This window comes from Castor canadensis, chromosome 5 (assembly GCF_047511655.1).
Source record: "Castor canadensis chromosome 5, mCasCan1.hap1v2, whole genome shotgun sequence".
Classification (NCBI taxonomy): Eukaryota; Metazoa; Chordata; class Mammalia; order Rodentia; family Castoridae; genus Castor; species Castor canadensis.
In genome coordinates this window covers 14,950,918-15,076,937 of record NC_133390.1, presented here as the reverse complement: position 1 = coordinate 15,076,937, position 126,020 = coordinate 14,950,918, and the positions used below count along the sequence as shown (strand labels likewise).

The window sequence follows — 126,020 nt, the reverse complement described above, 5'->3', positions numbered from 1 at the left end:
TATACACAATGGAATTTTATGCAGCCATGAAGAAGAACGGAATGTTATCATTCGCTGGTAAATGGATGGAATTGGAGAACATCATTCTGAGTGAGGTTAGCCTGGCCCAAAAGACCAAAAATCGTATGTTCTCCCTCATATGTGGACATTAGATCAAGGGCAAACACAACAAGGGGATTGGACTATGAGCACATGATAAAAGCGAGAGCACACAAGGGAGGGGTGAGGATAGGTAAGACACCTAAAAAACTAGCTAGCATTTGTTGCCCTTAACACAGAGAAACTAAAGCAGATACCTTAAAGCAACTGAGGCCAATAGGAAAAGGGGAACAGGTACTAGAGAAAAGGTTAGATCAAAAAGAATTAACCTAGAAGGTAACACACACGCACAGGAAATCAATGTGAGTCAATGCCCTGTATAGCTATCCTTATCTCAACCAGCAAAACCCCTTGTTCCTTCCTATTATTGCTTATACTCTCTCTACAACAAAATTAGAGATAAGGGCAAAATAGTTTCTGCTGGGTATTGAGGGGGGGGAGCGGGAGGGGGTGGAGTGGGTGGTAAGGGAGGGGGTGGGGGCAGGGGGGAGAAATGAACCAAGCCTTGTATGCACATATGAATAATAAAAGAAAAATGAAAAAAAAAAGTACAGATTTTTTACACACTAATTATACCTCAATAAAGCTTTTTTTAAAAAGAAAAAAAAAAAAAAAGGAGGCAGAGATCAGGAGGGTCACGATTGGAAGCTACCCAGGCAAATAGTTCAGAGACCCTATCTCGAAAATAGCCGTCACAACACACACAAAAAAAAGGACTGGTGGAGTGGCTCAAGGGGTAGGCCCCGAGTTCAAACCTCAGTAACCACAAAAAAAGTAAACAAATATTAAATGGTATTGATTGTGTAATTCTTACAAAGTTGACTACCTTAAATCATTGTATCCTCATCGTCAAGAGTTATATAATATAATTATGTAATATAATTGGAAAACAGTTTAACACATAGGAAATTATGCTGGTATCATGCAATTCACTAATAATTGAGTGCTGTATATCAAAAAATGCTATAGAAAGGCGAGATTAATATGTGTTTGACTAGTCAAAAAGTCTTCCTGGAAGACTTCAGCCCAAAGCTTGCACAAAATTAGAAAAAGCAGAAAAGGGGGAAGTATTCAAAACAGGGACTAAGAAAAGACAAAGGCAGTCAGCCAAGGATTAGTATGGACTTTGGAAAGGACAGTCAAGAAACTAGCCTGTACAGTCAGTACTAGTCAGTACAAAGTTATTATCAAGTAAAAACAACTTAAAGGAAAAGACCAAGGTGAAAACTATGCCTTTTTTATTAACTTGTTCTTAAACTCTGCCTATTTTTGTTTAGAAATATCGCATGACTTCATTTCTTTCTCTTTCTTCCTATTCTAATGACACCTTTCATGGGTGGGTATGGATCTATGCCTCTTGACATAGTCTCCCAACTACTCTAGACCATGCAAATCTCCCCAGAGCACTATTTTATAACTGATTTGACCACTTGAAAATAGAAAGTCTCAATTATTTAACTGTGCTTCTGTTTTTCAGCATGACTGTATAGACTTTAAAGGCAACACTGTCTTAAACCATGGTACTATAAACCTAATGTCTACAAAAGTGGATACTTGCAAGTATGTTTTTATTTAATTTACACAACATTTGAGAAATCAGAAAAGAATTATTTATATTAATATAGTAGTTGATAGAAAACATTCTGGAAAGAGAAACATTAAAATATAATGTTTAGTTTGGTCAAAATGTGTCTTATGCAAAGAAATTTCCATAATTTTAAAGCCTGCCTGTCACTCATGATTGTTATAATCTTGTGTTTAAATAGATTAACAGTAACTTAACAGAATTATAACCTTTTCTCCCTAAGAAAACAATTAGTGTGTCTTACAGAAGAAATCTGATGTGAAAATAATCTTAGCCATCCAGACAAGATTTTGAAGTGGAAATTCAGACATCCAGTAGTTAAAAATAGTCTCCCACATTCTACTTCATTTAGTATTGACCCTCCACAACAAAGTATATTTGAAAAATGACCAACTACTATGGTATTTAAAAATGATCCACCATCCCTGTAATGTGACTCACGCTTAATCCTAACTACTCTGGAGATGGAGATCAAGAAGATCAGTTTGGGACCAGCCGGACAAACAGTTCACAAGACTGCATCTAAACCAATAAAAATCTGGGTGTGGTGGTAAGCCCCTGTCATCCTAGCTACATGGAAGTGTAAATAGGATACTGTAATACAGACCAGGCTAGGCATAAAGCGAGATCCTATTCGAAAATAACTAAAGAAAAAAGGGTTAGATGTGTGACTCAAGTGGTAGAGTGACTGCCTAGCAAGCACAAAGCCCTAAGTTAAAAAAAAAACCCAGCACCACCAAAAGAAGAAAAAGAAAAGATCCAGCTAGCCCAAATTCTCATGACTTCCTCTAGGTCCATTTATATAAAATAATTTTTCCTTGGGCTGGAGGCATTGCTCAAGTGGTAGAGCACCTGCCTTGCAAGCACAAAGCCCTGCATTCAAATCCCAGTACCATTGAAAAATATTTTTCCCTTAAAAATAGAAATTACTCTTTTTTCTTCCATTTCATCATGAATGCCACCAAAAGGAACGTCTTCTCAATGGCAAATTAACATAATCTTACAGATTATTCTTCTGAATCTAAAAGTAAAATTTTAGAATAGTCATTTTAAAAGTAAGGTATATTTAGAAGTATCAGAAAAAGTTTGGAATCAGTTAATTCACCAATACTAACAGAAAATAAATCAATTTCATTTCATACAAGTACATTTTATTACCCTGTATTTTTTTTCTTTTCCTTTTCTTTTTGGTGGTACAGGGGTTTGAACTCAAGGCCTGGCACTTATTAGGTAGGAGCTCTACCACTCAAGCCACACCCTGAGATCTGTCATCCAATGTTATACAGTTCATAATCCCATTCCAGAATTTATTAATTCTTCCATCTAAACGAGTTTATTGAACATTGCAAAACTCTGTATGCAAAGTAACATAAACCTTCTGCTTTAAAAGGCAGCTTACTCTAGAATAAATAGAAGAGTGCCCAATGCACATAAGATGAGTGGACCAACAACTGAAACTTTAATAGTTTTACAGTATAATTGAAATAGGTAGGATGAGTTCCTGTGACTTTGCTGGAGAACTGATAAGAGATTTCAAGAGACCATTTTGTACATCGTGATAGCATCATGCTGCTGGATCATAATGATCCCATTATTTGATTCTAGACATACACAGGAATATGGGTCAGAGGTTAGCTTAGATGCTGGCTGAGCTGGAACAGATAACACCCCAGCACACTCATCAGACAGGGTCCCATGCAGCCCAGATTAAGTCTTTGTGAATCTTTGCACAGAAGTCTAACAATGGACAGATTCTGCAGTGTGTCCTCCACATCAGCAGGGTCACCTCCATCACAGCCTCCCTCCACGCTGGCCCTGGTGCCCCCAGTATTCATGTATTTCCTTGATTTACCTTGTCATAAATTGAAAGATGTAGATATCCATTAACTTCTTAAAACAATCAGTGACTTTCAGGAAAAGATGTGACCACAGATTTGTGGTGGTGCAATTGTTCTGCACAGCACTTTGAGTCAACCACAAGACTTCTAGGAAGGAACCCTTTTATGGGGTAAATAAAATATAACCTAAGCTGAGTAATCACATTTGGAATCAAACTATGTCTCAGAAATCATCTAGATCAGTGGATTTTTTGTTTAGTGGGGCTGGGGTTTGAACTCAGGACTTCACACTTGCAAAACAGGCACTCTTATGACTTGACTTATACCTCTAGTCCTAGAGCAGTGAATTTTTTTGTGAACCAATGTAACAAGCTCTTGAGCTATAAAAAATCTAGGTGTAGAAATGGCTGTGCAACTGGCATGAGCTGTACACGAATAGTATTAGGACCAGAAGGCACAACTCTCACTCCACTGTTGCCTTTACACTGGGGAAAACCACCTTTGGCTTAGAGAACTGAGTGTGTAATCACTTGCTTCATGTACTACAACTTCAGTTAGTACTAAGCAGGCCAGTGTAGTACAGAACTGGGAAAGAAAATAAGAAGGCAACCCTTACGCAGAATTGTTCTCGTGTGTTCTGTAGGCCTTCCACACGAGTGACTCTGGGTTCCCCCAGCATGCTGAACCCAGCAGGGAGCACTCTTTTGCTAGCCCTGCAGTGTCCTTTCTTTCAAATGTGTTAAAGAAATTATGACTCTGGATCCACAGCCAGGTGAAATCATGTGTTGTGTGTACTTTCTTTGGAGATGGAAGTTATGGGATCCCTGAAAACATGGTCATAGGCATGTTCTCTAACCCATTTTGCAGCATTCATTGAACAGCCTTTCCTAAAATTGCTCTGCATGTGTGCACTCAAATCTCTAGTCTGTAAATTGTTGGCATTGTTCCATGATCTTTAACCTAATGAGAGAATGTTGTTTCCTTAGGTCCATAAAAAGCAGAGACAAGCCATTTTTATTCGTAGACACACACATGACTGCCTTATTCATAAGACTTTCTGCAGAAGCTAGCAAACACTTGGTACATAGTAGATAATCCATAAATATTTTTCAATCAATACAATCTGAGCACATAAATTAGTGAATTAATTAAAAGAAGATCAAGATAAACTTTCCTATTGAAAAGTATTTTTACCTCTTTATAAAGACATAAGTTTGGGCAGATGATTTCTGTAACTAATCTGGATGCAATCTCAGTAAAGTTTCAAATATATCAACTTGATGATTCCCTTTTCAATATAATTTTTTCATTTCTTCCATAGCTACTTTGTCATTCACATTGAGCTGGTTCCCAAAGAGGAACACAGTGTCTGCATGTCTAATTCCGAGAGCTGTGCCTCTATCTGCTCAATATCATGCTGTGCTGATTCACAAATTTCTATGAATTTCTATCCACAAACTTGGGAACACTCAATAGCACAGAAATGTGTCAAGTGAAATAAAATGTATGGGATTGTCAAATATATCAGATTATTTGATTCTACTTTCAAATATACTTTGAAAGATTAAAAATACAATGAAATCTAGTGATGTTCATTAAAAAGTACTGTTTAAAAACTAGGTATTACTTGATCATTTTAAAGATTACTGATGCATTACCTCCAACTGCCAAAAGACTTGGTTTTTTTAGAGCAAACTTCTTATGTAAATTAAGCAATAGATGCCAGAAGAGCATTTGTTTTCTATATGGCATAACCCAAGAGAGACAATTGAACAAATATGATACTTCAAAAACATTACAAAATAAGAATAATTTCACTATATATCAGCATAATCCATCACAATTATAATTTTTGTTTCCTCCTTTAGGATATAATCCTCATTGGAGAAGGAATCATGGCTATCTTTTTTGCTTTTTTCTTTTGGCAGTACCAGTGTTGTATCAGGGATTTGCACTTGCTAAGTGGGTGCTGTATTAGCTTGAGCCACACCCCCAATCCATGAGACTTTCTTTCTCCAGAAGCTAGTAAATGCTTCTGGAGCTAATCCATAAATATTTTTCAATCAATATATTTTGAGCATATGAATTAGTGAATCAATTGAAAGAAGATCACGAGAAACTATCTTATTGATAAAGCAAAAAATTTTGGCATTGGGGATCCAATTCAGGCCTTGTGCATGCTAGGCAAGTTCTCTACCACTGAACTACATCCGGACCTGAATAATCAACTTAAACATAAAATATTTACGAATACTAAAAGATGGATGTGGCTTATATATTTTCAAAAGCTATAAAATTTTGAGTGCTGTAGAAAACTTTAATAAAATCGTGATAAAAACAGAGGTTAGGAAGAGAAAAAAATTATATTGTAAATATCTGAATTAAACACTAAAGAGTCTACACATTTAAATAAACTCCCCCAAAATTTACCAATGGGAAGTTTTCCAAAATCCTGACCAAATTATTCTAGAGTTTAACTGAAAGAATAACCACATTGGAAATGCCATAAAATTTGTAAAAACTAAAGGAAGAAATTGCCCTATGAATATCAAAATGAATTATAAAGACACAATAATTCAAAAAGAAGTCAAAGAGATTAACAAAAAGTGAATAGAGGTTGTGATGGTTAGTTAAAACTAAAGGTGTCAACTTGACTAAATTAAGGAATAATAGAGAACTGGTAAAGCACTACATCTGGTGTGTCTGTGAGGGTATTTTCAAGGCACACTGGCATTTGAGTGACTGGAGAAGAGCCACTCTCAATATGACTGGGCACTGGTGGCCTGGACAGAACAAAAAAAAAAAAAAACTTAAAAGTAGAGAAAAGAGTTTCCTGCCCTTGTACATCAACCAGCACTCTAAGCTGTCTGGCACTAGGACTTACACTAAGGATTCTCAACATCAGACTAAAGATTACAAAGGGGCTTTCCCTGGTTCTGAGACTTTTCAGACTTGGACTAAACCACACTACTGACATAGTGGTATTTTCAGCTTTCTAACAGCCTGTTGTAGGACTTCTTGGCCTCCATATCACATGAACCAATTCTCCTAATGAATCCCCTATTTTATATCTGTATCTATATCTACACCTATCTATACCTGAATCTATATCTATCCTATTGGCTCTAGCTAATTAGTCAGCAAACAGCTAATACAGAAATCAAGAAAGGAAGTTAAATATATTATAAACTTAAGTTATGATAATGGTGGCTTTTTAAGCCACTGGAAAGAGTAAATGTTATTTCCATAAATTATTTTTCAAAATGATTTTAAAATGAATTAAAGCCTTGCTAGACACTACGCAGGAAAGCAGATATCAGACTTTTGACTATGATATCGATGAATGAATGAATTAGAGATTTTGTCTATATCTTTTTTTTCTTTTTTACATTACCATACATTAATAGTACAAGGGGCTTCATTGTAATAATTCTATAGATATGTACAGTGTGTCTTGACAAGTTAAAACCTCTCTATTATATTCTCTTAACTCCCTTATTTCCTCCCTCACCCCCTTTTTCAAACTGTATTTGGTGGGTTTCATTATGCTCTTTTTACCCTCTGGTACCTCTCTTTTCTCCTTCCTCTTTCCCTTTAATCCCCCAAAGGATCATGTGTTAAAACTTGAGTTCCTAGCAGATGGTGCTATTGGAAGGTGTTGGTGCTATTTAAGAGGTGAGGTCTGCACAAAGCCACCATTACAAAAGATTCTGCAAGGGATCCTGCACACAGAAAGTGACACCCAACTTAACCATGAAAAGGCAGGCAGCACCAAACCACAGGATAAGAAAAAGCAAGACAGTAGAGAGTAACATCAAGTTAGGTACACACAATCAAACCTTCAAACAACTAAGATAACTAAATGGCAGGAATCACCACATACCTATCAGTACTAACACTTAATGTTAATGGACTTAATTCACCCATCAAAAGACACCGTTTGACAAAATGGATTAAAAAAGAAGATCCAACAATTTGTTGCTTACAGGAGACTCATCTCACCGACAGAAATAAGCATATGCTTAGGATGAAAGGCTGGAAGAAGATTTACCAAGCCAATGGCCCCAGAAAACAAGCAGGAGTAGCAATACTTATCTCTGACAAAGTAGACTTCAAACCTACATTGATCAAACGAGATAAAGAAGGACATTCCATACTAATAAAAGGGGAAATAGACCAAAAGGAAATAATAATCATCAATCTGTACGCACCCAATGTCAACGCACCCAATTTCATCAAACATACCCTGAAAGACCTAAAAGCATATATAAACGCCAACACAGTGGTTGTGGGAGACTTTAACACTCCATTATCATCAATAGATAGGTCATCCAAACAAAAACTCAATAAAGAAATCCAAGATCTAAAATATGCAATAGATCAAGTGGACCTAGTAGATGTCTACAGAACATTTCATCCAACCTCTACACAATATACATTCTTCTCAGCAGCCCATGGAACCTTCTCCAAAATAGATCATATCCTAGGGCACAAAGCAAGTCTCAGCAAATATAAGAAAATAGAAATAATACCATGCATACTATCTGATCACAATGCAGTAAAAGTAGAACTCAACAACAAAAGTAAAGACAAAAAACATGCAAACAGCTGGAAACTAAATAACTCATTACTTAATGAAGAATGGATCATCGATGCAATAAAAGAGGAAATTAAAAAGTTCCTAGAAGTCAATGAAAATGAAAACACAACCTACCGGAACCTATGGGACACAGCTAAGGCAGTCTTGAGAGGAAAGTTTATAGCCATGAGTGCATATATTAAAAAGATTGAAAGATCCCAAATCAATGACCTAATGATACATCTCAAACTCCTAGAAAAACAAGAACAAGCAAATCCCAAAACAAATAGAAGGAGAGAAATAATAAAAATAAGAGCTGAAATCAATGAAATAGAAACCAAAAAAACCATACAAAGAATTAATGAAACAAAAAGTTGGTTCTTTGAAAAAATAAACAAGATCGATAGACCCCTGGCAAACCTGACTAAAATGAGGAGAGAAAAAACCCAAATTAGTAGAATTAGGAATGCAAAAGGGGAGATAACAACAAACACCATGGAAGTCCAGGAAATCATCAGAGACTACTGTGAGAACCTATATTCAAATAAATTTGAAAATCTAAAAGAAATGGACAGATTTCTAGATACATATGATCATCCAAAACTGAACCAAGAGGAAATTAATCCCCTGAATAGACCTATAACACAAAATGAAATTGAAGCAGCAATCAAGAGTCTCCCCAAAAAGAAAAGTCCAGGACCTGATGGATTCTCTGCTGAATTCTATCAGACCTTTAAAGAAGAACTGATACCAACCCTTCTTAAACTGTTCCATGAAATAGAAAGGGAAGGAAAACTGCCAAACACATTTTATGAAGCCAGTATTACACTTATCCCAAAACCAGGCAAAGACACCTCCAAAAAGGAGAACTATAGGCCAATCTCCTTAATGAACATTGATGCAAAAATCCTCAACAAAATAATGGCAAATCGAATTCAGCAACACATCAAAAAGATTATTCACCACGACCAGGTAGGCTTCATCCCAGGGATGCAGGGGTGATTCAACACACGAAAATCAATAAACGTAATAAAGCACATTAAGAGAAGCAAAGAGAAAAACCACTTGATCATCTCAATAGATGCAGAAAAAGCCTTTGATAAGATCCAACATCATTTCATGATAAAAGCTCTAAGAAAACTAGGAATAGAAGGAAAGTTCCTCAACATTATAAAAGCTATATATGACAAACCTACAGCCAGCATTATACTTAACGGAGAAAAATTAAAACCATTCCCTCTAAAATCAGGAACCAGACAAGGATGCCCACTATCTCCACTCCTATTCAACATAGTACTGGAATTCCTAGCCAGAGCAATTAGGCAAGAAGAAGGAATAAAAGGAGTACAAATAGGTAAAGAAACTGTCAAAATATCCCTATTTGCAGACGACATGATCCTATACCTTAAAGACCCAAAAAACTCTACTCAGAAGCTTCTAGACATCATCAATAGCTATAGCAAGGTAGCAGGATATAAAATCAACATAGAAAAATCATTAGCATTTCTATACACTAACAATGAGCAATTGGAAAAAGAATGTATGAAAACAATTCCATTTACAATAGCCTCAAAAAAAATCAAATACCTAGGTGTAAACCTAACAAAAGATGTGAAAGACCTCTACAAGGAAAACTATACACTTCTGAAGAAAGAGATTGAGGAAGACTATAGAAAGTGGAGAGATCTCCCATGCTCATGGATTGGTAGAATCAACATAGTAAAAATGTCAATACTCCCCAAAGTAATCTACATGTTTAATGCAATTCCCATCAAAATTCCAATGACATTCATTAAAGAGATTGAAAAATCTACTGTTAAATTTATATGGAAACACAAGAGGCCACGAATAGCCAAGGCAATACTCAGTCAAAAGAACAATGCAGGAGGTATCACAATACCTGACTTCAAACTATATTACAAAGCAATAACAATAAAAACAGCATGGTACTGGCACAAAAACAGACATGAAGACCAGTGGAACAGAATAGAGGATCCAGATATGAAGCCACACAACTATGAGCAACTTATCTTTGACAAAGGAGCTAAAAATATACGATGGAGAAATAGCAGCCTCTTCAACAAAAACTGCTGGGAAAACTGGTTAGCAGTCTGCAAAAAACTGAAACTAGATCCATGTATATCACCCTATACCAAGATTAACTCAAAATGGATCAAGGATCTTAATATCAGACCCCAAACTCTTAAGTTGATACAAGAAAGAGTAGGAAATACTCTGGAGTTAGTAGGTATAGGTAAGAACTTTCTCAATGAAACCCCAGCAGCACAGCAACTAAGAGATAGCATAGAAAAATGGGACCTCATAAAACTAAAAAGCTTCTGTTCATCAAAAGAAATGGTCTCTAAACTGAAGAGAACACCCACAGAGTGGGAGAAAATATTTGCCAGCTATACATCAGACAAAGGACTGATAACCAGAATATACAGGGAACTTAAAAAACTAAATTCTCCCAAAACTAATGAACCAATAAAGAAATGGGCATGTGAACTAAACAGAACTTTCTCAAAAGAAGAAATTCAAATGGCCAGAAAACACATGAAAAAATGCTCACCATCTCTAGCAATAAAGGAAATGCAAATTAAAACCACACTAAGATTCCACCTCACCCCTGTTAGAATAGCCATCATCAGCAACACCACCAACAACAGGTGTTGGCGAGGATGCGGGGAAAAAGGAACCCTCTTACACTGTTGGTGGGAAAGTAGACTAGTACAACCACTCTGGAAAAAAATTTGGAGGCTACTCAAAAAGCTGGACATTGATCTACCATTTGATCCAGCAATACCACTCTTGGGGATATACCCAAAAGACTGTTACTCCAGAGGCACCTGCACATCCATGTTTATTGCGGCACTATTCACAATAGCCAAGGTATGGAAACAGCCAAGATGCCCCAGCACTGACGAATGGATTAAGAAAATGTGGTATCTATACACAATGGAATTTTATGCAGCCATGAAGAAGAACGAAATGTTATCATTCGCTGGTAAATGGATGGAATTGGAGAACATCATTCTGAGTGAGGTTAGCCTGGCCCAAAAGACCAAAAATCGTATGTTCTCCCTCATATGTGGACATTAGATCAAGGGCAAACACAACAAGGGGATTGGACTATGAGCACATGATAAAAGCGAGAGCACACAAGGGAGGGGTGAGGATAGGTAAGACACCTAAAAAACTAGCTAGCATTTGTTGCCCTTAATGCAGAGAAACTAAAGCAGATGCCTTAAAGCAACTGAGGCCAATAGGAAAAGGGGAACAGGAACTAGAGAAAAGGTTAGATCAAAAAGAATTAACCTAGAAGGTAACACCCACGCACAGGAAATCAATGTAAGTCAATGCCCTGTATAGCTATCCTTATCTCAACCAGCAAAACCCCTTGTTCCTTCCTATTATTGCTTATACTCTCTCTACAACAAAATTAGAGATAAGGGCAAAATAGTTTCTGCTGGGTATTGAGGGGGGGGAGCGGGAGGTGGTGGAGTGGGTGGTAAGGGAGGGGGTGGGGGCAGGGGGGAGAAATGAACCAAGCCTTGTATGCACATATGAATAATAAAAGAAAAATGAAAAAAAAAATAAATTAATTAAAAAAAAAAAAAGAGGTGAGGTCTGATGGAGAGAACTTAGGTTTTTGGAGAGTGTCTTGAAGGCATATTGAGACCCCTGCCCTTTCTTCTTTCCCTCTTTCTCTCTTTTTGCTTCCCAGCTACCATGTGGTGAATAACTTTCTTCCGCCATACACTCCCATCATGATGTTCTGCCTCACCCCAGTCCCAAAATGTTAGGGTCAAGGAATCATGGAGTAAAACCTCTGAAACTGTGAGCCAAGATAAATCTTTCCTCCTTTTAAATTGATTGCCTCAAGTATTTTGCTACAGTAATGGAAAGCTAATTAACACAATCCTTCACCTTCGATTTCATAATCCAATTAATCAATTATTCTTTGCTTTTGAGTCCTTGGAATCAAACCCAGGGCTTTGCACATGCTAGTCAAAAAGTCCACCAACTAAGCTTTTCCCCAAGCCCTTCAATTGCTTCTAACAATATACCATGAAGTCTCTTGTTTGTCTGCTCTTTCAGTGCATCCATCTGGAAAAACCAAACACTACACAAAGTCAATTATTGTTTTTCAGCTTCTTTGTCAGATGAAAGTTGAATACTTGCTGGAAAACAATTCAGTTAACAGAAGTTTTGAACCATTAAAAATTCATGATCCCAAAAAATTCATTTGTGTATACAATACAGCCCAACAATTGTGCTATATTTCTCTAATTTTTAGGAGTCCCAACAATTATTTTAACACTTCTTCAAAACTCTGATCTACTTACCTACCTCCTGGATTTCAGCAGATGACCTTTCCTCCAATTTCACAGGTAAGAAAACTATCAGATGATACTCCTTATGTTTCTAAGAGCAAATATAAATAGTCCTAATGTTCAATTAGTATGCAGTATTTAGCTACATTTTTGTTAGAATAGAAAAATATTCCTATGTCAGTTATATACAGTAGCACCCTTAAGCTCTCTAAAGTGCTCCTCCATTGCCTTTGCCACTTCCCTATGAGTTTTCAGCTAAAATGCTGATTGCTTGTTTGTCAGGAGGCTTCTAAGACCCTCTGACTATTCCAACAAATGATAATAGTGTGATACTGGTTGTTACATACGTTGAATGTCGTCTATGTCCACAGACTTTTCCATCTTCAACCATAGTCCTCCACAACTTTGTTAATAAAGAAATAGTAAAGACACACTGGAAAAATGGATGTATGAGGCTAGTTATTGCAGCACCATTTCTAGATTAGGAGTCAGGAACAGCACAAATATCCATCAATTAGATACCACCTGAAAAAAATATAATACAATAATACTGTTCAAGAGTTAAGTATATTTATTTGCCCGTACTTAAAATGGGAAAATAAGACAGAAACTAATTTAAAACAAAAAGATTACTTTGTAAAAAAGGGAGAAATGCAATGAAGAAGGAGAAGCTAGACTTCTTTGACTAAAGTTTGTCTTAAAGGTTTGACTTCAGATCATTTAAATAGTCCACACAATTTTAACATAAAAGTAAAATATAGTATTTTTCCTAAGGAAAAAAATTTCCCAAATGAGGCAATTATACCTGCATATGGAGTTGACAGTTTTGTAATTTAGAGAAAACTGAAACCAGTGAAACCATGAGCCAAAATAAACCATGTCTCCTTTTAAGTCAACAATCTCAAGGATTTTGCCACAGTAATGGAAAACTGACTAACACACAATACAGCCAATGATAACAGAAAACATAATAGAAAAAGTCTGCTATTCACAAGAATGATAAAATAAGTGTTATTAAGAAGGAAATAAAATCTACAGTGCCTATATGAAAATCACAAAATGTTTCCTAAGAGGGATGCAAGATGAACAAGTAGAAATGTGTCTCATTTCTGGACAGTAAAATTAAATAAGAGGAAAATGACAAGGGATTGTATATATTAGTATATCAGAAAGCAGGTTCTAAGTTAATGATAGCTGACTTTCTAACCCAGCTCCTCTACTAACTAATGTACAAAATTGTACATGTTACACAACATGTCTGATTCTCAGTTTTATTATCTATAAGATGAGATAACAATGTATCTCAAAGAATTGTGATGGTTGTACACACTTGTAGTCTCAGCTACTTGGGAGACTGAGGCAATTATGGTAAAGGTAAGTGAGATATTCCTTGACAAGGATTTTGCATGAGCCATGGTAAGTACTTAACATGCATCAGCTATTAGTATTAGTATTTTATGTTTAATCAAATACCCATGACTTGAATGTAAACCAAAATCTTTCTCCTTTTTTTGGTGGTACTGGGTTTCCTTCACACTTGTTAGGCAGGTGCTCTATTGCTTGAGATATGCCTCCAGCCTGAAAATCAAAGTCTCAACAAGCTTTGAACTATGATTTAAAAGCTTATCTGGAATAATAAAAAAGGATTAGCAAAATAAATTTGGTAAGTAATGCTGAAAGGAGTTTTTCCAATCAAATAGCAAATCTATTTTGAAGTTACAAAATAATAAAGCAGGTTTAAAATTAAAGGCCTAAACATAACTATTGAATCTAAAACCCTTAAAATTAAAACATATATGTGTACCTGAAGGAGGAAGCTGCAAAAATATATTCAAGGCTTTACTAAAAGGCAAGGCTTGTGGAGGGGAAAACATGATATAGCTGAAAATTATCAAATTCCAAAATCTAGCTATGTAACTCTAATGTGCTTCCAACCAAATTCTCAGTAAGATTTTACTTTTACACATTGAAAAACTATTCCAAAAGGTCATCTGAAAGAATGCATGACAGAATAGCCCCAAATACTTTCAAAAACAAGCATAATAATGATTTGTCCCACCAGACTTTAAAATGTGAGACATTGTCATAATAATCCTAAAAGGTTTTCTAAGAATAAACAGGGAAATAGAATGGCAAATTCAAAAATAAGTCCACATTCAGTTCTGATAAAAGTGGCATCTCAGACCTCCGAAGAACATGAATTATTCAGCAAGTCTTATTGGAACAACTGGCTGCTGTTTGAGAAAATAATTTAAATACCTACTTCATGCCACACTCTAAAATGATGTCAAACATGAAGCTCTAACATGTTGACATAGACACACATGTCATAAAATGTCACAGAAATGTATGTGAATACCGAACACTTTCAGAGCAGGGCTTAAGACCAGCAAGGAGCAAGACTGCAATCAGCAAATGTATACAGAAGACTTTAACAACACTGTAAATCTCTACTTCTAAAACTGGGTGGTAAAATGATGGCTGTTTATTGTTTTATTCTTCTTACCTTTTGTACAAGGTCAATATTTCATAGGAAGATCAATATGGTGAATGTTACATATCTATTTTACAATAATATTTTAAAAAAACCAAATAAAAATATTACATGGTTCTCTAGATATTTATTTAAATTGCCCTAAAGTAGAAGAAGACTCCCAGTCCATGTTCCAAAGATGGTTCCAGAAACCATGATGAAAATGACTGATGGATTTAAATACATTAAATAGAAAAGTGATATTTTTTCCTTTATCGGGGAAAAAAGCAAATGGACAATTGTAACAGTAACTAGGGATTAACATAATTACTTTTTTAAAAGTTTCTAACTATTTTAAGGTTCCCATATAAGAAAAGGCATAAACAGGCAATTCTGGCAAAAGAAATATAATTGACCTGTATACATATTTTTAAAAGCTGACACTAAAGGTCAAATGATAACATAAGAATGTAAGATTTTTTTATCTGTTACATTGGTAAAATAATAATGTGTCCATAAAAACCTGGGCAAAGAAAATTTTAGAAGCATTTCATTTCTCAAACTTTCTTAAGTGCAATTTGGTAATACAAATACAGAGATACTTGTGAATTTCCACTTCCAAAGTCCAACCTCCTTAAGTGATAATAATGATGTGGGTTTGCTGATGGAACACAAAAACAGAAACAAACCCCCAAACAAAAAATGCTATGACTTCATGATCAAACAGTGAATTGCTGAAATCAATTACATAACTCTGACAACTGAATAGAATAGTCTTTTAACAAGTTGTTAAAAAATTTAATGTCATGGGAAGTTTACAATCCATTGTTAATCAGGGAAGGCAGACACAAGTAGCATGTACAAAATGATTTGTTTAAAAAGAAAAACGTACAAATATGAAAAAAAAATTAGAATATACCAAAATCTAATACTGTCTTCTTAGATTATAGAATGACCTTTTGTTTTTGGTGGGAGCAGGGTTTGAACTCAGAGATTTGCACTTGCAAAGCAGGTACTTTACTACTTGAGCCACACTTCCAAGTTTGCTTTGTTCTGGTTATTTTGGAGATAGGGTCTCACCAGCTATTTGCCCAGTCAGGCCTGGAATCTTGCTTTGCCTAATCACAGCTTCCCAAGTAGCTAGGATTACAGATGTGAGCCCCCAGCATACGGCCTATAGGTGATTTTAAAATCCAATCAGGAAAAAAAAATCCAATTATTTCTACATTTTCTATAACGAACACCTTTTCCAATAGTTAAAATGTTTGTGGTGATGGTGAGAGCAGGTTTACAAAATCTGAAATGTCGAACATCTCCAGCTGGGGAAAAAAATTAAGTTTCCATTTCAGTAACTGGATAAAATCAGGGACACGCAGGAATGCGCCACCAGCGCCTCAGGGGCACCATTTCTCCAATTCTCTTCGTTGCAGCAATATCAATGCTTCTTTTCCCAAAACATAGTAAGCATCCAAAAGAAAAGACAAAAAGAGCGAAAGAAAGAAGAAGAAAAAAAAAAAAGCCCATCTGAGTAAGACAGCAGCACCTGGCCGGCCGCAGAGACGCGCGCCCAGGAGGCGGAGGAGCAGCAGATGATGCCACCTTTCCAGCGGTTCCAGGGCGCACAAAGCCACCGCGCCGCGCGAGCAGTGCTTGCAAGGCTCCTCCCCATGCGAGGGCTGCGCTGGGGGCCAGCTGCCATGCCAGGTTCAGGGACCAGAAAGGACCAGCTGCTGTTCCGAGCCCAGGGGTGTAGGAGCCTCTCCTTCTGCCCCGCTCCCCATTCCTGGAATGGCTTCAACATATTTTTGCGTTTACATACATTTGTACACAGTATGCACCATATTCAGCCTCCCACGCCCTCGGTTTGTCCTTAGTAGTTGTCCTCATCACTGGGGGTGGGGAAGTAAAATGAGAGCCTGTCCCTAAGTGCCTTTAACTCTTGGCTGCCTTGTAGCTTTTGCGGAATTTCACCAATGATTTATTTTAGTTGAGTTGCCCCAATATACATCCTTACCAAAAAAAAAAAAAAAAAAAGTCATGTAACAGTTTTTATTTAAGTGCTGGAAAGTAATCCACTCTACAGAGCAACAGATGCAGTTTTTTTTAATGCAGTTTGATTTAATTAAATGAAAGTGCAGATGACAAGACTACAGTTTGAACTTGTTACTCAGCATTCAACTAATTTGAATTTGTGGGATTCACTTTAGGTTTTTTTTTTTGTAGGCCTTGAAGAATACTATTGTATTCAAGTTATACTTACAAATAAAACTTAACATGTAGCTTGCCAAGTATGGTGATGCCCCCTGTAATCCAAGCACTGGGGAGGCAGAGGGAAAAAGATGGTTAGAGGCAGCTGTGCTACATAGCAAGACCCTGTCTAAAAAAAAAAAAGCAGACATGTAGCAAATGTTTCCTACATTTTTGTTTTCTATGGAGAATCTAACTTCTATAAATAATTTGACTTGAAACTAATTGTTTCTTTTCAAGATTTGTCCTGGATGATTCCAGTTCAAGTTATATAGTAGATTCATATATTGACAAATTTTCACATTGTAGCAAATAAGCATGCAAACATGCTGAATATTTTTACATTTAACAATGTTTATGTACCAAGAAGTATAAGAAAGATATGTTGCTTTCACTTTAACAATTAACTACAGTTTTTCATTATGTCTCTTTCATTGTACAACATAGGCAGGACCATCTAACTTGGTGGGGTTTTTTTGACAACTATGATCTTTTGCCTATGTTCAAAGGAATTTGTTACTTGTGAGGTCAGAAAAGTAGTGCTTCTCTTGCTTACTATGACTTAATAATTCTAAATGTCTACATTTGACATGAGGTTTGACTTGGAAGAGAACATAGAAAGCTTTTCTGTACTCGTGTTACATTTGAGATATTTATTTGTACAAAGCCTGGGAAGTTTTATTAGCTAAGTTCTGCTAACACTATTCATCATCTGGCCCCTTTGGTGGCCTCTAGGGATGTCATTTTACCCAATCTACTTGTGACTAGTGATCTGGCCATGTGGTGGCAGCAGAGCAAGAACTGACATTTCAGGCAAGTGACAGGGCTCTCAGGAGGTGGGTAGAAGAGAGGGAATTGGAGGCACAAAGACATCTATACAGCACTTGCTTTAAATACCATTCTGATTCTAATTTGTGTTTAACCACCTACATATTTAAGATCTATCCATGTTACCTCATTCAATTGGATTCCTTTTGATGGCTACATCACATTAGTAATATATTGTATATCCTACTTACTGGGTCACTCAGTGAAGGGCATATATGTTGCCTCTGCCTAAGGTAAATAGCACACTGTGGGGGAAAAGAGTGGCAGCAGCAGGAAGTAAAGCCTGAAAAGTAAAGCCAGTGGAGAAGAGCCTCAGAAGTCTGAGGGATGGGACGACAGAAAAGCAAGGTCCAAGCCCAAAAGTAGCTGCTTTGCCCCCAGGCTTCAGCATGTTGGAGATTAATTAAGACAAACAGCAGCAGCAGAAGAAGTTGGCAGAAACTTTAAAAAGAGAGGCCTTTGGTGATAAGTCTCCACCAACACCAACACCCAAGACCCCTGACAACCAACTTGAGTCTATGATGGAACTGTACTAGACCATAATAAAGAGGTTGCTTAAGATGAAGCTATCGATGCATTTGTTTCTCCCAAGATCTCATCACAGCATCAGGTAGACTTCATGGAAGAACAGGAAAACTTGTGAACAGCTCTCCACAGTTACACCAAACTCCATGTTTACTACAGAAGAGGACTGGCTCTGAAAAAATTTCTTCCACAATGCATCTCAAGAGATTTCACAGATATAATTGTCATCAATGAAGACAATCCAATGGATTTACTTTAGATCACTTACCAAATGGTCCAGTTGCTCAAGGTAAAATAAGCAGTGTAAATCTCTGTAAAGAAATTAAGATGGGTTTGATTGCCAGTACCACAAAACAAACTAACTCAACCAAAAACTTCTGAGGTAAAGACTGTAGAGAACATTTACTGAGGTAATTCTGAGTAATTTTACAAGCTTGGTAGGTCATTCAATTGGACATGTTTGCAGGCTGGCACATCCCCCAGTCAGCAGGATTATTTATATATGCTCTTCAGATTTCACGGAGCATGTTCAAAAGTGAAAAGAAAGTGGGAATTCATGAATGTGGACCATGCTTTGTCTTAAAATTAAGATCTCTTCAGAAAGGAACCTTAGATTCTGAATATGGAGAGCACGAATAAGCCATGGGAAGTGGATACAAATTAATGTGGAAATTTTTATTTATAAACTACTGAGAGCAGAGTATTAGAATTTACTCAACTGCACTATCTTGAAGTTGGTTAATTACTTATGATAGAATACCTTTTTCAAAGTGTAATTTATTGATTTTATAAACATTTCATTTCTGAACAAATGATCAAGTGCTATGAATTGCCAATCTATTTATGTAGCAAATACAAATAAAAGTAATTTTGGTGAGGGTTGTACAAAGAAAATTCTACAATGCATGTGTCTCACCCCAATCTCAATAAAGTCTGTTTACTTAAGAATATCCAACACATGCTACCAATCTGAGTGCTAGCAATTACCAAATATTTAAGAAATGAACTTTGGAACTAATTTATCAGAGCTTTGAAAATCAGCGTGTTTATCTGGCTGGTCAATTTGCCAAAAATGTTTACAAAAAGTCATTTCCAGAAAGAAATACTTGTCAAAATTCAGGCTGCCAAAATTGAATTCTCAAGATTACCACTCTGATGAATTTGTGAGACCTGTGGAAAAAAAAGTTCAAGCTTCACTCATTCCTCAGCCTTCTGTGGGCCAAGCCCATGGGCAGAGCAGGAGTACACAAAAAATAGAGATGAAGTACAAACTCCATTTTAAGAAAAATTTCACTAAATGTGTATCAAATGGTTGGAATAGATACAAAAGTAAAACTTTGAAAAAGTCTTGTTGTCAAACCAGCTTTTGAAAGCTAGTAACCAGCACAGAAATTTTTATACTGATTTTATTTTATAGTTTAGATGTTAGCTGGAGTTGGGTGAGCTGCCCAAATGTTTCTCTATGGTTCTCTTGAACCTTCCTTCCTTGCTGGCAGAAAGACCACTCCAGCTGTAGCCATTACTTTCACGCTTGAGACACAGAGCAGGAAAAAGTCTTCACTGCATGTATCACTTTAAGTGGGCGGCAAAGGTTCTTCCAGAAATCTTACAGCTGTAACCCAAGGCCACCTGTAGCTGTAAAAGAGGCTGAAAGGGTGAAAGAAGCTTTCCCAGGTTCTTTAACGAAGGCAGGAGAAGGAGAAAATGCTGGGAATGACTGGCAAGTTGGATCACCAACCATTATCTTCAGATGTAATTAGTTTCTCTTTCAAAATAGGTAGTTTTTATGTCAAGAAATTTCTATCAGTAATTTGAAGATTATAATTTGAAACTTAGTTCTGCTTTTAATCATGACATTTTTAACAAATGTATTTCAACTCTACTACTTTTTCTTTTCTTTTCCCCCTTTCACATTCTGAAATGGAACTAAAATTAATCTTTTAAGAATGAGTGGGAAAAAAGTCAAAAGGCTAAGTGACAAAATGCTTTCAGCCAGTTTTCTGTTCACTCACTGCCCTTCCACACCAAAGAACATCTGGAAAACATCCCCACATCCTTTGGCACTTAAGAATTGATACAGCTGACCAAAGTCCATGTGGTTTGCTCTGGCTCCATTAACACTAAACGCCTTTTCTTCAAAATTGGAAAATTTCCTTTGTCTTTCCATATCCTTTTTTGTACCATCAAAAGGAATATCTTCTCGATGGCGAATTAGAATTCTCTTCCAGTTTAGTTTTCTGAGTCTGGAAAGAAATTTTCAAAGTAGAAATTTTCAAAATCTGTTACATATTCTAGAGCACTGAAAACAGAATTTATACAACAGATGTATCAGTACTTCTTCCTATGAGTAAATAAGTATGCTTTACAGGGCTTTATTTTAACCAAGTGATTCTGGTCATGGTCCCATCCCCAAGCCTATTTATTGCCATTATTACTTCCTTAGATCAGTATTTCAAAAATGTAGAAATTGCTGACTTTGAAACTCCTCAAGGAACTTCTCAGGAACTAAAAACTATCTGTAGGAGAGTGGCTATCCTAGTGCTCCTAAAAGTCTTTTGTTCCATGGGGTGAACATGTACATTAGTAACGTGAGGGTAGAATCAGATCCATGGAAATGGATGGGATCTTAGGAAGCATCCTAGGCAGGAGTCAAATCATTCAACATATTTGTATTTCTTTCTAAACTCAGAGCCTTGCACTTACTCGGCAGGCACTCTAGCATTTGAGCACTCTACCAGCCCCATTCCATGTATCTTCACAGAATGGGTTCTGTGTGATTGCATTAGGTGATGGGGTAATGATGACCATGTGTGAGTTCTGCCTTATCCATTAACTTGAAACCATATCCCCGTGAAGATATACCCAATGGGACATACTTATTTCCACATCGCTATAATCTTCTTTCAAATAGCAATTATTGACATGATGTTTAAAATATGTGAAAGCAAACCTTGACCAGAATTCTTCACAGGCACTTTGTGGGCCTTCTACACAAACAACACCAGGTTTCCCAGGCATGCTGAAACCAGACAGGGAAAGCTCCTTTGACCACTCTAGAATATTCTTTCTTTTACATTTGTTATAGATGTGATGGCTGTAGATCCAGAGTCTGGTAAGAATGGGATCAACTGGCTGGACCGTACTTTCTTTGGTGCTGGAAGATGTGGCATCTCTGCTGACATAGTCAGAGGCATGTTCTCTAACCCACTCTGTGGCATTCAATATACAGACATCTCCAAGATAGTTCTGCAGGTATACAGTCAGATCTGTGTTCAGCTGAGTCTGCTGGGATCTACTTAATAATACTGATCTGATGGAAAAGACAAGGGGAAAATTAAATCAATTTCCTTAGAAGAGAAAACACTCTCACAAATTGATTTTATTCTCAGATTAATTTTGTCCTGTCCAGTGGGAAGTTTTGGTAACATACCTGACAGTAATTTCAGGCAGGACTGAAGGGTATTTAAAGGGAAGAATGCAGGCCACAGAAAACATCACCTGAGAAAAAGAAGAAAAATGCCAGAGGTGTTGTTTTAAGTCTTGGCATGCTTTAATTCTTCTAAAAACAAAATCGAATTACCATTGCTTCCTCAGCTATGTCCAGGTTCATATTGATAGTGAAGAAAACTTTTGAAGATCGCCCCTCCATTGTCCTCTTCTCAATACAATCTTTCAGTTCTGCTAAAGCCAGTTGGTCATTCACTATGAGCTCATTCTCCCCAGGGAACATACTGGCCAACAGGTCCAACTCAGAGAGCTGGGCCTCTGCCTGCTCTATCTCAGTCATTTCTGGACATCTATAAGTTTCTAAGGAGGTAAAGGATAAGAAAGACAATTTACATATACAATCCTAGAACTCAATGCCTCAACATAGATACTTACTAAAACAGCATTTCATTTCTTCATAAATTGTGAAATTTAATCAGTCCTTTCCCCCATTATTTTACTTTCAGACTTAATTGTACTGAGAACCAAAAATAGGGGACAATCCCATGAGGAGGGGCATAAAACTTGATAATAATAACCAGGCAGTAAACTTCTCTGCATCAGGTAGCTGATATGGCATTTCCAGCTGTCACAGTGACCAATTCCATTAAGTAAATAAATTATGTAGTTAAAAAGCTACACCAAGGATATAGCCAGAAGAGAGGTTACGATCAGTTACAATGAAATCCTAGAATGGACAGAATAAGAGAGTTTAGTTATGTGCATGGTTAACTTCATTTCATTAATTTAGTACTAATACTTATTAGTTTTTAAAAAGTGGAAAAACGCAAAGAAACAGAAAATACTATCTAATCATCTCAATGTATTAATACTAAAAAGGTAAAAATGTTAGAAAATTTAAATTGGAGAAGAAAGTTTAATAAGACAATTTAGTCTTCTACCATTGTCCTTTACTGGCCTATGGCCTACATGTAAGGCAGCGTTTTGATGTTTTCATATCAGAACATTAAAGATGTTTCTTTCATCATTGTATATAAGAAAGAATGAGAAATTGTTTAAATGTTCAAAAATAGGAAACCAGTTTAAATAAATATATGTGCGAACAGTAGAATGCAATGAGGTCATTAAAATATATATTGTTATTAATATTCTTATTTTATAGCTACCCGAAAAAGTATTGCTTTTGTTATTTTACAGTGTTAAGGATCAAAACCAGGGCCTTCTGCTATGATATTATTCTTAAATTACCACATATGAATGAAAAAATGTCAGAAAATAAATTCAACAAATAATTAACTGTTCGTTAAAAGAAGTTGAGATAAGAAGGAAAAGATTTTTTTACTTTCTAATTTGTATATTTTATACTGTGGAGTCTTAGGATTAGCATGTTAAACTCCTACAGTGAGCAGAAAAAGGAAGGGTTACCCTTTTGAAAACAAATCCTATTGCTACAAGGGAAAACTTGATTTACCTTCTTAAAGAGATTTTAGTCTGGGGCTGGCAGAGTGGCTCAAGCAGTAGAGCACCTGCCTAGCAAGCATGAAAACCTGAGTTTAAATCCCAGTATAACTAAAAAAAGAAAGAGATTTTATTCTGTGAAATCAAGTCCTATTTTTTATAACTAGTGGTAGGGGCTGTACCTTCCCTGAACACAAAAAAAGCAGCACAGTTTACTCTTGGTGTTCATAGGGAATTTGTTCCAGGACCAATGTAGATACCAACTCTGAGGATGCTCAAATCCCCTGCATAAAATAGCTTAGTATTTCTATAAATCTATTTATACCCTCCTGTATCATCTCTATCATCATCTCTTATATCACCTCTAAATTACTTATAACACTTAATACAATGCAAATGCTATGTAAACAATCACACTATATTATTTAGGGAAAATGACAAAAAAGTCTAGATATTCAAGACAGGTACAATTTTTATGACTTTTTTTTTAATCTACATTTGTTTGAATACATAGAAATCAATGAAATGTGTAGACCTGACTCTCCCCGTCCTGACAACCCCGACTACCAGGGCCTAATTCAGGGGCTCAGTGTTTGGATCATTCGCTTTCATGCTCAGTATTATTTAGTTTGTCCTCTAAACCCCATACTTGGTCCTTCTTTTCCTTCCTGTGGACTCTGGTCAGCTGACCTTCACAGACTACAAGCATCTGACTCTGCCTTTCATATGGTTGGGTTCAGCCAATTCCCTGGAAGGATGTGGGAAAATGGGAAGAAAAAAGGCCACAATATTTCACTCTTCTCTCCCTGCTTTGGAAGGATTCTGACAAAGGCTGGGACTCTTAAAGACCAGTTTCTGCAGGCAGCCCTGCATTCCTAACTCTAGCAGGTCTTTGAGGCCTAGGGACAGTAATGGTTTCTTTGAACTTGGTCACACCTCTTTAAAAAGGGCTTATTAAATAGTATCTTTAAAGTTCCTAAACTGATTGTGTTCATTTCCTGTCAGAACCTTGGTTCCTCCCACCTAGACTGTTTCTAATGTCCCTCTATCAATTCATGCTCCACACTGTCATGGCAACATCATTTACAGTGCTCCAGTATCAGTCTGGGGGGTGGGGCAGGAAAGAGATCATTGTCTATTAGGAAAGACTTCACATAGTTGCCAGTAGGGTACCAGTGTTGAAGTAGAGAACAAGGACTGGGGCATGTTAGGGTCTCATGGGGAAGGAAAGTTGACCACCCTAACAGCTACTTAGTGGAGTGAATTTATCTCCAATTCACAACATGACAATTAGTTTTATAGACTTGCTAGCACAAATGGCAGAGAGATCCAATTCACAAAGGCTGCCCTGATCTATTATCAACTCCTATAGAAGCATGTTTTCCCTTTATTCAACTCTTTTTTATTTTATGCAACACAGTTAAATCACTTCTTTAACATCAGGAAATGGAATTTGTTCAATGACTTAGCTAGGTCATTATGTGGTACTTTTGAAGAGAAAATAAGGTCTACTTAAAAAAGAGATTTAAATTAGTCCTAGGTGACTGTAACTGCGATGGGTCCCGTCAGAAACACATGAAACATATGGGAACGATTACACATGGTGGGGTGCTGCACTGATTATGATGAACTCGTCGTGAATCAGGAAAATAAAGCAGCACATTTGCACACACTGAGTGGTCTCCACAGATCCTGGTATAAATCAATGTCAATACCATGTTATTTCTAATTTCAGTTAGCCTCTTCAACTAATTTCCTTAGCATACTCTTTACCAGAGTGAGAATGACAGGCTGGAGAAAACATTACAGAAGGCATTTGATGCTTAAATAAGCTCTTGAAATGTTGAGTGACACAAAACAAAGTTTATCAGGTTTCTTTAGGGTGACTAGGGGTCACCATGGATGTGTACATGCTGTGACAGTTTTTTATGGGATTCATCCTATCTTCCTCACTGGCTAGTATTTATTTTAGGCAAATGCAGCCCTCTTTGGACAATAGGTTATATAGGCACATGTTTTATGTGTGCCTTCCCAAAATCTTTGCTGTTAGATTTCAAAATGTGCTGTGAATGTTTAAGAGGCAGGTGTATTATGCTAGCTCTTCCAAAACCTATTGACCCAGAGCAGTTTTTCAGGGCAAATGATATTAGTTCTCCCTCTACAGAACAGACTGTTTCCTTGCTTTGCCATATAGTCAGTCACCTGAACTTCAGTAGATCAAATGTTGCCATAGTTACCCATCATCTTTATTTTGTATCCTTTTCAAATAACTGTTAGTGATGCATCCTTATTTTAATTAGTGTTTTCTCTAATAACTGGCATATTCATAATTTTATATCCTGTATTTTCACTTACAGTTAATTTAAGCAATTGCTGTTATTAAGAAATTTTCATTAATGTTTAAAATGTCTGGACTTATTAGAATCCCATAAACATCTCCTCTAGCCTTTTTTCAGAGTTGAGGAAATCAGGAAACAATTAGGTGGTTATTAGAGAAAGTGAATTTTTTATTGTAGTATTTTAAAGTATACACTCTTACTACATCGCTAAGGTACAACTCCTGGCTCTGCTTCTTAACAACTGTATAACCTTAGGCAACTGGCTTAACTGAGCCTCAGTTTCTCCATCTCAAGTGGCTAGGGATGTAGTTCAGGGGTAGAGCACTTATCTAACTATACGTGAGGACCTAGGTTTGATTCACAGCCCTACACACACACACACACACACACACACACTCTCTCTCTCTCTCAAAATCCCCATCTCCAAAATGGGAACTTCAGGGTTGCTGTGAGCATTAAATGAGAATGTGTGGAAAGTGCTTACAAGAGTGACTGGCAGCCAGGTGCTAGTGGTTCACACTTGTAATCCTAGCTACTAGGAGGTAAACATTAGGAAGACTATGGTTTGAACCCAGGCCAGGAAAATAGTTGGTGAGGCTGTACCTTAAAAATACCCAACACAAAACAGGGCTGCAAAAAAAACAGTAACTGCAAAAAGTTACTCTCAACAGAGGGTTATATGAGTGCTGGCTATTATTATTATTGGCCATCCATTCAATGAGTGTTTCTCAAGAACCTGTTATGTGTCAAGTGTTGTCTTTGGTATTAAGAACATAACAATGGCACATATTAATATAATAATAAAAAAAGAACATAACAATGAATAGAAGTAACAAAAAAAAATCTGTCATAGATATTTGATCTAATGGGAGGAGACCATGACATCAAAACACTAACATATATGCTCAGTGTATAACTATTATGAGGAAGACTGAAGATGATAGGGAAGACGTTAAGGAGGAGCAGGAACAATAGTGGGGCAAAGAGAAGTGAGATTGTATATAAGGTTGTCATGAAAAGCGACAGTATGGAAGACTTAAAGCAAGTGGAAAAAGAAACCATGTGTTATGTAGGCAAAGAGTGTTCCAGGCAAATGGAACAGAATATTCAAAGGTGACAAGGCTGCAAAATCATTTGGGAAGGTGTCAGAAGGGGTGGGTCCTGCTTTAATGCCACCTAGTAATCCCAATTTATTGAATAAAATTCCAAATCCTAACAGCTTCCATGCAGCCACCTGGTTGGTCCTTATCTGATTTGCCCACCCAAGGTATAATTCCTCTTTCCTAATAAATAAAACAAAAGAAAGAGAGGGCAGGTGGGAGGAAGGGAGAGAGGGAAGAAAGGAAGGAAGAAGAGAGGAAGGAAGGAAGGGAACTTCAGGAGGCAGAAGGATGTTAAACCAGCTGGTTAGAGCAAAGCGAGAGCTGTAGATAAGAGTGAAAGAGGAGGAGGTTGGTGAGGAAATACTGGGTATTTTACATTGTGACTCTAGGGCATGGCCGGGACTTTGGAGTTTACCCTGACTGGAGGGACTTGATTTATGAAGAGGCCCACAAGTGCTATATGGAGGACAGCACAGGGGAAAGCTGGGAGCCTGGAGAGGCAGGGCCACAAACGGAAGAGAGATGACGCTGGCTTGGATTAGGGTAATGGTGGCGAAGGTGGCCAGCAATTTTCAGGTGTGGACATCCGCAGAGCCAACAGGATGTATTAGATTGTGAGAGCTACGTGAGGATGAAGTTTAAAATACTGCAAGGATGGATTTGCCATTTATTTGGAGGGGATGTTTGGGAACGTGAGGCTTGGTTTGACACCGCAATGGCGTGCCCAGTAAAATACCTACGAAACACTATCTCCAGCAGGGAGTTGGATGCACAATCGCGCTTACTAGCGGTTCGGCTGCAGGTATGATTTTGGAAGCCATCAACACTTGCTTAAGGCCATGTATTTGTTTAAATTCATCAGGGAGTGAGTGACATTATTCAACCCTCCGCCAAAAGGAAGAACAAAACAAAAAAAGCTTGAAGACAATTTTCTGACTCAAGATATTAGTGACTGGGTTGGGCATGGCTCAAGTGGTAGAGCTCCGGCTCAGCAAGCATGAGGTCCTGAGTTCAAACCGCAGCACCACCACCCAAAAATTCCAGACTTCAGTGATTGGTGCAAAAACGTAGAATGACGCTTGAGTTTTCTGAATGAAGCCATTTTCCCTGGAGCACTATCTCTATAAAGAGCACGGCTCTGCCAGACCCCCCACTTCAGCGGAGCTCTGGTCAACTTGGTCCGGCACCCAGGCGCCGCCACACCTAACCACTGATTGGCTCAGGGAAGGGCTGTGGGCGGGGAGAAGAAACGCCAAGGCGACTCTGGTCAATGAGCGGATGTGCAGCGCGAAGGAAGGCGGGGCCACAGTCAAGCTCCGGAAGATGGTACCAGCCCCTCACAGAGGAGAGACTTGCAGATCCCCACTCTGCTGGCGCCCGAAGGGAAAACTCACCTAGAGCACTGGCTCCCTCACTGCCGTATCCCCGAGCTTCCTGGCTCACAGTTTCCTACTCCCATCGCGGGTGGGGAGCACACGATTCCGGGGAACACCGACTTGGACCTTACAAACCATTCCCGCGGGGAGGCCTAGGGGAAGTGAGCGCCGTACCCAGCTGGCGCATGCGCGCGCGGCCGCAAGTCCCGGAAGCCAAAAGCGTCCTCACCTATCGGTCCCGGAGGTGGAGCCGCGGAATTCTTAAGCCCGCCAGGTGCTTCTCAGTTCAGCCTTCATTCTTACGCTATTCTGTCCCAACCTCATTGTATTTTTGCAGCTGCTACCACTGTCGGAGTACACAAGACACTGTCTAATATTGGCCAGGTCCCTTTAAAAGTACCGCTCCTTAGAGAGCGCGCAGATCGGGCATGGGTAGGCTGTGTTGAGGGTTGGGGGGTGGAGGAGGTGCGCTTCTTCCCAGGCGGGTGATTCCCATTGTCTCTGAGCCAGAGTGCGCAGACCTGAGGCGCAGTGGATGCAGGTTGGTTGTGGCGGCCTTGGGTGTTCTTGCTCAGTAACCAAGCTGGGAGGAACCGTGGGACATGCACAGATTTGTCTTGTTAATAAAAGGGTAGTTGGAAGGAGTCTCCAAAGTAAGGGTAATAAAAAACTATTTTCTCCCCAATCCAACTATATGCAATAAACGTTTCTTTATGATGTTATGTGTTCCACCCCAAAAGAGACCAGACAGCAATCATTGCTCAGCAGAGTAGTTATCTATGCTGCTCAGCTAAAGCTTTCTGAGAGAGAGGGGAGGGGAGGGGAGGGGAGGGACAAGCAGACAGGGGCTTAAATACCCCTCAGTGGGACCTAGCATGATCTGATTGGTTAGGGTCTTATGGTTCATGCTGATTGGAGGTTGAGGCAGAAGGAGAACTCAAGCTAGACTTGAGGCAGGACCCTGACCCTGGGAAACGGAAGCTTAAGGGTGCAGTAAAAACTGAAACCTATCGGTGCCATTATTGCCAACATTCCTCCCTCTTTTGTTTGTTAAGGAAGGTGGGCATTGTGTTCGCTCTGGCTTCTTCGAGCTGGCAAGGGGCAGGGTAGGGGAAGGGAGGGTTAGTTGGCAAACAATGTTGGGGTGCTGAGCCTCATGATGGCGCACACCCAGGCTCCGAAAATGAAAATTTCCTCTTCCCTGAAGTTGATGAAGGTCCCTTGTAGCCATAGGTCATAAAGAGTCTCGAGCCAGTCCTCTGAGCTCCGTATGGCGGGTATTAGCCATCCATCTTTGCGTAGAGAGTAGAGGAATAGAAGCAGGCATTCTGTGAGGGGTCCATAATGCTTAGTCCCGGTAGGATCCATCATAGGTGTCCTCTGGTTGAGCTATGAGGGTTTGGTATCCTTGGAGGAGAAGCTGGTTGAGAGTTTGATTAGAGATTTTGTTTCCCTGGGAGCTGAGAAATTGTAGTAAACAGGGTAGGAGGGTGCATGAGCAAAGGGCCCAAGAAAGGCAGGAGCCAGGTGACGAGAGGAGAGTTTAGCAAGTCAGTTAAGGTGTTTTTAGTGGGTCTCTTTAGGAGGTCTTCGGCCAAGTCTGTTAATTTTTTCACATTCTGTTCTACAATCCCAGACTCATTGACATAGTAGCAACATTCCTCCCAGAGGAAGAAGCAGGTGCCCCCCTTTTCAGCCGTTAAGAGGTCTAGGGCCTTGCGATTTTGTAGGGCCACCTGGGCTAGAGAAGTGAGTGATGTTGAAGGGAAGCCAGTGAGGCCGAGGTGGATTCGAGGGTGATCTGTAAGTGATCTTCAAAGTCTTTTGCAGTAATAAAACTATGGCCAAGGCTGCGAAGCCTGCAGCAACAATGGAGGTCGCCAGACTTATACCAACCATGATGGGCAAGAAGGCGGCACGCTTTGGTTGAGCACCAAATAGGAGGGAGAATTCACCTTCCCCGTAGAGAGTGAGTTGGGGGACTATAATTACCAGTATGCAGGGCCCGGGAATAGCATGAGTTATGCTAGAGTGTAGGGTGTTGTGGCATCAGAAATATAGCCCCAGGGGGGATGCCAGTTGTTCTGTAATCATGAGATTCGTATGACAGGAGAGAGAAAAGTTGGACCGGTGAGCTGAGGACTGGACATAGCAGGTGTATGTGGGAAGAGGACCTGGTGTAAAGTCAGGTTCCCATAAAGGTACAGAGGGCAAGGGAGGAGCACATGAGAAGTTTTGCAAGGCAGGGGAAGCTTTGATAGAAGATGAAACATTAATGGGAACTGCGGCCAGTAAAGGACGCTGGAGGGAGGCACAAAGAAAGCAGTCAGTGACATTAATGGACACGGTTAGGTTTAGGAGTTGTAGTGAGGCCTGGAATAGTTGGATCCAGGTTGGGGGGTGGAGGGCTGGTGAAGGGATTTATGTAAGTTTTGTTTGGATTGTAGAACATTAACAGCAACCTCCTTCTGAGTGGTAATTGGAAGGGTTAGCTCCCTGGATATCATAATGTGAGCCGAGGGTTTTGAGGAGTCACCCTGAGCATAAATGGCTGCCTGTTCACCCTGGACCCATCTGTTGTCCCATGGGTCAGGGATGTGGAGCATGGTAGTCCCATTTTTTCCCAGATAAAAGTGAAACTGGTTGTCTGGTCCCTTTGATCCTGGTACCCAGTAGACCTGACAAGACCAATAGGGACAACCCCCATACTCCTGGGTCCATTTTGCTCCCCTTTTACAGTAATTTTTTGTTTGGGTGAAGAAAGGGCAAGCAAATGCAAAGGAGCCACTCCTTAGGGTGGAACCAAACCTGGGTTTGAAGGGGATTGACATAGGAACCTGACATCCCTTAGGATGACAGTCACCAGTGCCAACTAGGCTGGTGATAGAAGTTTGTGAGATGGTGTAGGTTTCCCGTATCTTAAATCTCCAGAAGTACCCTCTGATGCTAGTCAGCCCACCCACAAATAGGAGGTTGAGAACAGAGAACAAAAGGGGAAGGTTAATGCACATCCTCGGGGACGGGGGAGGGAACACGAAGCCAAGAGATGTGGAGTTTTAAGGGGTTTCTGAGGGAGGGGGTGCAAATGAAGCCAGGAGAGGAAGCAGGAAGCGGAGACGGAGGGCCGATGGGGTCGTCCTGCTGGATGTCCCGGGAGGGTTGGGCTGGCTTTAGCCTGGAAATATGAATCCAAGATGTTAGTTTTCCTGGGGTTTCCTCTAACCAGGCTGCGGTAGGAGTACAGAGGATGATTTTTAGGGGCCCTTTCCATTTTTGGGTAGGGGGTTTCTTTTCAGGGAAAAGGGGAGAGAAGTAGACCCAGTCCCCTGGGTTTAAAGGGAAAGAGAGATGGTGCGTGAAGGGTCTGGAGATAAGGTGTCATGGTGTCGCCATAGCTGGGTTCAAGTGAAGGAGAGAAGAGGAAAGGCGAGGTGTCCTGGGAGGGGGCCCTGGGAGGAGGTGATTCCTGGAGGCAGAGCTGGGCGCCCGAACATCACCTCAAAAGGGGATATTTGTGTGGGTTTCCGTGGGAGTACCTGTAGGCGGAAGAGGGCTATTGGAAGGAGTTGAACCCAATCTAGGTGTAGTTCCAAGGTGAGTTTAGTGAGAACCTCCTTTAAATTACGGTTAGTGCGCTCTACCTTTCCTGATGAGGGGGGATGATAAGGGATATGGAAATGCCATGAGATATTAAGGGCCTTGATAGTTATTGGTGTTACCTGGGATGTGAACTCTGGGCCATTATCTGATTGGAAGGAGGTAGGCACTCCAAACCTAGGGATGATATGGGTTACAATAATAGAGGTCACAGTTGATGCCCGCTTATTGGAGGTTGGGAAGGCCTCTACCCATCCCAAGAAGGTATCTACCAAGACCAGAAGGTAATTGTGTTTCTTTATTCTGGGCATGTTTGTAAAGTCTACTTGCCAATCTGCCCCCGGGATTTGTCCCCTGGCCTGGTGGGTAGGGAATGAGCCAGGCCTTAAAGGGGTGTGTGGGTTAGTCCCCTGACAAGTGGGACATGTGGAGGTGAGGTGGCATAGGTCTTGGGAATCCTCTGGGGTAAGTGGGAAGAATGAATTTAAGAAGAGCTTGAGATTCTAGGTGCTAGTGTGGAAGATGGAGTGTAAATACGAAAGGAGAATGTGTCTAGGGAGTGACTCATGGGCTGGTTCAGGAGTCTGGTCCTGAGGCTTTGCAAGAGCCAGAGTGGAGTAATTCTCCCTTGCCACCTGTCAGGCAGCCTGATCTGCCTTAGAATTGCCCATAGTTATGGGTGATGAATCCATTTGGTGGGACCGGCAGTGGGCAATCCCAATCTTAGAAGGAAGGAGAGAGGCCTGGAGAAGGTTGGTAATGAAAGTGGAGTTGGTGACAGAGGTCCCTCTTACTATAATAATCCTCTTTTCTTCCAGATATCTGAGTGGGAGAGGAGGATGTGGAGGACATATTTAGAGTCAGTGTATAGAGTGAGAGAATGGTCGGCTGCCAGCTCAAAAGCCCTCGTGACTGCAAACAGTTCAGCCTGCTGATTGGTGGTACTGGGAGGGAGGGGCTGTGCCTCGATGACTTGGGTTAGGGACACTATAGCATAACCCGCTCTCTGTATACCCCCCTCTACATATGAGCTGCCATTAGTGAACCAGGTGTAGGTGGAGCCCTGCAGGGGCCCCTCCTGGATGTGTGAAGGGCAGGGGAGAAGGGCCTCCAGGCTCTCGACGCAGTAGTGGGTAGGCATGGCAGTAGAGGTGGGCAGGAGGGTGGCAGGATTTAAGGAAGAGCAAGCACAAAGAGTAATGGAGGAGTCATGGAGGAAAGAGACAAGAAGTGACAAGATCCAGCAAGGGGGAAGTGTTCTTAAGCCCTTATATATCAGGAGTTCCACCAGGTGATGGGGGGAGATGACTGTGATTGACCCCCCAAAAGTAAGTTTTTTTGCTTCCTGAACTAGAACATAGGCTGCTGACAAGGCCTGTAGACAGGGGGCTCATCCCCAGACTGTGGGGTCAAGTTTTTTTTGATAGATATGCTACCAGGGCAAATGTTGGACCCTTGTCCTGACCCAGAACTTCCAAGGGTAAGCCTTTGTGTTCATGGACATAGAGGGTGAATGGTTTTTGGGTATCTGGCAAGTGGAGGGCTGGGGCCTGGAGAAGTGCCTGTTGAAGGCACCGGAAAGGGGTGTTGACAGAGGTAAGTAGGGGTTCAGAGGAGTCTCCCTTAGTGGCATCGTATAAAGGGGCTGCCAAGAAGGACTAGCTGGGAATCCAGACACGGAAGTATCTGGCCAGTCCCCAAAAGGAAAGTATTTCCTCCTTTGTCTTGGGAGCCGGCATTTCCCGGATGAGCTGCTTTCTGTCCGGAGTAATTGCCTTGGAGTCATGGGACAACTGAACTCCCAAGTATGTGACTGTAACCTGGGAAAGTTGGGCCTAATGGAGGGAAGCCCGGTATCCTTTGTCAGCCAGAAAGTTTAAGAGTAGAGTGGTGTCAGATTGAGAGATGCCCAGAGAAGGGCTACACAAGAGTAGATCATCTACATATTGGAGGAGGGTAGACCTAGAGAGATGGAGGTCCCTGAGATCTTTGGCAAGTGCCTGTCCAAACAGATGTGGGCTATCCCTAAAACCCTGAGGGAGGACAGTCCAGGTAAGTTGTTGTGAGTGATGTGTGTGTGGGTCCGTCCAGGTAAAGGCGAAAATGTCCTGTGACTTGGGGGAGAGGGGAATGGTAAAAAAGGCATCCTTAAGATCAAGGACAGAGAAGTGAGTGGAAAAGGCAGGAATAGAAGAAAGAATGGTGTAAAGGTTATGGACGAGGGGGTGTATAGGTTTAACAGCATTATTAATGAGTCTAAGATCTTGGACAAGGTGGTAGGTACCATTTGGCTTTTTTACAGCTAGGATGGGAGAGTTGTATGGGGAATGGGTGGGTCTGAGGAGCCCCTTGTGGAGTAAATCAGCAAGGCCCTGAATTCAATCTCCAGTATCACAAAAAAAGAAAAAAAAAAGCTGTAGAAGACTGTTAAATAACATGTAGATATAAACATTAAAATGCAATGCAGCTTATATAACATATACTTAGATCCATTTTTATATATGAAAATACCCATTGAAAGATATAAACATTACTTTAAAGATTCAATTAGTGAAATATACCTAAAGATTCAGTGGAATCATCAATTGGAATGGTTTTTCCCTTTGTCCGTTTCTTTCCCATGTTGGCACTTTATGGTTTACTTACTGACACAAAATAATCTAGAAAACAAGATAAAGTTAGCTTGACCAAAAAAAAAAAAAAAGGAAGTACATTTTATATTGCTCTAAAAAGACAGAAGTATAGTTAAGCCGCATACGATACTTTGAATGTCTATCACACTTTATCATTTACAAGCAGCACTGATAATGTCACTGATTGATTGAATGATTTTGGCATACTGAGGTTTTGAACTCAGAGTCTTGCGCGTGGTTGGCAGGTACTCTACCACTTGAATCATGCCTCCAGCCTAAGCATCCAAATTTTTAATAAGCACTTTGAGATCAGTAAAATAGATAGTATCGTCCTGTTTTTCATAGCTTGGGACAATGATTCTTGGCCAGGTTAAGGGGGTTTTCAATAAATGCAAAGGTCAAAAGAATCTCAATCTTTTTACACAGATCTTGAAATGAAAAGCCCCACCATTTGACTCCTCACTACATAATTCTGACCTTGGGCACAGTGTCTTCTACATGTAATCATGGCTACTAGGAGAGGTGGAAAGATCAGGAGGATCTCAGCTCAAGGCCAGCCAGGCAAAAAGTTCATGTGATGCCCCCATCTCAACCAATAAAAAGCTGAGGATGGTCACACATGCCTCTCATCACGGCTACACAGGAAGCCTAAGTGGGAGGACCAATTCAAGGTCCAGGCCAGTTTGGGCATTAATGCAAGGCCCTATTCAAAAAAGAGCTAAAGCAAAAAAGGGTTGGGGGCATGGTTCAAATGTCAGAGTGCGAGCTTGGCAAGTGCAAGGTCTGAGTTCAAACCCAAATACTGCAAAAAAAAAAAAAAAGAAAACAACCTCCCAAAGGGAGTTTAGAAAATTTGCAAAATAATTTCAAAGTCAAATATAAAAAGTATACATATTCCTGCACCAGGTTTTCCTATTAGTATTAGCTGAGAGTTGATTATAACTGTACTCTCGACTATTTACATTATTATATTACTGACAAAACCAGTTTAGAAGGCCATGGGAAATCTAGCTGTACATCAAATCTTCATCTCTTTAATCACCAATTCAAAGTTAAGTGCTCACTTCCGCAGTAATATACTAAAATTGGAATGATACAGAGATTAGAATGGCCCCTTACGCAAAGATGACATGCAAAATTGTGAAGCCAGGCAGGCTTCAATTTGGGAGAGATAGAGCATGGAGAAGGGGACATGGACCCTGACAATTCCTTCTGATCCGGCTACCTCCCGAAGGGGTGCCAGGAGGGAAGGGGGGGGAGGCTGGGCAGTGAGTGTGCATGACCTAGTAGCAGGGGGACTGAAGGAGGGGGAGGGAGGAGAAGGGGGCGGAGGGTGCATCGGGGGTAGGAAGTGGTGGCAATGAAGGGGATGAAGAAAGAGGAAGTGGAGGAGGAGGCACTGAGGGAGCAGTGGGGGGTGGGGGGGGTGACAGCAACAAAAGGGATGAAGAAGAAGGAAGTGGAGGGGCTGTTAAAGATGGTGGAGTAGGTCGTGGAAGAGGAGGATTGGGTGGAGCCTGTCAGCGGTATGGAGGAGGTTCATCGAACCTGAAACCTGAAAAGAGGGCGGAGGTTGAGGTTGAGGGCATCAGAGCAAGAAGTATGTGTTTAGGTTTGCAAGTGGTGCAGAGAGCCAGATTTAGGCAGAGGTATGAAAAGCTTGGACATATTGAATCTCTCCCCATCGTCCCGATCGCTCACAGTAGTTATATGGGTCCCACAGGAGACTGGGATCTAAAGATCCTAAAAGGGGCCAGTGACTTTGGTTGTCTAAAGGATAAGTGGGCCAGATTTGAGTGCAGAAGCAGATCAAATTTTTTGGTTTTATATCTGGGGTCAAACCAAGGTATCTAAATTATTGAGGAGGCACCTCAGTGGGGAGTCAGATGGCAAAGAGGAGGAGGCCCTCATGTTAGGACCTGGTCCCGAAAAGGGGTTGGGAGGATATTATGAATTGCGGGACATCCCCATGTGGCTCAAATATCCGAGAACAGTACAAGGCACAGGAGAAGCAGTCGTCACTGCATTCTGGTGGCTTGTAGGGCCAAAAGGCTGAGGGGGTATGGGTCACCTGGTGCTGGGCTTTTCGGAGGGCGGCCTCTGAGACCGAGAACAACAAAGATAGACCCAAACTGAGGCTGATTGGGAAAGAGGACTTTCCTCTACTGTCTGAGCCCCAGAGATGATCGGAAAGGGGGGGACGCTGGAACCCTGGAGACACTGGAGGGAGAGACCATAAAGGGAGCCCAATAAGGGTATGTGGACTCACCAAAGGATGTCCGGTCTTAGATGCGAGCAAGGGCGATCGGGAGGATGAGTCCTGGCCAGTCACATCCTCAGGGTGGTTGTGGGGTGAGTCGGAATTGGGGTCCCACCAGGATTAGTGGGGAAACCCGATCGGAGTCAAGGCACCAAATGTAGGCCCCAAAAGTGACCATGCGGAGAGGAGTGATCTGGACAAGAGATTCTTTGTTGCTGGGTGGGAGAGGGAAAGAGCCGAAAGAGAGAGAGAGAGAGAGAGAGAGAGGGTCAAGGGTTTAAATACCCCTCAGTGAGACTCAGCATGATCAGATTGGTTAGGATCTTATGGTTCAGGCTGATTAGAGGTTGGGGCAGAAGGAGAATTCAAGCTAGACTTGAGGCAGGACCGTGACAGAAGCTTAAGGGTGCAGTCAGAACCGAAACCCATCGGTGCCATTATTGCCAACAATCACGAAATTTCAAAGGACAGAACATTCTAGGCAGATGAAGCAGCTAGTATAATGCTTGCCTGCCTGGATCTTAGAGTTGTGTGTGGTGGTACATATGTGTAATTCCAGCTATTCAGGAGGCAAAGGCAGGAGGATCCCATAATGAGGCCAGCCCCTCTAAAATTAGGGTGATTGTCTCGACAAACAAAATGCAAACAAAAGGGCTGGGAGTGTTGCTCAATGGTAGAGTGCCTGAGTGAGGCCCTGTAAACAAATCCAGTAAACAAATAAAAAGTAAGCTTTAAAAATGTATCACACAAGAATGGGAGGGTCAGTTTTCCCCAAAATTTAACCAAACATTACTTTGGCCACTTTAGCAGGTTAGTATGCTACCATTTTAATCTACTTTTATCTGATTACTAGCAAGGTTGAATATTTACTTTATAACCAATTGTTCTATCATTGTGAATTGCCTGTTTACATCTTTTGCCTATTTTTCTTTCTTGTTCTTTTTTGTGGTACTGGGGTTTGAACTCAGGGCATACACATTGAGCCACTCCTCCAGCCCTTTTTCATGGAGGTTTTTTTCGAAATAGGGTCTTGAAAATTATTTGTTCGGGCTGGCTTCGATCTGTAATCCTCCTGATCTCTGATTCCTGAGTAGCTAGGATTACAGGTTCGAGCCACTGAGCCCAGCTCCTATATTTCTGTTAACACCTGTGAGGCAGGACAGATCAGAGAAATTGAAGCATGGGAAACAGCAGTCAGGAATTTACAAGGAAGTATTGTACTAATAATGAATAGCTCAATTAAAAAATTCAGCCTCACACTCTCAACAGACTGCAACATTTACAGAAAAAAAAACAGCACCTCTCTCCCTCTGACTTTGCTTGCTTACCCAAAAATAATTAGTGCCCCCTGAACACTGAGCAAGGATATCTTTAAAAAAGACACCTATCCTGGGAAAGAACTCTTGGAAAAATGATTCCTTTGGGCACAAAAAGTTCTACAAAGAAAAATGCTTATTGCAAGAATGGACACCTGTCGTGAAGGGAGCATCTGGTAGGACCCATTCTTTGTTTAAAGGGATGTTCAAATAACTATGTCATAGTGACCCAGATTTAATGAGTGTGCCAACCTTGAAATCTTTTGAGTCCAGTTGGTAAGACTGTGTAATAGCAAAAGCAACTAATTATACTAGGTGTCAGAACAAAGTGGAGCACTTTTCCTATTGATGCAAACCCCCAACCCCATTTTTCACCATAAATACCCCTCATGTTAGAGCACTCCTTGCATCTGTTATCAGATGTGCATGCACCCACGTCTAGGTTGTGTAATATATTTCTATCTCTCCTTTGCCTTCTTTTACTAATAAACTTATTTGTCTCTACCTTGAGTTCTAAAATTATTTTTTGTGACATTAAGAACTTGGTACCCAAGAGCCATTTGGAGACCTCTTCCTTGGAGCATCACCCGTTCGCAAACAACCTGTTTTTTTTTTAAACAAAGCACAAAACGTTGCTCATTTTGTGAGCTGACCTCGCACTCACTACTACTCTCCTCCTGCCTCAGCTCCAGAATGCTAGGATTACGTGTGTGTGTACAACTGTAGACAGGCTAAACTTATAAAATGGAAGAAGTTTGTGTTGTTGCTTTTGTGGGGTGAACTCAGGGCCTTGCACATGCTAGGCAAGTGCTCTACCACTGAGCTACATCCACAAGCGCCTCACTTGTATCTTTCTTGCCCCTAGTGATTACAGTGTCTTCTCTATTGTCTAAAATCCACAGCAGTGAGACCTCTGTTCAATCAGGTTCGCAGCTCGACACAAAGTGTGCACTTACACGCACTTACACATACTGTCAATGAATAAACAAAGTGTGAAGAATTTGACCCTCCCTAATTTCTCAGATCCATATTAGTGGTACTAGGGTTTGAACTCAGGGCCTCATGCTTGCAAAGTAGGCTCCCTACCAAAGTCACCTCCAGTCCAGTTCTCTCCGCTTTTCCTCATATCGGACACGGTGCAGTTTGGTTGAATTAACCAAATTACTTACTCAATATTTCAAGTCAATAGAGCAGAAATAGGGGGACTGAGCCGTTTACCCCCTCCCCTCTTGGCCAGTCTTCAGAGGTAATACTGAAAAAAAGCAATCGTCCAGAAGACACTGAGCCTCAGACCACCATTGGGATCCACAGGATGAGGATTTCAACACCACCACAGTTAAACCCGACTTGGAAAACTCCTAGGCCAGCAAACCGCCTAGGCACAGGTGTGCCCGAGCTCAGGGCGCGCTGTGCGCAGGCGCAGATCCTCCAGCTTCAGAGCCACTGGACCGTAGACCGAATCATTTCCCATAATGCTGCGTGCCGGAAGTTGCTTGCTTTGGGGTCACTCGGGCTTCGGCTCTGTCGCTCTCTATTCGTCACCAGGAGGAAGACGGAGCTGGCTGCCCAGCCCAGAGGCCAGTTAGGGGATGCAGTTATGGGCGCTGTCGCCGTGGGTGAGTTTCTGCTCCCGCCAACTCGCGGTGTCACTCGTCTGACTCCCTGCGCTCAGAGACCCGGAATTTTCTGCCCCAACCTTTTTCTCGTCTGGAAGGCCCCTCTCAGCGCGTTGTCGGGTCCCTTCCCGATACCGCATTCTCATTGGCTGCACGTCCTGTCAATTCCAGGAGCTGGCCAATGAGTTGCCGGTGCTGGTGTCCTCGACCTGTGGACCCTGAGATTCCCACCTGGGTGCCGAGCAGTTGGAAGGAAAAGGCAGGGAAGAGAGGCGTGGTGGGCGCCTGCATGTTGGTGGGTGGCTGGCTGGTGACAGGGAGCGCTCTATGAGTTGGGGCTGGGTTTGCAGCCGCGACCATGTGGCTACTAGGAAAAACAGGATCCGTCACCTGTCCGATTGCTCCTGGGAGATGCCCCAATCCTCGCAAAGCTTGAAAGCCACGTTTAAGAAAGAACTGCTGACAAAGTTACTCACACACATTTGTAAAGGCACCAAGTAGGCAGGAAAAGCCTGGGAGGGTAGAGAAGGAAGGAAATTGGATTAATACGAGAGCTGGCAAGACTACTCAAATTTGATTTAAATTTTGCATGAGTCTTGCAACGAGTAATTGACCAAGACACCAATTATCCGAAGATTCACCTGAAAAAACATGGAATGGATTTATTGGTGTTTTGTAGCTGATGATACTGTACTTTCTTTTCACGATCCATCAGTTGCCTTTATAGTTGTCAGCGATTTACTGGAGCTCTTTCCACAGCATTGAAATGACTCCCTACGTTTTCTGCCTGCATCAATTACAGTTCGTCTTTCAAGTTTTCCTTTGGAGTCCGAGCTACTACAGTCCTCAAACCAGATTTACTAGTTCTGTCTTCACTACTGCAAACTTCTGAATTCTTCATTCTCACCCCTTTTTTTCCTCCAGAACTTGTTCGCTCCATTCTATGTACTTACCTTTGCATCTTGTAATCAATCATCTTTTATGCCTCAGGTATTATTTTATTTTTCTATTGCAACGCAGGAAGTATTTCTTGAAAATGTGCTCTGTATTAGATGCTACAGGCAACTCAGAAGTAATGCGTTGAACCATTTATTTTAAGCTTACAGAGACATGTTCAGATTAAAGCTTTAAGAAGCAGTCCACTGTAATTTCTGATAAAGGGACAAGATGCATGGTACACACTATACATGCTGGGAGGAAGTTCAGCGGAGAGGTTGCTATTTAGAAGGCTTGTCTAGGGCTGGAGGTGTGGCTCAAGTGGTAGAGTGCCTGCCTAGCAAGCATGAAGCCCTGAGTTCAAACTCTAGTGTGGACACATTAAAAAAAAAAATTGACCAGAAGGATTGTCTAAAGGCTTCATTCAAATGGAGAGCTTGGAGAGCTGGTAAGATTTGGATAGATGGAGAAAATAGCTAGAATTCAAAGGCTCAGAGAAGGGGCGAGGTGTTTTGAAGTAGAGAGGATACTGAAGAGATAGACTTGATTGGAGGGGGGAAAATGATGGGTCTTGGAACCCAAAGATCTGCCTCTTAGTAACATCTTTGCTACCTTATAGTCTTTTGCCATTTTGTTATGCCACATTTAAAGGGTGGTTGTGAAAATCAGACATGATAATGCTTGTGGAAGGCCTTTGAACATCAAAAGTACCATCTAGTTATAACTTTAGTAGTTTTTTATTTGTTGAGGAGTAATGAGAGTTAGGAGTGCCAAGGCATTGGAGCTAAATTATAAAGACTATGGGCATAAAGTAGAGGAGTATGGACTTGGAATGTTTGCCTATGAAGTATGTTCAATCATGAGAGTGATATGATAAAGAAGGGCATTATTTGAAGATAAATCTGACACTGAAATGCAGCACAGATTAGTGGGAGTTACATTGGAGGCAAGAATTTGCCTAATATTTTTCCCTGAAATCTACAATTTTAGATAAGATATATTGTATTAAATGTTATCTTTAAGGTAAGAAAAGGTACATAAAATGTGTCTCCTTTTATCTGTATCCATATGCTAGTATTACTTGACATGGCTCTCATTTTTTTTTTTTTTTTGTATATATTGACCTCTTTGAAATACCTTCAGTTACACTAACCCATCAAGAGCCAAAAGAGGAATACTTTCTAAGACTCTCTAAGCCAGGATGGTGATAACAGTTAAAAATCAGAATTAAGTGCACGTAGGACTGAGAATGTTACTTAGAGGTACAGCACCTGCTTAGCATGCATACTGCCCTGGTTTGATCCCCAACACCACCAAAAAAAAAAAAAAAAAAAAAAAGGAAAAGAATGAACTGGAAGTATTTTCTTTAGGCCCTACTCCTACTTTCCATTTATGGAATCAAAATATTGATAAGCATCTCAGGTAAAATAAATACCATAGTCATTTAAGAGGTTTTGGCATAAGTTTTTTTTGGCAGTGATGGAGTTTGAACCCAAGGCCTTGCACTTGCTAGGTAAGTACTCTACCATTTGAGCCATGCCCCCAGCCCTCCTAATAAGTTATTTTAAAGCATATAAATTACAGCTTTTCAAAAATCATTAATGTTATCTAAGTTCATGTTTTCTAACTTTGAATTTTTTATTCTTTATTTTTTACCTTTTAAAAGTTGTTTTTGTTAATTCTTAACTTTGAATTTTTTTTTAAAAACATGCAATGCTTCACAAATTTGCGTGTCATCTTTGCGTAAGGGGCCATTCTAATCTCTGTATCATTCCAATTTTAGTATATTACTGCGGAAGTGAGCACTTAACTTTGAATTGGTGATTAAAGAGATGAAGATTTGATGTACAGCTAGATTTCCCATGGCCTTCTAAACTGGTTTTGTCAGTAATATAATAATGTAAATAGTCGAGAGTACAGTTATAATCAACTCTCAGCTAATACTAATAGGAAAACCTGGTGCAGGAATATGTATACTTTTTATATTTGACTTTGAAATTATTTTGCAAATTTTCTAAACTCCCTTTGGGAGGTTGTTTTCAGTTTTTTTTTTTTTTTGCAGTATTTGGGTTTGAACTCAGACCTTGCACTTGCCAAGCTCGCACTCTGACATTTGAACCATGCCCCCAACCCTTTTTTGCTTTAGCTCTTTTTTGAATAGGGCCTTGCATTAATGCCCAAACTGGCCTGGACCTTGAATTGGTCCTCCCACTTAGGCTTCCTGTGTAGCCGTGATGAGAGGCATGTGTGACCATCCTCAGCTTTTTATTGGTTGAGATGGGGGCATCACATGAACTTTTTGCCTGGGCTGGCCTTGAGCTGAGATCCTCCTGATCTTTCCACCTCTCCTAGTAGCCATGATTACATGTAGAAGACACTGTGCCCAAGGTCAGAATTATGTAGTGAGGAGTCAAATGGTGGGGCTTTTCATTTCAAGATCTGTGTAAAAAGATTGAGATTCTCTTGACCTTTGCATTTATTGAAAACCCCCTAACCTGGCCAAGAATCATTGTCCCAAGCTATGAAAAACAGGATGATACTATCTATTTTACTGATCTCAAAGTGCTTATTAAAAATTTGGATGCTTAGGCTGGAGGCATGATTCAAGTGGTAGAGTACCTGCCAACCACGTGCAAGACTCTGAGTTCAAAACCTCAGTATGCCAAAATCATTCAATCAATCAGTGACATTATCAGTGCTGCTTGTAAATGATAAAGTGTGATAGACATTCAAAGTATCGTATGCGGCTTAACTATACTTCTGTCTTTTTAGAGCAATATAAAATGTACTTCCTTTTTTTTTTTTTTTTTTTTTGGTCAAGCTAACTTTATCTTGTTTTCTAGATTATTTTGTGTCAGTAAGTAAACCATAAAGTGCCAACATGGGAAAGAAACGGACAAAGGGAAAAACCATTCCAATTGATGATTCCACTGAATCTTTAGGTATATTTCACTAATTGAATCTTTAAAGTAATGTTTATATCTTTCAATGGGTATTTTCATATATAAAAATGGATCTAAGTATATGTTATATAAGCTGCATTGCATTTTAACGTTTATATCTACATGTTATTTAACAGTCTTCTACAGCTTTTTTTTTTTTTTTTCTTTTTTTGTGATACTGGAGATTGAATTCAGGGCCTTGTGTTTGCTGGGCGAGTGTTCTGCTAGTTGAGCCATTCCACGAGCCCACGGCATTTTTAATGGCAGAGGAATATTCCTTTGATGTAAAGGACCATGACTTCGTATTTCATAGTTTATTACTCTTCCCTGTTACAGATTTAAGAAGGCTTTACTTTTTAGTGTTTTGAACGGCACAGTAACGAACATCTTTGTTGTTAACCATTTGTGAACATCTGGTTATTTTATCTTTTTTGGGAGTACTGGAGTTTGAACTCAGGGCTCTGTGCTTGCTAGGCAGGCACTCTGCCGCTTGAGCCACACCTCCATCTAAGTAGAATTGTTTTGAATCAAGCATATAAAGATTTCAAGTTTCTTTTGAGTCTGTTGCAAGTTGCCATTCAGAAATGCTTTACTAATGTATAGGCCCTCAGCAGTGCAATGAAATGCCCATTTCCCCGAACCTTCACCAGCACTGGTTAGTATCATTTGTAAAAATCTTTGCCAATTTGAGTTTTAAAAAGGATAGCTTCTGTTTTTAGTTTGTATTTCTTTGACTACTGCTGAGATTCCATAGTTTTCCCTGTGTGATCTTATTTGCATTGATAATATCTTTGCTTGATGCGAATTCTTCAGACATAAAGCCAGTTGTGCCACTTGAGTCTAGAGTGGCTGAAGCAACTCAAGCCCTTTAAAATGACTTTCAAAAGCCCTTTACTCACCTGGCTCCCACAGTCTCAGGACCAGCTGCATCTTTTTACACATTGTATGACTGTGCCATTCAGGTAGATAGCATGCACTCTTACATGTCTTTATTTATCAGCTTGGCCTTTTCAGATTGCCCTTCATTCTCTGTCCTTCACAGTTTGAATGGTGAGCTATGAAGTCAGAGAAACTGGAATCCAACTTCTGGCATAGTCACTCAGTGCTTACTTGATCTTGGTTTTTAATTTGTTACTGGGAATAATAGTGTCTTCCTTGTTGGTGGTTGTGAGGATTAAATGAGATGGTAATGTGTGCAGAACACTTAGCACAGCTTATAGGAAGTGTTTAATCAATATCAATATCAAATTTCTAACAGTAATCAAAATTCCAGGACTCTATAGCTGTTATCTCCCCTGTGAAATTTTTGGTAACTTTAGCCTTTTTTTCTTGTGATGCTGTAATACATTAATTTATTTAGCTGCTGCTCTTGCCAGAATGTGAGCTACACAAGAGAAGAGGTGTGGCTTGGTCACTTTTGGTTCCTGGCAACTAGCATATTGCCTAACCTGCAGTAGGCTTATTGTCAACTGAATGAAGGGCCTTTAAAGATTATAGCTAAATAAATTGAAGTGAATTTGTAGGGATGATAGTGATAATATTTAGGACTTCAAAAAAGCAAGATTTCAAATTAGTATGAAATCTCCTTCTCAGGAGTTGAGGATATAGCTCACTGGTATAGCACTTATGTAATATGCATGAGGCCCTGCATGCACATGTGTGTACACACGCACACACATACACACACACATCTCACAAAAAAGTTTCACATAGTCATCTCATACTATTCAAATATCAAACAAGATTATATAAGTGTCCTGATTATCTTAAAGTTTGTTTGTAGAGTAATTCATTTTTGAGGTTGAATGGATAATTTTTGGGATTCCTTGAGTAAAAAGCTATTGTTGATCTTATATATTCCTTTTTTAATTATTTGTTTTATAGAACCTATGTGCAGGCATGTAAGAAAAGGATTAGAACAAGGTAATTTGAAAAAGGCTTTAGTGAATGTGGAATGGAATATTTGCCAAGATTGTAAGACAGACAATAAAGTTAAAGATAAATCTGAAGAAGAAACAGAAGAAAACCCTTCAGTTTGGCTGTGTCTTAAATGTGGCCATCAGGTATGCTTAGAATTTGATAAATACGGAATTTTAGACAACTCTTTGAACTTGTTTTAAAAGGTATTACCTAGAAGTTCAGTATGGCTGACTAGGATGTCATGACATTAGGTCATGTTTCCTGGGGAACTGAATCTGAGACTGAGATTTTTGTATTTGTGCTTCACTGGGTAGTGTTCCTAGGTACAACTGGGAAACAGAATTAGGCAGAGGCAGAAGCATAATGAAGAAGCAGTTGCAGCAGAGCCTTAACTGACCTCATGGTGAACTCTGGCCTCTGAGAGGTATCCTGAATTGAGGAAAAGGGTTAGGCCTTTATGCCTATGCATAGACCAGCTATTGGATGTGATATGCCCATGAAGAGAGCTTGGGCAAGGCAGCTTCTTTTTATTGAGGATAATTCCTGGGAATGGATGGACTCCTCAGGCCACATGTCAGGCCGCTTGGAGAATGAGTGCCTTTGTGCTGGGGAGTGAGAGGATACCTACCTGGTGCATCACAGTGTGTACTATACCAGCCCACATATTGCCGTGGTGTTAAAGGTCAGGCTTTCAGTCAGCCTTAGTGGTTGCAAGTTAAGCAACTCTTTCTCTTTCAAATGATCTCAAATGGTATTAATCATTTTTGATTATTTTATTTTGAAATTTAATGTTCAGTTTATAAGGCAGAGAGCCATTTCCCCTACTTTTTTAAAGTTGAAAATTTATCAAGATAATTATAGATTCAGTGCAGTTCTAAGAAACAGAGATATTCTATAGATTTTGCCCAATTTCCCCCAGGGGTTAACATTTTGAAAAATTAGTATAATGCAGGATTTTGAAATTAACCCCCCCAATTTCACTTAGCTCTTTCAAGTCATCTTTGTATGGGTGTGCATGTGGCGCCTGTTTATGTTACATTCAGTACATTTTGTCACCTATGTAGATTTGTGTTTTTACCACCACAGTCAAGATACTAAGTAGTTCCAACATGACTACTTGTTTTGCCCTTTACAGGGCCCTACTGCTACACTTCTCCTTAGAATTTTATCATTCTAAAAATGTTATATAAATGGTGGGGGGGGAGGTGTCCCAAACAATGTATACACATGTGAGTAAATGTAAAAATGATAAAAAAAATTTTTAAATGTTATATAGATGCCATATTTTATAGCGTACTTTTTTCCCGTAGCATAATCACCTGAAGATTTATTTAAATTAAATTGTGTGAACTAAGTTTGTTAATTTTTGTAGCTGAGCAGTATTTTATGGTATAACTAAAACAATCTGGGTTAATTTCAGGTTTTGGAGACTGCTAATTAAACTGATGTGAACATTTGTGTATAAGTTTTTGTGTGATCTCATGGTTTCCATTTCTGTACGATAAATGTTCAAGAGTACAATTGCTGGATCCTATAATAAGTGAATGTTTAGGTTTTTAAGAAACTGCCAAACCTTTTCAAAGTGGTTGTACAATTTTATTTCCTTACCAGCAGTGTATGAGTAATCCACTTTCTTTGCTCCTTGTCAGTGTTTACTATTGTCAGAATTTTTTATTTTAGCCATTGTGGTAGGTGTTTAGTGATATCTCATTGTGACCAGACAATTTGAAAAATCTGTATGTTAGAAAATAATGAATCTTTTTTGTATTTGAAAGGTTTGAATTGAAATCTAATATGTATGATGAACATGAAGAGATTTTGCTATTTAAAATTTTTAGAGTGCATTTGCTATTATAAATTTTATTTTGCTACTTTTAATTCATAAGGTTAAGATGGTGTCAATATCAACTTTTAAATCCCATTAGTTATCTTTTGTAACCTTAGCTAGTGATTCATTACTTTGCCTCAAGCAACTTTCATTCAAATGATCTCAAATGGTGTTATATTTTTTAAATTAATGCCAAATTTTAATTCATTGAAGTTAAATGTTAAGTGGGATAAACCAGTAGTGTTTGATATCATAACTAAAGAACTAGAAGCCAATGATGTATATTTATCCCCCAAAGTATATGTTTCACTGCAGTGGAAAACGAACCAGCTATTATGGTGTGGTCCAAGAGTTGATAGCCTAGCTTAGATAGATAACAGTAAGATGTACTTCTAAGCAGTAATCTTAACTAACTAGAGAGAGAGAAATGTGATCATGTTCTAAAGCTGTATAAGAGCTTTTAGGTGAAAGTCTCCTGTGCCTGTTGGGTAGATTTTTAAATTAATGCTTATTGACCACCTCCCATGTGCTAGGTCTTTTTGTAATGGAGTAATTTTATTAATTTGAGTCTTATAATTTATAGGGCAGGGGAGAAAGGTTGTAAACATCGTTAACATCAACAGGAATAAAAAATGCCACCAGGTTGTTTTATAGGAAGGGTGCTGTGTTTTCTCATCCAGGAGGATAAATGTAGGTTTCTTTGAGGAGGTGGCTTTAAACGAGTTCCTGAAGAGCGGGTGGGATATGGTCTGGTGGCAATAATGGTAAAGAATTTCACAATAAGTGGAATAACATGTACAAAGTTCTATAGTTGTGGAAGTGCTGAGTGTTTTTAGCTGGTAGTTACTATGTGTATAGGAGACTATGGAAGTTAATGCTGCAGGTAAGTTGGGTCAGAGGGTATCAGTTTTGTTCATTAGGAATTTACGAGAACAATTCATAGTTTTTGAATTGTTCAAACTATGAACAGTTCAGATACTTACACAGTATATGAACAGACCTTTGTTTTAGGGATGTTAAACTGAAAAAATAAATGTATGTGGTGGAGGCTGAAGTGAGGAGAGTGTTTGAGAGGCTGTTAAGGAGTCTAAGCCAAGCTGATGAGTGACTATATTCACATTGTTTAGTTGGGTCTGGAAAGGACAAGTTGGAGAAGAAGAGTACTTTTAGCACATGGTTTTCTTTCTTACATATCCTTGGTTGCCTATGAATATTTACATTTTAACAAAATTTAGGCTTGTTCAAAAGTCTAGCATTTTATTTGCAAAATTTTAAGAATGGCAGAAGTTTTTGAGGTACTGTCTTCATGATCGATTCTGAATCCTCTGTTCTTTTGGTGGGTGTTTGTGGGTTTGAGGTTTATGCTTATCATTCTCTAGGGCTGTGGCAGGAACTCTCAGGAGCAGCATGCCTTGAAACACTACGAGACACCAAGATCCGAGCCTCATTGTCTGGTTCTTAGTTTGGACACCTGGAGCGTGTGGTGAGTTTAAATTCCTGTGCTCATTGGGTGGAAATTATTTGAAATACGGGAGTGAAATTGTTTGAAAATGTTTAAGAGCAACAAAATTAAACTTTGTGGTATTTGCTTACCATCACAGAAGGCCAGAGAACGTGATATTATGAGAGGTTTTTGCTTAGAACCAACACTAAAATTGTAGCATGGAGAAGATTTAGGGATCTTCACCCTTTTGTTTTCTTGCCTGTGATATTACAAAGCATATAGTGGGTTGTTTTTAGTTTTAAGGTTTGGACACTAAGAACAAATTTTGGTAAATGAGAATGTAGCAAACTTTTGGCAATTAGTTTGCATGAAAATAGATGCTAGGCTGGTATGTTGCATTTCCTGTATTTTGACATCATTAAAACATTTTTACTTCATTAAAAACCATTTTTACAACAGGGTTCACTAAACTTTAATCTGTCAATTGTAAAATTTGTTAATTTGTTACTGTAAATCTATAGATTAAGTTATCTGTAGAAAAAACTTTTGATGCTAATGATATGTCCAGTTGGTAAAGTGTTTGGAGTTTTTCACAGTGTTTATATGTAGCCATAATTTTGGCTAACCTTATTAATAATAAATCAAAGTTTGTATGTAGTCTTTTAAAAGAAAATGGAATTTTTATTTTCAGTTTTTCTAGTAGATAATTTGGCAGTTACACACTTTGGGTGTCCTGAAGTATATAATTTGTCTCTCTCTTTTGAAATTGTCAGTTTATCATTTTTTTCCCTGATCTTTTGGGACATAGGTGTTACATCTGTGATGAGGAAGTCCAGTATTGTAGTTCAAAGCAATTAGGCCAAGTGGTTGATTTTATTAAAAAACAAGCTGCTCTTAAAACTCCAAAACCAGGTAAAATTATGTGTTTCTTAATAGATACTGTAATGTTGGTTTCTGTTTCTTTCTTTGAGACATGGTGTCTGTACACCCTAGGCTGGCCTCGAATTTGTAATTTTTCTGCCTCAGCCTCCTGAGTGCTGGGGATTACAGGCATTCACCACCATGCCTATCGTACCTGTTTATATTTTGATTTACTTCTTATACTACTTCATATTACCTACAGCTGAGTGGCTGATTTTAAACTATAACCCTATTTTTGGTTCAGAAGCTATATACAATTATGAGGTTTTAGAATTGGAAGGGATGTGAGAAGTGATCTAGTCACATGTAATGAAGGCATAGACTAGGGTAGTGGGCACTAGACCCTGTCCCCATAAGCTGGCCAGGGGCTTACTATAGATCTGCTTTCTATGTTACTTACTTTGGTGCTTTTTGTAATAGACAGATTTCACTCTGTGAAATAAAATAAAGATTTGTAATTCTTTATGGTTATTTCTACATGCAATTAAATTAATAATTAATTGGTTTGATATATACCCTTTGCTTTAATCTTACTGTTTTTTGGGGGGTAGGGGGAAATGGTACTAGGGATTGAACTCAGGGCCTTCCTCCTTTTTTTTTTTGTGGTACTGGGATTTGAATTCAGGGCCTCATGCTTGCTAGGCAGTTGTTCTACCACTTGAGCCACTGTGCCAGCCCCTGGCTTATTTTTGAGATAGGATCTTGGTAACTTTTTGCCTGAGGTGGTTTGAAACCACAGTTTTTCTTTCTCTACTGCCTGAGTAGCGGGGATTACAGGCATGTAATACCATGCCTGGTTTAAGCTTATTCTTTAGCTATTTACAGTCACGAGTATCTTTATCAGACTCAAAATTGTTTGTCTTAACTACAGAATTATTTTATGGCCTTTGGAATTTATTCAAACACTTATTTTATGTCCAAATTTTTTACTTGATTGTTTTGTGTTCTCATTTTATAAGATAAGATATGCTCATTTGTAGAAAAATTTTATGTAATAATAAAGAGAAGATATTTACCAAAGCACATTCTGCTTGGTTTAATTTGTCAAATTAGTGCTACATCAGTTCTGAATATTTATTAACCTTCTTTCTATGGTACTTTGCTTCTATTTATTAAATAACATTTAGAAGAAAATTTATGGCAGATAATTAGATTAGGTAAAACTCACCAATTCCAGTACTCTGTTCCAAATATAACTTTGCATTTGATATGACTATATTGCATATTTGCCAAATCTTTTATTTTTCTTTCTTTTTAAAACAGAGAAAGATAATGGGAACATTGAACTTGAAAATAAAAAATTAGAAAAAGAGAGTAAAAATGAACAAGAGAAAGAAAAAACAGAAAGTATGGCTAAAGAAAATCCTCCCATGAATTCTGCTTCCCAAATAACTGTAAAAGGACTCAGCAATTTGGGAAATACGTGTTTCTTCAATGCAGTTATGCAGGTATCAGCATTATTTTTTCCCATTTTCACCAACCTTTTCAGCGTAGAGTTGGTTGCTTAGAGTACTGAGGTGCCCCCACTATGTAATTTATTTTTATATATTCAAAGTAATCCATAAGAAATGTTTTGCATGCAGTGAAACATTGTGGTAAACACTGGGAGTAATGAGGTTTCAAGCATTCATGATTCCTGACCCCATGGACTTTGCTCTGAGGTCAGAAGCACAGGATAACCTGACAGTTACAAGTGGTGGTGAGAGAACTGTGGTGGGGATGAGAGGTAGGTACTTCCAGCTGAGCTATAAGAGGAGGATGCCGCTGTGAAGTGACGAATAAGCTCAAGTCAGTTTTTATGAGTCAAATAGAGGGGGCGAAGAGTGTGTTGTAATGCTTCATTTCTTGAGTGGAGACAATAAAGTTTTCAGTGTTGGTTGTGATTTTTTATTTTGGTAGAATAGACACTTAAAAAATCTTTGAATCAATTGAGTTGCCATTATGTAATTTTCCTTTTCTTTTTCTATTCTGCTTTCCAGAATTTGTCACAAACACCAGTGCTTAGAGAACTACTAAAAGAAGTGAAAATGTCTGGAACAATTGTAAAAATTGAACCACCTGACTTGGCCCTAACAGTATGTACTTTAAAAATTTTTTTTTATAAGTAACTTTCCTCTCTGTGACTATCTGTATTCTCAGTTTTAAAGAATTGAGACTCTTTTTGCTTTTTTGTCTGTTTTTGTTTTGTTTTAGGCTACTGTAAAGTTAAACTTTCCAGGCTAATCAAAATTATAAGAAGCTTTCCCCCATTTGCTATGTGTATGCAGTGTTTCCTGTGTGCTAGTGTTTTGCTTCCTTCTTGGGAATGTTGGTATTTATGAAGCCCTAGGCCTACATTCTTATTTCTAACATCTTTCAAGGTGAATTAAGTGCCATATAGTGCTTAATTTTACTTTATCCATTTTTATTATTTTCATTTTGATTTTGAAAACAGGTAGTAAGTTCCTATAATCTAAAACTAAAATAGAGCTGAATTCTTTTTTTGGGGGTACAGCCAGTGTTTGAACTCAAGGCTTTGCAATTCCAAAGCAGGTACTTGCAAAGCAGGCCCTGTAATGCTTGAGCCACACTTCCAGTCTATTTTGCTATAGTTATTTACCTCAGTTGGCCTCAAACCTTGATCCTCCCAATCTCAGCTTCCCAAGTAGCTAGGATTACAGGTGTGAGCCACAGGCCACCCGGCTGAGCTGAATTCTTCATATGACAGTTTTTGACCAAAAGATTTCTGTATCTTTTTTGTTGTTGGTTTGTTTTTTTGTTGTTGTTTTCTTTTTTTGAGACAAAGTCTCATTATGTAGCCCAATTTGGCCTTGAACTTGTAATCCTCCTGCCTCAGCCTCTCAACTGCTATTATTACAGGTATGCTCTACCATGCCTAACAGTTTCTGTATCTTATGATGTACATTTCAAATCTTTAAGAGGGCATCTCCATCAGAAATATTGACAAGATATATTAACTAGTTCTTTTTTGGTAAATTAAATGGTTCCAAAATTTGACTGAAGTAATTTTTATTCCCATATTCAGGAACCCTTAGAAATACACCTTGATCCTCCTGGCCCTCTTACTTCAGCCATGAGCCAGTTTCTAAATGAGATGCAAGAGACCAAAAAGGGAATTGTGACACCTAGAGAACTATTTTCTCAGGTCTGTAAAAAGTGAGTATCCATTCAATTGTGCTTTCAGTGCATCAGTAAGATGCTGAAAAGAAAAAACTTAAGCATTAAAAATTAAGCATTATATATAATATATGTGTATACTAACCAGTAAATATATATATTAAATCATAATTTATTTCATTAGGATTTAAAAGAAATGTACTTTATGTGATTACCAAATCTGCCAAGGCTATTATTAGACTAAAGAGAAATTTTGAGAAAACAGGAACACTCTGATATTTGGGATGTAATCTTAAGATTTTTTAAAAAGTAGCTTCCTGGTATAGTAGTCTCATCCTTGCTTTTCTTTCTTTGCTTTTTTGTTTTTCTGTAGAGCAGTGCGGTTTAAAGGCTACCAGCAGCAGGACAGCCAAGAGCTACTTCGTTATTTGTTGGATGGGATGAGAGCAGAAGAACACCAAGTTAGCATATCATGAGCACCATATTTTATCATCCCATCTCATGAACTTGTCTGCCATTTGCTATCCTAAGGGCTATTAAAGATAGTCAATGAGGCCATCACACTTAAAAACTTCTTTCCTATACTAGCTTTTTCACTAATGTGTCTTCATTAGAATAAAGTGACAGTTAGAAATGATCTTTTTCATGATGCTTTAGTTTACTTGATGTTTGGAGCAATATTATTCCTTAAAGATTCTGTTGTTCTTGGCCCTATTAAGAGAGTTGCAGAGTATTGGAAAATATTTCTTCCCAAATTCCCAGTTGCAATGTACCTGTACTCTTTTTCTGAATATTATTTGATACTGCTTTTTATTTATTTATTTGTTTGTTTATTTGTTTAATTTTTTTTGTTGGTACTGGGGTTTGAACTCAGGGCTTTATACTTGCTTGACAGACACTCTGCCACTTGAACTACTCTGCCAGCTCTTAATACTGTTTATTAATTGTAGGAAACATTTTTATTTTGTAAGAGTCAGGACTTTCATTGAAATTAAAAAGTTTTGTTAGCTGCCAGGTTATAAAATAGTGTATTTGGGGATGTGAACATAATAATTGTAACAGTGATAACAGCTAGTATTTAATTCTATGCTTATTATATGCTAAGCAGTGTTCTCAATATTTTATATAAATTACCTTACTTAGTTGTCACAATCATTCAATGAGGAGTTATTGTCTCACTCCACTGAGTCTGAAGCGAGGGTGTAGACATGTTCAGTACCTAGTTTAAGCTCACCCAGTGGTGATGCATCTGGTCAATGTGTCCTGGAGTCAGCCTCTGTAGCTCTCAGTAGTCACTCTTTTGCTAGGACAACACAAGCAGTATCTTTCCTAAGGAAGTGGGCATGTCCTGAAAAGCTTTGGTTTAAATAGATTTCGGATCTTGAAATGGTACGATAATACCTTTATTCAGGGGTTAGGGAATGCTTTATAGGCATAATTCTTTTTGGCTGCTTGAATTAATTTGAAAATTGGTTTTGGAAATATTAAGTTTTATTTCAGTAAATCTGGTGAGCTACGTCTTGATCCATTCTTGAGTTGATTATTTTCTAAGGAAAATAACTATAAAACTTAAAATTTAATAGTGTATATATATCCATTTTATTACTTTTAGAGAGTGAGTAAAGGAATTCTTAAAGCATTTGGTAATTCTACTGAAAAATTGGATGAAGATCTAAAAAATAAAGTTAAAGGTAATGTCTGACTTTTTAAACTAAAACACTATAGTTGAATTCCTCTGTACCTTAGGTCAAGATTGTTGGCACATTTTCAAGCCCACAATATTATAAACACATAATTTGTCTGTATCACCACTGATTTAAAAAATTATTTAATACTCTAAAGGTGAATATTTTAGAAAAATTTAACTTGTGGTATATTTTTTATGCATTATTATACTGAAATTTATAAAGATAGCACTAAGATGCAATCACAATGCAGGTGTGGTATTTTAGGCCTGTAATCCCACCACTCAGGAGGCTGAGGCCAAGACCAGCCTGGTCTTGATAGTTAGACCCTATCTCAGGCAAACTTTTTATTTTTCAGAAATGTAGAAGTAAAATTAATAGTAGCACATGAGTCACACTTACCAGTATGAGTTGTCAGTGGCAGGGTATTATTCATGGAGCTAAAAGTTCTCACTGTTGTGTGGCATGTAAGAATTTAGGATCGATCTGTCCAACAGAATTTACTGTGATGATGGAACTTTTCTATATGCTGTCCTGTGTAGAAGCCGTGAGTCACACGTGACTGTTTAGCACTTGACATGTGATTGGTGAAACTGAAGAACTAAAATCTTATTTAATTTTAATTAAATTTAAATGGCTGTAAGTTACTAAGGGCTATGTGTTGTAAAACTTAGGTTCTAATCAACTCACAACAACCATACCTTCTCAGTACCCTTTAAAACCTGGCCAGGAACAGAGAGAATTGTGCCAACTACCACCATTTTTTGTAAAACTGTTTCTGCATAAATGAACATCTATCTTTTGAATAATACTTATGTATTTCATATATTTGGAAAATTAAGTGATTAGATAATACCACCTTCTATTAAACTTTTAGGGAACATAGAAAAATCAAAAGGAAGATTTTGTCTGAAATAGTTTTTTTTTTTTCTTAATGGAATTGGGGTTTGAACTCAGGGATTCATGCTTGCAAAGCAGGCATTCTACCACTTGAACTACACCTCCAGTGCAAGGTTATGTTTATTAATTTCAAGATCAAAGGAATTCAGTTTTAGAGTTCACAAAGCAAGTTACATCCATTTTCTCTCCAAGTTTGCTACCATAGTATGTCTTATCAGTACTGAGCATTAGAATGTCAGAGCTGGAACAAAGGAGTCAGAATATCATTTAGCCTAGTCTTGTCTTAGTTTACCAATAGAGATTTTGGTAGATAGAAAGTCTCTCTGACTTGCATAATTTGGTTCAGTATACTGACTAATAGATTTTGGATGAGAACATTTATGTATTGTTTTCTTGTTCATAAAAAGTGATTGTGTTAAATTGTGTTATGCTTGGAGGTAGCAAGTATGCTGTTGGCTTCTGTAGTGTGCCAATAAGATTATGATAATTATGAATAGAGGAAAAAAAGGTTATGATACAGGAAATTAAAATAAGATTTTAGAGTTAGATAGGTAAGTAGTTTTAACTTTTCTTATTCAGTTAATTACATAAACTGTAATTGCAAACTTTTGTTTCTTTACAGATTATGAAAAGAAAAAGTCAGTACCTAGTTTTGTGGACCGCATCTTTGGTGGTGAACTAACTAGTACAATCATGTGTGATGAGTGCCGGACTGTAAGTGGATGAAATGTGGTCTGAATGTATGCATTGAATATGGTTTATCAGTGGTTCCTTTCATGAACAGTAGTGTCTGACTTCATAGAATTTACTTTGTTGAACTATACAAATGTATATAGCACTGGAAATATCAGCACTCTTAAAATCTTGAAGAAGTAACTTGAATGTTTTATTTTTCCTAACCCAAACTCCTCCAACATTGTATAACTTTTCATTTCAAATTTTCTTAATCCTTTGTTTATAAAAGCCTGCCGCCATGATAGGGAGAATTTTAATATGCAGTGCTTAATGTGAATGCCTTCCTTTCTTTTACATTTTCTTTTTTGGTTGGTTAAGGTCTCCTTGGTTCATGAATCTTTCCTTGATCTGTCGCTCCCAGTTTTAGATGATCAGGTAAGACTATTGAGTTGATTGTATTAAAGTAGAAGAGTTTTTTTTTTTTGCCTTTGTTAGATTTTAGGAGGACTCCTTGACTTTAAAAATTCATGTATTTCCAGCCCATGAAGAAATTTTAATTAATTTTATTTTTGGTGATACTGGGGTTTGAATTCAGGCTTCCTGTTTGCTAGACAAGCGTTCTACCACTTGAGCCACGCCTCCAGCATTTAATCTATTTGATATAGAATAATTTTTAGGATTTGAATAATGAATGGAGTAGATTCTTCTGTTTTTAACAAAATTATTAGTGTCTGGAATTCTTTATAGAAAATTGTCTGGTTTACATGTAGGGAAGTTTTCTCATAAAAAATTACAGTTTATTTTCATTACTTAAGACCAACCACAAATCCCTTCCAATCGTAAGTACATAAAGGTTAAATAAAGGAATATTATCTCAGTTTTAAGCCATATTAATCGAAATAGCTGTAGAATAAAAAGGAACATGTTATGAATAATTATTCAAATTCACATGAGTTGGAAATCTCTTGTCCTCTTATTTAATAACTGAAGTCTCACCAAACTTAATTTCTTCCTCTGAAACTATCATTTACATACAAGGAAAAACAGAATATAAAAAAAGAATCCTTGTGGCATGATATATAAAGAACTTAGAAAGTGCATGTAGAAATAAGTATATGTACAACCTGATACAGATTTATCAAAATTTGTTACATTCCTTCCTATTAGGCTTGCGGAGAAGTTGCTTTTTGCTGTTTTGTTTGTTTGCTTATTTTTTCACTATGTGAAGATTGCTTTCTAGTGTATGACGTGAATGAATTTTGTCTTAGGAATGTTTTCAAATAGTGTGGAAAATAAAACTAGTAAAAAATAGAAAAACTTTTAGGTAACATGAATTTTCTTTTCACCAAATGGCAGTTGTAAAATTTTGGTTTTGATCCATATTTTATCCATATTTTAAGAGTGGTAAGAAAAGTATAAATGAGAAAAATCTGAAAAAGACAATGGAGGATGAAGATAAAGATAGTGAGGAAGAAAAAGATAATGACAGTTACATAAAAGCAAGAAATGATATTCCTTCAGGAACAAGTAAGCACTTACAGAAAAAAGCAAAGAAGCAAGCCAAAAAGCAAGCCAAGGTGAGTAACTATGAGGGAAATCATGCTTTTAAAATTTTATATATATAAAATATTAGCATACACACCTAATATGTACATATGTAACACCCCCCCCACAAACATACACACACATACATGTATATCTGCAGCTTTGGGATGGAACCCAGGGCCTTGAGTATGCTAGACAAGTACTCTATCACTGAACTGCACCTCCAAGCCTAATTTTGTATTTTGAGCTATTGAGTTTGTAGTCTGGATTCACTTTTTTTTTTTCATTTTTAAAAATTAGCATATTATAGTTGATGGGGGTTACATAGTGCCATTTATATAAATGCATACAGTATATCTTAATTGGATTCACCCCTTTCATCTTCTCCTTTATCTCCCCCACCCCTTTTCAGAACAATTTCAACAGCTTTCTTTGGTCTGTTTTCATTCGTGAATACAAAATACTTCCATCATATTTGTCCTTCATCCTTTTCTTGTGCCCTCCCTCTTTCCATAGCTATTCCTCTCCCCCAATAGGATTTATTTTACCTTCCTGTCCTTCCTTTTAAAGAAAACCAAAAAGCAATGTACACTTTTGATGGTGTATGGTTGTTATACAGAGGGTCTCATTGTGACGTTCCCCTATATTCATGTTCATATTATGTCCTAAATTGGTTCGTCCTCTCCTCCTTCCCCATGGATTCACTTGGCAATTACAGAATTAGCTCATTTTATTTTCTATGAGGGAAGTTGCATTATGTGAAGAAAAGATTGTGCTCTTTTTTTTTTTTTCAGTCTTGCATTATTTGAGAGAACTGTTTTTAGTTTAATTCTTTTTTACTTAATTTTTTGAGTTAATACTTGGTATTCACAAATTTTAAAATATATAATAAAAGTCACGTACCACTCTCCTTTTATGACATAGATAACCACTTTTCATTTTCCTGTGCATCCTTATAGAGTTCTTTTGGAAAATGGAGCAAATGCAAATATGTCATTCCCCTTTTACTAATACACACCGTTCTGGAGCTCATGCTTTGTTTGGTTGCTAATACTTAATGACATTCTTGATCACCTTTCCATTTCAGGACACAGTTTCTTTGTTTTTTTTTTTTCTGGCTGTAGTGCATAGCATTCCTTTTTATGGATGTACCATAATTCATGTAACCATTTCTCTATTGACTTAGTCTTTTGCTATGATGTCTGATTCTGTAGCAAATAACCCTGTCCTTTTGTCATATGTAGGGTCAATCTTGAGAAGAGGGTTTGTCTTTGTGGTTTTGATAGTTACTGTTTTCGACAAAGGTTGTTCTAATTCATATTCACACAAGCAATATGTGAGACTTCCTGTTTCTTCTGACCCCTGACAGCAGTGTGTTATCAAATTTCTTCATTTCTGCTAGTCAGATAGCTGGAAAATATTATCTCATTGCAGTTTTATTTTGCATTTATTTTAACGTAAGTGAAGTTAGGGTAATTTTTGTGTTTCGGAGCTAGTTGTGTTTCCTTTTTTTTGAGGTATTCTCTGTACACTCTTTCTCTGCTTCTCTCCTGGGTGTGCCTCTCCTTTTGCTGAAACACATCAGAAAATGCTTGTGTCCTGCGTGCGTTGTGCTGCTCTTCATGTTTCTGGTTTTCAGATCAGCCTCACCTGCATCCTTTCAGTTATGACCCAGACTTCTAACCCTGTTAGGTCTTCAGGTACTTCAATAAGACAAATTTGAATACATGCCTTTGTTTCTCTGTGCTTGGAAATAGACTGCAATGGCATAAATAAACAAACAAATAAGTTGCCTATTGGGAAAAACATCCTTTACTGTCCTTCGTGCATGTGTCCATGTGGCATCCTTGCTTTTTCATTAACTTTGGGCCATTTTTTTCCCCAGGATGCATTTATCCATCTTTCCGTCCAAAACAGTCCTATACTTGTGTATCCTTTAGTTTTCAATTTATTGTCTTCTCAGTGAAGTCTTGACTCAATAATTATAACTAACATGAATATGCCCTTCAGCTGTGTGTCAGACTCATCTCCCAAGTTTACTATTTGGCTACTTGGGTTTGACTGTCATACCTCTCTAGATTACTTCTCTTAAAACAGACACTATCTCTCTTGCACATTTTTATTTCCCCAGTGGAACAATTTTTTGATTACTCGTGATTATTCCTGACTTCATTTAAAGAACTTTTCTTTGTAATTTATTTAAATCTTAATAGTAGAGGAAATTTTAGAATCAGACTTTGAGAGTGACCACTTCCTCCTCAGGAAATTATTTGTATTTGATTGGTAACAGCAAAACTTGTTATGGTACATATACACTCTTTCTTCCTGTCTGTCCATCTTTCTTTATCTCTCTCCCTTCCTCCTTTTCTTCTCTTTTTAACGTCTTACACTTCTTGGACAGAACCAACGAAGGCAACAAAAAATTCAAGGGAAAGTTCTTCATCTAAATGATATTTGTAACATTGACCATCCTGAAGATAATGAATGTGAAGCTGAAATGTCACTTCAGGAAGAAATGAGTATTGAATCCAACCATATTGCACAAGCGGAAGTTACACAGGAAGAATTTTGTGTGAATCAGAAAGATTTGAATGGTCAAGAAAAAATAATAGAAAATATAACTGACAATCAAAAATCTATAGAGGAAACAGATATGAAAAATGTCAACATGAATAATGAACTGGAGGTTTTGTCATCTCCCACTGAATGTACTAGGAGTTTAAATGGTGCCTGCCTGGAGGACAGGAGCAATGGAGAAGTGGACATTTCTAATGGTTTCAAAAACCTTAATTTGAATGCTGCTCTTGAACCTGATGAAATAAATATAGAGATTCTGGATGACAGTGATGCTTCTGGAACAAATGTATATGAGGTTGTGAATGAAGATCCAGAAACTGCTTTCTGTACTCTTGCAAACAGAGAAGCTTTTAATACTGATGAGTGTTCAATCCAGCATTGTTTATATCAGTTCACCCGTAATGAGAAACTTCGAGATGCGAATAAACTGCTTTGTGAAGTGTGTACCAGGAGACAGTATAATAATGGACCTAAGGCAAATATAAAAGGTATTAAGACTTCTCATTGTTAAGTAAAATTAATATTAAGAACATTTGCACTGCATAGGTGGATTTGTGTGGCAAGTGTAAGTGCCCTCTCATGTGTAAGTATTTTAATAGACGGATGAAGGATGAACTTTACTGAGGTGGCTATACTCTGTGGCATCCCAGAAGCAATTGGAGTGGGACAGTTTGTTCTCCAACACTTCTCCCTGTGGGTAAATCATCCCTTTGACATTTTAAAAAAATTTTTTGGTGGCACTGAGGTTTGAACTCAGGACCTCATGCTTGCTTGCTAGGCAGGTGCTCTTACCACTTGATCCACTCTATCAGTCCTAAATTATCCCTTTGGAATGCTATCATAACAGCATCCTGGCAGACTGACTTTCCTTGCATCTTCAGTTCCCTGTCAGCACTTGGGATGACCCTTAGCTCCCTTGCACCCAGGAAGTTATGCTTGAGTTTTTCAGTGTATGTATGTGACAGACATGCCTTCTACAAAGTGTCGGAGGACTGGGCTTTGTTATAATTTCTCTCAAATATGGAATAGAAAGATATTGGCAGTTCTCTCTATTCATCCTTCCTTATCCCCGGCCCCCACTTTTTGAGTTTGGGTAAGTGGGGTAAATTGAGGCCACATATTCCTAAAATTTTTTTGTTTTGTTTTGTTTTGTTTTTGGTGGGACTGGGCTTTGAACTTAGGGCTTGAGCCACATCTCCAGACCATTTTGCTCTGGTTTTCTTTTTGGAGATGGGAGTCTTTTGAACTGTTTGCCTGGTCTGGCCTCAAACTGCCATCCTTCTGAGTTTCAGCCTCCCAAGTAACCAGGATTATAGGAATGGGCATAGGAACAACACTGGGCTGTTCCTAAGAATTTTTACTAGAGTTGAAATGTTTAAAATCCCAGCTTTCTGTTTATTTACGTGTAGATGCAAAAAATAAAATTGTATTGATTTTATAGCGTTTGTATTTGCTTTATAGTAGGTGTTGGTAAATTAAGGTTCATGGACCAAATCTGATCTACCTGTGTTTTAATAGTCTCTGAGCTAAAACATGTTTTTTCTGTGGTTCCTTTTTGTGGAGGGAAATGTGCCAGTTATCTCTGAACACCTTGTTAATGCTCTTTAAAATTTTTTTTCTTTTTTTAATGCTGGAGAATGAACTTTACTACTGCACTATATCCCTTGCTTTTTTGAGACAGTCTTGCTATGTACCCTGGATGGCCTTGATCTTGTGATCCTTCAGCCTCCTCCTCCCAAGTACTGTTACTACAGGTGTGCAATGCCATTCCTGGCTCCTCAAAAATGTTTTTATAGGTGAATATTTGTAAATGATTTGATGATGGGGAACACTCACTTTGAACCCTAGCTAACCAAAATGTTATGGCCCTTAACATAATTCTATTCTAACAAGAGTACAATCAAGCTAAATTATTATATTTTGATTTCATCCATAAAAATTTATGGAAAAGTTTTTTTTATATGTAAACACCTAAACAATTTCCTTGATTTTTGTCTCTTGGTCCGTAAGACCTACAATATTTATTATCTTGTCCATTACAGAAGTTTGCTGAGCTGTTGCTCCAGATGTTTGAAGTGATTTTAGAGTAAATCTGAATGCTGTAGAGGTCTAAAATGATTTTCACATATTATAATTTCTTTCTGTAGGTGAAAGGAAGCACGCTTACACCAACGCTAAAAAGCAGATGCTAATTTCTCTTGCTCCTCCTGTTCTCACTCTTCATTTGAAGAGATTTCAGCAGGTACTTCTTGTTTCCCAAATTTTAAATATCAAGTATCTACTTTGTTATTGTCTGAACATATTACTATGATAGTGTGATTTTTTTAATTTTTTTTTTAATTCTAATACCAAAGAACTAGGAAAGTAATTAAAAATACGTCTGTGCAAGACAAAGGCATTTGTCAATGAGGATAAGTATAGTAAGTGTAGTCACAGTCCTTCCTTACATTCACTAGAACTCATGTTGCTTTTTATAATATGATTAAGTATCTTACTCTAAGATTAATTTCAGGTTAAAAAAAGACCAGTTTAATACTTGTATCTTACACTTAGGAATATAATAATTGATTTCCTGTTTTGTGTGTGGTATCTTATTTTTACTGACTTGATAAAAAGACATTGGTACACTAGATGTTCATCATTTTGGTGATCTTACCTTTTATGGAAGACATGGTAACAATACAACTTTCAAATTCTTTTTCAAATTTTAAAAGTACCTTCAGGGTCTTCAGAACATTTTTTCCTTTTTGTGGCTGGTATGGGCTTGACAAACTGGGTGTGTCTTTACTAATTCCTAAACTTGGTTAGAGTATAAGGCTAAACATGCATGTTTCACAGAAAAGTATTCTGCTGTTGCTAGTTTTAGGTGCTCAAAACCTTTGGTCTTTTCTGAGTGAATAAAGAAGAAACAGTGCTCTCGTGGGAGCAGCTTTTTTATTTTATTTATGTGTGTATGTGTTTGTAAGCACTTAGCATAAATAAGCCAACTTGGAATCAAGTAGTGGTCAGGAAGAATACAATTACCTGGGAAGACTGAACGAGAGCTGGACGTTGGGGTTCTTTTGACAGTGGAGGGGCTACAATTTACTTAACATTCATAGCTTTCCCAGGAAAAGAACTTAAATCTGTCAACCTTCTTTTCTAGGCTGGTTTTAACCTACGCAAAGTTAACAGACACATAAAGTTTCCGGAAATCTTAGATTTGGCTCCTTTTTGTACTGTTAAATGTAAGGTAGGTGAAACTTGTCTTTTTTACAGGAAAAATTCTTTAAAGAGAAATCATAGCTTACCAAATAGTCTAATAGCATCTCATAAATATGGAGTTGATAAGAATTAGTGAGCAGGGTGGGTTTTGGTCATTGTACTTTTATAATTTCAAGATCAATGGTGATTCACTTTGAATATGAGGTTAATTCAGATTAACACTATTTTGAATCTCCATTATATGGCAGAAACTGTCTTGGTAGCTTAGGGCATAAAACTAATGGTGGGCAGATATTAATGGATAATCTTAGTTTATTATGGTTGAGTGTTAAGACTGGTATACACAGATGTGGTATGCACTCAGTCCAGCATGTTGGACTGAGACCATGCCTCAACTACTACCTAAAGAAGGAGTTAAAGTTACTATGATGAGTCAAGATGAATCAAGTTTTTCAGGAAAAAAGAATAGCAGGAACAAAGGTGTAACAGTATAAAATAGGGTAGTACATGCCAGAGACTGGCAATGTAAGCAGTTCTATAGCTTACAGAACAAGTGTAGAGAAAGTAGGGAAATGTAGCCAGAAGAGTGAGATAGGAATGAAGACTTTTTATGCTGAGGAATTCACCCTTTTTAAAGTATCCAATGAGGAGCTACTGAAGAGTTTAAAGCAATATGTTGATAAGGGCCTGTCTGCGTATCAGGTTACTTGCTGAAATATGGAGGCTGAATTTTAGGAGGAAAAGATGAGAGATAGAGAAGTGAGTTGGGAGGCAGTTGGATCAATTCAGGCAATAAACGATGGGGCTTATGATGGGGAAGGAGAGGAAGAAAGTGAAGGGGTATTTTAGCAGGTAAAATTAATTGGTTGGTGCTGGGAGGTGAGGCAGAGGCCGTAAGTGGATGCTGAGGATAGCCAGAAAGAGGAATTGAGGATTCTTGGAGCCTAGCTTGAGGGACTAGGCAGATGGGAGTGTGTAAATTAAGGTAGGAAATGCAGGGAAATGAGCAGGTTGGGAGGTGGAGAAAGGATAATGAGTTTAGCTTTCAATAATTGAGTGTCGGATATCTTTGAGGTATTTATATGTGCTTATGTCTAGGAAGCATTTGGAGGCACATGTCTGAGGCCTAGGGCAAAGAGGTTGGGGCTGGAAATACAGATTTGTAGTGGAGAAGGAAGTTCATTGAGTTTGAAAGCATAAATGACAGAGATGAGTGTAGGGGGTGGTACTATTGAAGAGTGATGCCCATTCAGGACTTTTTGCAAGAGAACATAAATGTAGTAGTTTGAAAAAGGGCCTCTTACATGAGAAAACACCTTCCTGTTGCCAGCTCTATGGCATATGGGGTCTTAAACAGCCTCCACTCTGGGTGGGGAAGCAAGCACTTGAGAGGTTAGTGTACTCCATGCTCCTCAGGGACATTTTAAATTATAGAATGACTTATGAGTACAACCTGAATACTACTGTCTTTTTGGTAAGGGCCATTTTGGACAGGGACCAGGCTGATGGTTAGGGCTACTGAAAAGTTTTTGGAATTATTCTCAGTCTCTTAAGAAATTCAAGCAAGTTCAGTTAGTATCTGGGTCAGTTAACTGCGGTTACATGTAGTGGTCCATGGTTTCTGGCTTTTTCAGCAGGGAAAGGGCAATGGCCACTTTTTCATGAAAGTAGGCTGAGAAGAGGTAGGGTAAAATAGTTAACTTCAGACTTAGAATTTCCTACTTTCAAAGTAAAGGTTAGCAGACACAGTGACTCACACCTGTAATCTCAGCTACTTGAGAGGCAGAGATCAGGAGAATCATGGTTTGAGACTAACCCAGACAAAAAGTGAGACCCCCATCCCAACAGATAAGCCAGGCATGTTGGTGACACCTGTGATCTCAGCTATGTGGAGGCTTATGTAGGATCCAAGGCTGTCTCAGCAAAACCCCTGAAATCTTGTCTGAAAAATAAGCAAAAAGGGCTGGTGATGTAGTGCAAGTAGTCTAGGTAGACATGAGCTCCTCAGTTGAAAGATTGAAGACCATTTGTGAAATTGTAAACTTGTCTTGCTACCACCACCTGTGTAAGTGGAATTAGAACTAACTTTGAATCCTGTTCATTCTTAAAGAATGTTGCTGAAGAAAACACACGAGTACTGTATTGTTTGTATGGAGTTGTTGAACACAGTGGTACTATGAGGTCAGGGCATTACACTGCCTATGCCAAGGCAAGAACTACAAATAGTCACCTCTCCAATCTTGTTCTACACGGTGGTATTCCACAAGGTAAGTTATCTTGGAAAACTGAGGTATTTAGTAGATTACGGCAAAACCAAAATAACAAACTTGAATCCTTCCATTTTTATTTAATGTTGTTTCCTCTTGACAGATTGTGAAATGGAATCAACCAAAGGACAGTGGTTTCACATCAGTGATACGCATGTGCAAGCTGTGCCTACAACTAAAGTACTCAACTCACAAGCATACCTCCTATTTTATGAGAGAATACTGTAACAATAAGTGCATTCTCTGGAAACAAATTTATGGCTTTTATACTGGCTGTAATGATAACAATAAAAAATTAAAGTCTATAAATCATATTCACTGAAGTATCTGATAGAAGAAATGTTTATTTCAGTATCAAAGGGAAAGTACTTAAAATTCAATGATTTTGTATTGTCATAGTGGTTTTTATTCCTGCTTCATTTCCAAAAAAAAATTTGAATTAAGTCCTCTGTGCTTAGTGTGTCAAGATGGTGGGTCTCCAACACATCAATAAAACTGACTTCCCTACCCCAAAACTTGTTTTATTACAAGATTTTAAGTGAGCCTATCCTGCTGGTAACATGTTTAAAAATGAACTGTTTTTGTAAGCACAGGTTATTTGGTACTTTTATAAGTATGGATGTCAGTAGTAGTTAAGTATGTAATTGGAAAAACATGTCTGGAATTCTTGTGATGCCGCTGTGTGCTCAAGCTAGTTGCTTTGGCTGAGCCAAATAACTGGGTATTAAGAAGTGCCCATGCCAGGATGCCAGAGAAAGCGTGACTGTTCTAATAAGTTTCGCTTTTTTACTTTTTGGTAGTACTGGGGTTTGAACTCAGGGCCTCATGCTTACTAGGCAGGCACTTACCACTTGAGTCACTCCACTAGCCCTTTTATATGTTGGACTTTTTGAGATAGGGGATCATGAAATACTTGCCCAGAGCTGGCTTTGAACCATGATCCTCCTGAGTAGCTAGGATTACAGGTGTGAGATACTGGCATCCAGCCTCTAAAAAACTTTTACACCCAAGTAAACCAGTGTTTGTTACGTGCAGTAGAGGCACAGGACACCAAGCCCTTGAACTTTCTTGTCAAGTTCTGTTAGAATCTGACAAAACAACTCTTCTGCTGTGGCTTTAATGAGATGTGAGTCATACCTAACACCCAGTGAGTTTAAGAGCCATCAACCATATTGCTTCTAAAATTCCTTGGAAAGAATACCAAAAACAGTATGTAATTTAAATACTAGAGGCCCTTATATACCCAATAGGTCTAACAGATCTTACAAAATCCTGTTCTTATGCATGTTCTTTTGCTTTTTCAACACTTTACTTAGTGGTACTGTGGTTTGAACTCGAGGCTCTACCACTTGAACCTCACTTCCAGTCACATTTTTACTGATCTTAAGATCTGCTTTATGAAAACTAACAATGTATATACATCAGGAAGTGTATTTTCAGTTGTGTTCTTAATATCTTTTTGGTACTTTACTACTACAATGTAAATCTTGCATTCAATAATGAATTCACCCCAGAACTCAAGATTTCCAAAGCTGAGAAAAAAACCACCATGGAAATCTAGTCCAGGGGTTGGCAGACTTTTCCTGTAAAGGACCAAAATATTATTATTTTAGGTTTTCTGGGTCCATGTGTCTGTCACAATTACTTAACTCTGCCATTTCCTTACAGAAAGCAGCTGCCCACAATATGTAACTACACAAACATGGCTGTGTTCAGTAACTTACAAAAAGGAAAGAAATTAAGTGATTTGCCCTAAATTCCACAGCTAATGTGTTTAATAAGGTTGAAACAAACATCACTTAGATTAAATAACTGGTCATCAGTGAGGCTTTAACAGTAACATGTTTATTGTCTTATTCAGCTGAGGATACAAACACAAAACACTTAATTTAAGGAGAATAAGAAAACATTAAGCAATTCCTACCCTACATATATAACCTTCACTTATAGTAAAAATCAAACCATTCAATCATTTTGGTCATCATCCCAGTCTTTCTTCCCACTTGGAGGCTTGGGTCCACCAGCTGGTTTTGCCATGATGATCTGCGTAACAACACAAAACCACAAAAATATGCTTAATAACTCCACCTTTAGAATGAACATTGTTTGAGATGATAAAGCAATCATCTCAACATAAACAATCTATTCTATATTGCATGTAAAACACTGTTAGAGCACAAAGTATGCTAGCTTATTAGAAATTCAACTGAACTTCTAGCAGTGAGAAAGTTTCCTGTTTCTGTGGGTAACAGTAACAAAACCCACACAGATTAATGAAAGACATTTCATTTCAGTACATGCACTTTGATAACTCAATGAATGAAGAATGAAAATTACTTTCATACATCCCTGTACAAGTCAGTGTGGCACATGACTTGCTATTTATATATGAGGTTTGTCTTGCCAACCGTCTCCATCCCAATTTCCTTGTGGTTTAACTTTAGGTCCACCTGTCAGTTTTGCCATTATAATCTAAAGTTGTCCATACATAAAAAGTTTAACATTGAAATGTTCTAGTACTTGAGAGAACATTTACACAGCAGGAAGCATTTATTCATAAACAAAACCCCAAGCACCGTATCTTAAAAATCTTCCCTCTAGTTTATGTAAAATGTGCTAACTCAACATTTTCAAGGTACAGTATAGTCATTAAAACATAAAAAAAATTTTTTTTTGCGGTACTGGGGTTTGAACTTGGGGCCTACACCTTGAGCCAACTCCACCAGCCCCTTTTTTTTAAATGATGGGTTTTTTTCGAGATAGGGTCTCAGGAACTATTTGCCCAGGCTGGCTTTGAACTGCAATCCAACTGATCTCTGCCTCCTGAGTAGCTAGGATAACAGGTGTGAGCCACTGGCGCTGGTGCCATTAAAGAACATCTTTAAGTCAAGTTAAATCATTTTAAGATTTATGTTTAAAAACAAAAATGGTGGTAGTTTTGAGCTCAAATAAGTTTGGAAGGAGTTAAAATAATAAAAATTTCATTGCTTTCCAAAAGGAAAGGGGGTTTGGCTTGTTTTAAGCAACATATACTATCCATATTTACTATCACTCAAATACACTGAATGTCCCTTTCAGAAGCCTCTGCAAGAAATCTAAACTGGAGGGGACTGGGAACGTGAGAGCACTAGCCTAGCATGTGCACGATCCCCAGCACAGGAGGAAAAAGGTATCCAGAATAGTAGGTTCTAAGCTTTAGCAGGTATCACAGTCACTTGAAAGCAAGCTAAAACTTCCTGAGCCTCCTTCACAAGTTCTGATTCAGTGGATCTGGAGAGTTTTTTATCCGTTTTTTGAGATAGGGTCTTACAGTGTAGTCCAGGCTGGCCTCAGACTCACAGTGTAGCCCAGGAAGGTCTCAAACTCATGATCCTCCTTCCTCCCTGGTGCTGGGATGACAACAGGAATGCGCTACTACACCTAGCAGAATCTTTATTTTTAACAAGCTCTTAAGTGATACTGATACTGTTGATCTGGGGATCATACTTTGAGAACTAGTGGAAAAGATATTTGAATAAAGAATTCAGCCCCTTATATATATAACATGGTTAAAACTTGATTTGTGAGTCTCTTTCAGGAATATATTCTGAACAAAACCAGGTATAACTGGCTTTTAAGAATGTGTAAGTTCACAGCACTAATAAAACTGGCTAACAGAATCATGAGTTCTTCAGCTACATCTTTGTGCACAGAGTGCAAAGAACAAACCCTTATTGCAAAGCAGGCTTCCTAGTTTAAACCCAAAAATTTTAAGTTCCTTTGTGACTACCAGTTATAACTAGTGTATTGCTCGGATAACTGACATCCGACTCAAAAGCTCGTCAGCTAAGAACTTACACTACCAGAATTTCTGCTCACCTCATGCTTCAGTCTACTTAGCTTCTTTTGTCACCCTCTTCTAATTTGTTCCCTCTTTTATTCTTAGTCAAATTCTGACTTCCAGGATAAAAAATTCCTTATGTTTCTATTACTTTACTGAAAGCCTTAAAAAAAAAAACCACTTCTGAAACTACCCACTAAGTAAACAGACTTCTAATAAATTTGGTACACAAATATTCAGTTTCTGCTTGTTTTTCTTTTTCTTTTTGGTGGTGCTGAGGATCAAACACAGGGCCTTATACACAACAGCCACCGCCACTGCCCTGTTTCCCCCAGCACTTCTCTTTTACTTATTTCTACTGAGTTGAAATTGAACATCCAGTTCTACTTGTGGTCATCTCTAACAATGAAAAAAAAAATTCTTCCTCATTCACAAAAAGGTTATTTTGTTCTGTAATTGCTATAAATTGTCCCTTATTGTGCTCAGGAATAAGTCTAGTTGTCTTTCCACTGATTTTAAGAATTTTTACAAATTTAATTTTGGTATGATTTTCACTATATGGGTATATATTGTGCCCTTAGCCATTACAATTTTCTGTTAAATATTTATAAGTAGCTCATTGTTTAATAATTACTTCTAGAATTTTGTGGGTAATACAAATTCTGATTTAACACTATAGCAAGAATAGTGTTTACCTCTTAATAATGCAAAATGATAGGACTATTGTCATCTTAAAACCTTGAAGACTGGCTTGGGGACATGATTCAAGTAGTAGAGTGCCTACTTAGCAAGCACAGGGCCCTAAGTTCAAACCCCAGTACTGTGCATGCATGCACACACACACACACAAAACCTTGAAGATCTTTTAGAACCTAAAGCTATGATGTGTCATAGCAAAAAAAAAAGTAAAGGTATAAATGCCAAGGTCCTCTCATCTTCACAGATAACTACAGACTTCATTTTCCTTAAGGTTGGTATTTATATTGTCTACTTCAGGATTTTATAATGCTTCCACAGTCCATACAATTTTTTTCATATTCCACATACCAGATATTAAGCATACTATCTAGGTTATTTGTACGTAGGTGATTTACTATCTTGACTAAGTTTTCTTTCACTGGAAAGATCCTCGTTTTAAAGTAATACATTCAATACAATTTATAATAGAAAATTTAAAAAATTGGAAGAGCGTATTAGCATCTATCATCTAAGATGTGAGGGTAATACAATCAGAAGTGTTACATTCTAGTTCTGTGAAAGATCGTTACTTAAACCATAGAAAGTTAACATTTTAAAAAACAAAAATTTCACTTACCTGATCCACTCTAAGTACAGTGACTGCCGCATTAGTAGCCAGTTTAATAGCCCAATATTTTCCTAGGTAAGTATCTAAAATACCAGCTTCCAACATGTCCTTTACAGCAGGAACTTCAGCCTGTCAACACAAAGCATTTCCCATCCTTTCATTTTAATTTTATATAATGACTCAACAAAAATTGGCATGGCTCCTAAAGCAGTTCTAGGCAAATAATCAAGCACAAGTATTACCCTTAACACTAAGGCTATCAATAAAACAGAAGGAAAAATAAATATAGCTATATCAGATAAATAAGAACTATTTAAGAAAATCACTCACTTATAAATCAGACCTACCACTATTTACTAATTTTACCTTTATAGGTATTACTATTTTTAGATTGTGTGTTCATAAAATAAAGCAATTTTAAGTTCAGTGTCTTTTCAAATACCTCAATATCTAATCCAACATTTTTATTTCCTTCTTGGTGTACTGCATAGAGTTTAGAGATTATTTCATTGGCCTTTACTCCAGAGTTCTCTGCCAGTGCCCGCGGAATAGCTTCAAATGCCTCAGCAAACTTCTTAATAGCATACTGTTCAAGTCCAGGACATGTCTAAAACAAATTGTGTTTATTACTGCATTTTATTCAAGAAACACACACACACACACACACACACACACACACACACACACACACACACACAAAAGGGCAATTAATATAGAAAAGATCATACCTCTCCATATGAAGTGATCTGTTTGGCCAATTCAATTTCTGTTGCTCCCCCTCCAGGTACAAGACGTTTATCCTGTAAGGAGTCCGAAAAACAGAAGTTGCTAAAAGGCAGCCTACAGTTCAGATTCCACTATTCCATCTGACTAGAGTTTTTAATGAGCATCGTTATGCAAAATCTAATATAAGCTCGGTTAAAAAATAAGTGATTGGATCAAATTTTCTTATACCATGTCTGGTATAAGGGAGGACCAATGTGAAGAAATGAGAACAGCCCTCTTACCTGCATTTCCACAGAGACAACACTAGGAACTATGCTTTAGCAATGAAGGCCATGTATTATAGTCAGAACTAACCATAAATTGTTCCATGAAAACAATAAAAAAAAAAATCCTTGCTTTGCTATTTATTCCTTTGTACAATCATTTTTTGGATTAGCCTATGTGTTAGCCTCTGACACATAAGTCTTAGGTGAAAAAGTTGTTTTGCTTTATATAAATCACTCATTTTGAAATTCTCACAATGTTTTAGGAGTCTGCCAACCACGTTAAAAGACATTACAAATTTACTAAAGAAGATTACTGCTAATACTGACCCTTGTGAGAACTTTGAAGGTATTAACACCATCATCTACCGCCCTTTCGATATCATCCATCAGATTGTCTGTAGAACCTCGAAGCACCAAAGTAGAAATGGCACCATCTTCTTTTTCTGTGAAGAAGTATATTTGCATACTAAATAAAACAAATTCCTCACAATTATACATAAGCACATATTACCATTATTACATTACATACCATGTTTAAAAACCACCACTTGTGTGTCTCCAACTTCTGACAGGTAAACACTGTCACAATGTCCCATTTCTTCAAGGACAGGAGGAGTCTGTAAGAAAGTAACTGCTGTAATAAAAATTCACATGAATTTAACTATCTTTATTATTTTCCAAAAATACATACCAATCTAGGAAGAGCTGTAGCACCAACTGTTTTACAAAGTCTTCTGAGATCCCACTTTGAGTTTAGCCTTTAAAAAAAAAAAAAAAAACCAAAACCAAAACCTTAGTTTTAATTCCACCATTCACAGTATCAAGTGCAAAGATTAAATAGGACCTCATATACCAGCCCTCAAGTAACATTCTTTCAATTCTGGATTCAAGCTCAGAAAACATCTGGATTGCAATGAGTCTTGAGGCTAAGAAGCCAATTCCTCTGATTTTGTGAGTCAAGCTCATCAACAACACATCTTCAATCAGTTTATAGCATATATACTTTATGTAGTTAGTTACATGATCTGTGAGAAGCATAGTGATTTACTGTGCACATCTGACTCGGCACATGGTGGTAGACAGAAAGATATAGACAAGTTGTCTAGTGTGCCCATAAATATGTTCACAGATTAAAAGGCATTTTTGTAACTCTACATTGTAGCTGACAGGCAATATACCTTGTATACTGTGTCTGATCGCTGAAGCTGTTCCTCTTACCTGTAATGCCTTTTTTTCCTCTCCCTCTTCAATATACTCATTAGTCCTTCAGCTCTCACAGCTTAAATGTAAAGTTTCTCAGAGGATACCCTCTAGGTTAAATCCTTTTGCTGTTTGTTTGAAAACCTCGTACCTCCCTTTTAACTGTCTTTATAGTTTGCTTAGTTTGCTTAGTGTTTCCCTACCTAAAAACCACTCATAGTATCAGTTAATAGAACGTAGCTCTTACCTCACCAACATGATATTGTATTTGTTTGCATAATGAAGAGCCATGTCTGCTACTTTGCCACCTGTTACTATGACATTTGCACCAGCATCAGCAATAGCTTTGACCTGTGCATCCATGAGATTTTCTTCTCCCTTACTAAAATTCATTAATTCTTCAGCAGTCTTTATCAATACCGTTCCCTGGCAAAACAAGCAAGCACTTCCTTTAAAATCATTTCACAACCTTGATGTCTGAAGTCGTAGGATACATTTTATTCAAGAAATAATTTAGGTATTTGGGACAAAACATGAAGATAAATATGCATGTACTATGAGGCAGGATACAAAATCTTTATGAAATTATAGACACTCAAGCTTATTTTTACAATTCCTCATTCCAAAGCAGATACATTTGCAGCCACTTTGGAGGAAAAGTTGGAGAAACACTATTATTTTAGATAATTTTGGCAGATGGCTTTGTCTTTTACACAAAAACCAAGGTAGTGTAACAAAAAACAACAACATTGTGCTTCTCAAACTTTCCCTAAAACGTGAAATGACTGACCATTCTTTCTCCAATTCTACAACACTTTTCTTTTTTTCCCTGGTGGTACTGGGGTTTTAAACTCAGGGCTCTGACCTGTGAGGTAATCACTCCTCCACTTAAGCCACACCTCTAGCTCCTTTTGGAGGTTATTTTGGAGACTGGGTCTCCCTTTTTGCACAGGCCAGCATGGACCATGCTTCTCCTGTTTTAAGTTTCTCACTGTTACTGGGATGACAGGTGCACAACATCACTCCCAGCTGTTGGTTGAGATAGGGTCTTCAGAACTCCTCCCTGCCTGGGCTGACCACAAGCTGCAATCCTCCCAATCTCACCCTTCCAAGAAGACAGGATTATAGTTCTGAGTCACTGGAATCCAGCTCGACACAACTTTTTAAAGTCAACAACTTGGATTTTAAGAATATTAGGCATAAAGCCAGCCACTGTTGGCTATAAACACAACCTTCAAACTTCATGTGTTTTTTAAAAAAAAAAGACTTAAGTGTGTTTTTTGAGTCAGAGTGCCAACATTTGTAAAAACGTTTTCACAAAAAGCACACAAAGTATTCATATTCTTTCAGCTGCTGAAATGTCAAGTGCTGTATATTCAAATATAAGCAATAGTACCACTAAGTAATTTTTCAAGTTTAGTCTCTAATAGTTGAGTTAGATATTCAAAGAATGTAAGTCTGGTTTAAAAAACATATATGATAGGGCAGTTTTCAGTAATTAGGAAGTACTTGCTTAGAACTAACTCTACCTAAAAAATAAACATTAATCTGCAAGAGCAACCAAATGATTACATTTCAGGTCTCAAGTCTACATACCTTAGTTTCTGTTATCATACCATCAAATGGACAAGAGTACACTGCTATTTTTGCATCTTTGACAGATGTTACATCACCTTCAGTTTCCTTCTTGAAGACCATACCGTGTAATACTGAAGAGGAATAGATACCAGAGCCCTAAAGGAGTTAACAGTAAAACCAACATTAGGGCTATGTTGGTGATTCTTTATGTAACAAAAATATCCTTTTCCAAAATAAATTAACACCAAGACAAAGACCTGGGGAAATAGGGTAGTGAAGTGGGCACAAAGGAATCACAGTGGGAATGAGTCACTAAGAACTACTGAGCCATTTATTCACCCAGTCACCAGCTGATGATGCCAGTATAGGTGGCATAGCTATACTGGCACAGGTGATACCAATATAGGTGGCACAGCTGTCAGTACTAGAGACAGAACAGAGAACAAAGCAAAGATTCTGCTCTTACAAGCTTTTAATTTAGTGGGGGAAGGTGGGCAGTAAATGTATGGAGAAAAAAGTATACAGCACATGTACGAACACACAGAGCATATATACTTGTGTAAATCAAATTCAACTATGATAATTTATGCCAATGTGGAAAACCACTCCTATTATGTTCTACTCTTTTTACCAGAAACACAGTTTAATTTTTCAGTGTTAACATTATGATATGGATTTTATTATTTTAGAGCAATAGGACAACCTTCACCCCAGTCAAAACTGTCCTTTAAATTATTGTTTTAAGTCAGCATCTGTGAAAAATGCAAAGAAATTAGTATTTTGCTTATACATTATTCAACGCCTAAGACATCAAGGAAAGATGATGACTTTAAACTTTTAAATCACATAGGTAGTGACATCACAACCTAGTAATACCAAAATGTTATAAAATGATGCTTCAAAAGACAGTTTTGTACTAAATGTCTAAAACATGAAGTAAAATTCAGGTTTAGATAAACTTTTTTTTTCTTTTACTCAAAAAGAACTGACCTTGGGCTGGGGATACAGCTCAGTGGCAGAGAACTTGCCTACCATGCTCACGACATGTTCAACTCCCCAGGACGGTTTAAAAAAAAAAAAAAAACTAAAAAACCAAAAAAACCCTACTTACCAAAATTTTACAAACTCTGATGTTATCAACATTGAAATTTCCAGAATCAGGAAAAATAGACACTGTTAAGAAAATGAGATACATCAACACATATTTTGAAACAACAGAGAAAATATGTTAGTAACATTAAAAGAGATTTTTATTTTACATCTTTTCATTTACATTTACTTACCACATGCCTGAGCAATAAGCTTGGCCAGAAATGTTTCATTGCCATACTGTTTACTCATTATAGAGGTACGGAGTAGAGATGACACTTCATCAACATCTCTGAGGTTTTTTGCAGAACAACATACCAAATTTGGAAGAATCTCATGAGCTTTTCTGCAGGCTATTTCATAACCTTCTATGACCTAAAATGTAAAGAAAAACATTTCTTTAAAAAATATTAATTTTGACACGATTTAATCTAGCTTATTATAATAACTCAATGAATACGGATATTTACTTTTACTTTCAATATAAGAATGACAAAAGTAAAGGGCTGAAGGAGTGGCTCAAATTTTAAGAGCATATGCCTAGTAAACCTAAGGCCCTAAGTTCAAACCCCAGCACTTCTAAAGAAAAAAAAAAAAGATTTGTTAGAATAACGAAAGTACTTACAGACTAATACATATGGCAGACTATACTAGTTATGGCTTCGATGACAAAACAAATTTGAATCCTGACTCCATCACTTACTACTAACTAGAGGATCTTGGGCAACATTTTTCTAACTCAAGTTTCACTGTCCTCATTTGAAATAAAATGGGTTTAGTAGGTCTCACTAATAGGATTCTTCTGAGGATAAAATAGTACCACATGTGAAACACAACACATGTAATACAATGCCAGGACAGAGTAAGCGGCTCAATAATGTTAACTATTCCTTTGGTAATAATTTTAAATTTTAAGTATTACTATATATATATATACACAATTGAGTAGAAGTAAATTATAACATGAACACTTGCCTCTGAAACCGACAGGCCAATCCGCAGTAGTTCTTCAGCTAATTCCAGAAGAGCTCCAGCAAATACCAGAACAAAGTTTGTGCCATCTCCAACCTCTTGCTCTTGCATATGAGAGGCCATCACAATCATTTTTGCAGCAGGATGCTGAACCTGGTATAAAAGGGAATATCAAGTGAAAAAATGTGATGATCATAAAACAACATAAACTCCTTCATCTGTACGTTTTATATAGATTCTAATTTCCTTGTAGGGTAGGTAAGTCCATTCAAACAGAGTATTTTCAAGTTGGAATAGCCCTTTTTTATCCAACCTGAAATAAGTTAATTCTTCTATGTTTAAATACACTAAATTTCTGATGTCATCAAAACATTTCTTGGTTGGTTTTGAAAATAACTTACTTCGAGCTCTCTTAAAATAGTTGCTGCATCATTTGTCACGAACAATTTCTCCAGATGATTGATAACCATTTTGTTCATTCCTCAAAAATATTAAAAAAAATCTTGTTAGTCAAATCCTTCCCCAAAGACCCAAGAAAATTTAGTCAAAAAAAAAAAAAAAAAAAAAACCACCTCACTTGCATTTATTAAGTGTTGAGATACTCAACAGATAGCTGTTCTTCAGGTCTATGTCATAGATCCATGGGCTTTTCCTGACCACACAACCATTTTTTTTCCTAGTCTCCTATGTCTACTAGGGACAAAATACTTCCAAATCTTGTTAACATTTTTGATTTTTATATTGTTTGCAACATGCCTGGCATGCAGCAAGTGCTCAATAAACATTAATATGCACAAAAACCAAAATCTACTAAGAGTATATTAAATTTTATGCTTAGTCCATAAATTTGTATTTTAAATTCAAGTGATGAAGGCAAGAGAAAAAGAGAAAATTTTCTCCCTTAATCTACGTCACTTTTTATGAAATAACTGTTCAGCTTTTCTCAGAATGAATATTATATGTCAATAGTGAAAGCTATAATTTTCTACCTTCTCAGTAAGACAAAAATTAACAGATTCCTGTTTTTCTAGATGTCTGAGTTGCTGGTTAAAAATTAGAAACATACTAGTTAGGTTGAAATAACTTTCAAAACCACACTGTAAATACAATACCCTCAGAACAATAGTAGCAAAGAAAAGCTAATACACAAAATTCTATTACATTTTTTAAAAACATGAATTTGACAATTACCATTTGGTCCATATGCTGTACGAGTGGTTTGGGCAAGCTCCTTACAAGCTTGTATATTTCTATACACAGCCTCTTCTAATCCTGAAAAATGCTGCAAAATAAAACTTCTGCTTAAATAGGACAATGAAACAAGAATTTTCAAACAAAAAATATCTTTGCTGATTTTACTTCCAGTAAAGAGGCAGTATTATTTGAGTATTTGGTACACAGAGTTCAAGGTCTGACTGACTAGTTCCAAGTCTTAAACTTTCTGGCTAATTTACTACATGATCCTGGGCAAGTTTTTCCATCTGTAAAATGGGGTGATAATAATAGTACCTACCTCACAGGATTGATGAGACAATCAAACAAAACTTATGTATGTAAAACATGGCACTTGATAGTCATAAGAAAACCATACATCTCTTCACTAGTTGAATGAATAAACAAACCATAACTTGCCCATCAAATCATAGGCCTGTAATTTTTTATTAGTGTAAATTAGGGAAGAGTGCTAAGACTGATTAGGGAAATGATATGAGGTATTTCAGATAAAAAAACCTTTTCTAGAGTATATTTTTTAACTAAAAGTTGAAATGTGGTATGAATATTTTTCTTATTGTGTTAGTCTTCGTAAAGCCTGTAGTTCTATTTTCCTTAGGAATTTCCACTTAAAGCATCTGCCAATAAAACATTTGGGAAGTAAGTGTACCAACTGTTGAATGCTCTTTTGAATTGCAATATAATTTCAATGTGTACACTTTGAAAAACTTGCTCACAATACTAAAAACCATAGTTGACTTGGAACTGTGATCCATGCAAGAGTAACACTGACTTCATAAGTGCCTTAGCAACAAGAGTTGGATTCTACCAGTAACATTTAAGTCATACCTCCTGTCTTAGACTCTGATTTCTTCCCCTGGCTCCCAATCCCCAAGGAATAGTCATCTGATTATATTACTCCCATAATTAAGACCCTTCAATGGCTTTCCATCATTTTTACAATAAAATGCAAATCCCTCTTACTGGATGCAAGTCCCTACATGTTCTGGCCTCTGTCTTATAGCTTATACCATCCTTGCCTTCCTTTGGTAAACTTCAGGGTCATTACTTCCCCTACTTTGTTTTTTTTTTTTTTTGACAGGTCAAACCTACTCTCATGGTCTTTACTATTTTACTAGCTGATCCTTAGCCAGTAGCATTCCCTCTCTAATCTCAACTGGTTCCTCCTGTCACTCAGCACTGAGTTCTTCCCCAGTTACCTACCTGTCTACCCTGGCCTATTTTGGGAGACAGACTTGTTTACTTCCTCTCCTTCTTTACAGTAGTTAGTACTAGTTGTTTGCAGTACAGAGGACTGAACTCAGGGCCTCAGATATGCTAGGCAAGTGCTCTACCACTAAGTTATGGTCCCAGCCAGTTAGTACTGTTTCTTTTATTATTTGAAATCCTCCCTTTGTATTTTCCTCGGAACACAATAAAGTCTCAGAGTGCTGGGACTTGTCCACTTCAGTCCCCTCAATACCTATTTACTGAATGAAGTATCTCAGTGCCTTGCAAAAAAACTACCAGCACCTGAGTGACAAATAATGCTTTGTGATATATCCTTGCACAAACCTGAATTAGTCGTAGTTAAAAAGATCGAGGTTGGAAGCAATGACTAGAGTCTTATTTTTTAAGGGGGCATCATGTAATTTCCAAAAATTTACCAACATTTACATTAAACACTGACATTTATTTAGTAGACCCAAATTATCTCCAAAAGGCATCTTACAAAGAACCTGGCTCCCTAAAACTGCCAAGGCTTCTCTATTTCCAATAAAACCTTAAATTGAACTACACGACCTATTTCTTAATTAAACACAGGAAATCTGGCAGACAAAAAGGAGTACGATTATGTGACAGCTTGAATAGGCGAAAGACAAACATCTTTAAAAGTTACACTCCTGAAATTACGTTAGAGACCATTAAATTAAGTAGTTTTACTTGGGCCAGGATGTAACTTACCCTGTGAGCTACAAAGTTAAGCAAGATACTTTTGGCCCAGTCTCAACTAAAAAAAGACGAAGGGGACTGGGGACATGGCTCAAGTGAAAGAGTGCTTGCTTAGCAAGTGCGAGGCCCTGGGTTTAATCGCCAGCCCCGCAAAAGTAAACGAAATAAGGAAGAGGCAAAACAAGACCCAGAGGGGTGCGTCTTACGTCAAGCCAGGCTTACATCCTCTAACACACAGAGCACTGCTCCTGCGAGCTGAACCGGGAGCCCTGTCCCTCGCCCCTTGCCACGCCAGGACCCGCGAGCCGTGCGCAGTGCGCCCCACGGTTCCGAAGCGACTCCATCCCCGTCACTCGGCTTCGCGCTCCCCGTTCCCCTTAGGGCGTGGGAGGTCAGCCAGGCAGAGCGTAGACCGAACTGTCCTCGCTGCCCCTCCGCCCTCCCCAAGGTCCGGGACAACAGGGACGTCCGCGGATTTTGGCGGCCAAACCTCCTCCCCTTCTGCAACCTTCGCTTTCCCCGACCGCCGTTCCAGGGGAGCACGCCGGGTCGGTTAGGCCATTCTTCCGTACGGCCGCTACAACCCCATGCCGGCTCTCCCACCTCACCCTCTTGTTCCGTCCCTTACTTTTGCTCCCTCCTTGAGCATCTGGGCAAAGCCCGGGGCTTTGGGGACGTGAAGCGCCATGGCCAAACTGCGAAGAGCCCTTCACGCGCTCGTTCAGAAGATGTGCAGGAAGCAAGGGGCGCGCACAGCCTTCTGGGAACGTTGCGTGCCTTCGCCTCACGCCCCGCTGCCTGGCGGCGGACCCGCCTTTCCACCCCCCCCCAACCCAGGCCGCCTGGCCTGAAGTATCGCGAGAACGAGAGCCCCTGCAATGCCAGAGCCGACTGGACGAGCCCAGATCGGGTCGAACCGTCAGGCGGAGGGCGGGGCGCGCGTGCGCAGGAGTCCCAGGCCACTGTGGTTGACTCCCGAGCGTCCTTGTCTCAGCGGTGTGGACATTTGATTTGTGCCATTTCTGACGTGGAAATCACGCTTCCTAAGCTCGATTTCCACTTAATGTTCTAGACCCAGCCACCTGCGCCAGGGCAGGTGCGCCTTTCCTTACCGAAAGCGGTGCACCGACAGTCATTGCATTGGGGACAAGAAGTTGATCATTTAAACTTATTAACAAGAATTGCTACATACTGAGTGCCCATGTGTGCCAGGTGTCTGGTTTGATGTTTGCCTAGCTTGCAAGTTAGTGTTATTATTTTACTGGAAGGGAAACTGGAATCCACAAACGGTACCTAATCAACATCGCAGAGCTAGCAAGTGCTAAATCTGGGGTCCTCACCCAGATCAGGTTGATAGTAAACTGCACGTATCTAACCAGTATCTAATATTCCTCATTTCTGCTTCCTGCAAATATAAATCCCTTTTACTGCCCCAGAATCTTTTTCAAAACTGACTGCTATGTCTTTGCAAATGAATACATAGCTGATTTTCAAAAAGAACAGTTTTCACAAGACTTTTACGGGGGTTGGCATCAGTGTGAGGGGGGTGGACATAAGGAAAGGGTGAATGAGGGTGAATATGGTGGATGTATTTTGTATTCATATATGAAAATAGAAAAATGAAACCTGTTGAAATTACTCAAAAGAAAGGGGGGAGGGAAGAAGAGGGAAGAGGGAGAATGATGGACGGGATAAATCTAACCTAGAAATACTGTAAGCACATACATAAATATCACAGTGTATACCCCTTGTAAAACTATTATATACTAAAAAAATAGTTTTCAAAGTGAAGGTAATCTACTCTTCTTGTAGAAAATACTAGAAGTACAAAATGTTATGGTTGGTTCTTTGAGTTGGACACATAAATTAACTTTCTTTCAGTTGAGATTAATTTAGTGTGCTTTAAGAAATAATCACATGTGTAAGCCAAGCACCATTGTTCACTGCTGTGATCCCAGATTTTCGGGAGGTGGAGATCAGGAGGATTTAAGTTCTAGGCCAGCCTGGGCGAAAGTTGAAGAGACCCCATACAAACAAGCCGGTGTGGTGTGGTGGTGCATTTTGTAATCACAATTACAGAGGAGGCATAGGAGGATTTAGGTCTGAGGCTGGCTAAAGCAAAAGTGCTGGCCCTATGGCTCAAGTGGTAGGTGTAGAGCCCTGAATTCAAACCCCAGTTCCACCACCAAAAAAAAAGAAAGAAAAAAATGAAGTAACTAAATGCATCAAGTGTATTGTTATAAATTTTCTTTATTAGAAAATTTTAAAAGTATAATTATGAAAATAACAGTTTGATACCTCACATCAAATGGTATGTGAGGGATCCATTGAAAAACATTGCAACATTGCAAGAGATCAGTAGTAGCAGAACAGGGAAATGCCCCTGGCTAATAGATTCCAGATGGCCCCAGACGGCTTGTACCCTGTGCTAATGATCAAGATAATAGATCTATATCCTTATGGAGCCCATTTCCCCATATCAAAGTTAAACCAGGAAGGGTAAGGAAGATCAAATGCACAGGTCTATGCCTTCCCTCACCCAGGAAGCCTCTACCCCACGGTCAAACCATCTGGGGAGGGCCCTTGGTTTGACACCACCTACTAACCACTCCCCTACTACATAAAACCCCAGCTGTCACAGTCTTCTTGCAGTCAATCTTTGCCTGAACTACCTATCTTGCCCCTACTGTACTGTCCCTGTTTAGGCAGCCAGTCCTTATTCCAGTTGCCCACCTCACCCCTCCAAGTGTAATTTCATTTTCCTAATAAATCACTCTTCATAGGACTGGGAGTGTGGCTCAAGTGGTAGTAGCAAATGTAATACCCTAAGTTCAAACCCAGGTACCACCAAAAAAATGAAAATAAAATAAATTTCTCTTTACTATACTAATCTTCATGATTCCTTTGCTAATCTTAGGCATTGTAACCAAGAAATGAAGAACATTTGGAACACCCCATGCACAGAAACAGTTTTCAAAGTATGGTCTAAAGACCACTAAGGTTCTCCAAGACCCTTTAAGGATCCACCAGGACAAAATTATTTTTATAATAATACAGAGATATCTCCTCTTTTGCTTTTAAAAAAGTGATTTTAGTCTTTTAAAAATTTTTTTCTCTTTTGGTGGTACTAGGGTTTGAACTCAGGGCCTTGCACTTGGTAGGCAACTGCTGGACCACTTAAACCACACCCCCAGTCATCCCCTCACATTCTTTCAGAGGGTAGTTTTCTTGAGGCCTAAATGATGTGTGATCTTAGAATAATTTGAATGTGGAAAGCATAAGAAGACCACATGGAAAGGATTTGCAAAAATGTGAATGCAACTCTTCACATCCATCATCGCCCTTGCAGTATTTTTAAAAATTAATGTTTAGAAATTCATCAGGTTTATTTTATAACACAGCAACAATTGGTTGTTAAAACCTACATAAAAAAAGGACTTTGAGGACCTGAGTAGTTTTAAGAGTCTATAGGTGTTCTGAGACTGCAAAGTTAGACAACCGGTCTAGTAGATCAGTCCTAAACAATAGAACAATATAAGATTTTCTCATGGGTTAACTAAAAAAATAAAAACTCATTCTTCTTACTCAGAGCAAATATTACTTATAAACTTAACAGTAAATAAAACTGAAACAGCTAAAAATGATACCTGATAAAATCTGATTAATTATCATGAGGAATCAAATCTTGATAAAATTTATCGCTAGACCTTGGAAAATTAGATTTAGATTTAAGGGCAAGAAGTTTCATTGAAAGTTTATAATAAAAATTGATCTTACATTAATTTTTATGAATAGGAAATGAGATGAATTAAAATCAACTTAAATCTTCTGAATAGTAATTTATCAAGGAATCAAATTGAGTGATTGCTAAGAATAATACTTTTGCAGATAAAATTAATTTTGTGTAATTTGGGCAAAACCATATTCATAATTACAGAGTCATTTATTACAGTAGTTTGAATGTGAAACCAGTTGTTCCCATTGTTCTCTTCACCTACAATATTCTTAATTCCCTTTTGGCTGAGTTAATTTCATACCAGCAAACATTTTCCTTAGAAAGCCTTTGATTTCTCTCAAGACATTCCTGTTTGTCATTTTGATAGCTTCTGAGCTTCTTCATAGCACTTAACCACAGTTGTAGTCACAAAATTACTTACAATCTTTCTCAACCTGTAGGTAGGTGCTGTATCAATAGCCACTTACAACTGACAATTGCACGGAGCAAGATCTCAAAAAGTAGTTGTCAGATGAACTAATGGACAACCTAATGAGAGTCCAGAAGAGGACATGAAAGAATTGGGATACTAGTGTTTGTCTCCTTCCAAAATCCTTATGTTGAAATCCTAAACCCCAATGAAGTGAAGCTTTTTGGCAGGTGATTAGTTCATGAGGGAGAAGCCATTGTGAATGGATTAGTGCCCTTATAAAATAGACCTAAGGGAGCTTGTTTGCCCTTCTCCATGTGACAAGAACCAGGAAGCAGGTTTCCATTGTACCTGCCCACACCTTAATCTTGGATTTACCTGCTTCCAGAAGTGTGAGGTATGAATTTCTGTTGTTTATAAGCTTGTCAGCCTGTGGTATTTTGTTATAGCAACTTAACAAACTAGGGCAGGGGAGATAATGGTCTCTATTCTTCCCATCTACTTATACATGCAGTTAAACCAAAGAACAAAACAAAGAATATTTGCCTAGGAGTTTGTAAAGAGGTCAAGGAGATTTAGGTTTGTGTTATTTTTATTCAAGAGCCTGGAATCCTCATGCTAGGTGCCAATTGAAGCCTCCAGAAGAAAGCATGGGGTTTGGGGGTGATTCCATCAACTTCCCATTGAGGAAGAAATCTACTGTGGAGCCTGGGGATGTCTAAGCCAACTCAGAACTCTTTTTTTTTTGGTGGGACTGGAGTTTGAATTCAGGACTTGGTGCTTGCAAAACAGGCACTCTACCACTTGAGCCAGACTTCCAGTCCATTTTGCTCCAATCCATTATATTCTGGAGATGGTGATATCTCAAACTATTTACCTGGGCCAGACTCGAACCATGATTTTCCTGACCTCAGTCTCCCAAGTAGCTAGGATTGCAGGTGTGACCCACCAGTGCTCAGGACTCTTAATAAGGAGTGAGTTCACCATTTATTCCCATTTTTCCTCTTTCAATTGTTTACCTTAAATTTTATTATTTTGAGTTTTGTTTTTTAAGACATAGGATCCATACACTGCTAGTTTTTTTCTTTGGTTTGGTGAAGTGGCTCAAGTGGTAGAGTTCCTGCCTAGCAAGCACAAAGCTCTGAGTTCAAACCCCAGTACTGCCAAAAGAAAAGAAAGTGAGAGAGACAGATACAATGTCTTACTATGTTACCCAGGATGGCCTGGAACCCCTGGGTTCAATCAATTTTCTTGCCTCAGCCTCAACTTCAGAGAAATGTTGTAATGTTTTTGCCTTGCTTATGTGTTTTAAATTTTTTGGTATTTAGATTTAATTTTATCAATTCATATGAAATCTTTAGCCCTCTACTTCACTTTTCCCCCCCATTTGTATTACTTATTTCATGTTGCTGTATTACTTTCCATTAAATTTTAGTTGTTTCTTCTTTGTCTTTAGATGTTATAACTTGTTTTGTGTTTCCTTGTTATTTTACCTCAGTTTCTTTTAAAAATCTCCTAATGTTCCTCCAAATTTACATTTTTCTCTTTTAATCAAATTTCTTTGAGTTTGAGGTTGCCTGATAATTTGCACCCCTATCCCCTAATTTTGGAAATAATCAAGAAAATAGTCTTGAGAGTCATGCAGCTAGATTCCCCTGGATGATGGAGAATATGGGACGGACATGCTTGTAAGTCATTGCTGCTTTGCAATGAGCTTGAGTAGAGATGCAGAAAAGAGAGCAACAGACTTCCAATGAGTTAATTCCATGTCATCAGGAAAGTGTGGCCTCATGTCAGTCACTCATCAGCTAAATAACTCCTTCCAAAAAGGGGAAGAAGGAGTTGATAAGCAGGCCAAGAGGGTTGGGGCAAACCAGAGGAATGAGACTAAGCACTCTCCTCCCAAAATAATTGTTACTTTTATTTCTTAATCTCCCTATAAACCTCCCCATCCTTGCCTTTTCTCTATGGGGTGGGAATGAAGTTGGGAGACCATTGGGCCTTAGACAACAATGCCGATCTCACAGGTTCACTTAGTGTCTGTCAAGCATACATTAGACAAGGCCAGGCCATGGTCAAGTCCTGACTCATTCTGTGGTTAAAAGTGTAACATGCCATCTTTATAATTAGTTTATTACATAAAGAACAAAAAGAAGATTAGACCAAGGTGCCACTTTCTAAAGGTCTAGATTTCACACATGAAAAAGAATGATGCTGACACCAAAGGGACTAAGAGACTGCAATGCAAGTCACATGCTACCAGTTGCTAGGTTGTAGCTAAGTGGCTTTATATTCTGCTGCACTTCAAAGAGGGTTGGGGCAAGAAGACTCCAGGTGACAAAAAACTGACAGGAGAAATAGGAAGGTGGCCTTAGAGAAGCACTTCCTAGGGCTTCCATCCTTCTTGTTCTGGGAGGATCACAAAACATTCTGTTGACACTCATATTAGCTTGGGGAAAACCTTTGCTTGTATAGCTTCTGTGAATCCATGCAAGGACATCATGACACCATAGTGGAGCCATTCTTTTCCAATCTTAGTGGTGATTCTTTTTTTTATTTGTTTGGTGGGACTGGGATTTGAACTCAGTGAAGTAAGCACTCTACTGCTTGAACCACACTTGCAGTCCATTTTGCTCTGTTTAATTTGGAGATAGGATCTTGCAAAGTATTTGCCCAGACTGGCCTCCCTAGCTCAGCCTCCCAAGTAGCTAGGATAGAGGGTGAAACACCTGTACCCAGCTTAGTGATTCTTGACCTCAGTGAGGCCTGTCTTGCCATTCCACAATTTGATGCTTATCCTTCTGGCTTATTTCTCTGAAGTGACTCTTCTGTCTCTTCATCCTGCAAGACATCTGATGCCCTTTAGTTACTCTGGATTATTTCCTGACTTCTACAGAATGCTGGCTCCCTGAAGCATCACCAAGACAATATGTCAGATAAAACAAGAGTCTATTCTTGCTGTAGTTAGCGAGAACACTACCTGGACAGATGTTTTGGTCAGCTTTCCATTGATATGCCAAAATACCTGAGATAATCAATTTAAAAGGGGGAAAGATTTATTTTGGCTCATAGTTTCAGAAGATTCAGTCCATGGTCAGCTGACTCTGTTGTTTTTGGGCCTATGGCAAGAATATCAGAGGAGAGCACATGGTGAAACAAAGTTGCTTACCTCATGGAAGCCAGGAAGTAAAAAGAAAATGTGCCAAGTCCCAATATCCCCTACAATGTCATACCCCCTATGACTTTCTATTAGGCCTCACTTTAAAAGGTTCTACCACCTCCCAATTGTCCCACTGGCTGGTGACCAAGCATTCAGCCTTTGATGTCATTTAAGAGCCAAACCAAAACAGCAGACTCTTAGGAGCATCTCAGTGGTGGTGGTCGTGGGGAGAAAGTTGGGCTATTTATGACTTAAAAATTTTTTTTTGTAGTACTGGGGCTTGAACTCAGGGCCTTGCACTTGCGAGACAAATACTCTGTCACTTGAGCAATGCACCCAGTCCTTACTTATGAGTTTTTAAACTCTAGTTACGACTGAGCTTTCAACACAGGTGGCTGAGTAGTTTTGAGGAAGGATCGTGCTGTAAGATTGATGGATAGAGCCAGCTAAAGATTTTGAAGCAAGAAGTTCAAAGAATCTGGTGTCATTATTTGATGCTTTCTATTGATGAGTTGGTGGATCTTTATGAAGTTTCTAGAAGGAACAATAAAGTTATTTTCGGCTTTTATCTTTTTGGACCAATGTTTCTGGGAATAAAGGAATACTTTCTGTTTTCATGTTGATGAAGACGTTAGAAAGGTAAAGTCATGGTGAGGTGGCAGAAGCTGTATGCATATAGAACTTTTCAATTGTTACACCTGACACTTTCTGTGTGACAAAGAGGATCCTCTCCAAACGACTGAACCTCCTGTGAGCTCAGCATCTGGGCTGGTGTCTTGGTTCAGATAACCTCCACATTTCATTTGCCTCAAATGCTGATCATTGGGGCCATGTCTGGATTCAGATAAGGCTGATGCTGAGCTCATAGAAGTAGACAAAATATTTGCTGATATTGGTCCCCGTGCTGTGGCCAACATGTCTGTTTTCTATCATTTCTGGTTATTTACCTTGAGGTTATTTCTCTTCCAATGAATAAGTTTCCCTTAGTAGAATGTGGCATAGTTGGTGCCCTAAGGTACAGTTTTTATACTCTACTTAAAAAACCTCGAAGTTACTAGATGTATTTTGGCTTAATCGTTTAACCAAAGGAGCCATTAAATCCAAAGTTTTAGGTTCCTTTCATAGTTTTAGAGGGAAAATCTTTCACAGGGTTAAGGATGAGCTAGTTACATTCATTTTTTTTAGTAGATGATGTCTACTAAACTCTCAGGATTTGTTAGTTAGCTCAGGTTGCCAAAAACTCAGTACCATAGACTGGGTGGTTTAAATAAGACACTAATTTTCTCACAGTTCTGGAAGCTGGGAAGTTCAAGATCAATGTGTCCACCACCAATGGGACTTGTAGGTGGTCACTGGTGTGCTCTTTGTGTACATGGGAAGAAATATAGAGCAAGTGCTCTGACACCTTTTCTTGTAATGACAATAATCCTACGGTATTGGGCCCCACCCTATGACTTCATTTAACCTTAATTGCCTTCTTATAGGTCCTACCTATCTCCAGATATAGTCATGTTAGGGTTTAGAGCTTTGACATGTGAGTTATTTTTTTTAAAGAGGGGCAGAATTCAGTCTTTAATACTCTCTCTATTTTCATAAGATATATATATATATATATATATATATATATATATTTTTTTTTTTTTTTTGTCTTGGTTAATTTCTCTGAAAAACCTTATGACATTTGCCCTGATGCATATATCAAACCACTTTTCTGTCATTGTTGGATTTTCATTTATTCTATGAACTCTGTAGGAGAAAGGACCATTTAAATACCCAGTCTACTAAAGAACCCTGCCTTTAGCCACTAAGAGAGAGATTGCCAATGGGACCACAGGAAAATATTGAACAGTAATTTCTCACCTGCTTCATTGGGTATAGTCTGTTTATTCTGAACGGGTACCACATGGGGTAAACCTGGAGAAGTAATTTTCCTCTATCTTGGGAGCAGTGGTACATGAGTTAGAATCTTCGAGGTTGCAAGGACAGGAAAATGACAGATGAGAGAAAGTGGAATGTGTGAAAGATTACAAAACAGTAAAAGAGTAAAAGTGTCCTAGCAGCTGGGTGACTTTTCAAGTACATCACCATAGGTCGACTGTCTCTGACTTAACATTCGCATAGTCTAACTTATCTCTTCCTTTTCTCTGTGGGTCTCTCAGCTTTCCATCCTTCCTTCCTCCTTCCCAAGTGAGTCTGTGCGTTGCATATTCAAACATTCCAAGAGAGATCTGATTGGCTCGTGTTACTGCTTTCTAATAAAAAGCCCCCAGGTTCTGCTGAATTTTCAAGTCAAGTTACCTCAGAGGATGCGAGAGGCCTCCACAATTGCTTTGACCTAAGCAAGAATTCCTGGTGTGTTAATTGGTGGTCATGGGCCAGAGTCATCTGGTACCTTAGACTAACTAATGTTATTGTGGCTGTTTTGTTCTAAAATGGACTCTGTGAGTGACCCACATTCAGAGTTTAAATACAGTCCAGTCAATAGGTGCTAAGCTATGCTATAAGTGGTTGCTCCCTTAAAGTCTTTCTAGATCAAGGAAGAGTGAAAAGAAATGAAAGACATACAGTTAATCACTCCTTGTTCATTATCAGTCTAAGAATGCCTATCTTGGATTGGTTGAAAGTGATTGATTTGTTTTTCCTTACTTTAAATGTTGGCTTGGTTGCCCTGATGTCTATTTATTTCTAGCTGTGATTAAGTTAGATTGTGGGGATGAGAATGGTGAATGGAGTGAGACATATTGAAATTCTATTAATGGTATCTTAGATATCAGAAGATGTATGAAATTTCTGTGTCAGGTTACTTAAGAGAAGTTTCCCTTGAACTTTTCTGAATGAACTGTTGAAAAATTAAAACCATGCTTTTCAGTCCCTCTTTTAGTAAAATCAGGAATTATTGTGTCTTGATGGACATGCTAGATTGGAACATGTATATGGTCCTGTACTGTGACATCTGAAAATTCAAACTGTGTTTCCCAGGATACCATGTACTTATGGCTCGGGATAAAAATAAGTCTCCACCAATTAGATCCCTTCCTGTGAGCACTAGAAGGTGGTAGGGAAACAAAATCTACCTTAATGCTGCTTTGGCTTTTCTCCTGGCAAACAGAGTTGAGAATATCACTGTCCTGGTACTTGTACTTCAGCCTTTCAGGTGTGGAATGACAGCCATGGTGGCAGCCTTGTTTCCTCTTCAATCTTTTTCCTTGTTCTCTGAGTCACAGATATCATGGTATGATTTTTTTTTTTTTAAACAATGCTGGGGATTGAACTGAGGGTTTCTCACATGCTAGGCAAGTATGCTACCACTTGAACTATGCTCCCAGCCTTTTGTTCTGGTATTTTGTTTTTGAGAAATGGTCCTGCTAACTTCCCAGGCTGACCTGGGATCCTCCTGCCTCTGCCTCCCTAATAACATTCCCTGCTGATGGTTAGCTCTTAATCTTAGTCTGTCCAGTGGTATTTCCTGATTTTCCACCTTTCTGATTATGCACAAACCGTATCTCCTAAGGTTAGTCAGTTCTGCAATATCCTGGAGGACCATGTTAAAGGTTGCTTCTCTAGCCCATCACAGATTATTTTTTGTATGTGTGTAATACTAGGGTTTAAATTTAGGGGTTTGTGCTTGCTAGGCAGGTACTGTACTATGTGAGCTGTGCCTTCAGCTTTGTTTGCTCTAGTTATTTTGGAGATAGGGCCTTGTTTTTTGCACAGGCTGGCCTGGACCTCAGTCCTTCCATTTTATGCTTCCTACTGTGGAAGACTGTCCTGGACTGTGATCCTCTCTAAGATCCTCTCGATCTCAGCCCCCATCATAGTTTGGGATGATAGGTGTACACTATCACACCTGTCAAGATGGGAGTCTCACTAACTTTTTGCTGGGGCTGGCAAAAACCGCTATCCTTGGATCTCAGCCTTCCAAGTAACTAGGATTACAGGCATGAGCCACTGTGGCCCTGCTCTGAAGCATATGATTCCTCTGTATTAAACCTCTTTTGCTATAATACCTGGAGTGGTTTGTGTTTCCTAGGTGGGTTGCTGATTGATACAATTCTTGTGTTTATTATTGTTAGGAAGCTAAAAGGTCATGACCAGGCTTGTGAGCTCACATCTGAAGTGAAATTCAAATATCACTCAGAATCTTACTACATTTAAGTTTTACTCCTGATTTAATTATTTTAACTTAAAAATCAATTTCTGTGGCTGGCCCAGAATTGCAATAGAATGGAGAGTCAGGAAACATGTTCAGAACAATATTAGAGAAGTCCCAAGGTCAAGCAATACAAAAGGGCCCCTTTCCACAGGTTTATACTTGGAGATAAATTACTTATCTCTAGTACATGCAGGAAGCATTTAATTTTATGGTCCTACTGATTAAAAAGATGAAATTAAACAAATTACCTACTGTTCATTGGCCTTTCTAACTTTGTTCTGCTGAGTCACAATCTAGTATACGCCCCATTACCCATTCCTCCCCACTCTTAGAGAGTGACAAGTATTCTTTTTTCAATGACAGATGTATCAGTTGACTATTCTTTTTTACCTTTTAGTCAGTTTTCCATGAGAAACTGCGAGTATGGGTTTCTCAGGCCAACATTCCATGCAAAGAACAGGCTTTTGGCAAGGGAATTACTTTTTCTTTCTATATATTTTATGAAGGAATATTTCAAGAACAAAATAAGATTGTAACTTTTATCTTTACTCAGTGTTTAATTCTGCATAGGAACCAGTTGTAGGTTAGACTGTATATATACAGTATTAACCCCAAGTCCAGATTCTTATATAGAATTTTCATCTTAATATCACTGCAAAAAACCCAAAAAACAAAAAACTCTGGGTTTGGAAGAAGAGTCTCCTGATTAATTAAATGATTTTCTTCAAAATGAGTGAAACAGAGATGCTTTGACCACCCTGTTTCTTTTTACTTGTTTTTTAATATTCAGTATTAATTTTGGATAAGTTAACTGAACCCTTTGCATTGAGAGTAAAAGCAAAAAATTAGTAAAAGTACTTATCATCTGCTAGCGTTGTCAAGATGAGAAATATCTTAGCAGCTCTTGGTCCTATTCTCTAGCATAACAAATAAATGGCTTAAATTCAAGCAGTGTATTAGTTAGCTATTGCCTTGTAACAAACAGCTCCAAAACTTTGTGACTTAAAACAACAGACATTTATTATTTCTTACTAGCCTGATTAGGAAGTTTGGTTGGTATGACCAGGCTTTGCTGTGGAAGATAGGGATCAGCAGTCACCTTGCTGGTAGTCTGGGTGGAGACAGCAGGTGAGATCTCAACTGAGACAATTCATCTCTGCCTCACAAGATCTCACTCATCTTTCAGCACTATCTACACTATCTAGGTTTGTACTCAGGAACAGAGAACAGAAATATGCAGGCACTTTGTCAAATTGGCTGCTATCCTATTGGCCAAAGTTGGTCACATGACCAAGTCCAGAGTCAGTGTGGGATGGCACAATGAAAATTATGGACCCTAACACAGTCAATCTACCACAGTCACTCTAAGAACACTGCTCATTCTTGTTGCCAAGAGATTTCCCACATTGATATGATTTGTGGTCAACAATTCCATTCAGCAAGTCATCTTGGGAAAATATTGGAACTGATTTATCTTGCAGGATTCACTAGAAAGTAATATTACTGAAATCATGATGTCTTTTTGAGGAACTGGTGGAGTCATTCAAGTGGTAAGAGTGCTGCAGCATGAGGTCCTGAGTTCAAGTCACAGTGTCACCAAAAAATGTCTTTTTGATATTTTTTATTGTTGTTCTAGGGTACATTGTGGCATTTATAAAATATTTTACAATATATCAAATATATGTGAATTCACCCCCTCCATCATTCTCCTTTTTCCCCCTCTACCGTCCCATTCCTAGGATAGTTTCAACAGATCTCATTTTTCCATTTACATAAATGTGTACGCAATATTTGCACCATATTCATCTTCCCACACTCTTTCCCCACATCCTCCCTTTCCACTGGTACCAATCCCCTCAGTCAGGACCTGTTCCTCTACCCCCTGTTCTCTAATTTTGTAAAAGAAATTTTTTGTTTAAGATCTCTATACAGGGAGTTTCCTTGTGACATTTCCTATCTTTTTTACATTTAACTGAGATTTCTTTTTTTTCCTTGAGTGGCTGGTAGTAACTGTATTGAAAAAAAATTCCCATAAAATCAGTACTTTAGTGGTCTTCCTTTCCCATTCATTTATATTTTAAAATGAATTCAGACATTTGTGGCAAGCACAATGTTGATCCTTTTTTAAAGGTACTCAAGTGTTTGCCTTTTGTAGTTTTTCAATTTTCTTGGCCTTACTCCACTGCACAGCATATTTGCCTCTGGATTCTAGTCTGAGAGCATAATTTTTAACTATCCTTTATCCAATCCTTATCAAAATCCCAGCTGGAAAAATTTTTGTTTAGAGAATGCTGAGCAGCACATTCTCTTTTAGACAGTAAATTTTCCCTTTGGATCAAACCAGACCATAAAAGGTCTAGTTCTTTGGAGAATTGCGTTTGATGAATTGCATCTTGGTATCATTCCATTTGTCTTACAACAGGGAAAGTTAAGAGGAACAGCCAAAAAAAAAAAAAATAGACCATTGACTGTACTCTAGGCCTGATTTTGTGGGGTGTTAATCATTTCATTACATGATATCTTTTTTAATTTGATTTATAAGAAAATGTATATCATCATTTGACCATTGTTTTTATTTTATGGGCTGTATTATTCTTACAACTGTTTTTTGTTTGTTTTAGAGCCAAACATGTAGCCGACTTTTACCAACTCTGTGAGCTGTCATGCAACATTTCTGTATATTGCTCTTAGCGTTTGGGTTTATTAGTTTCCTGCTTGCCCAGAATATCTCAATTTAAAAAATCTTTATTGATTTTATTGTTTTTAGAGATTTATCACTTTTGTTGATCTCAAAGTATTTAATTTCTTTGATTTTCTGTATCTTTTTGTTTTTCATTTAATTGATTTGAAATATTTTTATTAGCATATATTCACTGCACAACAGTGTTTCATCATGACATTTATGTGTGTGCTTACAATGTATCTTAATCAGATTCACTCTCTCTTTCATTCTCCTTCATATCCCCTTCCTATAGTAACTTTTTTTTTTTTTTTGGCTGTTCCAGTGTTTGAAATGAGGGTCTCATGCTAGCTAGACAGGTGCTCTACCACTTGAGTCATGATCCTAGTCTTATTTGTTTTTCATAAGCTGTATCAATTTCTTTATGAAATAAGATGGAGTAAAAATTCCTTTTTAAAAATGCTAGTGTATGGATTTACAGATGACTTGCAGATGATTAAAAAAGTTGGACATGGCTAATATAAATATGCAAATATCATAATCTATCCCCCTGCACAACTATTATATGCTAATAAAATTTAAAAACCTAGACACATCATTTCAGAATGACTTTTTTCTTTCAACTAAATTAGGTGGAAGAATTTACAATTTGTTGCTTGAACTGGAAACACAACAGAAATAACAATGCCAAAGCATAAAACAAGCTTGACAGATTATTATATTATTATGCATAGATTACATTAAAAACAGTAAGTGAATTAGAGAATCACTGTAGAAGTATTTCCCTTTAAGATTTACTCACTAATTGATTCATATAAGATGGCCTATAGTTTCTTTTAGATACTAAGCCCATGAGCCAGGACTTATTTTTGTGGCTGGATTAGTAAGGCTATTTGATGGTTCAAATGCTTGTTAACCATCGTCATTCTCACTTGTCCTATTCTTAATAATGTTTTGGCTATTTTTATTGCAATTATTTCCACTAGGGTTTTCATTAGGGCCAGTCATTAGTCTCAGAGAAGTAAAATTAAGAAAAGATCCATGCGTCTATTTTTATAGTAGTCTGCTTGAACAATTACATTTTCTCATTGCTATTCAATGGGCTGTTTCCTGTCCCTTAACAGATATTCATCCTCTTCTATGACTCTATGCCCAACTGTACCACTGGGGTGAGGGCTAAATTGCATAAGGAATCTTGATGCAGGAGGGCAAATGGTATCAAAAAGCCCTTCCAAAAGGTCTTTCCCTATTTTATCGTACAGTGACTTTTCACAAACTAGTAAAATGAAGTCTAATGACAACTAGAAAATAAATTTCTGAGATTAATGTTTATTTAGGAATTGGAAGTGAGAAGTGAGAGACACAGGGAATATGTTTAGAAAATGTAATAATGCAAGTTACTTATCTCAAGATGACTCAAAATATGTCAAAAAAACACACAAAGGAACAAATGAAAATGGTAGCAAGGAAAATGCCTTTTTCCAAGCCTATATGCTTTCTTCTCATCTTAATGGAAGTCTTTTGGACTCAGAACTATTGTAAAATCACACCACTAATTCCCATAAGTTTTATAGTCTTATTTCTCACACAGGAAGTGAGAACAGGTGTGGGAATGCACAAGCTAAGAACAGTCAGACCTATTGATAATAGCTAAAAATAACAGCTAAGAGTCAGCCAGACAAAGCCTGTCATACATAAGACCTGAAGAACTAAAGCAACAAAACTGATGCCATTTACTAAAGCCATAGAATTTATCAGGGTATTACACGTAAAGTGATTATTGGCTACGAATAAACAAAATAAAAATCATCAAACATGTAAAATACATTTAAATTCTATCAAAAAAGAAACAGATTTTTAAAACATCCATTGGTTTTTGATAGGGTGAATTTGCTTGTCTGGAAAATTCATTTATGTAGAAAATTTCATTCCCCTAGGTGGTATATGTGAATGAAATGTTACTATATTTGACATTAATGGGAGGCTAATAGCATGATTAGTATTTGAAGCAATGTTGCAATGGTTTTGATACAGAATTACAACTCTTCATTCCACCCTTGAAAGACAACATGGTAGCTAAATTGCTGTCATCAAAGCAGACAGGTGGTTTAGCTGTAAAAGATGGGACATGACAGCAGATCCTCCACCCTTTCCCTTAGGATTGTAATCTTGTTTTCCATATACAGGGTAGGAAAAATGTAGAAAGGCAGCAGGATGAAATGAGCCTTAGAAATCGCTCAGCTAAGCATTGCTGTTGGCAATCTCTGGGCAATTGTGGGAGGTCATGGCCTATTTGTTAAGGTGCTGATTGAAACTCTGGGACACCAGTTAGTTCCCTTAATACAAAACCAATTTTGAGCCAAGCCATTTAAAACCTTTTGAAAACTGACTCTAAAATAGCATGTGATATCCTGAGGAAAAAATAAACCATGATTTAGTAAACTAAATCACAGCTTTATATGGTGTTCTTACACAGAGAGAAGGCACAGATGATAAAATGTGGCCAAGAAAAATCCTTGGCACATCCATCTGAGTTCCACTGTGAGGTGGACTTCTTGATGTTAACTGCCCAGTAAGTGTTTGTTGTCTACCAGCTCTGGGAAATGAGTGGAAGGATCCTCACCAAGCTTGGAAAGCACATGGTCCACTCACCATTGATGCTCAAAGGGAATGCAGATGTTATTTCTTGGTGATCATAGCATTTAGGACTGCTGCTTCTGATTTATTTTTGCCATAGACAGGTCACCATTTCACTGAAATGATAAACATTGCTGGCCTAAGATTTGACTTTAATTTCACTGGTTTTAATGTTGACAATGAAAATGACACTGATAAGAAACAGTAATGAAGCAGTAATGAGAATTTGGCCATAGAGTGATTAGCAACTGACTCCTGTCCTCTGCTCACACTGTTCTTACTTCATTAATCTTGCAATAACTCGACCCTAAGTCTTGTAAGAATAAATATTTCTGGATTTCATAGTGCTGTAGGTCAGGGCTTTTTCATATAATGACAATGACTTGGTGACACCATTCCTTGCTGAGTTGCTCATTGCACACATTTTGCTGAGAACTTCATGAATGTTGTTTCAATTGACCTTGACAGCCACACGAGGAAAACCCTCTAAGACATTCATACTCTACTTAAAATAAAAATAAAACTTGATACCAGGGCTTACACGGCCCAGCACAATCTAGCCCCTGCCTCTTTCCTTTCCCACTCACTCTGCCACAGCCACACTACCTTCTTTTTGTTATTGAAACATGGCAAACTCCTGCCCTTCACAGGGCTTTTTCACTAGTTGATTGTTCTGTCGAGACTGCCCTTCTCCTAGACCTTAACATGGATGTCTCTTTCTCATTTTCCAGATACCATATTAAACTTCACCTCTCCAGAGAGAATCTCTTTGAAAATGAAAACTCCATCAAAAGAACTTTCTCAATATTTCTCTGTGTTCTTTTCTTTTTCTTGTCTTGCTTATCTTTTCTTTTGGTCAGACTGGAGTTTGTAGTCAGGGCTTTGTGCTTACAAAGAGGCACTCTACTATTTGAACCTCAGCTCCAGTCCATTTTGCTCTGGTTATTTTGGAGATGGGGACCCATGAGCTATTTTCCTGAACTGGCCTCTGTTTTATTTTTGTTCTGAAACCTAATGCAGTCATTTGCATTGGTTCCACGACCCTCAAAGATATCAAAATTCATGCATGTTCAATTCCTTATAAAAAATGGCACAGTATTAGGTACAACTTATTTGTGTCTTCCTGGATACTTTACATCATCTCTAGATGATTTATGATACCTAATACAATGTAAATACCATGAAAATACTTGTCATACTCTATTGTTTAAGGGATGAAGACAAGAAAAAAGTCTGTATATGTTTGGGACAGGCATAAGTTTTAAAAAGTATTTTCCATCTGTGGTTGGTTGAACTGATGGACAGGAAACCCACAAATATGAGGCACAACTGTGCTGTCTGTACATTTTTATATTAATTTTAAAAACTATTTCCATCACTTAAAATGTAATCTTACTGATTATTTAGACTAGATCTGTCCTTTACTACAATGTTTCCCACTTTTATAGTAGTGCTTGGCACATAGTGGGCATTCAACAAATGGATGAACCCCAGATTTTGAGGATCTGCAGATTTAGGTATCCACAGAGTTCCTGGAACCAAGTTTTGGGTTAGAAAGCTGAAGTACAGAGAAGTTAAGATGTATCTGTCTCAGACCACATATGTCTGAGACATATGTGGTCCTAATGTGTCTCATTAGGATGTGTGTAGGCCTAATTCTAAAGTTTTTCTTGACCACCATCCATAGAACACTGATAAAGAGAGCTTTGTACTTCACACTGGAATCACAGAAAAGTTATAAGGTTATAGCTGAAACTAAATTTAGATGCCCAAGAGAATTCTGGTTGTGTGTGTGCTTTTATTTATTTATTTTTAAGACAGGATCTCACTATATAGCCCAAGCTAGTCTCAAACTAATGATCCTCCTACCTCAGCCTCCTGAATACTGGGATTATAGGCATGCACCGTAATGTTCAGCTTTGGCTGTGTTTTAATCTACTGAATTGAGTGCATAATTGAAGCATTAGATATTGGATATTGTCCATATTTCTCAAAGGTGCTGAATTTCACATCTTTGTACTCAGAAGAGAGCAGAGCTGAAAAAAAAGCATTTAATTTGTGTTTTAATAATTCCTATCAAGATAGAGGGTTTTATTGTTTTCAGCAGTTTTATGTGAAGTGAAGCCTAATGAGACAATTTAGACTGTTACAAATACTCTTGATTGAAAGGTTTAAATACAAGTATAATAAAAAACCAATAACAAATGCAATCCCTTTTTGTTATGTTTTCTTGCAAGTGTTTGCTTTGGTATGTAATCTGTATCTGATACATGCTTACAGGTTTACATTACATTTCATCATGCTTTACATTGTGTATAAGGAAGAAATACAATTCCTGGTTTCTTCCACACTCTCTCTTTTTCTTATAAGTTCTTTTTTAAGATTTTTCATACGCTGCAAAGTTTAATTTGGCCATGTTAGTTTATTTAATAGATTAGGGGAATTAAATTGGTTTTAAAATAAATTATGCTGCAAATAACAAAAGTTATAGTAGGAAATCAATTCTATAACACTACTGCTGTAGTTTTTGAAGTTACTTAAGACCAATTATTATTGTCATTAGCCTATAATCAACCAATTTCTGAAATGAGTTTTGGTGACATAGAAAACAAGCATGCATGTGTGTGTGTGTTTAAGATAGTAGGGAGAGTCCTACTTTTGTGGTCCTGCTGAATTTGTAGGATCTTTGATTCAATGATGATATGAACATTCCTTTGCTCTCCCCAGTTTGGAAATCTTGGGGGCCTGACTGTCACAGTGAGTTAGCATCCTTTCTTGTAACGGAGACAGCTAACAAAATACTGGTGTTGGGGGTTTCTGAATGGATCTCCCAGACTTACTGATTATTTCTGAATCAAGAAGCTGGGAAAAAGCCTTTGGAGTGGCTCAAGCCATAGAGTGCCTGCTTAGTAAGCATGAGGCCCTGAGTTCAAACCCCAGTACTGAAAAAAAAAGAAAAAGAAGCTGCGGAAAGGTAGTTCATTTTACCTGGAGTAATAATGGGCTGAATGAGAGCTGAAGGTAGCCCTTACACTTGTCTTTTCCCATAAAAATATTGTTATTTAATAGTTTAGAAATAATGGTCCTATTAATATTCTATCTCAGATATATTGTAGAAAAATATGTGTTTGTAAAATGGTCCAAGAAAAATGAGAAAAACATTTTCAATTCTAAAAGCCAACAGATAAACTATCTTTGGGAAGATAACCCCTTGCTAAGCTGGTGGTGGTTTATAAACACATTTGATACCATACGTTTAAAGATGAATAATGCTTGTAGCCTTATTATTTTTTCACCTTGTCTGCTAGGTTAGGCTTAGGAATATGAATGGAATATTAACTGCATTAAAAAAGACTGTATAAAAAATGCTGGGGAAGACGCAGGGGAAAAAAGGATCCTTATACACTGTTGGTCGGAATGTGAATTGGTATAGCCCCTGTGGTAGTCAGTATAGAGGTTTTGGGAAAAAAGTAAAAATAGAACTGCTGTCTGATACTACTCTTGGGCATATAACCAAAGCAATGTAAGTCTGCATATAATAGAGACACCTGCACACCTATGTTTATTGCAGCACTATTCACCATAGCCAAGCTATGGAATCAACCTAAGTGCCTAATGACCAATGAATAAAGAAAATGTGATATAGATACACAATGGAGTATCATCCAGTCATAAAAAGGAATGAAGTTATGTCATTTGCAGGAAAATGGATGGAACTAGAGACCAACATGAAGAGATAAGCCACGCACAGAAAGACAATTGTCATGTTTTCACTCATATGTGGAATCCAGATGTGAATAATAATAATAATACATGATTACAAAAGGGGGACTGCTTGGGGGGTAGGATGAGGGAGCGGAGAAGGGAGAAAGAAGATGATGATGGGGGATGAATATGATCAAAATGTATTATTTATATATGGAAATAGAAGTACATTTTATATGTATGAATGAAAATAGCATAATGAAGCCTACTAACAACCATTAAAAAGAGAGAAGAGAAGGATAAGGGTTAAAGAAGAGTAACAGAGGGGCGGAATTTAATCAAAATACAATATATGCGTGAATGGAAACATCACAGTCAAACAGAGCTTAACCTATTTTCCTTTGAAAATATCACAAAGTAGCCTGCAGAGGGTGCACTTTCCCTATTTTTACATCTTCCTAATTACTGACAGAGAAGATATTTTACGACCTTAAAAATCATTCCTGAATGAAGAGGTGGAGAAAATTCAACTTCTCTCTTTTTTCCTGCACTAAATGGAATATATGAAGGTATATTTCACAAAAATATAGCGAATACAGTTTCTCTCTCTTTTTTGCTAATAGAAAACTCAATTTTGGCAATTTCCTCTCTTTACACTGAGATTAGATCATCAAGACAAGACTGTGCCCTCCCTCATGAATCAATGTTTTCTCAACTCACTGCATCCCCAAGACTTCCTTTTTACCTTGCTGTTTGCCTGTTTGTGCATGTGTGCATGTGTGTGTGTGTGTGTGTGTGTGTTCATGTATTTGCATGTTTGTATTTTTCCCCTCTTTCTATTCTGGCATTGTTCAATAGAAATATAAGGCAAGCCACATATATACTGTGACATTAATTTTAAATATACTTACATATTCTAATTTACCCAATTTTTATCATTTTGACATATAGTCAATATAAAACATTAATAAATATTTTATGTTCTTTTTGGTATTAAATCTTTGAAATCTGGCAGATAGTGTTATACATGGAGCACATCTCAACTTGGACTAGCCACATTTCAAATTGCTCTTTAGCCACATAGGACTAATGGCTACTGTAGTGGATCAAATACCTCTACAGTGTCATTCCATTCACAGCTGCCTTTTTCTAACCAAGTCATCACAAAATGGTGTATTGCAAAATGGGGTTATGCATCCAGAAACCCTTTATGTCTAATTATCTACCAATTTGGATCATGTAGGAAGCATGAGAAATGGACTGTAGTACTGGGGTTTAAACTTAGGGCCTCACACTTGCTAGCTAAACACTTTATCACTTGAGTCACACCCCTAGTTCAGTTTGCATTCCTTCTTAGACACTGTCATCTACCAGGTCTGAGCTGTTTTTCATAGAATGGAAATAATATTTATTAGGCAAATCAATTTTCCAGTGACTCTAATTCCCTCTTCCACAATATGAGGTGTACATTTTAATAAAAACTCTTCACTTTTATTCTCCTGAGTGTCCATTTGCAAATACATAATAACAGTTATCATCTGTTCAGTACTTCCTATATGCCAGAGGATGTATCTAATTAATTGTTCATACATATAATTTTATTTAATATTCACAATAAACCTTTGAGTAAAGTACTCTGATCCCCTCACTTTAAAAATGAGGAAACTTAGGTGGGGGAGGATAGAAAGTATTTTCCCACAGCATCCAGCTAGAACACTGCAGAGCTCAGATTTTAAGCTGACTCCAAATTCCAGTTTCTGTAACTTTATCCATAGCATCTCCCAAGTAGTAGGTATCATAACTGCAAATTTCAGATGTCAATAAAGAATAGAATTCTATAAATGACAGAAGTCCTAGAGTTTCTGCAATCCTGTAATCAGCTCTTTTTGTTTTATAGGAAAAACCAGATCCATGCCTGAGGCCAAGGAAGGCTGAGTTATTTCTCTGTTGAAAATCAAGATCTGGAACCCAGGCTTCTGACTCCACGCCCAGTGCTCTTTCCTCAATTAGAAATGTTTCCAGATTTAAACTCCAGCTTTATAGAACCATTAACAACCCTCTGTGAAGAGGAAGAAAGAGGCTTCAAATTCTTTTGTGAGCAAAAAGAACTGACACCAGAAGGTTTGTGTGGGGTCATTTGTCTCATCATGACTTTGATTTGGCCTTGATCTTTATTTAGCATTTCAGTTTTATGTTCTGCAACAAGTTCGGCCATGTAGAAGGACCATCCAAAGGTCAGCGAGTTGGCTACTAGTGATTGGATGCTCGCTCAGAAGCCAAAGTCTATTACTGTGCCTGTGGAAATCCCCAGCTCACCTCTGGATGCTGTTCCAACCACTTTCTGAAAGTCATGGGCTTTGCATGATTTTTCACATTGCTCTGTAGATGCTTAAGGCTGGTTGGGCAGCACTTTATTCTACAGGCACCTGGGTCCAAGTGGGGATAGTGGCTCTATGGAGCTTTGTGTGTCCTCCTATCTCATTTGACTAATGCCCTAGGATTCTGATTTCACTTTCTCATCAAGGAATGTGGCTTCAAAGAGAAAGGTTATTCCTGAATTTCTTTAATTGTGGTAGTTTTTACTTCTCTGATTTGAGTATAAAATGTCCTGATGTCTCTAAGACTCACAAAGACTGTAAGAAGATGTTAATTTCCAAAGGCTAACTCACAGTGTAACTCTGCCAACATCTGTTAGATTTACCCTAGTCTTGGATACATAACACATTTTTCATAATGAACAATCTGTTTAAGTGTCCCAACAGCTATTATTTATCAGCTAACATTGAATTTGTTACAAGAGCAATATTGTTTTTAAAGGCTAAACATATCTCCTCTATTACTCATTTAACAAGATAATCATCTTTATCTATAAAAAAAGAAAGACCCGAGTTTGAGTGCCAAGTCTGTCGCTTAGGCAGTGATGATGGTCACATCAAGCAACATGTATGAATTTCAGGTTTCCTTAGCACTAACAGGAGAGCAATGAGAATTTTTTTTACTTACAGGATTATAATGACCTATATGTGCATATACTTTGTAAGCTCTAAATTATTCAAATGTTAGTTTATGTCAAATTGTCACATGATTAAGGATGATCATTTTTATGTATGTTTATATACCATCCTTTAGGCTTGGACCAATCTAGGCTATAATTAATATTCTAAGGCAAATATCAACTTGGGGCAATTTTGTCTTCCTGTGGGATATTTAGCAAGGACTGGAGATATTTCTGGGTATCATAAGTAGGAGGGTATTACTAATATCTACTAATTAGAGGCTAGGGACTTGTTTAAATATCCTGCAATACACATGACAGCCCCCCACAACAAAGAATTATCTGGCCCCAAATATTAATAGTCTAAGAAACCTGTGGCAGAGCAGTGGGTTCTCAGATGGTGTAAGACTCATGGGGGTGAAAGAAAGAGATAGGGCTCTTTGACACACAAATGACTAGGTCTTATCCCCCCATTTTCTGATTTAGAAGGTCTAGGGTGGGTCAAGAATTTGAAGTTTCCAGGTGATGCTGTTATTGCTGATTGGAGATACTTTCTGAGAACTTTTGCTGGAGACAATGCATCAGTGTGCCCTGGTTAGCTTGCTAGATGGCTTGGCTTGGCCAATGGAGCAGAGTAGTATCTTGTTAAACGGTGCCAAACTTGCTCCAACTAGTTAAGGAGTCTGGCTCGTTAACTACATGGGACAAAATCCTCTGTGTGATTATAGGTAGTAACAAGGCTTTGCCAGGCAGGCTTCAGGGAAGGAAGCTGCTTTCCTCACAGCAGACTTGGTGCATGACCCGTGCATTCCAGGGTTCTGGAATTGGAGGGAGTTAGATTCAAGGACTCAGGCCCACCTTCCCCCATGCAATATGCATATCTGTGTTCCCAGCCCATGTGCCTCTGTTCCTGGGCCTCTTTATTAGGGACCTTGGCAGAGGCTCTTTTCTCCACTTTGACCCAGTTACCCCTATTTTCCCAGTCTTTCCTCCTCTTTTTCTCCCCAGCCTATGGAGCTATAAAGAGTCAGGAACCTTTGTAGTGGGTTCTTTCAAATAGTGAGTCAATTCCCCTGTCTGTGCTGCATGTCATCTGATCCTAACCCAACAGCATTCTGTGGGGACAAATGGGACAGCAGATTGCTGAAGCTTGTTTCTCTGCCTCTTGCTTGTGCTGATGTGTAAGATCTGATTGTTACTTCCGGTTTGGCTCATTGTCCTAATTGACCACCTCAACACCTGATTGTTCAACAGCTAATACTATGTATTTTCTGTTACCTACTATAATCTGCCCTCAACACATGTGCTGTGAATACAAATGTTACTGTATAAAATATCTGGTGTGACTGACTACTCTAGATGGGCATTAACTGGGGTTCTTGTTAAAATGCACCTTCCTTCTATTTTTTTTTTTTGTGGTACTGGGGATTGAATTTAGGGACTCACGCTTGCTATTATTTAAGCCAGTGCTTTTTGCTTTAGTTTTATTTTTTCACAGGGTCTTGCTTCTTCCCAGGCTGGCCTTGGGACTCAGTCCTCCTATCTATGTCTCTCTTATAGCTGGACTTACAGGCTAAAGCCACCATGCCCAGTTTTTTTGTTGAGATGGGGTCTTGCTAACTTTTTGCCTTGGCTGGCCTTGATCCATGATCCTCCTGTCTCTGCTCCCTGATTAGCTGGCACTTATAGGTATGAAGCACTGTACCTGGATCAACATGCAGTTTCTTATTCTACAGGTCTGGTGTGGGATTTGAGAATCTGATCTTTGAAAAGCTCTGAGGTGATGTTGATTCTACCAGTCCAGGGACCATACTTTGAATAGGAAGACTAAAGTTTGAAGGGCTTAACAGTTTCATTGAGAGAATTGGAATTGGCACAAAGACACACACAGAAACAATTAGAGTGATGTTACTTGGTAGTATCAGCGTTTTTTATGAGAAATAAATGTGATTTTAGATTAGTGATACTTAGCCCTGACTGAATCTGTAGAGCTTGTTGTTTTTTGCATGGAAAAATATTTTTAGAAGTAGGTATTTATAGTGAGAAGTGAGCTGGATTAGAAATCAAGCTGTGGGAGCTTAGAGAACTTACTGTGTACTGGCTGCATTCTGTTAAGAAGTGTTAACAGTGTTCACTTCTATTAAGAAGTGAAATGGAAAATATATACTATGCTTTGAAAATATATTGACACAAAGCATAGATTAATGTCAGTTTCAAATGAGAAAGCTCAAGTGAAAACACCATTCATTTGTTTGTTCATCAAAACATTCATGAGGTACCTACTGTGGGCCAAGCACCATAGCAGGTATTGGGGCCGTATCCAAGAACAAGACCGATAGAGTTTCCTGGTGATGTGGATCTTGGGTGTACTGATGAAGACAAGCACCAAAGAGGCAATAATAATAAGTAGGACAAGGTTTATGATAGCAGAAGCACAGTGGATCATGGGAGCTTATAGCATGTGAGCGATCTTCATCTAAGAGTCAAGTGGAAATCCTTAACGAAGTGATGTTGAATCTGAGATCTGAAGGAAAGGCCCCAGGCAGAAGTATGATATAGTCAAAGGTTTAGTGATGAAGAATCGCAAGTGCTTAAGTGTGGCTGAGCATGGAGCACACTTAAGTCTGGAGAGGCATCATATTCAGCTGCACACAAATTTGCTTATGTGTGACAGAAGCCAAACCATAAAAGGGAAATAGCTGACTGAACTGGGAAGTCCATGGGTGGAGCAGGCCTCAGGCATAGTGAAATGAAATAATCACATCTGTTTCATTGCTCTCTTCCTCTCCTCTACTTCCCTCTATGTACTGTCAAATTCTCTCCCATTTCAGAAATGCTTCCTTCACATAGTTGGGAAATGACAGATTATGATTTTAGATAGCTCAAGATTTAGTTTCACCATTGCAAAGAAGAGTGTTGTCCCCTTTCTTCTAGAATGCATTTGAGATTCCAGGTACAGGTTCTGACTAGACCTTGAATAAGCCCATTGTACAATCCTAGGTCGATGATTGTGGCCAGGAGATGAGAGGAGTGTTGGGAATGACTGTTCCACCAGAATCACAAGTAGAGGGAAAGGACACTATCCTAAGGAGAGTGGAGTTGCGGTTATTAGGAACAAAGGAACAAAGTGATGCTGGGAAGACAAAGCCAAACAATATTCACTCAAAGGAATATTGGAGGCTAGATAGATGGATTAAAATACAATGTATTCACAGGTGAAATACCATGGCAAATCCCCTTTGAACAATGAATATACACTTAAACAATGAATGACAGGAATACAAAACAGGTCCTGTCAAGGAGAGAGCTCCAGGGTGAGGGTGAGGGTGAATGGAGAGGATAAAGGAGGGTGAATATATTTGATGTACTTTATGTACATGTATGAGATAGGACATTAAAGCCTGTGGAAATCAACTTAAGTAGTGGGAGGGGAATGAGAGGGATGTTAGTGTGAATGAACCTAACCAAGGTATATTGAATATGGAAATGTTACAATGAAGCTCTCTGTATAACTATTATATACTAATAAAAATGTTAAAAAATAAAAACAGTGAGCAAGCCAAAAAAAAAGTATCTAATAGGAATTTGGAAGGGGTACAATGTAAATTTTTCTAACTGTAGCTTGAGAAGTTCCATTTTGAACATGTTGATGAAGTGCCTATGGACTATATGGTAACATATAGGTAGTTGGAGTTTGTCAAAGGAAAATGAGCTTTTGAGAATTGAAAACATTACTAATGTGCCTAAAACATAAGGAAACAGAATAAAATTAAAACTTATTTTCAAGTTAACTATTGTTACTGCAATTGTCCTTGAGATGCTGAGGTGTGAAGATGGCTCAGCTCTCAGGCCAGTAGAGAGATTTATTACCAGTTTGTTTAGATCACAGCTTTCTTTCTGAGTTCTTTTGAAATTAATAATTTTTTCTATAAGTAGTATGGTCAAATAACATGATATGTAGTCATGGCAGCAATTGATTTCCCATAAAGTAGGCAGAGGATCAGTATTCCAACTTAATTAAAACGTGCAAGGATGTAATTTATGTAATGTTTATTATTGGTTGAAATGAGTTACCCATTAATGATATAATAATGGGATTAATAGAAGCATGAGGACTCTTGATCTTTTTTTTTAGATTTTAGATCAATTAATATAATAACCAGTTGAGCAGTTAGAATTGGATAAGATCATAAAAGTATATGTGAGGCAAATTGTAGATTCTGTAAATTGTTGTGTCTGTGTAAGTTAAGATGTTATGTATGAAGGGAAAACATCTAGGTTGTGTTGACCCACACTGCCCAATATGATGGCTATATATTATATTAATTAACATTAAATAAGATAAAAATTCAGCACTTCAATCGCACTAGCTATACTTCAAGTGTTCAGAAGGCATATATAGTACCTACCATATTGATCTGCACCTATGTTAAACATTTCCATTGTCCCAGAAAGTCCTCCTGGACAATGTTAATATAGACAGCATCTCTGGGTCAATACCCTTTCTTCAGAGTGAAATAAGTTGAATAAAATTTTTAAGAGGAATTTTTCTTTCCTCGTACCCTATAGTAAGTACTGTCAACTCTAAAAGGCACAGTCCAAATGAACCTCTTTCTCTTCTTTTTATTGCTAAACTCTCTATCTGAGTCATTTTTATTTCTACTGTGGTTTAGATATGGTTTGAATGTGTTCCCCAAGGGTTCATGTGCTGGAAATTGGTCCCCAAGGTGTCAGTGTTGGTAAACAGTGGACTGTTAAGAGGTGGGGACTAGTGAAAGGTGAAAGGTAGTTGGGTCATTGGGAATGTCTCCCTTAGAAGGGATTAATGTCATTTTCCTGGGACAGCAGTTAGTTCCCACAAGGGTGCCTTGTTATAAAAAGAGCAAGTCATGTCCCTGAAGTCCTCTGGCTTCCTGTCTCACCATTTGATCTCTCCCTCTTGGATGGGCTCCTGCCATGAGACCATGATGTAGTCAGGAGGCTGTGAACACAGTGGAGCATAGCTGGAGCTATATTCTTGAACTTTTAAAACTGTGAGCTAAATAAGTCTCTTCTCTTTAGAAAGTTTCCAGCATCAGGTATTCTCTTACAGCAACAGAAAGTAGACTAATGCAGTCTCCCATCTGGACAAATTCAGGAGCCTCCTGTTGTGTCCATTCTGTATATTTTATATATGCATTTTTTGGCAGCACTGAGGTTTGAACTTAGGGCCTCAAAGGCAGGCGCTCCACCATCTGAGGCTCTCTACCAGCCCTTCATTCTCTCTCTATATTATACACACACACACACACACACGCATATGTATATACTGTACATATATATTCTCTCTCTATGTATATTCTGTATATATATCTTATATACATATATATATATATATATAGGGTTTAAATTTTTTGAATATTCTGTATATATATCTTATATACATATATATAGGGTTTAAATTTTTTGAATATTCTGTATATATATCTTATATACATATATATAGGGTTTAAATTTTTTGAATATTCTGTATATATATCTTATATACATATATATAGGGTTTAAATTTTTTGAGAAAAATGGAATGTAAATTAAGAAAGCTTCTCAGTTTTTGAGTTCCCACTCTGTACTAATTTGCATTGTTCTTTTAAAGAAGTGATTGCCTTTTATCTTTACAAAAATGCATGAGGGAGGTATTATAATTTCCTCCTTTTTTCCAAGGTGGAAAATAAGCCCCAGAGAAAGCAAGTAACTTATCTATGTTCACCTACCTAGTAAGTGTCAGAGCTGTTGAGTAAATGAGTGAACGATATGACAGCCAAATTCATTTTTGCCTTGGCAAACATCTCAAACTCCAATGGGCACCTGTTATTGGACTTCTTTCCTTTGAAGAAGACAGGAGCTCTTTGTGTGCTTGCTTATCTACCTTCTCTATTCGTGTGCACTCTGCACCCTCCATTATGAATATAACATTCTTCTCATCAGGTTTAAAGTCAGTGTTCCTATTCTTTCAAGTCCCAAAGATGCTGAGGCAGCAAGTAGAATTTCGGCACAGCTTATATGGAGTTTTCCCCCTCACCAAATTGGGCCTGTTTTCTCCAGATTTAGGGCAGTAGTCCTCTCTCTCTTTTAGTTTGAGGTACAGTTTAAATCACTAGCTTTTTTTTTTCTTCAGTTAAAGTGAAGCTTAGGCTGGCCTCAAACTTGGAATCCTTTTCTTCATTAGCTTGATTACTGGCATGTGCCACCACAGCTAGAAATACTAGTTTTTTTAAAAAATATTTTTATTTGTATATAATAGTTGTACAGGGAGTTTCATTGTGACATTTCCATGTATGGATACAGTGCACTCTGGTTTGGTTCCTGCCCTCCATGATTCTCCCTTTTCCTTTTCCCTCTTCTTAAAATGGCTTAGACAGGTTTCAAAGTTCCATATTCATACATGTGAAGAAAATACATCAAACATATTTACCCAGTACTAGAGTTTTTGAAGGCACAGGTCAAAGCAGCTCACATACAGAAGCTAGTAATAATGGAAACCAACAACAAGCAAGTAAATGCATCTGCAGTAATCACACTCTTGACCATGGTGTCCCTATTTGACATGACATTACCCCTTCCCCTGCGTCATTATACACATTCGAATGCTTTCTACTAAGAGTATGCACATTGAATTCAAGCAAAACTATGTTTTATTACTTTGATTCCTTCCCTGCAGCTGGGATGATATTGGTGGAGATGTCGTAACCCAGCAGTTTGTCAGAGCAGGGCCTTGCTATGTAGTTTAGGCTGTCCTCACTCTGGCAATCCTCCTGCTTCAGTCTTCCAAGTGCTGGAATTATGGGTGTATACCACCATGCCTAGGGGCATGGCTTGAGTGATAGAGAGCCTGTTTAGCAAGTGTGAAGCCCTGAGTTCAAACCCCAGAACCCAAAACAAAATAAAAACAAAACAGAACTCCCACCTTTATTCTCTGAGTGGCAGAACCAGCATGTATAAGAAGCTGTCCCATCAGCTGCACATATGAGGGACATGCATAAGCCTCAGTGTTTTTTTGTTTTTTGTGGTACTTGGGTTGAACTTGTCATTGTGCTTTCCAGGCAGGCACTCTACCAGTTGAGCCATACCCCAGCCCTGCCTCAGTGCTTTTGGACTTGGCTGCATGCATTTCTTCAGCGAAATCAAGTAACCTTTAAATCCTCATTCTCCCATCAACATACCTTAATATGAAAAAAATCATCTAAATGCACCTAGAGGCAGAAGCAGGAGGATCTTGAGTTCCAGGTCAGCTTGGGCTGTATAGTGAGTTCATGGTCAGCCTGAGCAACACAATGAGGCCTTATCTCAGAAAACAAAACAAAATAAAAAACCATTTAAATGAAAACTGACTACTAAGAGGTTTCAGTAATTTACCCAAGGTCAAGTTGAGCAAGTAATCTGTTATAAGTGGAAGAGGGTGCAATTTTGGATCCAAATTGGATTTAAAATTTCAATCCTGTCATTTACCACCTGTTTTTGAATTTAGGAAAGTCATTTAAATATGCTGAATCTCTCTTTCCTTATCTGAAAAAGGAGGATGACCATGGCTAAGTGGAAAGATTGTTGGTTGTTGCAAGTTTGGAGATATCTATTACATATCACTTACAAGAGCTCTCTACTTATCTGTCCCTGTGCACAAATGACTTCAAAACTTAGCAGATTAAAATGGCAACAATTTTCTTTATTTCAATTTCTGTGGCTCAGGAATCTGTATGAAGTTTAGCTGGATACCTCTGGCTCAGGATCTATTACAGGGTCACATGATGTCATGCAAAATATCATTTAGCATAAACAGGAAAAGAAGCATCACGATGTCTGACTATTTCAGTCAAAGGATTTGATCTATGTTTGTGTGAAGGCTCTGTTCACAGCCTGGTCTCCTTTGAAATTATTGTCGTGACCTTACTGATGATAGGTCACAGTAGTCTTTAATTCTTCTTGATAATGCATCTGTAAAAACTTGCACTCATTGGCCTCAATGTATGTTTATAAAGTATAAACATCTGCCAGTGTTAATCTATTAACTAATAGTAAGGCTTATTTTCTTTCTTGCCTTAGATTTAATAAGTACAAATAGAAGTCCTCGTTTTTACCTGAACCTCAAAGGACTGTCTTATGTACTCTCTGGGTGTGTGCAACACACTGGCTGCGAAAGTGACTGAGAGATAGAGAATGGGGTGGACTGGGTCAGGATCCACATGCTGTACCAGCATTGGAGGTAAATATGCAAACAATCAATGTAATTCAGGTCATAAATTGTGCCAGATCCTTGCAGAAGTGATCACTTTGGGAAGAAGGAAGACAGAAATTATCTCCTTCCTCTGTGAAAAAAGACTTGATCAGCTGAGTGAAGACTGAATTTCAGCTACTGCCCTCCTCCTCTTCTTGTACAGTACACAAACTGTACAACCATGCATGGCAGACCTCTGACTTTCCAGTGACAAAAAGACTTTTCAGAGTTTCAGGTCAATTAACTTAAATAAGCCCAAGGAAAAGGGAAATTAAGGACATGGTAGAAACAGGCTTCAAGAAAATGGTTAACTTAAAGACCCAAAAAACTCTACTCAGAAGCTTCTAGACATCATCAATAGCTATAGCAAGGTAGCAGGATATAAAATCAACATAGAAAAATCATTAGCATTTCTATACACTAATAATGAACAAACTGAAAAAGAATATATGAAAACAATTCCATTTACAATAGCCTCAAAAAAAATCAAATACCTAGGTGTAAACCTAACAAAAGATGTGAAAGACCTCTACAAGGAAAACTATACACTTCTGAAGAAAGAGATTGAGGAAGACTATAGAAAGTGGAGAGATCTCCCATGCTCATGGATTGGTAGAATCAACATAGTAAAAATGTCGATACTCCCCAAAGTAATCTACATGTTTAATGCAATTCCCATCAAAATTCCAATGACATTCATTAAAGAGATTGAAAAATCTACTGTTAAATTTATATGGAAACACAAGAGGCCACGAATAGCCAAGGCAATACTCAGTCAAAAGAACAATGCAGGAGGTATCACAATACCTGACTTCAAACTATATTACAAAGCAATAACAATAAAAACAGCATGGTACTGGCACAAAAACAGACATGAAGACCAGTGGAACAGAATAGAAGATCCAGATATGAAGCCACACAACTATAAGCAACTTATCTTTGACAAAGGAGCTAAAAATATATGATGGAGAAATAGCAGCCTCTTCAACAAAAACTGCTGGGAAAACTGGTTAGCAGTCTGCAAAAAACTGAAACTAGATCTATGTATATCACCCTATACCAAGATTAACTCAAAATGGATCAAAGATCTTAATATCAGACCCCAAACTCTTAAGTTGATACAAGAAAGAGTAGGAAATACTCTGGAGTTAGTAGGTATAGGTAAGAACTTTCTCAATGAAACCCCAGCAGCACAGCAACTAAGAGATAGCATAGATAAATGGGACCTCATAAAACTAAAAAGCTTCTGTTCATCAAAAGAAATGGTCTCTAAACTGAAGAGAACACCCACAGAGTGGGAGAAAATATTTGCCAACTATACGTAAGACAAAGGACTGATAACCAGAATATACAGGGAACTTAAAAAACTAAATTCTCCCAAAACTAATGAACCAATAAAGAAATGGGCAAGTGAACGAAACAGAACTTTCTCAAAAGAAGAAATTCAAATGGCCAGAAAACACATGAAAAAATGCTCACCATCTCTAGCAATAAAGGAAATGCAAATTCAAACCACACTAAGATTCCACCTCACCCCTGTTAGAATAGCCATCATCAGCAACACCACCACCAACAGGTGTTGGAGAGGATGCGGGGAAAAAGGAACCCTCTTACACTGTTGGTGGGAATGTAGACTAGTACAACCACTCTGGAAAAAAATTTGGAGGCTACTTAAAAAGCTGGACATCGATCTACCATTTGATCCAGCAATACCACTCTTGGGGATATACCCAAAAGACTGTTACTCCAGAGGCACCTGCACATCCATGTTTATTGCGGCACTATTCACAATAGCCAAGTTATGGAAACAGCCAAGATGTCCCACCACTGACGAATGGATTAAGAAAATGTGGTATCTATACACAATGGAATTTTATGCAGCCATGAAGAAGAACGAAATGTTATCATTTGCTGGTAAATGGATGGAATTGGAGAACATCATTCTGAGTGAGGTTAGCCTGGCTCAAAAAACCAAAAATCGTATGTTCTCCCTCATATGTGGACATTAGATCAAGGGCAAACACAACAAGGGGATTGGACTATGAGCACATGATAAAAGCGAGAGCACACAAGGGAGGGATGAGGATAGGTAAGACACCTAAAAAACTAGCTAGCATTTGTTGCCCTTAACGCAGAGAAACTAAAGCAGATACCTCAAAGCAACTGAGGCCAATAGGAAAAGGGGAACAGGTACTAGAGAAAAGGTTAGATCAAAAAGAATTAACCTAGAAAGTAACACCCACGCACAGGAAATCAATGTGAGTCAATGCCCTGTATAGCTATCCTTATCTCAACCAGCAAAAACTCTTGTTCCTTCCTATTATTGCTTATACTCTCTCTACAACAAGATTAGAAATAAGGGCAAAATAGTTTCTGCTGGGTATTGGGGGGGGAGAGGGAGGGGGCGGAGTGGGTGGTAAGGGAGGGGGTGGGGGCAGTGGGGATAAATGAACCAATCCTTGTATGCACATATGAATAATAAAAGAAAAAAAAAAGAAAATGGTTAAATTTCAGTTTTTAGAAATGGACCACACATTTGGCCAAGACATTAAGATCGACTTGATGCTATCACCTTCCTGTGTCCATTTTTCCACCCTTCAAAAGGGGGAGATTAGTTCCCACTCTCCTTAGTGTGGAGTAGATAAATGACTCCATTCTAAAGAGTAGGATATTGCAGACTAGATTATAAAACACATCATGGCTTCTTCCTTATTCTTTTAGATTATGCACTTACTGGCAGCCAGGTACCATGTTATGAAGACCAAGAAGACCTATGGAGAGGTCCATGTAATGAGGTCTCCTGTTGGTAGCCCTATGTAGGAGCCATCCAGGCAGCAGGTCCTCCACCTGTGATTAAGACTTTGACATCTGCAACCTCATGAGAGACTGAGCCACACCCCCTAGCTAGGCTGCTCCCAGATTCCTGACCCACAGGTACTGTGGGAAGTAATAGACTGTTGTTTTAAACCAGGTGTTGGCAAAGTAAAGCTTCAAGGCCAAAGACAGCCTGCTGACTGTTTTGTAAATAAAGTTTTATTGGAACACGCCATGTTTATTGACTTACATACTGTCTATAGTTGCTTTTCTACTAAAATGATACTGTTGAATAATTGTGATAGAGACCACATAACTCACACAGTGAAAGGTCTTTAATATTTGGCCCTGTCTTACAGAAAGAAAGCTTGCCAATTCCTGTGGCTAATTTTTGGAGCTGTGTTTGTGTGTGTGTTTACACAATGATATTTTTTGGCACTTTTTAAATTGTGCTGGGTGGGCATACATTGTGGCATTTACAAAAGTTCTTACAATATATCAAATATATTGTACTTGAATTCATCCCCTCCACCATTTCCTTTATCCACCCTCCTATTCCTGGAACAGTTTCATTTTTCCACTTACGTACATGTATGTGAAGTATTTGCACTATATTCACCCTTCTACCTATACCCTTTCCCCACCTCCTCCCCTCCCATTGGTACCAACTCCTCCAGGCAGGACCTTCCTGTTCTCCAATTTTATAAATGAAGAAAAAGGCATTTTTGTTTGTTTAAGATAGCTACACAGGGAGCTTTCTTGTGAAATTTCCACATAAATATGTGTTGTAGCCCAAATTTATTCATCTCCTCTATTTTTCTTCTTTCTACCTTAGTCCCCTTCTTATGGTGGCTTCAACAGGTTTAAAAATTCTGTATTCATTCTTGTATAGAGAATATATCAACCATATACACCTTCTTTTTTTTATTATTTTATTATTCATATGTGCATACAAGGCTTGGGTCATTTCTCCTCCTGCCCCCACCCCCTCCCTTACCACCCACTCCACCCACTCCCTCTCCCCCCCACCCCCTCAATACCCAGCAGAAACTATTTTGCCCTTATTTCTAATCTTGTTGTAGAGAGAGTATAAGCAATAATAGGAAGGAACAAGTGTTGTTGCTAGTTGAGATAAGGATAGCTATACAGGGAGTTGACTCACATTAATTTCCTATGCGTGTGTGTTACCTTCTAGGTTAATTCTTTTTGATCTAACCTTTTCTCTAGTTCCTGGTCCCTTTTTCCTATTGGCCTCAGTTGCTTTTAAGGTATCTGCTTTAGTTTCTCTGCATTAAGGGCAATAAAATGTTTGCTAGTTTTTTAGGTGTCTTACCTATCTTCACACCTCCCTCGTGTGCTCTCGCTTTTATCATGTGCTCAAAGTCCAATCCCATTGTTGTGTTTGCCCTTGATCTAATGTCCACATATGAGGGAGAACATACGATTTTTGGTCTTTTGGGCCAGGCTAACCTCACTCAGAATGATGTTCTCCAATTCCATCCATTTACCAGCAAATGATAACATTTCGTTCTTCTTCATGGCTGCATAAAATTTCATTGTGTATAGATACCACATTTTCTTAATCCATTCGTCAGTGGTGGGGCATCTTGGCTGTTTCCATAACTTGGCTATTGTGAATAGTGCCACAATAAACATGGGTGTGCAGGTGCCTCTGGAGTAACCTGTGTTACAGTCTTTTGGGTATATCCCCAAGAGTGGTATTGCTGGATCAAATGGTAGATCAATGTTTAGCTTTTTAAGTAGCCTCCAAATTTTTTTCCAGAGTGGTTGTACTAGTTTACATTCCCACCAACAGTGTAAGAGGGTTCCTTTTTCCCCATATCCTCGCCAACACCTGTTGTTCGTGGCATATTCACCTTCTTAACTTCCTTCTTTTACCGCCCCCTCCCCATATATGACCTGTTCTTTGCCTGACCTGTTTTTCATAATACTGCTGTATTTGTATTCGGTCTATAGTCCATATATGAGCTAAAACGTGTGGTTTTTGGCCTTCTGAATCTGGTTAACTTCACCTAAGGTGATGTTCTCCAGTTCCATCCATTTACCTTCAGATGACAAAACTTCATTCTTCTTTGTGGTTGAGTAAAATTCCATTGTGTGTAAATACCACATTTTCTTACTCCATTAGTAATGGGGCATCTTGGCTGTCTCTGTAGCTTAGCTATTGTGAATAATGCTGCAATAAACATGGGTGTGCAGGTGCCTTTATTGTAACCTGACTTACATTCCTTCGAGTATATCCCTAAGAGTGGAATTGTTGAACCATAGGGAAGCTCTATTTTTAATTTTTTGAGGAGCCTCTATAGTGGTTGTACTAATTTATATTCCCACCATCAGAGTATGAAGGTTCCTTCCTGGCCCTCCCCCATCCCACTGCCAGCATCTTGCCATCGTTTGTTGTTTGTGTTCTTGATGGTGGCCATTCTAACAGGAGGGAGGTGGAATCTTAATGTGGTTTTGACTTACATTTCCTTTATGGCCAGGGAGGATGAGCATTTCTTCATGTGTTCTTTTGCCAATTATACGTCTTCCTTTAAAAAAAGCTCTGTTTAGTTCATTTGCTCATTTCTTCATTGGGTCATTGATTTTTGAGGAGTTTAGTTTTTTGAGCTCCCTGTATATTCTGGTTATTAATCCTTGTCAGCTGTAGAGTTGGTAAAAATTTTCTCCCATTCTGTGGGCAGCCTCTTCAATTTATACACAATAAATATTTAATTCAGAGGAACCAGGCAAAAGTGTCTAAAAAGTATAAGAATGGACACAATTCTTTTTCAAATTAGTAGAAATTAAATGGCACAAAGAGGTTTCATCACGACATTTCCATAAATGTGTGTGATGTAGTTTGATTGTACCCCCTCCATTACTCTTTCTTCTCCTTTCACCTCCCTAGTAGCCTCCCCTTTTACTATCATAATCTTAGTGTTTTTTTAACATTCATTTGTTTATTTTGTTTTGTCCTAGCATCCACAAATGAGAGAACACATGGCTTATTTCATTTGACATGATGATCTCTAGTTTTAAACATTTTACAGCCAACAACATAATTTTTTTCTTTTTAATGGCTGAGTAAAACTCCATATATATACATTTTCTTTATTCTTATATCCGTTGATGAGCATCTAGGCTGAGTCCATAGTTTAGCTATTGCGAATAGTACCATTATAAACATGAGTATAAAGGTATTTCTGTACTAAACTGACTGACTTTTTTTTATATATACCCAGAAGTAAATAATATGAGAGTTCTATTTTTAGTTTTTGGAGGAACTTCTATGCTGATTTCCATAAACACTTAATTCTTTACATTGATTTTTTTTTTTTTTTTGTCACATGTAGCCATGTTCCCTGGAACTACTGTTGGTGTCTTGTGACTATGGAAGAAATTAGCATAAGTATAAAGTTAACAGCTAACATAAGGAGGATAACAGAACTTGAGATGCAAAGCCCTTGGATTTATGATGAGGCCACCTAGCCTCTGACTAGTCCATCCTGAAGCTACCCTGCCTAAGCTCTCCCTAGTATCAAGATAGTAAAATTCCTTATTTCTTTAGTTCTTTGAGTTGGAGTTATGGTTACTTGCAGCTAACACTGTGTTAATTATACAACTTTCTACTTGAACAAACCAGCCCTGCAAAGTGGAGATGCCAGACTCCCCTCCAAAACATATTGATTTGTTGAGGCAGTTGAGGAATGTGTGAGGAATGTGTGAACAGACTTTGTGCACTATAGGGTTTTTGTAGCAAAATCTCAAAGTGCTTCCATTTCAGATCACTTCCCACTCATTGCTGCTACTTCCTCCCATCCAAATGGGCACCATTCTCCATAGGAAAAGACAAAACCTAATGGATCAGGCTGTGGTGAATTCCAAGTATCTCTAAGACCACTCACAATAAATTGGGAATCTAGGGAAAAAAGGGGCCCCAAGAACACATTTGACTGTGTCACAGTCACATGTGGTTTAATGATGACCTTGAAGCTTTGAGCAGGGAGAGGTCTATGGAGGAGGGAGTAGTTTTCATCTGGTCACTGGGGCCCACTCCCACTTTTGCCTGACATTGACTAGGTGACATTGACTATGTGACCTATGCATTTTGTACTTTATGTCTTTGTTGCCATCCATCTTTGACACCAAACAGCTTGGAGATTCTTTCTCTTGCATTGGGAATATCTTGATTTCTTTCTTGGTAACTGACCTTGAGATCCAGGAGTCACAGGTAGATAGAACAAAATCAAGGTATCTATCTATCTATCTATCTATCTATCTATCTATCTATCTGATAGATAGATAGATAGATAGATAGATAGATAGATAGATAGATAGAAATATGTATCTTAGCCTCTACAAGGAAAACTATACACTTCTGAAGAAAGATTGAGGAAGACTATAGAAAGTGGAGAGATCTCCCATGCTCATGGATTGGTAGAATCAACATAGTAAAAATGTCGAGACTCCCCAAAGTAATCTACATGTTTAATGCAATTCCCATCAAAATTCCAATGACATTCATTAAAGAGATTGAAAAATCTACTGTTAAATTTATATGGAAACACAAGAGGCCACGAATAGCCAAGGCAATACTCAGTCAAAAGAACAATGCAGGAGGTATCACAATACCTGACTTCAAAATATATTACAAAACAATAACAATAAAAACAGCATGGTACTGGCATAAAAACAGACATGAAGACCAGTGGAACAGAATAGAAGACCCAGATATGAAGCCACACAACTATAAGCAACTTATCTTTGACAAAGGAGCTAAAAATATACGATGGAGAAATAGCAGCCTCTTCAACAAAAACTGCTGGGAAAACTGGTTAGCAGTCTGCAAAAAACTGAAACTAGATCTATGTATATCACCCTATACCAAGATTAACTCAAAATGGATCAAAGATCTTAATATCAGACCCCAAACTCTTAAGTTGATACAGGAAAGAGTAGGAAATACTCTGGAGTTAGTAGGTATAGGTAAGAACTTTCTCAATGAAACCCCAGCAGCATAGCAACTAAGAGATAGCATAGATAAATGGGACCTCATAAAGCTAAAAAGCTTCTGTTCATCAAAAGAAATGGTGTCTAAACTGAAGAGAACACCCACAGAGTGGGAGAAAATATTTGCCAACTATACATCAGACAAAGGACTGATAACCAGAATATATAGGGAACTTAAAAAACTAAATTCTCCCAAAACTAATGAACCAATAAAGAAATGGGCAAGTGAACTAAACAGAACTTTCTCAAAAGAAGAAATTCAAATGGCCAGAAAACACATGAAAAAATGCTCACCATCTCTAGCAATAAAGGAAATGCAAATTAAAACCACGCTAAGATTCCACCTCACCCCTGTTAGAATAGCCATCATCAGCAACACCACCACCAACAGGTGTTGGCGAGGATGCGGGGGAAAAAGGAACCCTCTAACACTGTTGATGGGAATGTAGACTAGTGCAACCACTCTGGAAAAAAATTTGGAGGCTACTTAGAAGGCTAGACATTGATCTACCATTTGATCCAGCAATACCACTCTTGGGGATATACCCAAAAGACTGTGACACAGGTTACTCCAGAGGCACCTGCACACCCATGTTTATTGTGGCACTATTCACAATAGCCAAGTTATGGAAACAGCCAAGATGCCCCACCACTGACGAATGGATTAAGAAAATGTGGTATCTATACACAATGGAATTTTATGCAGCCATGAAGAAGAACGAAATGTTATCATTTGCTGGTAAATGGATGGAATTGGAGAACATCATTCTGAGTGAGGTTAGCCTGGCCCAAAAGACCAAAAATCGTATGTTCTCCCTCATATGTGGACATTAGATCAAGGGCAAACACAACAATGGGATTGGACTATGAGCACATGATAAAAGCGAGAGCACACAAGGGAGGGGTGAGGATAGGTAAGACACCTAAAAAACTAGCTAGCATTTGTTGCCCTTAATGCAGAGAAACTAAAGCAGATACCTTAAAAGCAACTGAGGCCAATAGGAAAAGGGAATAGGTACTAGAGAAAAGGTGAGATCAAAAAGAATTAACCTAGAAGGTAACACACATGCACAGGAAATCAATGAGAGTCAACTCCCTGTATAGCTATCCTTATCTCAACCAGAAAAAACCCTTGTTCCTTCCTATTATTGCTTATACTCGCTCTACAACAAAATTAGAAATAAGGGCAAAATAGTTTCTGCTGGGTATCGAGGGGGGGTATTGGGGGGGAGAGGGAGGGGGTGGAGTGGGTGGTAAGGGAGGGGGTGGGGGCAGGGGGGAGAAATGACCCAAGCCTTGTATGCACATATGAATAATAAAAGAAAAAGGGAAAAAAAATAACAAAAGAGAAAAAAAAAAAGAAATATGTATCTTAGGAACCTTTGTCAGATTTGTCTATATTTGATATCTTTTGCTGTGTAACAAAAAGGCCTTTCCTCTTCCATGTTTTCTAGTTTTCCAACCCACTCAGTATCTTTAACTTGTGTTGAGAAGTCTCATCAACACAAACTCCTGCCATGATGCTGCTTACTTTTTACCCCCTTCTTCTTGATACACATTTTTCTACAAACGAGTCTCAGGCGTCTGTCTTCCAAGGCTCTGCTACTGGAATGGTGGTATTTGGGCCACAGGATCAGCACCACCCTAGAAGATCTTTAAAGAAAACAAAACTTTTTTTTTCCTTTGAAGTTCTTTCTACCCTTTCTGAGTTACCTCCCATTACTCCTCTTAGCAGAAGAACCTCAGTCCACAATTGTAGATGAGTTGACTTCTTCCAATCCCATTGTATGTAGTCTATGTTGGTGAAAAGCACAGTCATTTCATGGTGGTCAGAAAAATAAACAAATCCTCCATGTGGAGGCCAGCTTTGCTGTTTCCAGTACCCTCACTCATCCAGTGTGAATTTGAGAAACTTCTTTGCCAGAGCAGACAAAGCTTGTCTGGATTAGAAAAGTCCCTTGTAGAAACTTGACACTGTCCTGAGGCTGGAGTATTTGGAATCACACACAGGAAGGCCTGGGTATTTGTTGACCTGCCTAAGGGTGGAATGTATGCTCAGTCTCTAATTATAGCATCCCAGGAAGCGTCACCACAAGGTACCACTGCTGTGACCCACAGCATGTGCTGTAGCTAATCCTCATTAACCGAGTAGAGATTTTCTTCCTATATACCGTCTTTTCTACACAGCATCCTTCCTGCAGTCTTTGCATGCCTTGGCAACTCACTGGCCCAATACTCTGGAGCGCAGAGGCCTTGGTTATTCCCCATCCCCACATTCTTGTAGACATATTAATAGTTACTTGTGAATAGCCACCTCTTCTTGGTGAAACTCTGGGCCCTACTGAAGGACCCTGGCCAGAGGGCTGGGAAACCACAGTTCTTACTGAGAAGGGAAATTTCCTATCCCACCCAGAGCCATTGGATTTCCACTTACCCATCTAGCCCCATTGGGACTGAATTCCTGATAGGTCTCTAGGCTAGTTCAGACCTTCTCTTTCTGCAGCTCCAACACTAGATGTAGACCTTCCCTAGGAAATTTTACATTTAAGGAAGGTCTTCCGCTCTGATCTTTCTCCTACAATTGCTCATCTGTCCCTTCTCTACTCCTCACCTCCATGTTGTGCTCATGATTAACCTTCAACAAACCACATTCTGCCCTTCATTCCTTTTATTCAATGAGCTCCTCACACTCTGAGCTGAAATCTGAAATGACGAGAACCAGTCTTTGGCCTTACGGAAGGATTTCCAGCTTAGTCGTTGAGCCATCCTTGGAAATTCATAATCCCAGTAACATGTGATAATGGTCTAAAGGACATTCAGATACTGTGGAATCTTTGAGGCAGCATCATTTAGTTCCTTACCTGGAGGAGGACTGGAGCAAGAGGTTGCAGGCAACGGGAATAAACATTACAGAGCTGACAGTGTGGCTCAAGTGGTAGAGTGCTTGCCTAACAAGCATGAGGCCCTGAGTTCAAACCCCACACAGTCAAAAAAGATGAGAATAAACATTATAGCCAAGCACCTGTAACCTAGCTAGTCTGGAGGCAGAGATCAGGAGGATATCAGTTCAAGGTCAGCCTGGGCAAATAATTCATGAGAGCTTGTCTTGAAAATACCCAACACAAAAAAGGGCTGGTGGAGTGGTTCAGGGGGTAAAGTGCCTGCCTAGCAAGTGTGAGGCCCTCAGTTCAAATCCTAGTACTGCTGAAAAAACAAACAAAGCAAATTACATGTAGAAACACAGGAACATGAACCCATATGGGAAGATGTTAAAAGAAGTTCAGTTAGAATGACAAAATTTCTGTACATCTTATTCTAGGAGATCAGTGGGGGAGAAGGGTGGTCACATTCAAGAGCACTTTGAATTATCTCCCCGTGCTATGTTGTACTGAAGGTGTTATCTGCTCAGTTATTCCCTGACTAGATGTAATGAATATGGCTCTGACCACAGAAGGGCTAAAGGATACTTTATTTTCATGCAGGATAGAAAAAAAAATTATTTTCCCTATGGATTCTTCACCTTAAAATGCTTCTGAAGGAGCTGGGTATGGTAGCTCATGCCACCTACCAGGGGAAGCACAAATAGGAGGATTGCAGTCCAGGCCAGTCTGGACATAAAGTGAAATTATATTTGAAAAACAACTAAAGCAAAAAGGGCAGGAGGCATGACTCAACTGGTAGAGTACCTACCTAGCAAGCAGGAGGAACTGAGTTCAAACCCCAGTACCACTAAAAAATAAAATAAAATAAAAATACTGCTAAATATCATCCTAGTCATGGTTCCTTACCTGGACTTTTCTTATTAAGACTGGGATCAAATGAACCTCCCTGTCTTCTAATTTGTAGGCCCATCCATGTCCCTAGGTTCTAATATCAAATCAGACAGGGCTATAGGTAACTCAAAAGAAGTCTTCACACAAAGTAGTAAAGGGCACTTGTGGGTGGTCAGGGCTTGGCAACACTGAGTTTTGTGAGTACCCAGAAAGCTGGTACTTATGAAGAAAAAGGTGCCCCCTTCCCCCAGCAGATAGAGCCCAGCATGGCTGAGAAAGCTTTGTTGAGCTGAGTTTGGGCTTCACCACTTTTCCAGGGCCCCTGCACTACTTACAATATGTACAAACAAATACGGTAGCGCCATAGCACAGCCTCTGGTCAGGGATTTTTAAGGATCCCAATTAGCCCAGTGTTGCAAGGTTTAGCATCAAATCACTATTGCTGCTGATCTCCCTCTGGCCTAATGCCTCAGCCCTGGCCAGTGGGTCTTGGCTCTGTCCCAGACCAGTCTTTGCTTTGTATTGGTTCTGACCACAGAGCTCTTGGGTCTCAGACTCTACCATGTGGTCCATTTGCTGGAGTGGGCCCTGGACCTGCTCTTTGCCTCCGAGCTGCATCCTGAAGATTTGTCAACTCTACCAGTTTGTTAAGAACAGGATCCTACTTTGCTCCTTCTGATTGCTTAGTCCTGCCCTTCCCAAGCAGTGACTTACTAGAGAAGAAAGAAGCCAGGCCTGTGTAGGGCTTTAGGGTTGACTGCTAAGCAGAGAAAGATGACTGCCATTCAAAGCCTGAGGTGCATCAAATTCTGACTTTATTTATTTATTTTTCCTTAGGATCTTCATAGATTATATTATTACACAGACTTGAAAATATATTCAGCCAGAAATAAAAACTAATTTTTATAAATTACAATTTTTACATTTTAGAACTATGAAGATTTCAATCCTCATAAATTTGTGTTTTTTTGTGGCTATCTTTCAAGAAAAATTGGCTGTATCTGTTCAAGATTTCAACCATTATTAACAACTCACACCGCATATAGGACTTAACTCAAATAAGTCATAGATATAAAATTAATAAAGACATAAAACTTCCATATAAAAATATAATAGAAAATATGTGTGATCTTGGTAAAGAAAAATAATTGATATAATGAAGTAAACAGTATTAGGAATCACTGGTCTTCAAAAGACCTTGTATTCAACTTCTGACTTATAAAGAGAATTGGTCTGAGATGGAGGATAGAATCTCAAGAAAAAAAGGAAACAGTATAGAAACTTCTGGTAGCCTACCCGAAAGTGAGTTCCCTTTTGTACCACTGTTTTGTTTAGACAGAAAAGTAGTCTAAATTAACCATGATAACCCTATTTCTTTTTGTAGTGACTTAAGACAGACATGTGATCCAGTTCTGGGAAGTCAGCTGAGGACTTCTGGGAAAGGTTTTCTTGCTATGTTGATCTGCATTTGGAAGTTGTGGAAAGATAATGTGTAGAGCTGTGGCAACCATTTTGAGAAAAGGAGGAAATAGTTTCCTTTAAAAAAAAAAAGAGGAAAACTTTATTGCCTTGCTGATGGACTTCTTTATTTGCTTTCTGTTAAGTATTCTGTTCATGTTTAATGAAAGTATTTTAATTTATGTAGAAACTATTATTTGCCTAGTACTGTGCTGGATTCTCATATTATTCATAACTCCATAATGTATCATAGCATAATGTATTGCTATTATTTCTCTCTTTATGTGTGAATAAATTTAAGTTCAGAAATTTAAAGCATTTTGCCTAATAACACTGCAAAAATATCCTTGCACATATATTTTGTTAAGTGGATTTGATTATTGTTTTGAGTTAATTTCCTAGTAGATGAATTGGAACTGGAATTTTGGACCCAAGGCCCAAACACCTGGGATTCTACATGCCAAGTCCAGCCACTCACCCCATGTGCCAAATAAAGAGACATGGTGAAGGGCATAGAAAGGAGATTTATTGCATGTCTCAGGACATGCTGAGTGAGGAGGCAGAGTAAGCATTCAGTTCATCTTCAGCCATCTTCAGGGTACAGACATGAGTTATAGGTTTAAATATACAAAAGAACTGGAGACAGGGGACAAAGGCATACATAGTACAACGGTTCCAGTCACAGGTGTGGTCTGGTTGACCATTATCTCAGTCCTTGTTCTTGTTAGGGTGAACAAAAGGTAACTCTTTCATTATAACAAATGGTGCCAAAATCTGGGATGGGCATGTTGGTTCAACTCCCAGCTCTCCACTCTTGCAACCTGGAAAGCAGTGGGCAACAGCAGCACTTTCCAGATTCACTCTTGGATCCTGAGTGGAGACTGGAATCATCTTCCCGGGTCCCTTGCTGCCTCTCCCTCTCTTTTTGCTGCTCCATCTGTCCCACCCTTTCTTTCCTTTTTTGACAGCTCTGCCAGGGACCATCTCTCCATCACTGGACTTCTATCCAATACTGGCCTTCAAATTTTGGTGAGCTTTCCCTTCCATCTGGGTTTCTCTCTCACTTCCTGTCCTCCTGTGGACCATGGTGAAGCCCTGGCTGGGTGAGAGACTCCCTCCATCTACCAGCTGGATGGATTTACCTGCTATTTTCTGAGAACACCTAAAAAAATCCAAGTGCACACACCTATGATAGGCTATCAGTTGGCTGTGAGGATGCTACTGCCCTCTGATACCAAGTATGACCGCTGTGGGGCCTTTTCCAAACTTTGGTCCAAACAGCGCACTTTCGATTTCAGACTTTGAGTCTCACAGAAATTGTTTACTCTCTGGCCCCAATTCACAAAAATGGGCCAGAAATCATCCAGCCCCAAGTGACAGTCCTCTGGGATGTCTCCTCTGAAACCTTCAGACTCTGGATCTCACAAAGGCATTAAACACAAATGGTTAATTTTCTATAGTAACATAATTTGGCCCCAATATAAGTTGGATAATGATAAC

General features: G+C 38.4%; 3 protein-coding genes, 2 non-coding genes and 1 pseudogene across 7 annotated transcripts; 3 read left to right on the top strand and 3 right to left on the bottom strand.

Annotated features, from left to right (window-relative positions):
• The first annotated feature begins 16,503 nt into the window (after positions 1 to 16,503).
• Positions 16,504 to 18,892, top strand: LOC109686542 (ribosome production factor 1 pseudogene; annotated as a pseudogene).
• Positions 18,893 to 19,270: 378 nt separating this feature from the next.
• On the bottom strand, positions 19,271 to 28,432 carry Rwdd2b (RWD domain containing 2B). Its single transcript, XM_020163893.2, has 5 exons — positions 28,253 to 28,432; positions 22,092 to 22,318; positions 21,942 to 22,009; positions 21,462 to 21,821; positions 19,271 to 20,754 (listed from the first exon to the last, which is right to left on the bottom strand). The coding sequence occupies exons 2-5, from the start codon at positions 22,296 to 22,298 to the stop codon at positions 20,520 to 20,522; spliced, it is 870 nt and encodes a 289-aa protein (XP_020019482.1). The 5' UTR covers positions 22,299 to 22,318; positions 28,253 to 28,432; the 3' UTR covers positions 19,271 to 20,519.
• A 7,089-nt stretch (positions 28,433 to 35,521) lies between these two features.
• LOC141423655 (U6 spliceosomal RNA) lies at positions 35,522 to 35,624 on the top strand. The gene has a single exon (XR_012448491.1). It is a non-coding gene; the product is annotated as a U6 spliceosomal RNA (small nuclear RNA).
• A 3,878-nt stretch (positions 35,625 to 39,502) lies between these two features.
• Usp16 (ubiquitin specific peptidase 16) lies at positions 39,503 to 66,060 on the top strand. Of its 3 annotated transcripts, XM_074072854.1 has the most exons (19): positions 39,528 to 39,656; positions 40,581 to 40,646; positions 43,436 to 43,534; positions 45,419 to 45,597; positions 48,662 to 48,765; positions 49,535 to 49,638; positions 50,911 to 51,095; positions 51,627 to 51,722; positions 52,673 to 52,803; positions 53,138 to 53,225; positions 54,377 to 54,455; positions 55,972 to 56,063; positions 56,403 to 56,459; positions 57,425 to 57,601; positions 59,971 to 60,634; positions 62,294 to 62,388; positions 63,292 to 63,378; positions 65,461 to 65,617; positions 65,721 to 66,060. In XM_074072854.1, exons 3-19 carry the CDS (start codon positions 43,474 to 43,476, stop codon positions 65,843 to 65,845), a joined length of 2,481 nt encoding a protein of 826 aa, XP_073928955.1. In that variant the 5' UTR covers positions 39,528 to 39,656; positions 40,581 to 40,646; positions 43,436 to 43,473; the 3' UTR covers positions 65,846 to 66,060. The 3 variants fall into 3 exon arrangements, with proteins under 3 accessions (XP_073928954.1, XP_073928956.1, XP_073928955.1); XM_074072853.1 differs by lacking the exon at positions 40,581 to 40,646 and having other exon boundaries at positions 39,503 to 39,656; XM_074072855.1 differs by lacking the exons at positions 40,581 to 40,646; positions 43,436 to 43,534; positions 45,419 to 45,597 and having other exon boundaries at positions 39,508 to 39,656.
• On the bottom strand, positions 42,295 to 42,397 carry LOC141423615 (U6 spliceosomal RNA). Its single transcript, XR_012448458.1, has one exon. It is a non-coding gene; the product is annotated as a U6 spliceosomal RNA (small nuclear RNA).
• Positions 66,061 to 67,440: 1,380 nt separating the features above from the next.
• Cct8 (chaperonin containing TCP1 subunit 8) lies at positions 67,441 to 80,526 on the bottom strand. Its single transcript, XM_020163895.2, has 15 exons — positions 80,368 to 80,526; positions 77,766 to 77,856; positions 76,976 to 77,055; positions 76,578 to 76,727; positions 75,797 to 75,977; positions 75,625 to 75,686; positions 74,532 to 74,669; positions 73,183 to 73,361; positions 72,427 to 72,493; positions 72,265 to 72,352; positions 72,063 to 72,178; positions 71,472 to 71,543; positions 71,186 to 71,350; positions 70,753 to 70,872; positions 67,441 to 67,660 (listed from the first exon to the last, which is right to left on the bottom strand). The coding sequence occupies exons 1-15, from the start codon at positions 80,425 to 80,427 to the stop codon at positions 67,583 to 67,585; spliced, it is 1,647 nt and encodes a 548-aa protein (XP_020019484.1). The 5' UTR covers positions 80,428 to 80,526; the 3' UTR covers positions 67,441 to 67,582.
• Positions 80,527 to 126,020: the final 45,494 nt, after the last annotated feature.

Excerpts from the sequence above, each read along its gene's own strand:
- Rwdd2b (XM_020163893.2), bottom strand. The coding sequence starts at position 22,298 with ATGACTGAGATAGAGCAGGCAGAGGCCCAGCTCTCTGAGTTGGACCTG. Across the intron at positions 22,010-22,091 it reads ACATAGCTGAGGAAGCAATG|GTGATGTTTTCTGTGGCCTG; the intron begins GTAATTCGATTT and ends TCTTTTTCTCAG. Across the intron at positions 20,755-21,461 it reads TGTGAAGAATTCTGGTCAAG|ACTCAGAAAACTAAACTGGA; the intron begins GTTTGCTTTCAC and ends ATTTCTTTCCAG.
- Cct8 (XM_020163895.2), bottom strand. The coding sequence starts at position 80,427 with ATGGCGCTTCACGTCCCCAAAGCCCCGGGCTTTGCCCAGATGCTCAAG. Across the intron at positions 77,056-77,765 it reads TACAGCATATGGACCAAATG|GAATGAACAAAATGGTTATC; the intron begins GTAATTGTCAAA and ends AATATTTTTGAG. Across the intron at positions 72,494-73,182 it reads TACAATATCATGTTGGTGAG|GCTAAACTCAAAGTGGGATC; the intron begins GTAAGAGCTACG and ends TTTTTTTTAAAG.
- Usp16 (XM_074072853.1), top strand. The coding sequence starts at position 43,474 with ATGGGAAAGAAACGGACAAAGGGAAAAACCATTCCAATTGATGATTCC. Across the intron at positions 57,602-59,970 it reads AAGCCAAAAAGCAAGCCAAG|AACCAACGAAGGCAACAAAA; the intron begins GTGAGTAACTAT and ends CTTCTTGGACAG. Across the intron at positions 60,635-62,293 it reads ACCTAAGGCAAATATAAAAG|GTGAAAGGAAGCACGCTTAC; the intron begins GTATTAAGACTT and ends TTCTTTCTGTAG.